The sequence below is a fragment of the Gouania willdenowi genome, chromosome 16 (assembly GCF_900634775.1).
Source record: "Gouania willdenowi chromosome 16, fGouWil2.1, whole genome shotgun sequence".
NCBI classification, from domain to species: domain Eukaryota; kingdom Metazoa; phylum Chordata; class Actinopteri; order Blenniiformes; family Gobiesocidae; genus Gouania; species Gouania willdenowi.
In genome coordinates, this window is record NC_041059.1 from 25,686,272 (window position 1) to 25,830,450 (window position 144,179).

At 39.5% G+C, this 144,179-nt stretch overlaps 5 protein-coding genes across 10 annotated transcripts; 2 read left to right on the forward strand and 3 right to left on the reverse strand.

The window, feature by feature from the left end:
• Nucleotides 1-15,226: 15,226 nt before the first annotated feature.
• On the reverse strand, nucleotides 15,227-73,929 carry bckdhb (branched chain keto acid dehydrogenase E1 subunit beta). The gene is made up of 11 exons (XM_028471587.1): nucleotides 73,687-73,929; nucleotides 72,424-72,501; nucleotides 70,093-70,161; nucleotides 63,788-63,921; nucleotides 61,355-61,510; nucleotides 55,607-55,715; nucleotides 46,916-47,013; nucleotides 43,811-43,921; nucleotides 25,149-25,235; nucleotides 17,586-17,732; nucleotides 15,227-15,618 (listed from the first exon to the last, which is right to left on the reverse strand). Exons 1-10 carry the CDS (start codon nucleotides 73,880-73,882, stop codon nucleotides 17,592-17,594), a joined length of 1,179 nt encoding a protein of 392 aa, XP_028327388.1. The 5' UTR covers nucleotides 73,883-73,929; the 3' UTR covers nucleotides 15,227-15,618; nucleotides 17,586-17,591.
• Nucleotides 73,930-76,955: 3,026 nt separating this feature from the next.
• ttk (ttk protein kinase) lies at nucleotides 76,956-93,927 on the reverse strand. Its single transcript, XM_028471012.1, has 25 exons — nucleotides 93,797-93,927; nucleotides 92,752-92,839; nucleotides 91,995-92,217; nucleotides 91,748-91,854; nucleotides 91,493-91,636; nucleotides 90,624-90,738; nucleotides 90,466-90,544; nucleotides 90,304-90,380; nucleotides 89,248-89,335; nucleotides 88,641-88,716; nucleotides 88,328-88,550; nucleotides 86,809-86,915; nucleotides 86,536-86,679; nucleotides 86,326-86,462; nucleotides 84,272-84,417; nucleotides 83,959-84,094; nucleotides 82,766-82,858; nucleotides 82,519-82,676; nucleotides 81,571-81,722; nucleotides 81,372-81,496; nucleotides 81,188-81,262; nucleotides 78,881-79,057; nucleotides 77,388-77,484; nucleotides 77,227-77,312; nucleotides 76,956-77,137 (listed from the first exon to the last, which is right to left on the reverse strand). Exons 1-25 carry the CDS (start codon nucleotides 93,797-93,799, stop codon nucleotides 77,069-77,071), a joined length of 2,925 nt encoding a protein of 974 aa, XP_028326813.1. The 5' UTR covers nucleotides 93,800-93,927; the 3' UTR covers nucleotides 76,956-77,068.
• Nucleotides 93,928-99,425: 5,498 nt separating this feature from the next.
• Nucleotides 99,426-109,646, forward strand: ebag9 (estrogen receptor binding site associated antigen 9). 2 transcript variants are annotated; one of them, XM_028470846.1, is made up of 7 exons: nucleotides 99,426-99,749; nucleotides 101,109-101,203; nucleotides 104,666-104,747; nucleotides 104,856-105,020; nucleotides 105,309-105,419; nucleotides 105,882-105,973; nucleotides 108,397-109,646. In XM_028470846.1, exons 2-7 carry the CDS (start codon nucleotides 101,121-101,123, stop codon nucleotides 108,512-108,514), a joined length of 651 nt encoding a protein of 216 aa, XP_028326647.1. In that variant the 5' UTR covers nucleotides 99,426-99,749; nucleotides 101,109-101,120; the 3' UTR covers nucleotides 108,515-109,646. The 2 variants fall into 2 exon arrangements, with proteins under 2 accessions (XP_028326647.1, XP_028326646.1); XM_028470845.1 differs by having other exon boundaries at nucleotides 99,426-99,720.
• A 3,945-nt stretch (nucleotides 109,647-113,591) lies between these two features.
• On the reverse strand, nucleotides 113,592-125,702 carry sybu (syntabulin (syntaxin-interacting)). Of its 5 annotated transcripts, none has more exons than XM_028471577.1 (8): nucleotides 125,499-125,702; nucleotides 121,811-121,857; nucleotides 121,538-121,724; nucleotides 120,442-120,630; nucleotides 117,221-117,320; nucleotides 116,939-117,091; nucleotides 115,746-115,901; nucleotides 113,592-115,356 (listed from the first exon to the last, which is right to left on the reverse strand). In XM_028471577.1, exons 2-8 carry the CDS (start codon nucleotides 121,832-121,834, stop codon nucleotides 114,198-114,200), a joined length of 1,968 nt encoding a protein of 655 aa, XP_028327378.1. In that variant the 5' UTR covers nucleotides 121,835-121,857; nucleotides 125,499-125,702; the 3' UTR covers nucleotides 113,592-114,197. The 5 variants fall into 5 exon arrangements, with proteins under 5 accessions (XP_028327378.1, XP_028327377.1, XP_028327376.1 ...); XM_028471576.1 differs by having other exon boundaries at nucleotides 115,746-115,904; nucleotides 125,495-125,702; XM_028471575.1 differs by having other exon boundaries at nucleotides 115,746-115,904; nucleotides 125,499-125,701.
• A 7,027-nt stretch (nucleotides 125,703-132,729) lies between these two features.
• On the forward strand, nucleotides 132,730-138,051 carry gdf6a (growth differentiation factor 6a). The gene is made up of 2 exons (XM_028471055.1): nucleotides 132,730-133,196; nucleotides 136,984-138,051. Exons 1-2 carry the CDS (start codon nucleotides 132,836-132,838, stop codon nucleotides 137,937-137,939), a joined length of 1,317 nt encoding a protein of 438 aa, XP_028326856.1. The 5' UTR covers nucleotides 132,730-132,835; the 3' UTR covers nucleotides 137,940-138,051.
• Nucleotides 138,052-144,179: the final 6,128 nt, after the last annotated feature.

The following is a 144,179-nucleotide window of genomic DNA, read 5'->3' on the forward strand; positions in this document are numbered from 1 at the left end:
CACAACACCCCTCCACCACAAATACAATTAAATATCTAGGCTTAAATATATCACCAAACTTAAATGAATTAATTAAACTAAATCATGATCCGATGTTGGACAAAGTCACAGAAGATCTGCGGAGATGGAACAATCTCCCCATCTCACTACTTGGCAGGATAGCTTCAGTTAAAATGAAAATCTTACCTAAAATAAACTACCTGTTCTCAATGATACCACTGAAACCACCAAAACAATGGTTTCAAAGATTAGATTCTGCAACTACAAAATTCTATACTAGAAATAAAAAACCTAAAATAAGCCTTTCAACCCTTCAAAAAAACAAAGACGAGGGTGGTTTAGAAGCCCCTAATTTCATGCATTATTACTTAGCAAACCAAATATTATATTTAACAGAGTGGCTAAAACCAAAAGAATACTACAACACCTGGCTAGAAATAGAACAGTTAGACTGCAAACACATTAAACTCTCTGATCTCCCTTTTATCACTGCGACCCTCAAACATCACAACTGCTTTAAAAACCCACTAATTGCCTCCACACTGACTGCATGGTGGAAAGCCCTGGACATCACAAATGTCCAATTAAAAATTAGTATACTGTCTCCAATCTGGCACAACCCTGACTTTAAAAATAAAAAAACACCACTCTATCTGAAAACATGGGAAGAGAGTGGAATCACTCATCTCCAAGACCTTTTTGAAAATGACAAGATCAGGCCATATAACAATCTAACCCAAGCATTCGATATAAATAAAAGTAACTTTCTACAGTACTTACAAGTAACAGAGACAATAAAGAAAAATACTCCACTAGACTTAACTACTTTACAACCTCCAGAACTGGCTATATATATGAAAAAAATCTCAACAAAATCAAAAAAACTCTCAAAAATATACAGAGCGCTCTCGAACACTAACTGTAATTACTTACCAATCGCGAAGTGGGAGGCCGAACTCTCAATCACCCCGAGCACTGATTTCTGGACAGAAATTTGTTGTAATACTTTTAAGATGACAAAAAACACAAACCTTCAGCTAATTCAATACAAGGTCCTCCACAGATCCCACACTACCCAACAGAAAATGCATAAAATGGGCTTCTTAGCAACAGACATCTGCTCTCAGTGCACCCAGAATACAGCGGATTCCTATCTACATGCCTTATGGCTTTGCTCCCCAGTTCAACACTTTTGGATTCTAATCACTGAAAAACTGTCCTCCATTTTGGACTGCAGGATTCCTTTATCTCCAAATCTTTGTTTGATTGGAGACCTGACAATGCTTCAACTTCCAGCAAACCAATCACAATCAATCCTTGCGGCACTAGCCATAGCAAAAAAAACAATATTACTAAATTGGAAAGACAAAAAATCCTTAAACATAAACCAATGGCAAAATCTCCTCACAGAATTTATTTCCATGGAAAAGATGTCTGCTCTCAGAAAACAAAAAAAAATAACGTGCTTTGAGGAGCGTTGGACTCCTTTTTTAATTGCATTAAATCTAAATTTTTAAAACCCTGATGATCTAGCCTGCAAGCGACTGCCAGCACCACTCTTTACTAACGCACTAGCCCAACTGTAAGCTTGGGCCACCTTGGGCCTCTGGGGTGGTCTTGGCCGGGGTGGCTGGGGTGGGTTGCCGGGGTCTCTTGTTGCCTCGACACGGGTGTGCATTCCTTCTGGGTGTTCACGAGGTCCCGGGGCTGTTTGATTTGGCGCTGTTGCCCCTCGCGTGCACATCTGGTTGGTCTCTGGGGCTGGGGCCCTGCGTGCTCCCCTGCCGCTCCTTCCCCTTGCTCCCTGTCCCCCTGTCTCGTCCTCCCCCCCCCTCCTCCTTTGCTCTTGCGCCCGCCATCCTGTTGGGTTGGGTTTGGGGGGCTCCCGTTGGCCTGGGGCGCTGGTGGGGGGGCTGTGGCTCCCGCCTGGGGGACGGGCGGTGCCGTGCCGGGTGGGTTGGCTGGGGGGTGGTCTCGTTGGGGGGCCTGGGGTGGTGGGGTCCTTGGCTCCGGTCCGGGGGGATCCGGGGTGGGGGTGGCTTTGGGGGTGGCTGCTGCCCGGGGTCGGCGATTGCCTCCTGGGTCGCTGGGTGGCGGGGTGTGGCTGTGGGTTGCTCCGTCGGCCCTTGCGGGTCCTAGGCTTGGCTCCCTGGGGCGCGCCTTTGCCAGGGATGTCGCTTGCGCGGCGAGCCAGGCGGGGCCCCCTCCGGGGCTTTTTGTTTGACCGCAATGGCCGGGGTGTGGCCGTTACGGCTAGAGGGGTGGGGTGGGGGGTGCTATGGGGTCTCCCCGGGGGTCGTATTGGGTGGGTGTGCGGGGGCGCGGCGCGTGGTTCTTGGCCTGGTGGATCCTTGTCGGGATTGGCTGGTCTGCTGGCTGGGTGCACCGGGCGCCGTGGGCGCGATTCCGGGGCGGGGGTGCCCCGGGGGCGGATCCTTGGTCTACGTTTCCGGGGGAGTGCTCTCCTGCCATCTGCCCGGGGACCGGCCGCGGCTCGTGGCGGCGCTGCGCAGCCTTGGGCGGGGCGGGGCTGGTGGCCTCGGGCCCGCTGTCGTCCGGGGTGGGCTGGCGTCGGGGGGGTGTCTCGTGCCGGTGCGTGGGTCGTCGGGGATCGCCTCCGTGGGGGGGGGGGGGCTCCATTGGCGCCGTTGGTGTGGGGGGGCGGTTCCGGGCTGGGGGTGCTTCGGTACTCCGGCTTGCCGGTCCGTGGCTGGCGGGATGGCCCTGCTTGGCGGTGGATGGCGTCCTCTCTAGTCGGGGGGGCCGGGGCCGCCTCCCGGTGGAGAGTGTTGTATCGTGGCGCCGGGTGGGCCTGTGCTGGCCCTGGTGCGGGCGCGGGCCTCCCCCCTGCTCGGCCGCTCCCCTTGGCGGCGGGGTGGCGTTGCTCCGGGCCGGCGTGCGGCGGGGGTCGCCCCCTGGGGCGCCGGGGGATGGGGTTGGTGCCTGGCTGTGCCCGGGGGTGGGGGTTGTCGCCGTGCTCCGCGGGGCCGGCGCGGTCTGGGGGGTGCCGTGGGGGGGGGTCTCTGGCTGTGCTGCTCCGGGGCCCACAGTGCCACTTGCCCGTCTGCGCCATCTACCCTCTCGCGTGGCCCGCCATGCGGACGGGCCCGGCTCACACCGGACAGGCCTCCTACATGTTCACTTCACCACACTCCCAGCTGGTCTGGCTCACTCACAAAATGCACCACACACCCATACCCAACCCTTGGGGGGCTGGATGGTGGGGCTGGGGGTGGAGGGGGCCGCCACCTGTGTTACTATGTAGTGGCGTGGGGGCGGCACTCCCACCCTAGTTGCCCTACTAATCCCTCCAATTTTAATCACATCTCAACATGCCACCCCCCGGAGGGTGTATTATCACTTACACCCTCCGGCCTATTACACCACATACACATAAATCCACAGAGGCTGGATGGGGAGCACCGCTCCCCTCCATCCCCCTTCTTTTAATCACACCCCATACATTCACCAAACACACACATTCACACAGGGGATCGGGAAGTGCCTCTCCATTGGGGAATGGAGAGGCACCATAACAGGGTGGTGGGTTGGTACACACATTTGGGCCTCTCCGGTGGGGGCCTGGCCCCTCTGTTGGTGGCTGGGCCACTGCATAGAGTAAAAATACATCACGATGGTGCGGTCGGGCGTGGCGGTGGGTCTCGGAGGGGCTTTGCCGGGGTCTCTCCTTGCGGGGTCTTTCCGGGCGGTGTCGGCCTGGTGGGGCGCGGGGGTGCCTCTCCCCCTTGGGTGTGGCTTGGTGCTTGTTTCGTCTCCTGGTGGCCTTGGGGGCGGGCCCCGCGGTGTGCGGGCCCGGGGCGGCCTGCCTCGCCGGTTTGGGGGGTGGGTGTGCTGGGGGGTGCTGGTGTCCTCACCGGGGTTGGGGCGGGGTTGTTTGGCGCCTCGGGATGATGCTGTTTACTGGGGGGGCGGCGCTAGCTGTTCCGGTGGTTGAGGTTGCTTTCGGCCGCCTGGTGGGTACGTCCTGCCATCTGCGGACTGGTGGGTGGGTCCGGGGCATCTTTGGCTGGGGGCTGCTGTCCCTTACTTGATGTGTGCCGTTGGGGTGCCTCCGTCCCCGCGGTGGGGGTCGCCGGTTGCTCGCGGGCCGGCGGGGGGCGCTGCCCCGTGGCTTGCGCCGTCCGGGGGACGGCGGGCCCTGGGCTGCTGGCCTTGTGCCGTCTGGGGCTGTGCGGTTCTGCTGGGCTGTGGCCGGGTCCTGGGCCGGGGTGGGGGGCGCGTCCCGGGGGGCTTGGCCCGGAGGCTTGCCCTTGGGGGGTCCCGTTCCCGGGGGGTGCTCCTGGGGCCCGGGGTGCTTGGCCTGCTGGCCGGGCCGGTCGTGGCGGGGGTCTTTCGGGGCGGGTGGCGCGTGCCGCGCCCTTGCGTACCTACTGGTACGGCCCCTGCTTGGGCAGTGCCCCGTGAGGCAGGGTGTCGGGGCCCGAACAGGGGGCCACATCCCGGCGGGGCGGTCTGGCTTGGCCCTTGGGGGGGGCCCTGGCTTTAAAAAAAACTGAAGCTCGTGGCGCGGGCGGCATCAGCAGGGGGTGATCTGGGGCGCCATGGGGGGCTAGGTTGGGGTGCCTGGGGGCCGGCGGGGGGACTCCCAGCGGCCCCCTGGTGCCTTATGCGGCTTGGGGTGTGGTCGTCCTCCCTGGGCGGGCTGCTCCTGGTGCTGCATCCATTCCGGGTCCTTCTGGCCTGGGGTCGGGCCCCTGCTGGCTCTGGGCTCGCCGGCGGGTGCCCGCCGGCTGCCCGTTCGGCGCGGCTCTGGTCGTCTGCTGGGCGTGGGCTTCGGTTCCTCCGCTGGGGCCTCGGGCAGGGAGTTCTCTGGGCCCTCCCCTCGGGGGGTTGGGCGCGGGGGGTGTGTGTGGGGGGGGGGGGGGGGTCGGTGGGGTGGGGGGTCTGGGGGTTGGGGGTGGGATCGGTGGCGTGGTGCGCTGGGTCCTTGGCTCCTTGGGGCTTTCTCGGGTGTGTATGGGGGGGGCGATGGCTGCCTCTCGGCTTGGGACCTTGGGGGCGTGCGGGGGGCTGCTTGGCCGTGGGGTGGTCGCCGGGGGCCCTTAGGCTGCCCGCTCTCGCTGCTGGCCTGACTGCTTCTTCGGGCCCGGGGGCGGCTCGTGGGTTTTGCAGTGGCGGTTCTTGGAAATACATTTGTCATGTATGCACTGGCCTTGGGCTGTGGGATAACACTCATACTGGGCTCAACCTTAGACACCTTGCACCTTGTTCCCAAATACCTGTTTTATGGAATTTCCACTCACCTCTTCCTCTGTTCACAGCCACCACTATTATTCCTAAACCGCACACTGGTCACCAAACTGCACAATATACACAACCACAATTTCACATCGCATCACTTGGAACCTAACAACTATTCCCCACTCATTCCATATCCTATCTTGTATCCCTCTTCCCTGTTAACTTCCCCACCCCCCTCCAACCCCTCACCTTGGTGTAAACACTGCCCTCTCTTTTTTTTACATCCTCCCTTTAATAAAGTATTTCTTACCCTTCCCTAGGGAGGGCTGGTGATGGTCACAATTATGCAATGAAATAAATAAATTTATTTAATTGCAATAATAAAATATGCATTGCTGTTAAAAGATTGCACTTCTTGTAGTGTTAACCTTCGACAGCATGTGCAGACAAGGTAAAAAAAAAAAAAAAAAAAAAAAAAAAAAAAAAAAAAAAAAAAAAAGAATTGGGACAAAATGGCATCGTCCCAGCCCTACTGGTGAGGGTTTGAAAGGAAAGCCAACTGTGAGGAATTGGAGGTATTCGGATACACCCGGAGTTTATTAATGAATGAACAAATCCTGATTTTGGGATCCCGAATAAAAAAAAAAAAAAGTTGTTCCCTCTAATATGCTACAATGAAATATCGTAATATTATATAAGAATTAGTGTAAAGATAATAATACTGTATTCAATACCTCAGACATTACATGATATGTGATTACAGAATCTCTTCTGGTTCTGTTCACACTGCCCTAAGAAGACCAGATACCATTGTACACTGATAACATTGGTCTCTTCTCAGAGGCTCATTGTTATGATACCACGATCAGCATCATATAAAATCCTGAGAACACAGAACAACTGCAGATTCGTTGGGACAAACACACGGAAACCTCTGAATCCCAGAATGGTCTGCCACCAAAACCCTTTGACCAAATAAACCCTGTGTCCGCACCTGACCAGCAGCCCTAAAACTTGACTTTGTCTCATTCTATTCAAAACCGCTACAACATTACCATCAAACCAATGAATGAACAGTAACAGTTTAATGTTAGACCAAAAGATGTATCCATGCTAGTGGTATCTAAATGGTTTAACCCATAGAGGGAAAAACTATAAAGTGTGCCATAGCTGGCTATTAACAAATAACTCAATTTATCTCCTTTCATTCCCCTTTCTTTAGATTTTTGAATTTCTATTTCATTTTTCATCATTTAACAACTTTTTTTAAACGTATTTTAAAATATATTTCTCAGAAAATATTTTATTGACATTTATTGAAAACAGCTTATAAATTTTATTTATTTTTTTTTTTTAAATTAAAAAAGGAATTGGAGATAAAAACCTAATTAATCACATTTTTTTTTAAATTTTAATTTGTATCATATAAAAAGGAACTATTAGTGGTTTTTAATCAAGAATTTGCTTCTGCAAACATCTTTTCAAAATGCATTTCAGATGTGACGATGATTGACTGTGAAAAAATGTGAGTTCTTTAACATGAGCTCTCTAGATTTGGTCTGTAGAGCATGTTTGGCACTCCTTGATGTACATTTTTCCTTCTTTGTTCTTTTACTAAAACAGCCATAGACAGTATAAGCATTACTTAAAGCTGCAGTACGCATGTTTTTTTTTTGTTTGTTTTTTTTTTTGTTTGTTTTTGGCGTCATTTGGTCAAAAAGCCATAATAACTTTAATACTAAACTTTTAATATTGTAATTCAAAGTGTTCTGATAAGACACTGGCTCTCTGCTCCTGCTCTATAATTAGGCTTTAGACTACAAGGAGCGTGATCACAAGATCTTTCTACAGAGTGCTCTATGAGCTGTTTTGGGCATTACTATTGGCTGCTCAACTAAAGTCAATGCCCTTTCACGTCCTTTTCCCGGGATCTGCGGGCTAAGCTAATAAGTTATGTCACAAAATGGTCACAAAAAGTACTGTTTCAGCAGTCCTGCTATAGATGGATCGGTTATTATAGATAACTCAAACGAACTGAAAAACTATTAACCAGCTCTGTTTTCCACCACAGGGAAGTTAGGTTGATATTGGACATTTGACAGATATTCAGCCAAAACTTGTTGCATTTTGTTTGGTTTGGCTGTGGATTAGACATTTCACAAATATTTAAAACCCCTGCTGTAAAAAATTTAGAAGCCACTGAGCATTGTCTAAACTGATGTCTAAACACCCAATATAAAACTAACTTCACAACAATTTGGTTTCCATGTCCATGCATTCATATCAGTTAAAAAATCTTCATTGTTAATATACTGTGCATACACAGGATTCACAAGCAGATTGCACCACTTTTTCCTTCAAGTAGATCCCAGGGGGACTGACTGGTCAGAGAACTGTTGATAATCTCATCACCTTAATTTGCCTCGGTTGGGCCAAACGCAGTCAAGAGTGGCAAAAAAATGGACAAAAGAGAGGAAACAGGTGGTATGTAATGGCTAAATGTAACTCAAATGGGCAAAATGTGGCAAACAATAGTGAAAAAGGGCAAAAATGTGGAACCAGAAAGAGGCAAAATGTAGGAAAAAGGAAACAAGTGGTATTTATTGGGCAAAAGGCAACTTAGTCACAGCACACTTTTTCCAAAAAGCATTTAATGCAGTTACATGAGCTACTTGTTTGGGAGCACTGTTACTGGAGTAGAGACACCTTTGGGCAGAAAAAAGATGAGGCTCTCAACTATCGGACAAAGTGAGCGTGTACGAACACAGAGAATTTTTCTTTCTTTTTCACACTCAACAATGAAGCAGCACAAATTGCTGTGTTTTTGGTGGTTTTAAAGGTGCAGTTGGCAAATCTCAGATCCCTCCCTCCCCCTCCCTCCCTGCTGCTCTCTTGCCCTGCCTCCAAACTTTCCATCTGACTAACTATCTGATCAAAACCTAGAGTGTTTTTTTACCACTCTAGATTCTTAGGTGTGAACGCACCATCAGACTGGTTTCATTTTTAAGCACCGACATCTGCTCTTGCTTTGAAGGAACAGTCTCTCACTTTTGGTCTCAGGCTGCATGAGAATGTGCAACAGGTTACAGTAAACTATTTACTTGCCAGTAATCATCTACCCTTGTTCTTTGAATAATTATTGTAACTGCTGCACTTTCCAGCACCTTAAATCATCAATACTATGTTCTTTTCTTATGACGGTCATTGTTAAAATCTGTATTTTGGTTGTGGCGACTTTTGACCCAATCCCTCAAGGCTCGCTCGCCGCACGGCTCAGATGAAAGCACGAGTGATTCATTCTAAACTCACTTTAGGAAGTCTAGATTTATCGATGGTTTTCCCCTCGTGCAACCAAAGCTATAAGGATCAAATCTCATTTACAAATACAATGCTTCCTTTAAGGACTTTGGGTTGTGCAAAAAGAAACTCCAACCCTAGGGGGTCACGAAGTATTGTGTGTCTTTAAGAGTCTGACGAGGGGATGTGGGAGCTATTGGAGCTGTATCGGCTTACACAGACAATAAAGCGTTGTTCCCACCAAGCCCGACAAACAGTAATGCTGTCCACGTTAGTGAAGAACAGCTCGGAACACCCTGTTTGCCACAAGGCGGTGTGAGCCAACCATGCCTGACAGGTTCTACTCCTTCAAATACACCTGGAAATTATTTCCTTGCCACACAAATTAGCACCACTTACGTCAGATGAGGCTAAACGGCCCTGCGCGTCTAACAGCATGTCATTAGTACATAAAACACTCACGCTGACGACTTGGCAAAATTAGCTCTGTTGGACGGAAAAGGTTTTATCTTTGCTTCTACACCCTGTTCACCTTAGCAACAAGTCTTCATACACTACAATATTCAAAGCCGTGTTTAGAAAGCATCAGGACAGAGACGGTCCTAATGTGGAGTCAGTCAGACAGACACATGTCCTTGTGTTTTTTGTTTTCACACTCTTCTGAGCGTCCGTCTGTTTGCTTTTAAACAGGCGGGGGCCCACGGCTCGGAAACCCAAACAGTTGGAAATGTGTGGTTGTTATGCAGTCAGTGAATAACGTACAGTACGGGCTTTATGTACAGGGAGATGTGTGAAAAGCAAGCAGCTTGCAGGTGAATGTTTGATGGGGTAATGAGGCTTTGGATAAAGGAAGAAATAACAGCTGCTGTGGTCTTCTCTCATGTGTTTTCCACAGGCCAAGTCAACATTTCAAATCCACCATATTCCAGGGGCCTTTACTTCCTGACTATTGGTGAAAATTCCTTCTATGACAAGTAAAGAAGCAACTTTACAATTACCATTTTCAATTTTATCTGATTGTATATAATAAATAAATAAATGGACCTGAATAAAAGTAAATATATAAAGAACAAAAATGTCCTATAGGTAAATAAGATATGACTGCAGTGAGAGAAGTATTACAACAGCACAGCAGAGAGAAGAGAGTGAAAGCTGCAGAATTAGGGTTGCCAGGTTGGGTTTAACGTTTCCGAAAGAGTGGGTGTAAGTTTGAAGCTTATGGGCAAAAATACCAGTTCTATCTGACAACGTGGAGCAGACTGCGTCATGTGTGAGGTGCTTCAAACAAATAGCTAAACATTGTTGAATGGAAACAGTAAATAAACTGGAGACAGACCAAGAAGACAGAAGCTGCTCATTAATGGATTTAGAGTGAGATTTAGACCTGAGCTAATGTCAGTAAGTTTTAGTAAAGAAGATCTATTATTAATGTCTGCTAATGCTAATGCGCCTTTTCTCTTGGAATACTAAAATGTTTTAAATTTTGGTGTAATCGGTAATGTCCATCCTAGCACACACCCCAGCTGTAGAAGTAGGCTCCAGACAATGAACAACAAGTTTTTTTTATATATTTATTATTGCATTCCGGTGTTCAAAAGCAATAACGAAGCATCCAACAGAAACCTGTTCTGGTGTAAATGTGTACGACGAACTTATTTGGCTGATAACCAATATCGATTTACCAATATTGTTTTTAACTACTGGTAATTTCACCTCCATGCTCTGTAAAAACTATCCCAGAACCGATACAAACAGAAGTTGTTGTATCAATCGTCTAAATGCAGAGAAATGCCTCAGTAACCATCAAGACACATGTGACCACACCAGAACTGAGCGCTCCTATAATCTGCCCTAACCTCTGCCTGCATGCTTTGACATGCACCGGTGCTTCTTCACCCCCTGTGGCGTCCTGCCATAATCTACCACCCCTGGTCTTTTCCGCTTCACGTAAATATAGAGTTTAATGACACACTATCAGAGCACAGATGCTATTATGGCCTTTTTTACCAAGCAGAGGTCATCTATGCTACGCTGCCCAAAGGAGGGGCCACCACACCACCGTGGTTAAAGGCCCTGTTTTCACTCAGACCAAAATGACACATGGGATTGTTTTTCTCTTTACATTAGACCAGAGCTTGTTGTGGTGAGCGCTGAAAGGGCTATAGGAATTTTAGAAGTTTCAAGACTGTAGAACCTTCACTTTTCAGGCATTTCAGAGGATTTTAGAACAATTTAATCACCTGCTGAAAAATAATGTGGTGTGGGCATTGGGCGACCTACAGTATATCAGACAAATTAAAGACAACTCCTCTTTTTGCTCAACGAACTCTGCAAATGTGTCTAAAGAACTTAAATAAATGCTAAAACACGTTTTGAGCAGTGATGGACATTCTCAACTTAAATAGAATCTATATTAGCGTAAGGTGTATCTTTGATTTAAAAATACTTCTTGGTGTGATCCTGCTAAGAGAAAAACAAACAATTTAATAAACTCTAGTGAAAATATTACCTCCTTGGCAGCGTATAATAACAAACTTGGAGATGTAAATATGATTGAATGAGATTATAGCTCATTTCCCTCTTTATTTCCATGCTAAGTACAAAAATACAATATAGCAATTCAAGTTAGAACAGAAGGAATTTGAAATATTCAGACTGTAAAAAAGAAATACACATTGATTCCATACAAGAAATAAACCACCAAATATAACCTGGATGTTAAGATCAATGCTAAAAGTGCTACAATGCATTACAACACCTGAAGTGCAAGATGTAGATGAACAAGGCCCAAATGCTTCCAGTTGAATATTTAAATTTAAGTTTAAGTAAAAAGCACAAAGAAAATAAAATAAATATAGTCGAATGAGGAGTTTGATATTCAGACAATTACATAGAACACAACAGAACACTAAATGAAACCAGATCAGTACATACAATATTCTACTTGGGAGTTTTTGAAAAAACATGTAATTAAAAGTACATGTTTATCCCCCAAATACTCCAACTTATATGTACTTTTAAAAGCAAGTACTTTAGTCCTTTTTCTCAAGTATAACTGGGATTAGCCAGTTGTATTAATTAACAAGATGTAACTGTACTTGATTTTTGGGATTCAGGACTTAAACCCTTCTGTACTAAAACCTTTTTTTCTCTGTATTCCCATTGATCTTATAAAAGGGTCAGTCAATGTCACATGGAATACATTACCGTCGATCATCACATGCTTTGAAGCCGTTCTCACCTTCCTCCTAAACTCACATGATGGGCTGCGTTCAGCAAATTAAAAGCGTAGACCCTTAAGGCAGTGAGCCAGATGGTTACTTCATTAGCAACCTTATAATTCTTTCCCCAGCAGACTTCATCTGCACACAGGTCCCTGGACACACTGCAGCAATACCGTACAACGTGAGGCAAAGTGTTTTTAATAAAATAAAATTGCCTCCATAATGAGTGAAAGTGGCTCCCTCCCCTCCCATTTTTTGAACGAAGCACAGCTGGCTGGTACAAAGACAACAGGCTGGAGCAGTCTGAGGAGGGAAGCCCTGACATGCTTCATGTGTTGAAAAACATAGTTAAAAAAGGATTAAGATGGAGTTCATAGAAGTGTTGCACACGCTTAATGTGTGACGTTTGTTTTCTTCTTAGATTAAGTATGGATCGGTGATAGAAGTGAACAACTACAGAATCCTCGGTGGCTTTGACACCGGAAGGACTAAAGCTGAAAATTGGACGTTTCAATGACAGCAGAAACAACTTTTCCCTTCAGTGAATGAATCTGAAACATTCCTCAGTGTTCAAAGTTTGGAGCTGTCAACGGACTAATTAAAGAAAGACAAATCTTATTCTCAGACTAGCATTGCGTCAAACACTGACTATTACTATTTAACTCCACATCCATCATTTTTTTACATTTCCATAATGACAGATGGCACCTGTTATTGGTTTATATATATATACAGCACAATGTACAGCAAAGAAAGACGCTGTGCTTAAAACAGATGTACAAGGAGGAATTTTAAGCAACTAGATGAGATAAACCTTGGAATCTTTGAATTCTGTCTCTATAGGGAAACAAACTCAACAAGATGTTTGATGATAATTGATTATAGGAACAGTTTCCATATCAAGACATGTGCAGCAGGAGGCTGCCAAGACCTTCTAATCGTGTGAGGAAGGATTGCAGCAGTTCTTGGGGTCCCATTCACACTGTGCTATGTGTGTAGTAATAAGACGACATTCAGCAGCAGTTCCAAAGCTGTACCTGACACACACGCCATGGAGCCATTATATAAGATGTTGTGGAATTTTGTGCTGAAAAACTAAGAGCCAAAGGATTCAAAGTGGATGCACACAGAGGGTTTATTAGCATTAACATATGTAGAGTCTAACAAAAACTGGCCTGGTTATTGGAGTTTCACCAGGGTTGGACCAGCTTTTTAAAGGTGGTCCAGAATAATCGAAGGTGCAGGAAAACTTTTGACAAAAATTGTAATCAAAGATAGACTTTAAGTCATGGAATATTCCATTAAATTTAAGGGATTTTGATCAAAATACGGATTATAGATGAAGTTCAAAAATTAAAAAATCCCTATCGCTCGTTATCGAAAAAAAAAAAAAATCACATCCATTTTCGTAATTGACTGATCTTTATTACATTTGACTCAGTTTATGTCAGGTTGGTTCCTCAATTACCCCACCGGATCAGATAATGATTGCACATTTCATTACATTTTTTTTTTAAAAAAGGGGGTGCCCATCCATTTGGACCCATTGTATCTTCATTAACAGGGATATACATGTCTTCCAAGCCTTTAAAGTGTGAATGATTATTGTACCATGACCATAGTCACTGATCCATATAACTGCCAAAATCTGTCAAAGAGGTTATTTGGCGCTAGGCTGAGGTTTGCGCTCTCTGGGCCGGATTCACTAAAGGTTTAGTGGTATTAAAATGTGTGCAAACATCACTCCACGTGCTAATAAGGAGTACAAAGGCCAGGGAATCAGGAGTGCACCGCCGCACTTCCAAATGTGCCCTCATTTCATTTTGGGCGTTTCCCTCTGATGAATATGCACAGTAGGAGGATCTCCCAGGGGGAGCAAAAATATGGGAGGAGGAAATGCAAATAAATTAATGCAGGGGACGCCATGTGATTCATGAAATCTGGAACTGTTTGCGGTGACGTGTTAGTAACAGAAAATACTACAACTGAAAAAGAGATGCAAACACACACGCAGAGATCATTGCTGCAGTAAATGTGGACAGAAACTACAGCGGGGATGAAATAAAGGCTCCAGTTGTGTGAGTGTGTGTGTGTGAGAGAGAGAGAGATAGATAGATCACTGTGCGCAGAGATGGATATATGGATATAACCATGAATCGATATCACTTCAAACTCACTGCTCCATTGATCTCCCTCTGTCCATGTTTTAACCGTCCAGGTCTTGTGTCGTATTGATGCCAGGCCAGAATCAGCAGATCAGTTGCGTGATTTACGCATGATCACAAATGGTGACATATGAGAGTGTGCGTGACACAGCGCTGCTCAGACCTGCGCTGGATGATGGTTCATCTTCAAATAATGCAGACTGATTGACAGACTGTGTTGCTGTAATAACTGAGATCAATTGTAGATCAATAGGACGGTTTCTGTCCAAATCTGCCTATCTTTCATGGACTGATCAGAGCGAAGTTAGAGGTCCTGACGGAGCACCCACATTAAATTAGCGGGAAAAAATACCACTAGGTTTTAAAGTTGTTGCTTTTTAAAAAAACAAACAAAAAAGGATTTTATTAGTTTATTTAATTTTCTACATTATTAAATGTTTGCGCAGCAGACAGATAGGTCCAGCTGCCTCAAATTTAACCGTCAGTGTGCTTGTGCGCACTGACGTATCCACATTAAATGAGCACAACACTCATTTAAATAGGGGCGGTCTGCACCAGTTCTGCTTGTGCACTAACAATTGCTGCAATCTTAGTGAATTCCGCACAGCAGGTGAGAAAACTGAGTCACTGAAGGATAGATGCAACAGAAGCAAATGGATTCCCACCATTTATTTCAGATCTTTCTGAATTATGTTCTTATGTAACAAAGTAAAATATACAGCAAGTCTTTATGTTTTTGTTTAAGTGTGAATAGATGAGGGATGTATGTGGCTTGAGGTTTCACCACCTCATAAAACAACAGACTAGTTCTGCAACATATTTGCCTGTGTAAATAAAATGGTGCTTTATTGATGCCATGAAGGTCAAAATAAAAATGTTCCACATGCTTTCATGTAGCTGATACAGAATAGCGAATGTCACAGTAGAAAATGGGAACAAATCAAAAGGGCATTTTTGCTCAGCTTGAACAACAGCATCACTTTTCTGTTGTTGCACCCAGTGATTCATCTGCTGCTGTAGCCAATCGCATCAAGGTTCAACAGGTTTAGTAGTTAAAGATGACCTGCATATTATCCATCATCGTCCACTACATCATTGAAGTGTTTCAACATCATTCATTTGTTGATGTTTGTGTTTAAATCAAATCACTGTATATCTGATAATGTTTGTTAATTATTTGACAATCTTGGGCCAAATGAGTATTGCGTAAAGAAATAATGGCAAATGTGATGTTGAACAATCTGTACAACATCTGATTCCTAATGACTTTCTTTGAAAAAACAAACACAATGCACAAAAATCAAGAATCTTATGATCAATTCAGATTGTTTTATAATGTTTATTTAAATTGACAGACGCATTCAGTTAGTACAGTCAAGTTTATTTCATCTCAAAGTTAAAGAGAACACATTCAATCAAAACTATAGAGACAGATGGTCACAAATACCCACCAGGGTGCAGGTTACACTTTCACAAAAATGAAATTATGTGCAATCTGTTGGAATCCTATAAAAGTCTATAAAGTGTAGCTGTAAATCCATTCTGCTTCACAACACCCAAGTTGTTTCAAGTTGAGACATGTTAACAAACGAGGCCCAAATGGACACTTTTTTTCTTCTCATTGGATGGTCAACATCGTGTCTTTTCCTGGCTGCTCTGAGCCGAATGGATGAATAAAAAGGAAAAAGAGAAGTAGAGATCATGGAGTTCATCGCTACCAGAATCTGGCTCTGGAAAAGAAAGAGAGGTTCAAAAAGTGAACGAGTTGGCTGTAGATAGTGAGATCAATGAGGAGAGAGGAGATGGTGAGCAGTGAGGCTCAGAGCTGACATGTGTTGGATTCAGTCTGTGGTATGATAAATGCATCCCTCAATTAGTCAATCGTCAGCCAATATTTAAAGGCTTCAACTCGAGCGGATACGAACAGTTAAAAATAAATGACTTGTACGGATTGGAAGGTTTGGTAAAATGTCAAAGCATGATTCAATACATCAAATCCAACAACAGCTAATGTTTAGTTAGTGGGTACACAGCTCGACTGTGGTAACACTTAGCACTACACTTGCAATCGGATGGCCCGACCCGCCTCCCTGAACAATCTATGCTATGCTAACTGGCTACTCATTACTCAATATACCTCTCTATTCACTCTTCCCTTCATCCAACCTACTCACCACAGATTGTAGAGCCCACAGGTGCAAGTTTTTGTAAAAGGGGTGTGGCTAACAGTGCTTGTTTATGATGAAAGATAGTGCCAAAATGTCACATGAACTTATTCTCAGCCAATAGCAAAAACAATTGTAATAGCCGGGTTTAAACCCATAGAAGGCAGTCACTCACAATTTACAATTAAATATGCCAAATTGAAATACTTTGACTAAAATGTTGAGAGTTGGACCAGGATTACTCAACAACACTACTTCATATCCAAATACATTTTCGGGTTTAGATACTCTTTAAGCTCAAATGGGAGTATAGAGCCCAGAATGAACAAAGAGCTGTTCAATAGGCTCAACACTACATAAATAAAGGTAAGAAGTCTGAGTTGATAATTCATTGACCACATCAATTAGTTATCCTGATAAGTTCTTTTGACAGATTGGTCCGAGCAGAAACATGTTATACATTACGATTAACCCTCCCACTTGAACAACTCCCTACTAGGCAAAGACATCTATTCAATATCAGTGATGTGCAGTCAGGGTAGGCAAGGCAGGCAGTGCCTACCAAAGGGTGAATTGATATTTTGATTGTTTGTTTCAATTATAATATAATTATAAATTATTTATTTTTCCATTTCCGATAGCCTACAGTACCGATAAGTTTGAAAGTGTCAGCATTTTGTGCGTTTCATAGACCAAATTACTAAACAGCACTATTTCCTGGTACGGCTGCACAGTCTCACTCCGCTGTGAGGCAAGAGGAGGCCACACCCACTCCCAAAAGCACACGGCTGCTCTGCCTCTGTTTCCATAGGGTGTTTTTATGTGTTTGCGCATGAGCAGTCAGTTCCCCAAGATGAAAACCATTTACGTAAAAAGGCATCTCTATACACTGCCTTTGGACGTAAATTATACGTATATGCTATACGTAAGTTCACAGTGCATTAGTTAATTGATGCAGTGTGGCTGCTACAGCTGCTACGTTCTCTAGCTAGTGGGCGGGATAACACTACAGGAAGAATGACAGCGATAGAGACGATAAAGAAACTTTCCTGTGAGGAAAAACAACAGCTTTTAAAAGATGGGAGTCCAACACCTGAGCTACCAGACCTTCAGCAAAGGTAAAGTCAGAAAATTGTTTTTTTTTCCCACAGTGCTCGGTAGGATTGGCTTTGTGGATGCTCCTCACTGAGGCTGTTCTGAGTTGTTGTTGTCATTTTCTCCGTGTTTATGTGTTTCCAACACAAACAATGGATGCGCTGTTGCATCATGAGATATATACTGTTGGGAAAGTACGGAGGGTATATTAAAAATGTGTTTGTTTCTTTAATGGTGTTTTACAATGTTGATTTTGTTTGATTAACACTTGCCAGCAGAAACATATGAAATTGTCATTGGTGGTCTCGATTTGCAACGTGCAGTGCCTACCCACCCCTAGTGGTCACGGCACATCACTGTTCAATACTGCAGATAATGGTTGCAGGTTTCGGCTTGTGACTCAAACAATAGCAGCCTCTTAGTCATTCAAACCTTACGTGAGATCAGAAGTTGATCATCCTTTTGATTGCATCGAAGCATTTCCATTTATCTGGGATGTAAAAAGGCTCAAAGATGTGTGGGAAGGGTGTGTCATAGCCACAGACTCTGCTAATGGGAGCCTCCAGGTTCAGGAAACACTCCTCCTGCACAGAAAGAGGAAAAGAATGAGATCAAGCATCAAATTTCCCTGATATGCTGCGTGTTTCAGGCAAAACAATTAATCAACCAACTAACCAATAGCCTGCGTTGATTATGGTTTTATTTCGTTAAAAAGGAATACATCAATACGTACATTCTGATCTTCTTAATACTGTAGCATCAATTTAAAAGTAAACAAGTAAAACAAGCCATGACCCATGCCTGTTATTTAACCTCCACGCAAAGATACTAACCAGATCGAAAATCACCAAAATGTAATGATTGAGGTGAAGACACTTGGTCCAAAGATTTGCAGATAGATGCAGAGTCATCTATAGCAGTGGTTCTCAAACTTTTTTGGCTCAAGCACCCCCTTTCTCTTATTCCTGAATCCAAGTACCCCCTTTTTCCGGCTACAACATTTTGCTTAGAAAACTATTTGAAAAAACAATAGAGCATAATGATAGAATGAATGAGTGATAAGAGACATTTGAAAGAATCTCATTTTGTAAATAAGTGGAAAGAAACAGTATTTAATGCAGTGGTTCCCAATCTTTTTTGGATCGTGACCCCATTTTGATATCAAGAATTTCTGGCGACCCCCAAAGACATTTTTTTTTTCTATAATTAGTTTTTGATCATGTTTGAGCTCAGATATTTATTTATTTATTACAGCATTTTAGTTTACCTAGATTAATATTTAACATAGTGAGAGTATAGAAATACAGTTGTTTAAGATAGTGTTATTTTAATAAAAAATAAATAATCAAAAATATTCAAAAATCTACCCCATTTAAACTCCAGGTGACCCCAAGGTTGAAAAACACTGATTTAGTGGTTCTTGAACGGATTCATTATCCTCCGCCACAAAGTGTGGAAGGGGGATATAGGTTTGAGCTCCTTCTGTCCGAGTTAAAGGGGACAGCTTTTCTCAGAAACCGTTTACGATAACCAAATTCGGTGTGTGGCGTCAGGGTATCAATACCTTAATGGAGTTTAAAAATGAGAAGCACGCATTTATTTTTTACGTAGTTATTGCCCTTGTTCCATTTTTTGACCCTGTACGAGGTATCTTCAAAGGGGACAGCTTTCCTTAGAAACTGTTCTTGCGCCGTCTGGGGCTGTGCGGTCTTGCTGGGTTGTGGCCGGTTCGTGGGCTGGGGTGGGTGGGCGCCCCCCACGGGGATTTGGCCCGGGGGCTCGCCCTTGGGGGTCCCTTGTCCTGCGGTGGTGCCCTTGGGGTCCGGCGGGCCTGGCTGGGCCGGTCCTGGCTGGGGTCTTCCGGGGGGGTGGTTCCCTGCTTGCTCTTGGCCCACCGGCGGGCACCCGCCGGCTGCCCAATCGGCGCGGCTCTGGCCGTCTGCTGGGTGTGGGCCTTGGCTCCTCTGCTGGGGTCTCGGGCGGGGGGCTCTCTTGGGCCTTCCCCTCGGGGAGTTGGGTGGGTGGGTGTTTGGGGCAGGATGCTGGTGGGAGGCCTTGGGGTTGGGGTTGGGGGTTGTGGTCGGTGGCGGGATGCGCTGGGTGCTCGGCTGCTTGGGGCTTCCTCGGTTGTGTGTGTGTGGGGCGGTGGCTGCCTCTCGGCCTGGGATCTTGAGGGCGTCCGGGGGGGCTGCTCGGCCGTGGGGGGTGGCCTGGGGCTCCCTGGCCCCTGCTCTTTCTGCTGACCTGGCTGCATCTGCGGGCCCGGGGCAGTTCCTGGGTTTGCGGTAGCACAAATTTTGCACATATACTGGTATACGATGCACTGGCACGCCTTGGGATGTGGGATAGAACTCATACTGGGCTTAACTTTAGACACGTTAATCCCAAATACCTGCTTTAGGTATTACCACTCACTCCTTCCCTCTGTCCACAGCCACCAACTTTATAGCTAAGCTTCACACTTGTCACCATACTGGCTTGATTACACAACATAATAAGCACAACTTCACATCTCACCCTCACTGTAAAATAATCTATTCTTCCCCACCCTTTTTATTTCCTACCTTGAGTCTCTCCTCCCTGCTCCCTTTCCCCCCCTCCACCTAGGTGTAACAACGCCCCCCTTTTTTTTATATCCTCCCTATAATAAAAGATTTCTTACCCTTTCTTAGGGAGGGCTGGTGATGGTCACAATTAAGCAATAAAATTAATCAATTTATTTTATTGCAATAACAAAACATGCATTGCTGTCTCATAATGATTGCACTTCTTGTAGTGTTGACCTTTGACAGCATGTGCACACAAAGAAAAAAAAAAAAAAGAAACTGTTTAAGATAACCACATTTGGTGTGTGGCTTCAAGATATCAATACCTTGATGGAGTTCGAACATGAGAAGTGCGAAAATATTTTTTCCGGAGTTATTGCCCTTGTGCTGTTTTTTTACTCTTAGAAACCGTTTAGTGAAGTCAGAAATTTTATATTCTGATGTGATAATATATTCTTATGTATACATTTAACTTTTTAGAATTATGACATTTAGGAAAAGGTTGTGAGTTATAATGACAACCAATCTGGTGGGGGATGTTGATGAGTATGTCTTCTTGTTTCTATAATTTTTATCATTTCCGGTCATCTCACACCTGGGGTGGGACCAAGACTGACACTGTTAATTTTCCACTCTCTCTCTATAGTACCCTCTATAGTGCCATTGCGTACCCCCATTTGAGAAACACTGCTCTATACAATGACCTTTAAATGACCTGCATGTAACTCAAACTAGAGCAAAAATGTACTATTTAACTTTAACATTGCACCTTTTCCTTTCCACTTTTTCTGCCGACCAACATCACACTGAACACATTCGAATCCATTTATGCTGCAAGGTATTGTCGAACAAAACAATCAACCAACCTTTCCTCCATTTCACATTTTGGCATATTTCACTCTGCGTGTTCATCTCTTATCAAATAACAACAAAGAAATGTGAGAGTTAATGAGAACATGTTTTGCTTAGTAAAAAGAAAAGTACATAATACAATAAGCAAGAGCAGTTACGCCTCTGGACCTAATTCGGTACAGTTTCCCAATTCTAGATATCAAATTGAACATTAGTCATGTTTCACAATATGAAACATGAAGAATGGAGATAAGAGCATTGACATTTTCCAGCTTACATATCAATGTTTAGACAAAAATATCACTTCATAATAACAATAATTGCATAGAGCAATAAATTATTAAAAAGATAGAGCTTGTGTCTGAGTATCACATGGAGTGATGTCCAATCTTTTTTGACAAAGTGAAATTGCAATGGTGGTCGTCATGTTTTCCTAAGCTAACAGCTGCTCTGCTGAATCTTTGTAAGTCTTCCAATCTTTTCATGATCCACTGAAATTTCTAAATGATTCAACAAAAGCCATAAATACATGTGGAAAAAACATCCAGACTGTGCTTTGAAATAAACTCCTCTTCAACACAAATACAGTATCGCTTCTGCCTTGGAATAATAACCAGTTAAAATAAAAAACAACAGCACACCTCGGGTGTCGGATTTCTCTGCGTGAGACAAAGTCAAAAATGTCAGCATTTCAGTGATTTAGAAGATTAATATTGCAAACCACATTTGAACCAGTTGATTTACAGTAAGGATACAGTACTTGTGCCTGTAATACTGGAATCCATCTGCACACCCAGCAGGTTAAAGGCTATTCCACCCAACTAGCATGAATGTAAACTGTACATAAACATTACAGATGTTTAATATTAATGGCACTCTATTCTACCTCGTTGACTTCAATGCAAACTGGGACCATTTCACTTTATACAGGCTGGGGCAGATCCAACAACAGATGCTTCATTGCCTTTATAAGATAAGGATAATCGTGGCTTTTTACAATCGAGCTTTGTATTGGAAAAGTGGATGTGATTGGGAGAAACTAACCAAGGACTCTTTTTAACAGAGAATTTCACTAAACAGCTGTGTTGCATGTTGTGGATTTGCAAATGTAGCTTCAGAAGGCGACAGAATTTTGACTGATTTCTTTTCGATGTTGCATCTGCAGGGGCAGAGATTAATAATAAAAAAATAAACATTTTTTGAGTTCAAAGCATCATCACAACAGCCAACACGAGCAATAGTTGGCCGATGTTTGCATGGCCAAAGTTCAGTCTATCGCTGGAAAAGTACAACCTTTGTCATTTGAGTTTCATTGTTGAACAGGAATGTATTTGAAAAGGTTAGGCCTGTGGCAACTTTTAATACAAACGTCATTTAGGCTTGGCAGCTGAGAATTTTGCAATCACGTGCCAACCATATGTGTCAGAGGTATTTCATAAAGATGTTCAGCAGGAGACCAGCAAAGTATTTGTTAAAGCCACAATGTGACTCTACACCAAAAGGCCAGCAGACAGTAGAAGACATTTGGCTGTTTTGTCTGGATCTGATCTGCAATCTGCTCTAAATACATTTACAAGAAGTGGGAGAAAAGTACAGTAGTCCTTTTGCTTTCCACCACAGTTGAACGTGGAATGGCCAAACAACTCAGATTTCATTCAAATTAGTGTTTATCTTCTGGGAAGTGCATCATTATATGTAATACACTGAAATGTCACAGTGAGACATTGGCATGGGCAAATGTGCATCTCCTGCCGTGGTTGGGGTGGTAAAAATACTTCACAAAAATACTTCACAGTACGAAATCAAGATCATGAAATCAGAGACAGCAAGAAGCACCCACAGATTGAGGGCTGCCCCACACTCGGGTGTGCAGACAATATAACATTAAACATCAACCAAACTCCATTTTTCTTTTTTGCTGAGGCTGATTTTTAGCTCTTAGTGTTTCTACAGATTCTTTTTGTTGAATTTAACTTTAAGGACACGACTTTAAAGACACTGTGGTGTGTGGCTTGTGGGATGGTCAGTACTCCTCTAACCATACATGCATTATTCCACTGACTGTTGACTTAGTGCGGCTTTGATTTGTTTTACAAAATTAACAGTGCATGGATTAAAAAGTCTTCAGTCTATGCTTCCACATAAATTGACCATTGCTTCTGACTTGCAAAACAATTGACATTGAAGTTCATGCATACGTGCATGGGGTTTATATCTTCCAATGTTGTTACTATGACAACACTGCAACAACCTAAAACCTGAATGATATTGTTGTTCCTCTTTAACTTCTAAATGAAGGAAAATGTTTTACTATATTATTTCACTAGGGGGAAAAGTCAATTTTCTTCATTTAAAAATAAAACCTCAATCTAGTTTTTTTTTAAGGCTGTGGTGGTTGTAGACTGATGAATAAGAGACATGCTGACTTTTTCTTCCCATCGTGTCATGTATCCTTGGAATTAACGATGACTCATGCACTTATCAGGATGAGGCAGAATACAGGTCACTAGCTTGGACTTTAAAGGGTAAACTTTAAGATGATCAAAAAAACACATTACTTTTGTGGTAGACTAATTTGCTCTCGGGTAAAAAGGTTATTTTTATCAGTATGAAAATTGATCTGGATTCTGAACAGCAGCAGTGGGTTTTAAACTGGTCTGGCCTTGAGATGCACCATCACCTGACCCTAATTAAGAAACTTTGATACGAGAGAAGAACTTAACATCTTTAGCAAAGAAAGAAATTCAAAAAGAGACACAAAATTAATTAAAACAGTAGGTAAATACATACAATGTAGTACAGTAGTCCCTCGCTATATTGCGGTTCACTTTTCGTGGCCTCGGTGTTTCGCAGATTTTTTTTACAGTGTACTTTTGGATGCATTTTTTTACAGTGTATGAACGTGCATTGTGTTCTGTGTCCTGATTGGCTAATGCTGCGTTCACCCACCAGTGACACATCCAACTCGGTGAGTTTCACAGCCTACTGAAGCGAGGAGCTGCGTTACTTTTTCTCCTCTCACAAACATAAACCACCAGTGAAAAAAGCCGGTATGACTAGCGGCTAATGCTATCCTAGCTCAGTGCTACAGAGAGAACTTTTACCTGCTACTACCACCTCCTCGCTGATTCTCCTCCACGCCAAATCCTTCCTAGTCCGGTCCCGGTTATATAGGCTGTGTCATACAGCTCCAGGTGGTCACACACAGCTTCTACTCCATGGTTGAATGGGTGAACAGACCGGTGTCTGTGTTGACGGCCTGACGTCTGAATGCGTTCAGCATCAATGTCTGATCGCTAGCAGTGTGACTCTTAAGTGCTGTATGTTTGAAAGCAGGTTTATGTATTAAAATCTACGAAGGTTTGAACTTTGTGAGTGTTTAAACAAGAGATAAATATTAATTCCTGTCTGAGAAAAGTGTATAAAGTGTGTGGTGAGGGGTTTTACAGCCTTAAAACGTGTGTAATATTTGTAAAAAATAAAGCCGACTACTTCGCGGATTTCGCCTATTGTGGGTTATTTTTAGAACGTAACCTCCGCAATAAACGAGGGACTACTGTATTTGAAAAGTAAATAAATAAAACCAAATTAAATACCAAATGTCAACTGAGTTATGCTGCGTTCGCACCGGATATGTCACGAAATGTTTGTACGTCCAGATTACATACAAAGTCAATGGATAGATGCGTCCCAGATGCGAAATCTTTCCTATACGGTGGTGCGGTCCGATCCGTGATTCAAGAGCATCGGCCGTGCGAGCGCACTCCTGATTTTTCGTCATATTCACGCATTTGCAAGAGTTGAAAATATTGAACTCATGCGACCGTTTCGCATGACAAAAGCCAATCACAGTCTTTGTTGATGATGACGTCAGGCCCTCAACACGGACACTGGTCTGTTCACCCATTCAACCATGGAGTAAAAGCTGTGTGTGACCACCTGGAGCTGTATGACACAGCCTTTATAACCGGGACCAGACTAGGAAGGATTTGGCGTGGAGATGAATCAGAGAGGAGGTGGTAGTAGCAAGTAAAAGTTCTCTCTGTAGCACTGAGCTAGGATAGCATTAGCTGCTAATCACACTGGCGGTTTTTGTTTATGAGAGGAGAAAAGGAGTACAGCTCCTCGCTTCAGCAGGCAGTGAAACTCACCAAGTTGGATGTGTCGCTGGTGGGCGGGGCTTCACTTCAAACGTGCATATGAAGCGAATAGGGATATTTTTTGATCCTGCGAAACGTTTCATGCGGCAAATGCGTCCGGTGCCGCAGACGACGGATTTGGTGTGAACGCAGCATAAAGTGTGGATTGATGGGATCAATCAATCCCAAAATGTGAGCTACAAAAACATGTCTGTAATCCATTAGCAAGGGATTCCTCATCATGAGCAGTCTAACCTAAGCAAGGCATCAAGGCTTTTTGACATCTCTCTGTTCGATGTTAAAATGAATGATTGTGACTCATAGTGACTCAAAGGGCAGAAAGCAGGACATAAGCTCAAGGTAGACAGTGTCATATGAATAATCAACCTGATGACCTTTAAAGAAAATGACCAATTATGGGATGTGTCACTGTTAAGAGACAAACTACCAAGTGAGCACTCACCTGTACAGTAGAGCTGATTTCACCAGCGAATCCTCCAGTTATTGGTGCTTCGTGACTGATGAGCAAACGGCCGGTTTTCACCACCGACTGTAACAATTTCAAATACACACACCAAGAGAAGTGTCAAAACACAAAGAACTCACACATCTCAACATTCTGACCATTCATTTTGTCATTCTAGCTCAATGTGAAAATTGCTGTAGTTAAAATGTACACTCGAACAGCTGTGTGTGTTTAATGCACATGAACAATGGGAGACTCAGGTGAAAGGAAAAAACGTTTCAGGAGATCCAAACAGTGTCTGCAAAGAAATGCCTGCTTAGCTTTCTAAGAGTCTATCCGAGTTATGCTGCGTGTGTGCAGTGTGTATGCGTAAGTGTACGTCTGACACAAATCTGACTGAACAGTATGAGCTGGAGGCTGGATTCACATTGGCACAATCATTGACATTAGAGATCGCAGCCTCCCAGGCGTTTGCATTTGGGTTTTCTCTAACCTGACATTACTGCAGAGGGAAGCCTCTGCTCCACCCATTATCTACCACAGTATAAAATCAGCACAATGCTATAATCTTACCCACTCACCAACTGCCCAGGACTTAAGCTATGTCTGTTTCTTATACACCCAAATTAAGACATCTAAGCACGCAGAAGATTTGAGCATTTTAAGAAAAATATAACAATACTGGACACCACCTTTAATACCTGTAATAGATACATTGTTTTAAAATTGTCCATTTCTGGATCACAGGATGCTGAAGCTCTTTTGCTTTGGACAGGGTGCACCTGAATGTGTCACATGGGTTAACTAATAGAGACACTCTTATTTTATTTAACCTTTATATAACCAGGAGGCGCCCTGTCCAGGGTGTACCCCCGTCTAGCACCCAGTGTGAGACGAAGATAGGCACCGGCAGACCCCAGTCACCCTGAAATAGGACATAGGGAGTCTGAAAATGGATAACTAGGAGGTCCCGTTGAGATTAAAAATCTTTTTTTCAAGGGAGACCTGGCTAATATAGGCAGCAGCAACCTTACAAACACAAACATTGGTTACAATAGAAAAAACAGTAGGACCACACAACAATAAATAATTTAAAATGTAAATAGTTTAAAAAAAAAAAAGCAATTGCAAGTTACTCCTCCTCAAGTCCTTTTAGTTTGGAATGAAAAGTGTGTGGCGCAGCGTGAACCAAGGCCTTTTTTCCTAGTTTAGTGCAAGCAAATGGAACTGTACGAGTATTGCCTTGTATGTAAAAGTTAACCAGCATGTGTTTCTTTTGACAGGCGAAGCTGGCCAAACCTACCAAAGAGTACTAATCACAGTGGTGTGTCAGCATTTTACATTTGTGATGAACCTCAGAGTAAACATAGTGAACTCTTAAACACAATCAACCACAAATTCAGTCTTTCAGTCAATTTGGAATTTTTCTGACCCGCTTGTTCCTGTTTTCATGGTCGCGGGGTCTGCTATTGCCTATCTCCAGCTCTTAATGGGCGTTAGGCAGGGGTACACCCTGGATAGGGCGCAAGTCCATCGCAGGCCAACCCACAGACAACCACTCACATTCACTCCTATGGACAATTTAGAGACTCCAATCAACCTAACCAGTTTTTTTGGATAGTGGGAGGAAGCCGGAGTTTACCGGAGAAAAACTACACAAGCACGGGGAGAACATGCAAACTCCACACAGAAAGGACCCAAGTTGTCTACCCCAGGGATTGAACCCAGGACGTTCTTGCTGTGAGGTGAACGTGCTAACCGGAAGTTTTACAAATATGACAAGATAAACTGCTGAGCTCAGTTAATATCCACAATAATTGCATAAGAAGAGCATGACTGAACTGAGTGCACTGATCGCTAAACTACGCTTTAGGCTATGAATTAAGCTTTTAATCTGTAATTTAAAAAAAATAAAAAGTCTCAGGTTATAATAACACATTATTGCTTTAATGCTTTATTGCTATTTGGATCCTGTGGCATTATCTCAGGAAGATTTCCATTATTTTGGCAGAAGACATGCACAACAACAAACCTGCTGTATGTATTTCAAAGAACTTAAATATTAGCTAATGAAAAAATTAGATAATATATTTAGCAAAAGACAAACATTTATTGGAATTTTTAAAAAGTTGAGTCCAACCCTCCAGAAGTAAATCCTGATTCCTTAGGTCAAGCTTGGCTTGGCTGAAGCTCTGGTTGATACAGTTTGACTACTCATTGTGCTGTAGGGCTGTTATTTGATGCCAGAGTCACTCATCTGACTGCAGGGGGAATATCATGTTTACTGCCATTCCCATACACACCCAGTCCTCTGAGGTAGCATGGAAATTCTCCTTAACATTGTCTTTCTTATCCGCAAAGTGGCATTTTCAACATTTGACTTTATACATCAGGCATTGTATAGAATCATTCCGCAATCTCCCTGACATCGCATCATTGTTAACTGCAATCATTTTTGGTTACTTTAATGACCACTCTACCATAATCGGATTCTGGATCTCTCTTCTTGCATGAAGCCGGTTTTCTCAGAGGTGGTCGCCCAATGACCTGCATGGCCTAAGAGGCTAAGGTCAGAAATGTTACTCTGCCATGGCATATAAACTCACTCAGAATGACAGAGGGCCCCACAAAGGCATGTGAACACAAACCACACAACCACATATGTAGCATGCAAGAACACACAAAACACTGCGCCTGTTTCCACACACTCGCACACTCAGGTTTGATTGATTTATATTTTCCAACAGTGGCTGAGAATAGCTTTGTTCAAGTCGCCTTTGCCAATTGTTCTTTTGGTGTCAAAGTTAAAAAGGAAAAAAGAAAATCTTCAGAATACTTACACACTCTGGACCAAGTGAACATAAACAGCCTGGAGCTAAGCTGGATTGTGGTTTGAGTGGTGGAGAATGACCAAAAAAAAAGTGCTTTCATGCTAAATCTTTCCTCTGGAGCATGCCACTGCTGTTATTTCATCTATGTTTTTATGATGCTAAATCAGTTGTCAGTCAAAAATAGTGAAGACTACAAAGAACAACATATGCCATGCTTGTATTCCTATGAACAGTTTAAAGTCTGTTTGTGACTTCATGCCTTTTCCCATAACGTGCCTCCTCATCTCTCAGGCCGTACATCAAACGTGACGGGAACAGAAAGTTTGGTCATGTGCCACCACTGAGGAGTTATCCTTTGTGCTGGGTCGGCTGGCTTCTTGCCTCATTGACCGACCCTGTAATTGTGCAGCTACCACATGGACCCAACTTGTGCACCACCATGTGATCTCTGTAACAAATGACAGTTGGAACGAGGTCCGACTGCTTGGCGGGTCCTTTAAAACGGTGCTCAGTGATTAGCGGAGAGAGGGGTGAGTCTTTGGTGAAGCGGAGGCCCCGTTAAATCACAGTGTTGAGAGAGGAAACACAAACATTCGCTCACTCATTCAATGCTTGCTCTCTCTCTTGGCGGAAGGAGGGAAAAGTGTGAACCAGTGAGTTTGCTGGAGAGTGAGCGCATAAAATAAAGTGTGTAACCGTTTCAGTGTTGGGCAAAGGGCCAGGTAATCCTTAGGAGAAGCCAGAACACAAAAGCATACCTCAGACAGAAATAACTCCCAACATCCAATAAAAACTCATTAAAACCAATTACTCTCAAACAAATACAAGCACACACACTTTACATTTCTGCTGTGCAACAACGCTGCCTGAGGAGTGGCACAGGCAGACATGCATGTGCTCAATCAGATTTGATGTTGATCATCATACAAGCTCACACATGTTAGAGCAGACATGAGCTCTTATTAATCAGTCAACAACTTCTAAATGCTCCATGAAGCGTCACGTGGATAGTCTTTTAATTTTCATCATCATTTTATCAGCAGGATAACCTCCATATAAAATGACTAAGTATTGAGTCTTTGTTGGAAACCTTGTAAGCAATTAAAGATCCACTTAAAAACAAATCCACAGTGGATGACAGATGATGACAATCAACGCTGACCTTTATTCCATCCACTTTTTGCCAAGTGACACATCTTTGTTCTAATAAATAATACATTACATTATTATTGTAAAAGAGGGATTATAGCTTGTATAGTTAGATGAGCCAGACAAATATACACACAAAGACAGCGGACACATTAGTGAGGTTGTAAAAGGTTTTAAGGGATAAAAGATAATGGAGGGAATATTCTACAAGGCAAACATGTTTATAGTTCTGAAGGAATCCTTTGCAAGTTATTAAACAAGTTATGCAACTGAAAATGGTTCACGTATTAATCTAAGAAAAAAAAAGTGAGGACTGGTTTAGCTTTAGGATTGGTTTAGAGAGGAAAAGTTGAGTAGGCAAAGACAAATGACACAATTTTTTAAAAGTGTGGAAGTACTGTAAAATACCTCTACACCTATAAGTCAGTAAACTATATAGTTCAACATTATTTTGATCACTGTAATCATCTTTTTTGAAAAGTCTGCCATGTTAATGGGAAAAAAAAAAGTGTCTTTTTCGTTTTGATTACTTTTACATCCAGTCTAAATAAAGACAAGAAAAGGAATATCGCCTTTCCGGAAAGTCACAATGCAATGTATGACTGATTATAAGAATGTGGGGTAACATCACATTTCAGCTGTAACGAGCTGCCAAACTTTGCTACGAAGTGAATGTCAAGGAAGCAGAACCTCAGAAGTCATTTACAACAGCAGTGATAGGAATCTTTTATCACTGCGGGGACCACAAAAATAGATGTCACCATTTACAATGGCTAATCTGAGCATTAACACAGGAATCATTTAGTATGTTAATAGATACATTTCAGGTATTTTGTTGCCGTTTTGTGCCTTTAAGTTTATTTTGGGTATTTTTTTATTGTGTCTATTTGGATTCATGTTGTTAATAATTTTTGCTTTTTTGTTCGTTTTGGAGTCATTTAGGGGTTTATTCTCCCATCTGGACTTAAAGGGGACATATCATGCTAAATCCACTTTTTTAGCCCTTAAATGCATTTTGTTGTATATTTAGTGTTTAGAAGTACTGAAAAGTTCAAATTAGTCTCTTCAGGTGCTCCGTTGATATCTTTATATTCTGTTTTGGTGATATTTTTCAATCTGTTTTGATTTTTCGATTCTCTATCCACATTTTCTGCACCGCTAAATAATCGTATCTCTTCTATCAAACTACAAAAATAGCCGAACAGGGTGGAGTTGAACCGAGGGCAGGGTATGAAGTGTCTCATTTGCATTTAAAGAGACCGCACCAAAACGAGTTGCTCTTAGAAGCACATCAGAAAAGGGGTAGAAAGGGGCCTGTGGAGCTATAATAATGAGGAATTCAGACCCAAGCATTGCAGTTTTGCTTTATATAGACCACAACTGTATGATTTTATATGTAAAAAAGGAAGGACTTAAATACATGATATGTCTCCTTTAAGCGTTTATTTGCGCACCTGCAGTACTGCACTTCTCTCCTATGAGTATTCTCTGGTCCAGGCTGCTGACACACCCACCATGTGTAAGGTAGACCAAATGAACGAATGTATGTGTGAATGAAGGCGGGCTGAAGGAAAGAAGGTGATGTCATTTTTTTTTGGGCTGTCTAGTAAACATGGAGTTTTCCCAATGCTTGTAAATGTCATTGAAATCTGTGAAACTTATAAAGTTCACTTTTAATTTGAAACGCCTTCATTGATAAACAATATAACAGATTGATTTGATCAGATTATTGGAGTGTGACTGAGTCACAGTTAAAATCTCTTTCCTTGATCATCATCACCTTCATCATCATCATTGCTGTAAAGTGTGACCAAGTTAGATGTGCTGTAGATATGAGGAAATAACCCGGCCGCAGAGCGTCCTGCTTTAATACAGAGGGATGTTTGCAGTGAAACAGAACTATTGGCTTCCATAATACACAGTTTTAAATATAAATTGTTTAAAGCGACCTGAGCTGAGCCTCATTAATATATGTGTGGGAACAGTTTGTGTTCCATCCTCATCTGCATATGACAGCTTGTTTCACTCTGTAGTGGATCAAACGCTGACAGACGTTGGACATAGTATGTAGTAATGAGTTTTAATTGATCACAGCTGCTGCTGCACAATGCACAAGTCTGTGTGCCTTTAAATGTAACTCAGTCCATATTTCTGCAATATAATGTTTCACCTTATCGGGGTGCTGCACTTATTCCAGGGTTAGAAACGCATAAGAGGAAAAGGACTTACGCACACCGGAAAATGCGCGTAAAGCCAGACTTGAATGTGAACACCCACATTTCAAGGCTGCTCCACCCACAGTGCGTAAATGAGATGAAGGCGCGCAGCGACTGACTTAAGTACACGGGGAGAATAGTGCGCAGCCAAAAACAGCGCCGCTGCGTGGCTTTTTGGACTTCAGCACATGGGAGAATAGAACATTGCATTTCTATTGCAAAATGTATGTGTTTATGAAGTCAGTTTCTATATTTTTGTTTAGTGTGTTTTGGAGACATTTAATTAATATTCCTTGTTGTTTTGTATCTTTTTCTGTTGCTTTGTGTATTTTTGTTATCGCCTTGTATATATTTTGTTCAATTTTAGTCATTTTGTGAGTTTTTGGAGTCATTTTGTGCATTTACTTTGTAGGCCGCAAAAAATGTGACTGCGAGCAAAGAAACAACTAAGCGTAAACAATGGTAGAACTCATCAATAATCTTGACCTCTACATCCGTCTGCACATACAGTACACAAAGACACAGAAAACCTTGACGCCAACATGAATCAACATTTTGGAGTTCATTTTCCAAGATGTCAAATACAAGCCCATCAAGTGACAGGTAGACTGTCAAACAAAATAAATATTTTTGTCCTGCCTCTGAATAAAGTCCATCAGTGAGAAGAACGAGGGTGAGTGAACAAGATTTGACTTTATCAGAATCAGAAATACTTTAATAATCCCAGGGAAATTATTTACTTTACTCCTTCACTTCAAAACAGTAGCTCGTAGAACTAACTCATTTAAGAATTTACTATAATCAAAGTCAGTAAATTGACCATGAAAGCCTACAAACTAAATGATTGACCCATTAGGCTTTGGTGCATGAGAACTAGTGACTGAATGAACCAGCACTGCCTTGTGATTTACATAATGGGTACCACTGTCTTAATCAAACATTAATCTTATTTAAGAGTTTTAAAATGATCTAAATTTCAATATCAGGGCAGAGTGTAACTACAAGTGCAGGTTTTAAATGTATGGTATCTTGCCAAATACAAATGTACTACAAATACAAAGGCATATATATATATATATGAAATAAAAGGTATGTCAAAATGTAAAAGTATAGCTAAATCTAAAAACTGAGAAAATAACCACCATTCAAAGATGTTTTGGCGCCATACATTACGTTTAATCTGATTGGTCGGCTAAGATGTGATACATTTGAGAGTTTTCTGGTCATTTAATTTTTTGTTGTGTCACAATGTCTGTTGATGTTTTTAAAACAAAAACATAATAATTTAGTCAGTAATGGTAGGGTGTAGAAATGTAAGAAATTACCTCTTTTAAAATGTACTTAAGTACAAGTAAAATTACCGATTTAGAAACATACTTAAAAAAGTACAAGTACCCATAAAAGCAACTTAATTACAGTAACGTGAGTATTTGTAATCCGTTACTTTCACCTCTGGAAACAGAAATGTGTTGATACTTGGAGTGCATTTGAAAAAAAAAGCAAAAGGATAGCAGTTTTGTTAAATTTTATGACTGACACACAAAAAAAAGCCTTGAAAAGCCTTAATACATGGTTATTCAGGCCAGTTTAAAACGTATTGCATTCTGCTGTGGCTTTAGTTTATATAACAGACTGGATGTTTTATGAGTGATTTGAAGGAACCAGTTAAATTCCCTGGCAACAAGTTAATCTGTGTTCACTCTATGAGCTGACCTCTTGGATGTATCCCTGTCATTTTCCACTTACTCATATCATCGGCCTGCAGTCCTTAATGATTTTAGTCACTGCTCAAGTCTTCTTCACTAAAGTGTCCTATCCAGTAGAAAATCAAACACCTGGGACGTCATTTATAAAAGTGTGCCGAGGTAAGCACACTTCAGCTGGTGTACGATAAAAACCAGGAAGTGCGTACACATGATTTTTTTTTTTACGATTTATAAACGAGGGCGCACGTACGTCCCACGCCTTTTTCTGTTTATAAATCACAATCAACTCAAAAGTTATCGCACGTGAGGAAACACCTTACTCCGTCCATACGGAGCCTGTAAAAGGTCCGGTGCACGCCTAAATTAATATTCATTCATACAAATTTCACGGTGGAACATGGGGGGAAACGAGCAAATAGAACAAATTTCACTCAATGTGAGGTGGAAGTATTAATTGTCGAGGTGGGCACATGCAGGAGAGCGTAATTTGGTGAAACAGTGAACATAACGAATGATAGAAAGGCAGATCGCGTTGCGTTGCCTCATCAGACTGTCACAGGTGAAAAATAAACGATCACACATAAAAGCGGAGGAGAAAATGTGGATCACTCTCCATAGGAAGAGCGTCTGTACAACAGGTGGAGGAAAGGGGCGGAGCTCAGCCTCACAAAAAGCTGGAGGATCAGTGGGGATCCCAATCCGTGTATCATTCGTTTTTCATTATGTAACAAAAACATGAAAAACCGAAAGAAAGAAAAAAACACTCATTTGATATTTGTTTCCAAAACCAAAATGAAAAAACGGAAAACAACTTGTTTTTCAAATTCAAGAAAGTGTACTCTCATCCGACGCTAACGGCTATGCTAACGGTAGTTCGGCATGATAAGATCGCTGCTTCCAACTGTGCATCAGAAACGTGTCCTTTTCGCTTTAGCTGGTGTTGGGCACAGAACCTCCTCACTGACATTACGGAGGATTTAGAGACTCCTAAGTGTTGCAGAGCTAAAGATATCTCGGAATGTGTAACGCTTCACTTCCAGGTCACGTACTTTGGCAAATCGGTAATGGAGAAAACGAATAAAGGTGTTCGTTTTCCGTACAGAAGCAAAAGAGCTTGAATTTGAAAAAAAAAAAGGCATTTCCGTTTTTTTCATTTTGGTTTTGGAAACATATATCAAATAATTAGTGTTTTTTTCATTTTTCATGTTTTTGTTACATAATGAAAAATGAACGAACGAATGATACACCGACTGATCCCCTCTGTGTTATAACGGAGGTGGGGGGCACACACAGATGCACAATATATGCGCTAAAAACATGGGATTAAACTCCGCAGCAGCTCGTCTTCCTCCCACTGCAGCCTCGTCCTCCCTCCCGCAGCACCTCATCCTCATGGGGTCCTATCTATAGGTCTCGCTGGTCTTTGAAGATTCTCTCCCTCTGGTGTATCCCGTGCACCGCGTCCTCCTCGTCCTCCAGCAGTGCCTCCAGCAGTGCCAAAAGAATGCGTTCCTTTTATAACAGCTACAGGTGTTGTAGCCAGTTGATCAGCAGTTTTGCGCAATGACCATGTGATTTTGATTACAATTGTTATTATTTTTATTAATATAAAACAGTATTTGTAGGCGCGCGCACGTCACTCACTCCCTGCGGGCGTCAGTATAATTTTTCCCTCTGTTTCTGTAAATGCATCCTTCAAATAAGATGTGTTGTGAAATGTTCATGGTGTTTGTGAAATTAATAGAATTTGTGTGAAATAATCAGAGCTCTTATTAATTTCATCCTTCTCCTGTTGGCGTCGGACTTTCTCGTTTCTCATGATTTTGTGCGTAAGGCAGGGTCAGAGCTGCCATGGAGGTGTGCACATTATTTCGCCAAGTTTTTTTTTTATAAATCTCAAACTTTGCTTATTTGTGGCGCACGCTTTCTTTTGTACGTACGCAGTGTATATACAGTAAATGAGGCCCCTGACCTTGATAAGTAGCAGCTCAGCCAATTTTTTAGACTTGTTTTTTCTTAGGGTGAAAAAAATAATATACAACTCATTCATCATTTGTTATCTATATCTTATGTTACCAAAAACGTAAATCCCAATAACTGGAAACAAGAAATACATAAATAATACATTTTTGGGATGCTTGCATATACTGTGATTGTTATATTAAAGTGACCGAGGAGTAGCTCTTTATCGTCATGCAGACTATTTGGTTGCAAATGGATTACATAGTAAATGAGTACTGTATTAAAATCAGTTAAATAGTAAATAAATCCTTGTGATTGTTGGTTTAACATAAAAAACACACTGTACTGCTATGCCTCCATTTGAATTAACTAGACCTGCATATTTGACCAAAGAGGCGAGCAATGCCAGAAAGAATAATTAAAATGTACTTGGCAGCAAACAGATGCAAGGGAAAAAAATAATGGGAATAATACAGTCGAATTAGAGACAAGAACGTGATCTGTGTGTATCTACATAATCTCTAACCCAGCTCCAGAAAACAGGTCAAAGATATATATATATATATATCAAAATCAGACAAAGGCGGCCACCAAAGGAAATGCACAAAATGACTCAGAATGACTCCAAAACATGTAAAATGACAGTAAAAACACACCAAACAACAAAATATACAACAACTAAAACACACAAACCTTTTTGTTCTTTTTCTGTAAATACTCAGATCAGTCATTGATCTAAATGCTGACATGAATAACAATGTGATAAAAATGCATTCATCCCTGTTCAATATACATCTATCTATCTAGAGAGAGAGAGAGCGAGAGAGAGAGACTTTCTTGTGTGAAGACTTATTATTACAACAATAAGTAGCAGCACACAGCTCAGTGTCCTTTTCATATTGCTCTGCAATATTACGGCATGATTACAATAATGGACCTTGAATTAATCAATGGGAGCTTAAGGTTCATATTAAATGTGAGACAATGACAAATGGATAAGTCATTATCTCGTATCTTCACTGAGAGCGTATATCTCACAAACATGGGTCAAGGCTTTAGTCTAATCAAGAAAATAATGACTTTCAAAGGTAAATAAAACCAAGCCTAAGTGCTAAGACAAGGATTTACCAACAAATGCTCTTTAACACATTTCCATTAAAGCTATTGCTTTAATGTTGTAATAAACTTCAATAGAGGAATTGACATGGAAAGACAGATGTGACCTATTAACAACTCTGTACGATACAACACAAGCCCAACTACCTGCAAGGTAAGGCATCTGATTGGTTTTTCTAAACTTCAGACTATACCCCTCACTGCATGGTGAGGGGTATAGTCCAGCCACTTAGTGTGAAGCTCTGAACTTTTAGGTTATTATGGTTAAAGCTGCTTCAGAGTAGGGCTGGGCAATTTTGCCTAAAATAAAAAATCTCAGATATTTTAAAGAAAAATTTGAGTTTCGATTCTTTTTTTTCTTCATTGTACTTAAAAATGACTGCAGACATCAGATATATTGTAAAAAGTGCAACTTTATTGCTGTGATTGTCATCATTGTCAAGAGTTAAAATGCATGGAACAATCTCAAAATAAAAAGTAAATGAGGCTCTGTCATTCAACTATTTCAAGCTTTAACTCAGGTTTAAGCAAAAGTGCAACAGCAACTTCACAGTAGCTTAAATTTTCTGATTAAGAAATCAGATAAATACATATTTTATAACATGTAACATTACAAAAAAATAAACAAATCCCTCAGCATCTCAGCATAGTACGAATAAAAAATGAAACATGCCTGTGGCACACATATAGCCTACTCAAAGGGTAAACACATAGACGGGGGTTGGCTCACATCACACTACGGTAACCCACAAGGACGGAATGCGAAAAAGTCTGAAAAAACTGTGGTGAGAATTTTTCTTTTTTTTAAATAAAACATTTAAATCAAAAAAAAAAAAGAAACTTTTTTTAAATGAGCGTGTGTCAGTAAAATCAAGCCATTGCGATTGAATATATTAATATATAAGCTTAAAAAATGAATGAATTAAAAATATGTGAAAATATCTATTTAACACTGACATTCCAAAAATGCACAATGCAAACTAAAATACAAAAACAAAAAATATTTGACCCCACTTTGTATGGTTCAAACAATCATGTACAGGTCTATAACTGCTGAAAGATAGTCAAATTAAACATGTTCTCTCATCAAAACACAAAGTGCATTTAGGTTTTTGATGAAGAGCAGCTTCTGTGCTTTATCACAGTTCATCTGTTCTTCTTCTCATTGAGAACATGAGCTGCAGCACTGAACAGTCTCATCTCTGCTCTTCTCCACCTGCTCTGTGGGCATCTCCGTTCCCAAGCGGATGAAGTACAAAGGATCTGCTGACAGACTCGAGCCTAATTTATGATTCTGTTGCGTAGTTAACATTTTTGGGAGGCGCACGTCAGGCTGCGGCGTAGGTTCTGCGTCAACGCAGAAGGATATGCGTAGCTACGGCATTGACGTGATGAAGAAACAGAAATTGCACCTGAAATTGAACTTTTGAAGTGAACTCAATGGTCCATCTCAACCACTGCTTAGAAGACGCTTTAGTGCTCAGATATATTGAAATACGTCTACACCGCAGAAACATTGGCCCTTTTCCAGACAAGTGCGTGCTGATCACGCTTTTTGTCTGCGTCATAACATCCAAACAAAAGACCTAAAAGTACATTTTTGATTTTCAGCCAAAAGTTTTCATTGGCCAAATTTTTGGTCAATCGCTAATATTTACTTTCTCATGCGGGCTGAACGAATGCTTCAAAGAGCCAATTTTGGCCCCCGGACCTTGAGTTTGACATATGTTATTTTACTATAAAGTAAAAAGTCTTTTGTGCATGTTTTCAATTTAAAAAACAGCTTCAGATCAATTCCCCACACTGACAATTACACTGAAAGCACCACTGACCACATTCTACAAGACAAGAACATGATGGACTTTGTGAGGAGTGGAAAAAGCTGGTAATTCCTCAAGTCCATTTAGTAGTTTTTTCCACCTGAGTGGATGACAAACATATCAGAGGGCACCGTGTTCTTTCTGGCTCCCAGCTGCTTCCACATGTTTACCTGCTGTCTTTGACTGGGGATACATGTCGTAGATAGAAACCATTAAGTAAGAGTGAAGTGTGTGAGCACAGTTGTGATAAAAAGGTCTTATCTGTACAGGGAGTCAACAGTCTCCAAAGCACTCAGAACACACATTATGTTATTACTTCCATGAAATACAGATGTTGTTGCAATTTCCTCCCTCTACACCCTTTCTACATCTCTTTCTCCTTCTGTAACCAGTACATACTGCATTGGCTTGAAATGCTGGAATAATATCCTAGATTTGCGCAAAGATTTGACATATTGGTCCACGGCGTGTCCTAAATCGGCTCGTAGTGCATGCATTTTGAAGGGTTCATGAGATTTAGTTGCATTGTGGAAGTTGCATTCCTAGTTGAGCTCAGATGCAGATAGTTCCACTGCCGTTTGTAAGAAATCAAAACTACATTGATGTGTCAAAATTGTGGCAGGGTAACTCACATGGAAGCCAGCAAGAAGTTTTTAAGCTGCCTGTTCAGTTGTTTCTGAGTCACACTTCACTTTAATTCGCAATAGCAGTAATTTAATGTAGATTAGATGTTTCTGCTTTCTGAAGCGGAACAATTAGAGTCAAATGTTTTTGTAGAACTCAGTTTACTGTTTTTGCACAGTGAACTGTAGTAGTCATGCAGCCGCATGCCCATAAAGTCAAAATTAACTTTCCTTCTAATGGTTAGTTTTTAGAATTTTATCGGAGCAGTCAATGTCGATTAAGTAGAAATTGTCTTGGTTCTATCCATAGTTTTAGTGATTTTCTAAAAAAAAATACAAGACTTGGAATTTTATTTACATGTTCATAAAGAAAACAACACCAATGATGCAGTAATAGAAAATGTTTCTATAAATAAAAAGACATTACACTCAAGACTGTTCTTTGGGAGCAAAAACTGTCTATTGAAACTGGCTTTTCTCAAATTTTGGCTGTGCTGTGAGGGGTGATATTATGCAGTGAATCACAAATTGCCAAGAAACATTTATTATGAGATAAAAGTGAGGGAAAAACATTACATTGACATATTTCCACAAGAGACTAGTAAAATGAAAGAACAAACTTAAAGAACTTTTGAACTTTTTCATTGATGAAACAACCTAAGAAAGATGGATTCATTAAGTGGGACTTTCCTGTATTATTTTACTTCATTTTGGAGCCAGTAGGCTTTTTATTACCAAGACTGTTGAATAAAACTTTTTAAAAAAACATCAATTGGAACAGTTTTATGACTGTTAAACTGTGCAAATCAACAAATGAAATGTAATCAGGTTCATCAGAAAGGTACCATGAGATCAAGTGGTTACGAGTAGGCTTGGGTAAGATACTATCCTTACAACAACATCATAAGTGGAACTTTGGTATTGTGCACTTCATACGGTATCGTTCCATCTGTGTGGGAAAAATATATTTATGCCAACTTGGCAATAGCATGAAAGCCCTGCATGTGAGATCAGGTATGAAGCATAAAGGCATGTGTGCTTCTGTGGGATGTAACTTCTCAGACCACATGTAATGAACCAATGACTGTATTATTAACCAGCCCTTGTGAGACATTACACTGGCCGGATCTGGAGACTGGAAAACCTTACAATCAGGCTGACTCACCAGCAGTGGACTGATAGATCATTGGGAACCACATACTCACACTAGACTGAGGCCCAAGTCTATTTTACTTGGCTGATGCCAGATTGATTAGAACATGGAAATCCTGGCTGAAAGCTCATCAGAAAAACAATAAAAAACGTTATATGGCAGTAAGTAGAGCAGCTCCCTATCTCGTTTGGGACCTGGTCCAAACATAAACCTTGGTTCACAACTCAGAACATTCAACATAAGCAGTGGAATAACTCTCAATGTCATGTCTTTGGAGCCTTTGGTCTGGCAAGCGTAACCTGGCCAGTATGTAACTCGATTTAACATTAACGTTACATACATGCAGAGACAGAGAGATGCGCAAAGAAGATGCAATCCAATTGGCTGCCAGTAGTTGGTGCCAGTTTTTTAGTATTAAAAAAAAAAAGAAAGATATTTCAAAAGCATTACCTTTAAAACTCTACCTCACTACATCTGCTTTGTACTTTTTGTTGTCAGCTTTGGAAAGACCAAAAAAAAAGTTTTTCATCACTCATTAAAAACATTGAACGCTATAAGCAAACCACTGCTTGCTGCCGATAAAAAGTTTGGCTATACTGGCAACTGGTTGTGCCTGGGGGAGATTTAGAGCGAAACACATTGCTGGCTCCGCAGCTGCAGCTCTACTGATTCTCCAACTTTTTAAGCTTTACCAGAATTCGGCCGCTGTGTGGTATTCAGTAGTTACATGGTGAATGGACTTGATTTACAGTATTTAGCACTGCATCCCTACACTGAAGTAGTCCCAAAGCGCTTTACATATCAGCTCATTCACACACCATTGGGACAGAACTGCCATGCAAGGCGCTAGTCGACCACTGGGAGCAACTTAGGGTTCAGTGTCTTGCCCAAAGACACTTCGAACCATAGACAGGTATAGACTGGGATCGATCCCCCAACCTATCGATCAGAAGACAACCCTTCTACCAAGGCTGCACATTTTTATTGTGACAGTGAATTTCTCAACTTTTCAAGATTCTGAACAAACCTATGTTTACATTGTTAAACTTCCTTAGGCATGCATCTTCACTGAATCAGTAACTGTATATAGAAAAAGCTGAAATTTTGGAAAGTTCCAATTACAAACCTTTCATTGATCATTTGTTTACACTCCAACAAACTAGAACACACAAAAACAGGCTTAAACTAAACACAATAAACACATGTCACGCATTGCAGAAAAGAGGGAGCAAACAGCAGAAGCTACAAATGAACAATGGTAGTCTTACAAAAGCCATCTCTATGCTCCGCCTGCAGCTTCTTTTAAATATTATAGGAACACAATGTTGTATTCATGTAATTCAGCACCTTTTATTTGTCGTGACTTTGTGTTACATAAGCTTTCCACATTTGTTTCCATTCTGCGTAAGACCCATCCGGCTATCTGCGTGTCTGCTTCAGATTCATTTACAGATAAAAGCCAAAACATGTGTTCTTGCGCATTAATCTAAGTGATAATTGTCATTATTTCGACTGAAATGAATTGTGCCTCTGCTGAAATTCGATAAGAGCTTGATTAAAGCACTGTAACTGTGTTCAGCTGACTGACAGGGACACTAAAAGATTGTTTTTCCCTTCACTGAAAAACAATCAACACTCGTGGGATGCCAGTGTGTCTGTGTAGTGCAAAAACAAACTGCCAAATATGAAACAGAAACTGGGAGTTTATGTGTGTTTGTAATGTATGGTAGTGGGGAAAGTGGTTTGTGTGGTTGACAGATGTTATTTGGGTCTTTGGTTGGAGGAAAGGCATAGCGAGATGCAACTGATATGCAGGAGTTTCTAAGGCTGGCAGTGAGGCTACTAAGCAGCATATAAACACCTTATTCAATTTCATGTTAGTTGTTTTTTATGGGATGGGGGGGGAAAAAGAATGTTTCTGACTATGGCTCACTTTGACCTAGAAGCTGCCCAAAACAGCACTGAATTAATCCCATTTCCAATGCTTATCCTGTTCTATTACCTCAGTTTTATCCAGTTTGGTTATGAGCACGGTTAACCAAAATCGCCAACAAAGAAATATGATTCTGCAAAAAATCCTAAGGGCTTTATAATAGACAGTCATAATAAACCAGATTTGGATATTAAACTGCAAACGGCAAGCACAATGACACGGCAAAACATCTGGTGATATTTTCAAGGCACATTTGCAAAGTGGTGGGGAGGAAGCATAATCACAGTTCTTCTCCTACTGTCGAGCTCCATGCCTTTAGAGCACACCTTTGATTTGCTCTTGAAAACAGCATTCTGCAGCTGGTCGCCAAGTGGTTTAGTCTACCGACACTCGACATGGGTGTGCAGGAAGGAATCTTTCCCTACCATTATTCCCCAAACTGTCTTGCGCCATGCTCCTACCCCAAACTCAAAGTAAATAAAGATGGAAACTCGACTGGAAAGCAAGGTCCCTTCACAAAGCTCTCCCAAATTAAATATTTTGTTTTGGTGAGTGCCATAGGCTGAGTAAGGATGAGGAGACTAACAGTCAACCCTTGCCAGCAGTGGAAGAAATGCTGTTTAGTCAAGCACTAAAAAGGAAGCACACTGTCTAGTAGAACATTGCCTCCCATTGGGCCACATTAGACACTAAAAGCAAAAAGATGCATATAAAAAAGCCTTCCTCGAAGAATGGTCGACGGACCACTGGTGGTGCTCAAACAACCCGCAGTGGTTCGTTAGTTTATTGTGCAAATATATTTTTAAAACTATTATCAGTAATTTAAATTAAAAGTGATTCGCAAACTGTTTCCAATCAACTCCAAGCTATGTTAATTTAAAAATTGAGTTAGTGATGAGGGTAACCTTTTTTGCAACACGGCCTCGTAGCTACGCATGTGTGCTGAAGATCCTCTGAAAATAGATCGGTGGGTCAAGACGGGATCAATGAAAATAAAAAGAAATGGAAACATCGTCCTGATTAATGTGTGATGCTTCGAGTGGTTCATCCACAGCTACAAGTGAGTTTAAGTTAACTCACTCACCACCATTGACGTACATATACGTCAGTTCAAATCCGAACATTCACTGCCATTGACGGATATGTACGTCAATTGTGTTTTTTCACTGGGGTTGCTAGGAAATACTGTGGCGGAGGTCCCTCATCAATATCTAAGCTGCAGGGTGATGTAGTGACCAACTGGTGCCCTGAAGGTGGCAGCAGCGCATTTTGTGATGACAGATTAGCCACTGATGCTACCATTAGCTAAGGAGGAAGAAGCAGGGACAAGGGAGATTGTGGCACTATGAAGTAATATTGTTGAAGTATCCAGCAGCTCACAGCACCACATACTAACACAGAACGTGTGTGGACCTGAGTGGATTATTGATAATGTTGTGATCGTGAGATAAAACCACCAACTAACCGGGCCAAACGGGTCATCTCTGCATGTCAGGAGGAAGAGGAAGTTACGTTGGTGTGATTGACGGGGGGAGGAGACACAAAATACTGTAGGCAAAACATTCAACTGCGAGCCAGATAGCAAAATAATAATCATTTTGCCATCAAAAGCCTTGTCTCAGTGTTTTTTGTTTTTTTTTATTCTACATTTTTTTATTAAACCAATGTTGAGGTGTTTTTGGTGTCAATAAAGCAAAAAAAAATTAACTCCAATGTCACTGAGAGGATTTTTTTTTTTTTTTTTTTAGAAAAAAGGCCTTTTTCTCAGCTTTTTGTTCTGAAACTGAAGATTTGTGTGAAACTTGCTCTATTCAACTGCTGGTTACGTTAGAACTAAACAAACTAAAAACATTTTTTTCTGATGAAAGTAGGAGACTTTAGTCTTTCAGAATCTGGTGTCAGATTTCAGATAGTCATAGTACAAAATATTCTGTCAAAATCAGTCAAAATGCTCTAAAATGGCTGGCACTGAGGGTGGGTATAAATTCTGAAAATGGCTGGCACTGAATGAGTTAATATTATTTATATAATTATAAATTATATACAGTAAATGATGATATATTTTATTAATTTGCAATACACTGTTGGAGTAACAAACATATATTGTTTTTTTTATATTTGTAAGCTTATCATCTTTACACGTCTATTACCTTGCACACTGTTTCAACATCCCAGGGCAGGATGGTTTGGAGATCGATGACCTCGCAGGAAACCCCCAGTTTCTCCTGAGCCATGTCCGCCACCTCCTTCATCACATGGATCTGAAAGAGAGGAGGAAATGACTGAAAGCTATCTGATATTAGCAATTCTTACAGCGTTCTACACCAACATTGAATTATACCATCTTTTTTCAAATTGTTATATTCAGCTTACATAGACTTGTCCTTAAAAATGAGGCATCTCTAAAAGGACATGCACACATGTATGAATGCATGTTAAATTAATTAATTTGCTTTTACCATGTCATATCAACAGTCTACTTCATTTAACTGCCTTTATTATGTAAAGCACCTTGTATTTCAAATATTACATTGCAGAATTACATAAACAAATAAAATAAACATGGGAGATATGTAAAACATATGTTATAAGTGCAATACGGGAGCAGGCAAGATGACATGAACATAAATGTCATCAAATAAAACATTATACTACATTTACGATTTGAATGGCATTGCTGAACCTTGAGCATGAAAAAGAGAACATCTTTTTTCTTTGCTTTTTATAAATAAAGAACTTTATTAATGTTTTAAAATATGTGATCACAAATTTTAGAAGCTATTTTATGAGATTTGAAGAAGAATAGCTCAGATTTTAATTTTTTTCAGAAAAAAGTAGTTTTTTTTAAACATTATTTTTTTCCACTTTGTCACAATTGGGGTCGTGGGGGATAAGGGCTGAGATTTTCTCATTCTTTAAAGTGGGGTAGAGCAGAAAAAGTTTGGGAATCACTGAAAATAAACTATTACAAAGACACTAAATGTGTTAATTTTTCTTTTATGACTCTAAAACACACTATACTTGAACTCCAATTGATTTGTAAATATAAATGTTCTAAATGATAGTAATAATTGTGATGGGTCACACAGAATATGCAACCGAGATCTAAATGATCTGCTACAGCATTCAGCAGTGAAAGCTTAACTGTTAGAGAGAAGGCAATGTGTTGTGTGTTTTATTGTTTTAATTCTCTGACTACCAGGAGAGGTAGATGGGGAAGGTTAAAGACAACACCAGTCAATACAACACATGAAATCATATTGAAAAGTGCTCCTCATAGGGTCATTCAAATGTCTTTTTGAGACGGTTTAATTACAGAGCATAACTTTGAGGTATATGTGCAAAACATTAACATCACTTATATTTCAGATACTGCCTATTACTAATAACTAGAGAAGTTGTACAAATATTGCTCTTAACACTGCACTTGGCAATTGATGGGAAAATCTGCAAAAAAAGAAGCAACCCCAATGACATTCCTCTTAAGTAATATATGAAACATAAACTTTAATAAAACTTCATAATGTTTATTCAGATAAAGTATTTTTAGTGCAGAGCAGGTGCTCAGGTGATGAAATCACAGGGATTTATACTACTTCATTGCACTGCAAAGTTGCTATAATGTCAAAACGGATCTATTGGGTAAACTGAAAGCACCAATTTCAACATCAAAACAATACACTCGAAATCCATCAGCATTTGGGAATCTTCTGAAAAAGGCGGAGGCATAAATACATTTAGAAAAAACTAATAAGTATTCAAGTCAGTTTAAAAGGCACAACCCACTGCTTCATGTATCAAAGGAGAAGCATAATTGTCAGTGTGTGTTACTCAGTAAATGCTATACTCTCAGAGAAAGACATCGGTAACAGAAGGAAGAAGACTTGCCATGTTTGGATGATTCAAATCTCATAGTGAAAAGTGAGCATTGCTCTTAAATCTATAGGGAGATATTTGTTTAAAAATGATTCACAAATAGATCCACAATTTCAAAATGCATTTTTTTTTAGATTTTCACGTGTTCTTCAGATTCTCCCATTTGTTGATACTTTTTATTTATTGGTATATTTATGTCTGATTCTCTGTGTGGTGGTAAATTTAATTACTATACACGATCATTTATTTGGCCAAAATGGTGCACTGGGGACTTATGCTATTTTTACTCTGTATATAAAATATAGCATCCCATACATCAAGAGAAGTGTCAAAAACATTTTTACTAACAAGTATTTTTGTCAAACCAAGAGTGTTAGTTTGATCAGCAGGAGGTAAATGAAGGCTGCAGTGATTGTAGTGACACTGTAGTGAAAACCAGTGATGTTAAATATTCTTGTAGCACCTGTTTTTGTACTGGTGAATTGAATTAATCTTCAACAGAGACTTCAATACTGCCTCCTAGTGCTGCGTTACATTTGTCTCAAAAATAAATGCACACACCAGCTGATCCACAAACGCACTTTGCTCAATCCAAAAGCACAATTCAAGCTTTACACGTGATAATTCATGATAAAATACACACACACAATTTACAAAACACATGTGTAAATTGTGAATATATTTGTGAATCTGGAAAAACACGTGAAAATCTGAAAAACATGTGAAAATTGTGAATCTATTTGTGATTATTTTTTAGACAAATCTCTCAAAAGAAGTAGTTGCTGTACTCATCTTTACAGACAGGGGCAGTAATAAAGAGGGGGGGGGGGGGCATTTCCAAAAGGAGAACAGCTCTTTTCATGACCTCACTGGAGAGTCCCAATTCTCTTTATTATACTGGCTTTGATAGAAGAGTGTTTTGTCCCCCCCCAAGTCATGCTGCAGGTACATTGCGCCCTGTATAAGCCTTTTAAAGTGGTGTGGTACAATCAAAGTCCTGAATGACACCTAGGGAGTTACAGGCACCTGTACATTAAGCTGAAGCAAAGAAACCTTCTTCAAAGAAAAGAAAGGCAACAATAGCAAGTGTGCAGCAAACGTGCTCACACAACGAGAGCCGGGAACAAGCCTCGGATGTAAAGATGTCTGGGCAGATACAGTCCCAGACTGCCAGCTGAGAGACCTTGTTCGGACAGTGGGGGGTAGTGCTGGACTTAAAGTTAATCCACAGCAGGCCTCAGGGGCTATTAACGTCCTCTAATGGAGACAAGCTTTATTTCTTCCTGCAGCCATGGAAAAACAGCCTAAGATAGATGACAACATGAGAGGCCTCATGTTGCCCACCGCTGGGCAGTTCTGTGATTAATGAAATGGCCTACCTGTGTTCCCCAGGCAACCAGGGTGACGTCACTTCCTTCCTGGAGAATTTCGGCCTGCGACAGTGGGATGATGTAGGGCTCCAGAGGGACCTGTTCCACTGTCAAACACACAAAATCAAACAATGAATGCAGGCTCACACGCTAAACAAACAAGCATCAATTCCTGAGTGTCTCCATTCATCCGCTAACTTATTACCCTGCATGCTTTACAGAGAAACATACAGTTATTACACAGAACATCAGAAAGCATACATTCTTACTGTTTAGGACTTTATAGAATAGAATAAAACAGAATAGAATATAAAAGAGTAGAATAGACGGGTATACTGATCCCCATAGGGGAAATTCACATGTTGCAACAACACAATAAAATAGCACACAGTAAGAATAAAAATAATTATCAACATAGAATAATAGTCCAAATATATGGCTTTGGACGAACATAAATTAGAAAAAAAAAAAAACATTTAAACCCGTCTTCATGCTTGTGAATGAGAACCTCAAATGCCACGAGCAGCAGTGAGCTTTTATAACACCATGTAATACATGATCTAATGACAGCACTCACCATCAGTGGGTCCACAGCCCTGATTTATCCCGATAGTAAATCATTGGCGGGATGGGAGATAATTAATCAAAGAAGTGACATTAACAGAACACCAGTCCACAGTTGGGGGGGGGCTTAGCAACCAGCCATTCTCTTGGAATGTATTTTGTTGGTGATCACACAATTAAAGACATTACTTGACAATCCGTTAAGATAAAAGACTTTGCATCATTTCGTCTGTACTGCTAATTAGGCAGTAGGAAAAAAATCAGATACAAAGCACATAATGTCAAAATGTAGCACTTCTTCTTCTCATATCCATTGTAACGTCACAGAATGCTGAAATATATTAGATAGGAAAGAACTTTTCCATTATTAGATGGTCACAATTAAGGAAACATACAAATTACGAAGGCTCTTGATGTGAAACCTTAAAAAAATGGCTTCCTTGTCCCTTACAATTCTACGGGAAACCATTTGGAAAAAAAAAAAAAAAAAAAAAAACTGAGGCCATTCTCTATTACATCAACATGAAGCGTTCTAGTGAATCAGATGTAACTCCTGGTTTAAGCATCCAGACCAGACCAGACAGAAAATTGGCCAATTGAGTGGAATATGGGCATTTTTTTTTCATAATGTTAAATTGAATTCTGAAAACTAGGTTATGGTTAAATAAGTACAATCTCAGGCCACACAAAACAGAATGACCTCAATGGGACCAAAGCGAGGTTTTTTGTCCTCTGCGGCACAGAAATAGCAAGAACACTGCAATTAAATACATGACTTCATAATCCAGGCAGAAATCATTACAAAACATTTGCCTGAGAGTAGCTTGCTCAGTACAACCATGGGGGAAAAACCTAAACACTTTGTCTGCTTCCAGTCACTCTCTGTGTGAAGCAGATGAGTGAAAAGTGCAGCTTGTAGACGAAAAGCAATACCCTGTCTGAATCAGTGCCACAGTCAGGTTTCTGTCACAATCTGACAATTTTGCTTCCAGTACTGCATTATTCCAAGTTCAAGTTTGAAAGGATGTCAGGAGAAATAAATGTTTTCAAATAAAAAGTCTCAGCCAGTCATGACCAGGCAGCAAAAGCTGCAACCTATAAGTATTTTAAATGCAGGCCAGTTCAAGCACAACCAAGAGCGGCTTATTATGTTACTAAGCCTAGGACGATTATCGATAAATCAATTAATTGCACAAAAGTTTTAGAACACCAGACTTTTTCCAGTTACTGAAAATGATTCAGTTTATTGTGTCATTGCACTCTGAAATGAAAGCATAGAACAAATCAGCAATTTGAGGTGAAAAAGAAATCATGGAATCAATTTATAATTTATAGACCAAAATGTATTCTAAACTTATGACTCAAAGTAATCACCTTTGGCAGATATAACAGCTGAACACACTCGTGGCATTCATTCAAGAAAAGTTGGAACACCTGTAGGAATTAGTAGCACCAGCTTTTAAGGCTGATTCAACCTTCATTGTTGCAAAACAGCTTTAAATTGTTAACCCACTTTGTGTTCCCTGAAAAAGGCCTATTTTGTATAATTCTGAAAAGTACATTATTTATTAGAAAAAGCCCGATGTCAGTATTAGATGTCAGTCTTTTTACTGATTTAGTATTTGTTACGGTTACGTTTATTCAAACAAAGTTTATCAGGTCATTTTGATCTCCTGACATGTTTCGACTGTCAACTGCCAGTCTTCCTTAGAGGTGATTGCTTTGATGTATCCGCACGAGTTCTCTCATAAGGAAAGCATCAAAGCATCTTCTGATCTTGACAGTCAAAACATGTCAGGAGATGAAGAATTCCTGAAAAACCTTGTCTGAATAAATTAAACCTTAACATATATTTAAGAAAACAACAGGCAACATTACCTTGCTGGAATTATGATTTAGTATTCTATCAGGTTAAATGCCTACGACAAGCCATGTACCGGTAATGTCTGTTCTATAATAATAATAATAATGCATTGGATTTTATATTGTGCTTTATCATAGACACTCAAAGCGCTTTACAGAATTAAGGCATTATTCTTTCACTCCACACTTAGTGGTGGTAAGCTACTATTGTAGCCACAGCTGCCCTGGGGCAGACTGACGGAAGCGAGGCTGCCATAGTGCCATTGGCCCCTCCGACCACCACCAACACTCACTCACACACAACATTCATACTAGGCAATGTGGGTAAAGTGTCTTGCCCAAGGACACAATGACAGATACCACAGCAGCAATGAGTCTTTTCCCAGGCAATCGATGAAACCTATGCCACATACAAACCATGAAGTTTGATATCAGTTCACGCTGTGAAAACTATCTAATCAAGATAAATAAATCAGATTACAGTTTTCATCATTGCTAAATGCTGTGATTGTGGAAACCTGATCGCCCCTACCTCCCTGCTGGGGCTGTACAGACGCAGACAGAAATTCAAAGGAAAAAACACCTGTTACACCACTTCCAACTATTGAGTTTAGTTGCTCCTGGTTCTCTTAAATTGTTAATCTAAGATGAAAACTAAAAGCTTGGATCAATAGAGCAAGAATTTATGTCAGTTTAATAACTCGTATAACGATGCACACACACACACAAAAACACAACCCTAAAAATGTCTTTAAAACAAACCCGCCACATAGTGTATACTGTATGTGCGAGTATAAACCGCTCACAAGTTCTGTGGTTTGCAAATTCTGCAATCAAACATCTGGCTTTTATCGAAGCCGTAAAACAAATAAATGACAGGCTTTCCCCTGACGAGGCAACATTGGCCAGTTTGAGACGTGTCTTTCATTACTGTAATACCCTTAAATATGCTCAAGGACCACATTACTGTCTTAAATCATGAATATTGAGTGGTTACTAGAACTGCAACCAACTCTGTTTGAAAGGGTTGCCAGCGAGTTGTTGAGGTAATCTTTAGGCCGCTGGCCACCTTTTGGTACAACACTGCCATACTGACTGTTGTTTTTGCTCAGCTATGGTTGCACAGCAGACAGAGAAGAGAACCCAGACATACATGATCAATACATCACAACCCTTTAAAACTGCTTCACACTGATCATCTCACACTTTTTGCACTGATGTATATTGTGACGCTTTCATGCCCTTCACCTCTGATCGAGAAAATATTCTGTGTATTGCCTATAGATACAGTGCATCCAGAAAGTAATGACAGTGCTTCACTTTTCTACATTCTGTTATGTTACAACCTCATTCCAAATTATATTAAATTACCGGTAATCTCTGTCCTCAAAATTCTACAAAAAAATACCCCAGAATGACATTGTGAAAGTTTGTTTTTTTTCCGTTTTTTTTTTTCTTTTTCCAATTTGTAAAAAACAGAAAACTAAGAAATCCCAGCCTTTGCTTAATACTTTGTTGATCCACCTTTGGCAGCAATAACAGCCATAAATCTTTTTGAATATGACGCCACAAGCTTAGCACACCAATCTTTAGGCAGTTTGGCCCATTCTTCTTTGCAGTACTTCTCAAGCTCATCAAGTTGGATGAGAGACGTCTGTGAACAGCCATTTTCAGGTCTCTCCAGGGATGTCTAATGGGATTCCAGTCTGGACTCAGACTGGGCCTCTCCAGGACATTCACAGAGTGGTTGTGAAGCCACTCCTATGAGATCTTAGCTGTGTGCTTTGGGTCATTGTCCTACAGAAAAATGAACCATCGCCCCAGTCCGAGGTCTAGAGTGCTCTGGAGCAGGTTTTCTTCCAGGATGTCTCTGTACTTTGGTGCATTCATATTTCCCTCTATCCTGATTAGTCTGTCAGTTCCTGCTGCTGAAAAACTTCCCCATCACATTATGCTGCCACCACCTTGCTTCACTGTAGGGATGGTATTTGGTTTGGTTACCTCCAAACATGATGCCTGGCACTAACACCAAAGAGTCCAATCTTTGCCCAATCTGACCAGAAAATTCTGTTTGTCATGGTCTGAGAGTCCTTTAGGTGACATTTGACAAACTCCAGATGGGCTGCCATGCACCTTTTAATAAGGATTGGCTTTCTTCTGGCCACTCCACCAAAAAGGCCTGTTTAGTGGATTGCTGCAGAGATGGTCATCCTTCTGGAAGGTTCTCCTCTCTCCACAGAGGAGCTCTGACAGAGTGACCATCAGGTTCTTGGTCACCTCCCTGACTAAGGCCCTTCTAAGGCGCTTTGGTGGTTCCAAACGTCCTCCATTTCTAAAAGATGGAGGACACTGTGCTCACTGGGTCCTTCAAAGCAGCAGGAATTTTTCTGTATCCATCCCTAGATTTGTGCCTCACAACAATCCTGTCTCAGAGGTCTACAGACAATTCATTTGACTTCATGCTTGGTGTTTGCACTCTGACATGTACTGTCAACTGTGGGACCTTTATGTGGACAGGTGTCTGTAAAATGGTAAATGGACTTGATTTAAATCAGAATCAGAATCAGAATCAGAATCAGAAATGTTTTATTTGCCATGTACAGTTTTGAGGACAGTACAAGGAATTTGACTTGGTGGTTGGTGCACAAAACAAGCAACAAAAAGAAATAAAAGAAATAAAAAAAAAAAAACAGAACAACAAAGCACAACCCAGCAACAATAATAATAATAATAATGATAAATATAAAGGATGAGGGATAAATAAAGGATAGATAGAGAATAAAGGATAAATAGGATAATATAAATATAAATATATATATACAGTGCAGCAGGTATCAAGCTGGTGGAGGTGGTGATCGGGTGTGGGGGGGGGGGGGGGGGGGGGGGGGGGGGGGGGGGGGGGGGGGGGGGGGGGGGGGGTAGTGGGGGGGGGGGGGGGGGGGGGGGGGGGGGGGGGTTCAGGTGGGTGACTTGGGGTGTGTTCATGTGGATGGTGGCAGAGGGAAAGAAGCTGTTTTTGTGTCTGGAGGTTCTGGTCCTGATGGACCGAAACCTCCTACCAGAAGGGAGAGATTGAAACAGTTTATGACCGGGGTGGGAGGGGTCGGCCACAATCTTTCCTGCACGCCTCAAAATCCTGGAGGCGTACAGGTCCTGGAGGGAGGGCAGATTGCAGCCGATGACCTTCTCTGCAGAGTGGATGATACGCTGCAGTCTGGCCTTGTCCTTGGCCGTAGCTGCAGCGTACCAGATGGTGATGGAGGAGCAGAGGATGGACTGGATGATGGAGCTGTAGAAGTTCACCATCATCTTTGTTGGCAGACTGAACTTCTTCAGCTGCCGCAAAAAGTACATCCTCTGCTGAGCTTTTTTGATAAGGGAGCTGATGTTCAGCTCCCACTTGAGGTCCTGAGTGATGATGGTCCCCAGGAAGCAGAAGTACTCTACAGAGCTCACTGTAGAGTCTCCCAGGGTGAGGGGGGTGAGGGGGGCTGGGTTTCTTCCTGAAGTCTGCTATCATCTCCACTGTCTTTAAAGCATTGAGCTCCAGGTTGTTCTGGCTGCACCAGGACACCAGCCGGTCTGTCTCCCACCTGTAGTCGGACTCGTCTCCATCAGCGATGAGACCGATGATGGTCGTGTCGTCTGCAAACTCAGGAGTTTGACCGACTGGTGAGGGGAGGTGCAGCTGTTGGTGTACAGGGAGAAGAGCAGAGGAGAAAGAACACAGCCCTGAGGAGATCCAGTGCTGATGGTCCGGGGAGCAGAGATGGTTTTTCCCAGCTTCACGTGCTGCTTCCTGTCAGACAGGAAGTCTGTGATCCACCTGCAGGTGGAGTCTGGCACGTTCAGCTGGGAAAGCTTGTCCTGAAGGAGAGCTGGGATTATTGTATTAAAAGCAGAGCTGAAGTCCACAAACAGGATCCTGGCGTAGGAGCCTGGGGAGTCCAGGTGCTGGAGGATGAAGTGGAGAGCCAGGTTTACAGCATCGTCTACTGACCTGTTGGATCTATAGGCAAACTGCAGGGGGTCCAGGTGGGGGTCGGTGATGTCCTTGATGTGGGAGAGCATGAGGCGTTCAAAGGACTTCATGACCACAGATGTCAGAGCGATGGGTCTGTAGTCATTAAGTCCTGTGATCCTCAGCTTTTTAGGGACAGGAACGATGGTGGAGGCCTTAAAACAGGCTGGTACGGTGCATGTCTCCAGTGAGGTGTTAAAAATGTCTGTGAACACTGGAGACAGCTGATCAGCACAGTGCTTCAAGGTAGAGGGAGAGACAGAGTCCGGTCCACAAGCCTTACGGGGGTGTTGTCTCCTGAAAAGTCTATTCACATCTCTCTCTTTGATGGAGAAAGGTGTCTCTGTAGGAGGGGGGGAGGAGGGGGGGAAGATAGGGGAGAGAGCCTCTGTAGGCAGCTGGGGTGAAACTGTAGCTTTGATGTGGGGGGTGAAGGTGTTGGAGTGAGGCTGGTCAGAGGTGTGAGGGGGGTTGGAGTCAGGTCTGTCCCATTGTCTGTCAAATCTACAATAGAACTCATTCAGACTGTTGGCCAGGCAGAGGTCGTTAGCAGCAGCAGGGGCTCTGGGCTTGTAGTTTGTAATTTGCCTGAGCCCTCTCCAGACAGAAGCCGAGTCATTTGCAGAGAACTGATATTGTAGCTTCTCTGAGTACAAACGTTTGGCTTTTCTCACCTCCTTTTCAAACGTGTACTTCGACTCTCTGTAAATAGCGCTTTATCACCACACTGAAGCAGTCTCAAAGCGCTTTACATATCAGCTCATTCACCCAATCACTCTCACATTCACACACCAGTGGGACAGGACTGCCATGCAAGGCGTGAGTCGACCACTGGGAGCAACTTAGGGTTCAGTGTCTTGCCCGAGGACACTTCGACACATAGTCAGGTACTGGGATACCTTATTAATCGGAATGGGTTCAGGAAATTGGCCATGATGTGTGCCTTTCCAAATCATGTCAAACAATCTGAATTGACCACAGGTGGACTCCAATTAAGCTGTAGAAACCTCTCTAGGATAATCAGCAGAAACAGGAGGCAACTGAGCACAACATTGAGCTTCATGGCAAAGGCTGTTGAATACATAAGTAAATGTGATTTTTTGGTTTTAATATTTTTCACAAATTTGCAAAAATCAAGGAAAAAAAAACAGTTTCCCATTGTCATTATGGGGTATTTTGTGTAGAATTTGGAGGAATTAGATTAATCTAATATGATTTGGAATAAGGCTGTAACATAAAAAAAATTGGAAAAAGTGAAGCACTGTGAATACTTTCCAGATGCACTGTTTACTGTATGTATGTAGGGATGCACCCAATATTCAGCCACCGACTATATTCGGCTGAATATTGCCAAAAAAGCAACATCCGGCCTTCGGTTTTGAGAGTTAAAAGCAAGGCCGAATAGTGACGCAATGACACCATCAAACAATGGACAGTGATTTAGAGTCGGAAAAGTGTGTGAACATTGCTGCAGAACCCGCAGCAGCAGCTCCTTTCCGCACACACACACCGCAGACTCTCTCCTTACCACTCTCCTTCGTCCGTCACCGCGTAAAAGTTGGAAGCCGTTAAATTCCACAACCGAGTCCATTGTTAGTGCTGTGAGCCACGAATCTGTACACTTCTGTTTAGATATATGGCAATAAAGTATAATATATATTCTATATTAAACCGCAGTGTTGTTTTAGCTGTTAGATGGTTGGAGAGGGAGGAGCTCACATTCTAGGAGGCGTGTTAGGTGACAAAACCTGCCAACATAGGCAAAATCTAACTGTCCCGTTTAAAGCTGACTTTTTACAAAATGAGGAATAACAAGGGATGGAGGAAACAGAACTTTTTCCACTTTGTCCCTCTGAATGAGGCTAAAGGAATGTATATCGCTGTATCAAAACCATCATAAAGTGATTTTTTCATCATACCTCCCCATTAATGCACTTTAGTTTTTTTTGGAATACATGTTTTGTTTTATTTGAGGGCCTAATATAAATGAAAAACTTTGTTGTGCTTTTTTTGAAAAGCAAAGGCGACTGGAATATTTAAAAATGTCATAATATTCAATAAACATTTACTTTCTTTAAAAAAACATGTCTAAAAATGTATTCTGCACTATTTAAAAAAACAGTGATAAACTTAACAACCACATTCGATATTCGGCCAAGCGTTTATAATTTATTCAGCTTCGGCCTCAAATTTTCATTTTGGTGCATCCCTAGATGTATGTATACCCTGAATGTAGCAAAATGTAATCTTACCTGCTGCTCTGTACATGATCTTTGGCTCAAAGAAAATGCAAGGATTGTTGTCAGCAATGCAGGAGAGCAGCAGCCCTTTGGCCTGCACTGGACTTCGAGGGATGACCACCTGAGCAACACAAAACACTCAGTCAAAACAATATACACATGGTGCCTAAAGGGGCTTTTTCATTAAAGGTTACAAGGTCAAAATCTCAAATAATCTGTAAATAACATTTAAAAGCACAATTACAGGCAGTTTTTAAGTCTACGAAGATAATTACAAAGACTCGTCTGAAACGTCACAACCATCCATGTGGAGGAAGGGGAAAATATAGGAAATAAAATCTATTAAAATTAACATGATCTTCCAGAAAGAGGAAGGCATATTTTATATGCTCTGTAAATAAAGCGTATGGATAATGATGAATAGTAAATGGAATACGATGCCATACATACTCAAGGTATTCAAATGCCTGAATGCAGTTTGCAGATCACCAAATCAGGGAAATGTAAAAAACGTGACTAAATTCAAAAGATTTTCAACACATAAATAGAATCAGTGGGCCGTAAAGAGTATTTATTTTGTCTGCATATGTCGTCAAAGGTGAACATTATTATTAAGTGTAATCTTTTTGCAACAACTATTGTTTGTTCTGGCAAAACAAAACAAAAAAAAAGAAAGTAAGAAGACGTTATATTGTTATTATTCAATTGTATCTAATAATATGTTATAATTGTATTTTAGCTTAAAGCTGCAGTATGTAAGTTTGTTTTGGCATCATTTGGTCAAAAATCCATAATCACCTTTGACAATAAACAGAGCATATGGCTCTGTTTATGAGGTTTAGAAATCCAGGAGCTGTTTTGGGGCATTACTATTGACTACACATTGATACATGCATTTATGTCAGAGTCTCTAAAACATATACGCAAAACTCTCCAATAACACAAGATAATGTCCCTACATTTGTCAGTGGTCTTTATTGAGGAAAAAAGTGGCTAAGAGCTCCACAGTTGTGTGCATTCAGAGGACACTGGTGAATTTGAAACAGGGAGGGGAAGGGGGATCGTGGTTGATTCCATGCGAGTCTCATGACTGTAGATACTGCAGCTTTAATTGTGACAGTCACAAAGAAATAAAGAAAAAAAATCAGGGGGCATTAATTTCAATAAGGTATTAACAAGTATAATGCCAACATTGGAACCAGTATCACAATATAAAAATACAAAAGGAGGTTTTATTTTTATACACAGTTTTGTAAATGGCAGCAGTCAAGAAGATAAAGAAGCACCAAAGACGAGGATTGACCATCAAACAACAATATCAACCCACAGATGTTTATTTTGATTTTATTATTATCTTTTCTAATGAAGCCCACAGTGATGATCAGAATATAAGCAGCACAGACACTCAAAAGGTACAGCATTATATTTCTAGTGGTAATTTAGCAGCTTTCACAGTAGACTTGAACTATTACTGAGACAAAACAATTTTTTTAGTTACTTATAGTCACCTTTTTTTTTTTTTTTTTTCAAGCACATTTTTTCTGCCTGAGAAACGTGAGAATAAAATGTTCACACTCGCCGTTGTTTTCTTTTGGTAAACATTTGCTACTAGTTTCACCACTGACTCCTCCTTCTCTGAGTAACTAGATTTAATAGTGGAAGTGAGAGGGGGCGGAGCACAGTGGGCTGTGGAGCTAAAATGATACCAAGTGGCTCGAAAGCATTGAACGAAAAAAATTGCATCGACCGATATTCTTAATCGCTTTAATGTTAGAATTATTTCAGCCCTAATGACATGCATTACCTCTTCTTTCTGTAGCATTGCTACTGTGTGAGACATTTGGATGGAAAACCTGCAAATGATGAGTAAAATCTGTGTATTATGTTTGGATTACTCAAGCCTGTCAGACTGTGTTGGGTTGAGACCCTCCACTGGAGATAGAAAGCAGAAAGATTAACATTTATCAGTCTGACCTTTGCAGAAATACAACCTGTTTACTGCTCCGCAGCAATGCTTACCCACACTGGATGAAGTGTAGCCGTAAACTGAACCGTTCTTGTTTGGCACATAAGAAAAGCTTGATGATGACATGCAGATGTATGCTCAGTGGAAAAGGAAGGATCATATACCTGACATTTCACAAGGAACTTGTTTACTTTGAATACTTGCTGGTGATTCTCAGAGACATTATCAGCATTGGTACTGGGCTTTATGAGCAGTTAAGATAAATGATTTTATTCCTCAGGCAACGTAAACACATTTAGGAGAATCTCTTTCTTCTGTCACAAATCTCAACCTCACAAATGCAAGCATAAACAATGAGCATAATGTTTACACTACTTTATATAACTACACGCTTATTGTGTCCAGCTGCTAACCCGCTGCAGCCCTCGGCTTTTTTTCATCTTCAGGTCTTCATACATCTTACTGGGGAAAATGATCAGCTTTTATAAAACATTCATGCTTCAACTTGGTTGATTTAAAAAAAAAAGCTACAAAAGAAAAAATCTGTGACATTATTCTGGTAAATCCAAATATTTCCTGAAATTGTGAGTGGGAACTAGGGGTGAGTATTGGCAAGGATGTTGCAATACAATACGTATCACGATACGATAGTTAAATGAAGTTGCTGTATATGTTTATCAGAAGATTTTGATCATTCAGAGAACAAATTGAGTCAAAACTATTGGCTTCAAAACATCCTATTTATTATTCATTATTAGTGTTTTTGCACATTTACACACTGCCATCATAAAATAAAGTGCAACAAGTTTATTTTCACTGAAACTACAGTGTAGAAGTCTCAAAGTAACCATGACAACATAATGACGGCATTGTAACAACTGTAATTGAGAACATTAAGGAAAAATCACCCTGAGTTACTGACAATGCACAAAAATGAGAAAAAATCATTTATCCTATTGTGTCAGTTTAAACACTGATCTGAACAGACTATATGAAAATAAAATGTCTGTATAACCATTAATATTGCAGGCATTACACACTGACAATATAAAATCAAGTGCATCAAATAACCATTGCAACACATTGAAAGCATTGTAACCACTGAAATATTGCATAAATACACAAAAATATTGATTAAATATTAAAAATAAATAAATAAAAAAATAAAAAAAATAGATTTAAAATCGGCACCCAAAAAACTGCGCTACATCGTGAAATCGATTTAGTTTTTTTCACACCCCTAGTGGAAACACACCTTAAAATTAGATCCAAATGTCATGTGTTAAGTTGCTACTGTAGCATTTAAAATGTGCGCCATAACACTATTTACAACTGCAAAGCCGACACTCCTCATGCAGTTATGTTATAAAAGCTTTGTGTACACAATAAAAACACTGTCAAGATTTACACTCTAATAAAGTTATGATGTGAGGGGGGAACTAACTGTCTAAAGCCAGGAGTAAATGACACTTTAAAAGCCAATTTCAGTGAATGCAGACAAACACCTTCACTGTTACACTTGTTGTGCAATGTATGGAACCCAGGGTGCCCATTTCATTTTTTTTATTTGCCCATAATGCATTGGAAACATTTCATCAAATTACTTTAAAGAGAAAATATATAAAGAAGATTAAACAATATCTAATGTTTAAGGCTTAATAAAAAGACAACGCTTTGTGAAAGACATTGAGGACAAACATTTAAAACAAATGTAAAACACTTCATTTATTTAATTTTAAGTTGAGTTTTTCACTATGGATTGAAGATTCTTCCATTTTTTGATCTGGTTACAAATCCAAGACACAAAAAAGATTTTTCCAAGCAAATAATGACCTTATTTAAATTGATACAATTTTATTTATTTCAATGTTTTCTTTAAAAAAAAAAAAAGTATTTACGCAACAAATATGCAATGTGAAAAAGAGTAGGATGCATGATAACCTGAAACTCAGCCCACGACCCCCAAATTACAGGTGCCAGAGACATAAACATGGAAGAACATTCATAAGGAGATGGCCATAAGGGGGAATAAAGGGGAGAGATTTTTGGAGCCAATCCATAAAGTCAGAAAAATGATGGTCCAATGTTCTATGAATCTGTGACAACCACATTTATTTATTTATCTGAATAATATCCACCGTTATACAAGCAGTTTAGTATTATTTGCACCCTAGTATTTCGTCATCTTAAAGATGTAAATCCTTGTTTTAATGAGAAATAAAATGGGTTAAAATGACAAAAATGGTGGAAAAGGTGGTGAAATGGGATTTTAAAAACCACAGAAATAGATGAAAAGTTTCAAATAAAGTGACCAAAAACAGACAAAAAAAAGTGCTAAAAAGGGTTCAAAGTGTCATTATTGGAACAATTAGTTTAAACTTCCAATTAATGGGCATGACAAAATGTGAATGTGGCTAAATTGGCAAGAATAAGAATGAAATATGGTTAAAAGAGGTTAAACTACAAGTGACAATAATGGGAGAACACATGCAACATTAGGTGGAAAAAGTGGTGGAAAGAGTTACTTTTTAAGTGCCGAAAATGTCTTGAAAGTGGAAAAAATGTGCAGAAAAGGCATTGAAATTTGATGGAGAAGTGGCACAAATGGCAATAATGTAGCAAAAATGCATTAAAAGGAGCAAATATATGGCAAGAAAAATGAGGAAAATTGGTTAAAATATGGCAAGTTAGGTGTAGTTAATTGTAAAATAAAATATGATTTCTGGCGACTCCCTCTCAGTGTCTCGCAACCCCAAATGGGGTCCTGACCCCAAGGTTGAGAACCCCTGTTCTAGAGAAACAAACCCCAAAAAACAGTGATTAAAGCTCTCTTCATGTTAATGGTAATTGCACTTCTTTACTGGAACAAAAACATCCTCATAACACTATTACACATGCTCCCTGACACCTACAATATTCAATGCTTTGTTTATTTTCATTTTACAAGACTTTCCTTCACTATGAGCAAAATATTATTCTGCTGCAGAAACATTACATGAGGACTTATTGTAAAATAGTTTTATATATTCCTCTAGGCTTTGTATGTGTTATGTGGAATGGTATAGTGCCACCAGACAGGCCTGGAACATTTACTGAAGAATATATATCCCATTAGTACTGCTCTCAGTAGATTAATGACTAAATCATCAAGTCTGATCTAGTTGAATTATAGGAAATCAGTGAGATATTTATCAACCATAACTTTATGTAAATCATTATCAGATATGAAATAAACTAGATTCAGCAACAGTGGTTTATATTAAACAGTAAAAACACTATTTTAGTCATGTTTGATTTTTATTTTATTTTATGTTATTGTTTTAAATAATTCCATTGTAAATGAGGAAATAATGAATTATATACAATAACACTAATGGAGTCACACATATGCACAAACATGTTTCATAAACTATAAGCCCATGAGCTCTGTGTAAATGTTATTACTGAAGCAGATTCTAGTGTTGATGTATTCAATTTATTTTGTGTTTGTAAGAAACCTGTTTACACTTTACTGTTTTGTTTATTTTTTATTTATTGTTTTTATTTGTCATAATCTGCCCCAAGCCAAATTTAAAAGACTGTCGCAACATGGGGCAAATAATTGTACGATTTGTCATCCGATTAGTCAATTATTTGTTTTAATAATCGATGACTAGTCGACGATTAAAAAATAGTTGTTCGTTGCAGCCCTAAATCTGTTCATAAGCAACTTTATAAAAACAACACAAATATTAGAATATCAAATAATAAAGACGGTTTTAGTAATAGTAATCTGTAGAGGCTGCAGGACTGACCTTTACTCCAGGGCAGTGTACAAAGAAGGCCTCTGGGCTTTGAGAGTGGTAAAGGGATCCGTGGCCGACACACCCCCATGGAGCCCGAATGGTGAGGTTCCCACAGTCGAAGAGGTTGCCAGAACGGTAGCGGTACTTGGCTGCTTCATTGACAATCTGGAAGTAATCAAAAGAGAAAATGATCAACGGGTGACGTGATGACGAAACTTTAAGCTTTTAAGCAGCGCAAATAACAGATTTAGTGGGAAGAACGGACTTAGCATTTCTAAAGCAAAAAGGTCATTAAAACATCACTCAACTTTGAATCTATTTTATGATGCGTTATTCCCTTTACAGATCAGGAAAACTCTTTGCTTTGGGGTCTAAAAGTATGTCTGTTGTAATTTGAGTACCCTTAAAAAAAAAAAACATCAGGCCGGCTATAAAGTTGAGGTGCTCAAAGCCTGTTGGATCAGCATCATTTTATGGGAGGGAGGAGGAGGAGGAGAAGAAGAAAGGAGAAGAAGAAGAAGAAGAAGAAGGAGAGAAGCAGAAGAGAGAAGAAGAGAAGAGGAGAAGAAGGAGAAGTGAAGAAGGAGAAGGCAGAAGGAGAGAGCGGAGAAGAAGGAGAAGGAGAAGGAGAAGGAGAAGAAGAAGGAGAAGAGAAGGAGAAGGAGAAGGAGAAGGCGAAGAAGAAGAAGAGAGCAGAGAAGGAGAAGCGAAGGAGAAGACGAGAAGAAGAAGAGAAGAAGAAAGAAGAAGAAGCAGAAGAAGAAGAAGAAGAAGAGAAGAAGAAGAAGAAGAAGAAGAAGAAGAAGAAGAAGAAGAAGAAGAAGAAGAAGAAGAAGAAGAAGAAGAAGAAGAAGAGCATTTTGTATCCTCCATGTTATAATATATTCAGTTTGATGCTGCCCTGATAAAACAGTATGGGACTCACATTTATCACTTAGATAGGGAAACTACGGGAACAACACCAGTGTCAACATGTATGCATCGTAAAGCAGTATCACTGTCTGCACTGCTAAGGTCACATTAATCTTCTGTGGAAAAAAAGGGGAAAGCAGGAGGCTGGGAAAAGCCTGCTGCTGGACTGTGACCAATGAAACATGATACATACAGTATTACGCTTTGTTCAAGAGGATATGCTAGGATCTGTTTGAGGAGCAAAGCAGAGCGGACTATAACTTTCCATCCCTGATTGAGCTGCTCAGAGCAGGACGTACACAGCACATTCAACCAGAAAGTTTTTATTTTTCATCCAATTCAACTGTTTCAAATCGATTTTGTATGTTCTTTGGTTCTGTGCTACTATGTAATCCCAGTGGTTAAATCTGAGCCAGATTTGGTAACTGTGATGAATAGAGACAATAAACTTTAAGTGTTCACAATGACTTTGTAATGTTAGTGAGTACTAGTTCTGCCCCAGCACTAACAGGGACTCCTACTGAACCACATTGGCACTAAAATCCTCAAAAGAACCTGCCTGGAGGTATTACAAGGTTATTTGCATAGTTCGTGACTAGGGGTGTGGCAGAAGCGGACTGACTGAAATCCCTCCCAACATGGCTAACAAATAACAACGCCTTCACAGTACAAAGCTGACGTTTGGAAGTACTTCAGCTTCCAACTTAAAGGGAGTGAAAACGAGCTTGATAAGGACAACGCCGTCTGCAAGATTTGCCTCGCTCTCGTGAAATATTGTGTGACAATATCTGAATACAGCAATATATCGCGATATTTTCTCGCACGATCGATTATCGATATGCTCGCGCTAAAAATCGATTTTTTTTTTTAAAACCTTTTCTGCTTTTTACTAAAATGTGCAGGTGGGTCTTCGAAGAAATGTTGTCACTGTTTGTTGAAGGAACCAATATATTGTTTACAGGAATATTGCACTATAATGGTGTCACTGGTAAGAAAGACCCTATGTTTTGTTTACAGAAAGCACTATTGGAGATACTTATTCATTTACATTGGTATGTTGACACTTATTTAGAGAAATGTCGCACTAAAATAGTGTCACTGTTCATAGGACACTTTTTAAATTTATTGTCTTTCAGAGATACAAAACAAAAATTGCATTTTTTCACTCAATCTTTTTTTTCTTGTTATATCATAGATTATCGAGTTCTGACCATTATATCGATAATCGCAGTATCGTCATATCGTGAGATAATAGTTATCGTGAGCTTTGTATCCTATCATGAGGTTACCACCCCTAGTGGAAACATGACTAACTTACGAGCTCACCTAGCAAGACATCAAGCTGAGGTGTTAGCAGAGAAACAGCCGCATCTCTACGTTTCATTTTGATATTAAATGGGTAGAATATCGCAATATATCATGATATCGTGATAATATCGTATTCTGACCCAAGTATCGTGATACGTATCATATTGAAAAATCCGTGCCAATACCCACCCCTATTTGTGACGTAGTAAATGAGTGGTTTACCTGGTCAAACGCAGGGTAGATGTAGTCAGCAAACTGGATCTCAGCAATGGCTGTGGCACCAGCACATGCAACGCCAATGCCAAATCCCACAATGCCTTGCTCACAGAGGGGAGTGTTGAAGACTCTGTCTTTACCTAGAGATGAAAATAAAAGAAAAATAAAACAGGAAAGAGGAGTTTGAAGTTAGTTTTTTGCCCTCTGCATTGTTCATGTATTCCTTATTCTGAATCACATTATTGCAGTGATTCTCAAACTGGGGGGTATGTTCCCTAGGAGAGCCCTGATGTCATGACACGACTAGGGGCACAAGAACGGTCTTGCTGAACATTAAGCATGAAAAATAGAAAAATAAATGTATTTTTTACACTCAAACATCTTTATTATTACTGTTATAATATGTAATTGCACATTTTATGTTATTTCTATGTGCTTTTCAGAAAAAGTCAATTTTTACATTTATCAAAAATGGTTACATTCATTTTGTTGAAATGGGGCACAACAGAAAAAGTTTGGGAACCACTGAATTATTGGATGGACTTTTCAGCATTACTACAGTTAGAAATAATCAATGTGATGTCCAAAGATTGAAAGAATCCATAGTTATCTTAAATTTAAACACATTTTTGCAAATGACAACATTATTTTTAAAAAGCTTTTTAAGACATATTATTAGAAAGAATAAAAAAGAAGATCAACAATTATACGAATTTTAAGACAGCAATAATACTGTATATAATATCTATATAATGGTATAGAATACATTAATATTCAATAAACAAAATAAAAGTTTCATATTGTGATAGAGAATATTACTCATTTATATATTGCCACACTAAATTGAATTGATTAAATTTGTGTCAGATATGAAATAGTAAAATATTAATATTAAATACATGTCATGTACATTCATGTGTATGTATGCATATGTGTGTATGTACGTATGTACTGTATGTTTGCAGTGAAACAAACCTCTGATGTACACACAACCTCTACAGAGCTTTAAAAATGAAAAGGAAAATATAAAGATAAAAAAAACACTTTCCCCCAAACTCCACCCTATAATCTGAAGCCGCAAGAGTTGCAAACTAAATTTGGGTTGTGACCGTTATTTTTGCCCTCATCCTTGTGTATTGGCTGAGCTGCTCTATTTCTGATCTTCTCAGTAGCAAAACATTGCCCTGACATGCCCTCGGTGCTCCTACATCTCAATTAACCACCACAGCCCCTCAAACCCAGAGAGGAATGAATAATTAAGTGATCAAACTTAACAGGCTCAACAGCTCAGACTGAGGCCGACCTCAAATATGCAGCCTGACGTGAAACTGACAGTACAGGACGCGAGTGGGTGCTTCTGTGTGTCATCAAAGTCAATCAGTAGCAAGTCAGCTAACGAGAGGAAAACTTCAACCCAGGGAGGTGGAAATAAACACACCCTTGTGCACATGACTCTAGAAAGCCAATTTGAAATAGACGTAGAGATGCTTTTATGGTTAGCGGTCTCACATCGGCACAGCGTTCGAAGGAAAAATAAATTTCGAGCTGAATTTTTAATACCATTGGAAATGTGCAAAATCGTGGTCATGGAAACACCTGCATTTCGAAAAAACACCCAAATGTCGCCAAAACGTTTTTACACTTTCATGAGGGGGAATTTCAGACACTTCAATATTGAAATGTGTAGCAAAAACCTACATGGTCACATGACGCGAGGTAGCTGGTCATATGACCACTTCTCTCCGAGAAAATGGTACGTGTAAACAGAAGAGGAGACCAGGACATTTCTTAGCATTATATTTAAAATGTATTCCCGCCACATTAGACGTGAAACAACAAAGTAATGCTGAGTTTTATACGGAGGTTCTGAGTGTCCATCTTCCTACAACGAAGTCTTACGGGATGAGATTTCACCAGCGTTATGAGCCGCCTGCCAAAAACTAACCTGGTAAAAGCCAGATTGATGTGTAGCCCTCCCTCTAACTCCAGTTCTCCACATGAATCTCATTCTGTGTCTGGCGAATCCTTTCGGAACTAGAGATGGTCATGAACAGAATGCTTAAAGCTGATTGGGCGAAGCGCCTGTCCACCATGATTTGTTTTAGCCAATCACTCGGTAACAAATGATGATGTCATCAACATGCGCCGCAGAGACGCTGCTACAACAACAACAAGGCTCCGCTTTGCCGACTTTATGCACAAAGCGCCCCTCGCTGTTGCTCTTTTAAAAAGGAAATACTGGATTCTTCTAAAACTGAGTTTATAGCAGCTTCCACACGTTCATCCTTCTGTGTCGACATCTTGCTATTTTGATTTAGAGCTATGCTAATCGCACTAACCCAGCTAGTTCCTTTCCCCGCAACTGTGCATGTGCCAGTTTTGCTTCGGCGCTTCTGCATTCGTCACACCCAGATATCCCACCCTAAACCACAACACTGCCTCATGATTGGTTCGAACCGGTTCGGTTCGGGTTCGAAAGGCAAAGGCGGGAACAGCACAAGATGGATTCTGGTGTTTGTGAACACCAGGAGAATCCATCTTGCAGGCAAGGTTAGCCCAAAACAACCTTCAGTAGAAACACGTTCAAAGCAGGGTGACCATGGCTCAGTGGTAGAGCGGTTTGTCCAGTAACTGAAGGGTTGGGGGTTTGAATCCCGATCTATCCAAGTCATCGTCGTAGCATCCTTGGGCATGGCACTTCACCCACGTTGCCTCGTATGAATGTGGTGACTGTGTGAGTGTTGGTGGTGATCGGAGGGATCAATGGCACACTATGGCAGCCTTGCTTCTGTCATTCTGCCTGACCCGGGGTTTCCACTGGATACGTCTCCGCTGCGCCACAGCACCGATCCGGTATTTCACCGCTGTCCGCCGTCCGGTAATTCACACCGGTTGCGTTTTGAGTGCGCCGCGGTGCGCTCAGTTGAACGACTGTGACGTTACGAGACAGAGCAGTTCTCACGATATTTATAGAATCGCGCGAGAACGCGGTTAAATGTATGTGTTATAAATGCAACAATAAACAGGTCAGTGTTCCTAACGAAGGAGAACAAGAAGGTTGGACTCTGGTTTTGTCATAGCCACATTTTTTATCAACAGCCAACAGAGAAGAGATAAAACTGCACCAATAAAACATGAACTAAATCAAAGTTGCTGCAGTTTACAGTGAGTTACAGTATGAGAGAAATCAATATAGTGGATGTGAATTTGTTTTTACACATTATGACGTTTTGATGATGTATTTACTTGAAATATAATCTGAAGTGTTTTATTTTGAAAAGTAACCCGATATTTTATTGAGGAGTACGTGCTTAATTTCTTGTTTAGCTTCATTTGCTCTGTGCTGATTGATGCGTCGTGCTCCGGTGTCCACCAGAAATAGAAGCCCTGCGTATATCTGGTGGAGGGCACCGGACTACCGCATCTGGGAAGGAGCAGACACGCACCGCAGCGGACCCGGTGGAAATTAACACATAGACTAAAGTGGAAACCTATCAGCTCCGGTGATGCGGCGGTGACGTAACGCAGCGGAGCCGCATCCAGTGGAAACTGGAAGTCAGGGCAGCTGTGGCTACAATAGTAGCTTTCCACCACCGTGTGTGGAGTGAACGAATAATGCACATCAATGTAAAGTGCTTTGACTGTCTATGAAAAAGAGCTATATAAAATCCAATGCATTATTATTATTGTCAAAGTGACATTTGTCGACATTTAGAAATACCGCTTTAAATTTGCAAAAATCTGTAATGGAAACCCAGCTACTGTTGAATAGAGCGAGGCAATAAGAAGGAAGTGTGTAAAAGTCATCAGTGAGGCCACATGCCCACTTTCAAACCTCCACCTGACTAAAGCTGTTCATTAGCCTCTCCTCTGTGTATTGGCTGTGGGTGGTAGAGGTGTGAGCCACACTCCTCCAGCACTGAGAGGGATAAAAACAGCTTTGTGCCCATCACTGTACGCGGGGATGAGATGGAAAATAATGATCGCCTTTCAAAGGTCAACACCTCTGACGTCAATGAAAACAAAGGCTGATGTCGGCTACTGTAGAGACGGATTACAGGCTTCCAGCCATTAAAACGACACACAATATAAACACAGGAAGCACTTGAAACAGGGAGAGCGCTCTCGCCACTACACGTTAATCCATACCATGAACAACAGGTGAAATTAATCAACTTAAGCCAATCTGTTTGGGAAGAACTGGATCGAGTTGAAGATGTGAAAATGCCAAGTTATAAATTAATATTTAACTATGACATATTCTTTCCAAGTGACAGGCAGGCGGATAAAAAACAGTTAGAGGCAGAACCACAGTCTGTGTACCCTGGCATAGCCGTAAGACAGGGGCCCGTTGGGGAGTGCTGCCTGAGGCCTGTCACCAAAAGGGCTGAGCCAAGTGCAGAAGAGATCTGGGCTCGTCTATACACACTGGCCTTAGTTAACATGCTCAGTGAGGGCGATGATATTCTAATTCTGATCAGAGACCGCTTCAGCTTTCTTTTTGGGGAAAAAGCTGGACCTCAGAACACAGCGTTGGCTCCAGAAGTAAAGTGCTTGATGGAGGTTGGAAAAGCTCCGGGTGAAGAACTCCTGATGTGGTAAAAGGCAGCCAGGAAGCAAGGCCATTTAATCTATGGTTTATTTACCTTTTAACCCTCACTTATGGTAAAGATCTAGTGAACAAGTGCAAGAACAAGATACTGAACACAAGCGAGTGAAATGAATTTCCATAAAAGGGTGGCAGGGCTTAGCCTTCACAAGGAAACATCAGAGGAATAGACCTGCAGCTTCTCTACAATGAGAGGAACCAGTTGGAGTGGTTTGAGTAACTGGAGCCATTACCTCCCGAAACTCAGGCTTCTTTGTCCAAGACACACATAGCAAATTATTAGGCTGGCAAATCAAATCAAATCACATCATGCCATGGAGTTAGATTTAAAAAGAAAAACAAATCGCAACTTATTTGAATATATTATTCATGGCCTAAATTCCTAAAGGATAAGGCAAATAAAACCATTACAATGTGGATCCCAGATGCATAACCACTAAAACAAGACATCAAAAACAAAAACAAAAAAACAGGTGATATATTTACACTGAAAAAAATAAATACTAACAAGAGCAGCATTTTGGCGCATTGCTGACATATAATTTGCAAAGAGCTTTACTGTTGGATCTTCTAAGGCAGTGTATCTCAAATGGTGGTATGTGTACCCCTAGGGGTACGCAATGGCACTACAGGGGGTACTTGAGAGAGTGAGAGAGAGGAAAATTAACAAATAGGTATCAGTCTTGGTCCCACCCCAGGCGTGAGCTGACCAAAATTTATAAAAAAAACTATAGAAATAAATCTATTCAGGACCCACTAAATCTGTGTTTTTCAACCTTGGAGTCAGGACCCCATGTGGGGTCGCCTGAAATTTTTGAAAAATTAAAATAGATTTTGGAAATTTTTTAAATATTGTTTTTTTTTTTTTTTTTTAAGAATTAAAACAACACACACTCTTAAACACCTGTACAGTATGTCTATACTTTCAAAACTAGTTCAACTGAAATGCAGTTAGAAAAAAAATACATCTGAGCTCAAACATGATCAAAAATTGATTCTCAAAAAAAAAAACATCTTTGGGGTCGCCAGAAATTCTTGATATCAAAAGGGGGTCATGATCCAAAAAAGGTTGGGAACCACTGCACTAAATACTGTTTCTTTCCACTTATTTACAAAATGAGAGTATTTAAAATGTGTGTTATCACATGTTTATTCCATCATTATACTCTATAGTTGTTTTTAAATAGTTTTCTAAGCAAAATTTTGTAGTCTGATAAAGGGGGTACTTGGATTCAAGAACAAGAGAAAGGGGGTACTTGAATGATTGAATGAATGAATGAACAAATGAAAATACTATTTACATTTAACTGTTTGTCATGCAGTGACATAATAGTGTCTCTCTCTCCATTGTGTATATTATCAGCTATTTACAATAACTTTCCATAAAAGACAAAGTGGCAGCATTTCTCACTGCACTGTATGAAGTTAGTGTTTGGATCCTTCTGGTCCTCTTGTTAACTAAAATAGCATTAGCAGTGTTCTGCTGCCACCTAGTGAATGAAGTCGTGCAACACAGTTATTGTCAGACTTATCTCCTCCCTTTCAAGTCATTTTACTCATTACTTTGTTATCTCCTCTGCCATTTCAGTGTTTATCTGCTGTCCTTGTTGCCATCCTTTTTTGTAATAAGAAAGATAGATTCGGCTAAATGTCAGAGTAGATGTACAATTTGTCAATTGTGAAATGCTAATTGTCTTCTCACCGTATTTGTCTCTCAGGCCCACTGTGCATCTGAACACTCCTCCAAAGGCAACGTCTTCACCAAAGATGACTGCAGATCAAAGGGAAAACACAGACCACCATGTTTGTATGTTTCTCAGCACAGGCAGAGTCGATAGTAGTCGGCAATATTGGATGAAACCTTAAGTTGGGAGCAATCAAACCAAAAGGGGTCCCGAATACATTTAGAATCCCAGAGAATCTCAGATAACTTGAAAGCTGGTTTTACTCTTCACTTTTTAAGTGCCTTTACATAAAGATCTTGTTTGGTCAATTTTGGCCATTTGCTTTTATCACTAGTAGTTACCATCTAAACATATATTTATAAATTAGAGTTTAAACATCAGTTATTTATAAGACTGGAAATCTTGGGATTTCAAAAGAGGGGAAGAAGAAACCTTGTGATTAAAGAGGAACTAAACCCAAAACCCATTTTTTTCTGCTGAATACATATGTATTTGGTATTAAGTAGTGCTGTTTATTAATTCTAGTCCCACTCTTCACATTTTAGTAAAAGTATTTTAACTTTGTGTATTAAGTTGTAAAATGTCAGACTTACTGGCCTCTAAGGGTTGAAGGCCGGCTATTACAAGCACATTTTGCTATTGGCTAAAACGGATTCCCCTGCTTCATCAACTTTCACTGTTTGCCCCACCCCTCCTGAGAGGCGGGAGGAAGGTTTCCTCCAATCACAGTCTTCAGTGAGCATTGATTGACAGTTCTAATGAAGAACCGCTGTCTTCAGCAGTTAAGTGTTTGACTCTGTGCTTCTATAAAGAGCAGATTCTGCGCTAATCAGAGGGTTTGTCAAGCTATCTGCGTATTTACAGACACAACATGAGTGTATTCCCGTCTGTCTCTCTGTGTGTGTGGACATTCTTCTCTTCCTCTGTGTGTGTGTGTGTGTGTGTGTGTGTGTGTGTGTGTGTGTGTGTGTGTGTGTGTGTGTGTGTGTGTGTGTGTAAGCAGCGTTCCAGCATCTGTGGTGTGTGCGTAGGTGCAGCTTCACGTGGGAATTGTGTGTGATTGTAGTATTTGATCACAGATGTTACTGTGCACTGTGAGTGGGCGTGTCTTACTGTGTCAGGAGCAACACCCATAATCAAGGCAGTTTTTTAATCCCCCCCCCCTAGTGGCAGCTTAGCAGAAAGCAGGGGTTGTTACTCTTTAAGCAATAAGGTCTGTTTTTTTTTCTTTTTTCTCTATATGTTTATGTAGGACAAAGTGCCTGAGGGTGTTTAAGGTTTGACCTTACACAGCATTTCCCTCTCAGACTGTTGATGTTTTGTCTTTTGGGAAAGTGACGATTGCTGTTTGCGTTTATAAGAGAACACATTTAGCGAACTCAGCTAAACAAGATGCTAGGAAATTAGTTTCAGTCTCCAGCCTTGTTTAGTACTACAAGGCCCCTGTCCTGCATCGGTTAGATCAGATAAGTGCAATAGCCTTCCTCAGAATGGAGATCTACAGTCCTGCTCTGGAGTTTGTTTTGTTGAGGACATTCAAAAGTGTCATAATGGCTTTCAATGGAATAATGCACTCACAGACATTGGGCTGTTTTTCAGTGTCAAAGCAAAATGTAGTTATTCCCATCGTGGATAACAGTACATCAGATAGGAAATACAGAATTCACTTTCTGACATAGAAATGGCATTATAGGTATTACTTAAAAAAGAAAAAAAAATGTATTTCATTTTTACACATAATCAAGCAGAAATTACAATATGACACTAAATATATCACACATTTACATGAAATGTGTCTTCGTTGACGGGTGGTCAGAGACAGAAATGTCAATTCTTGTGCAAAATCTGAGGTGATATGAGGGACTTGACCTTCTGAAATTGAAATAGTTATATGACAAAGACTATACCCTCAATGTAAAATCGAATGTCTAGAATTTCCTTTACAATGAATAAAGTATTTATGCATCTATTTATTTAGCTTCAGCAAGGGTAGCTGGACGTCAAATCGTGCGTGATCCCAATGTGTGCTTGTTTCTGCGCATTTCTGCTTTGCATAAATGTGAAATTAATGATAACAGTTATTCTATTACTCTATTAACCATATTAATGCATGACTTTTGAAAGTTCAATAGCCTGCAATGACATCTAGGAACATTCAGGGAAAGCCGATGAAACAAAAATGTGAAAACTAACATGGAAACAACACAAAAATGGGTAAAATGAATCAGAATAGGTGACATTTTGAAATGAAATCTTGGAAGCTCTACCTAATCCAGATTTATGATTCATGGCTAGGCCATTATAGCAGGGTTGAAAGTTTGCACACAATTAGAATGTCAGTATCCTACCTGCAGTTGGATCATTAGCCAGTGTGTTGTCCAAGGCACTTGTAATAGACTGGAATAAGTTCATCTTCTGGGTAGGCCCTGCAAATCACAAAAACCTTTGGAAAAACCCCTACATTGACTGTGACAAAAAACTAGATTCAAAGAAATCACAATAATGAAATCAAAGCAGTCAATATTTGTAAGTGTATCAACATCATTGCATCTTAACCAGAAATACAGGATATGTGAATAGAGGTCAGTGTAGGGCTGGGAGGTATACCGGTTCATACCGAATACCGGTATATATTTTCGTTATGATATGAATTTTTACTATACTGCCGTAGCGGTATATTTCATTACACAACTTTAGGAATGCTACGCCTAAACATTATGAACATGTACCATGTGTGCATTTTCTAGATGTGTATGATTTTTTTTTGTTTTGTTTTTGTGAGTGGAATAGAAGGATAATAATATTGGTGATTATCATGATTTACTATTAAATCACAATACTAATTAAACATTAACTGTTTAAGGTGCCGCACTCATGGATCCTTTCTTCTGTTAACGTGGGTTCTTATCCCTATTTTTGTATATTTTTAAATATATATTTTTATATGTATTTTTTTTTCATTTTAACATGAAAAAACATGTTAAATGCATTACATACGTTAAAATATGCTTATATTTTGATAAGCGCATTTGTTTTAAATTGCGCTATACAAGTAAAGTTGAATTGAATTGAACATAGCAAATTCCACTTTTAATAGCAGAAATACGAAGGAAAAAAAAAAACATTGTAAAGTATTTCCTGGGTTAGGCCTAAAATGAAAGGTTTCGCGGTGCAGGTAAAAATAAATATGAGCTAAAATAAAACTGCCGGAATTTTAGGTCACGTGGTGCACCTAACGCGTCACTGGCCAATGAGGGGCGCTCCGCCTATTCATACGTTTCCGTATGAATAACCACGACATATATTTTTATTTATTGTTTTACAGCAGCCACAGTTGTTAATAATATCATGAATTAATTCACATTTGAATTCTATTTAATCAAACCCAAATTGATGGATTACTGCGCTAAACCCTGATTATTACATTACAGAACAATGTCATCCGACAAACCAGTTGTTAGAGCATATTTTTTTTAATTTTACAACTTCTATGTCAATCCTTATTAAAGTGTTACACCCATTTTAAACTGTCCGTCATTATTCTTTGCACATTAACAAGGCAAACTACTAAACTAGTGGACATGTAGTGAGGCTGCTGGTCATTCACTCACCATATTGTGTGGGGACGGGGTCAGGCTGGAAGGTAAAGTGAGCTGCATGTCTCCGTTGTGTTTTTGAGTCGCTTTCACAGTCTGGAGAAAGTTTTAATAAAGAAGCTCCATAAGAGCTGTGAGCTCCACCACTGCCGAACGAGAGGGAACGTTTAGAGTTTACACCTCGAAGGAAGAACCGAGCAGCAGCCGCCATCACTGTTGTTGTCCTGAACAGGAAGGGCAAGAAGTAGTCAAGTGCAAAGATCGTCCATTGAGAAAAAAGCGACCCCTCAATGATGAAGCATCGGTCTTCATAGCCCAAAATGGATCTTCAACTATTTACTCAGAGACTCAAATATAATACATCTAATGGCATTTGTGGGGCAACTACATATGTACAATATCTACAGGAGACAAATTAACATTAATGCAGCCATTAAAACAGACACAAGTCTGGTTTTTCATTTTATGAGGCAGGGTGACACCTCCTGTTTTTATGTAAACCTTTGGGCAAAAGTCCAAGCTTTGATTGGACCAAAAAGAGGGAGGTGGACGTCATGCTTTCTAGACTAGTGCGAGTCTTCGGCTGCGTCCGAATATTCCCTCCTATCTCCTTTCCTATCCACCGCCGTGTTTAATTGGTGGCCATGATAAAGAGCGTCCGAGTTCTCTTAAAGCTCAGGAAAAGAGGCTCAATGCTTCCTTTTTACCTCCTTTAACCTTAATGCATCCTTTACCAAAAGAGACGAGATAATGCTGACCCACAATTCCTTGCGGCGACAACATTTAAAGGGACACGCACACCCGAGCGCTGGCGGAGATTGTGCAAGTTCAATAGAATAATATGTCTTGAATAACTTTAAAGTAATAATCTAAAACCCATATCTTAAATGTAAGACGTATCATATTATAACTGACATAAAACAGATGCTCAGTGGTTCCAGAATGAGAAATCAGAGACATTATTAGCCACATTACAGTGTTTCATTCAACATAATGCATATTTGTGAGTGGAGTCACATTCTCATTCTCAATGTGACGTTCTTTAGTTTCACTTTTGTTCCTTGTAGCCAGGTAGCCTCTTTTCCTTTGATTTAAATTCAAACCACGTGATTTTTTTAGATTATATCAGGGGACAGTGTTATAAATGAGCTTTTAGTCCATTTTCGGAAATTTGTATTTTTTTTTCACCACGCCAGACGTCACTAAACTATCGTGCCCTTCCCTGTATGCCTTTGCATCTATGATATACACCCCCGGGACATGTAGTGTCAACATCCGTTTACCTCCAACATGGCCGCCCAGAAAGTGAAAGCCCTCTATATCACCAGGGGTGGTCCGTACGGCAACTGTACAAATAGCTACTTTCTTAAATCCTCCGAACTGAATATATCAATAGATAGCTACACACACAGGGTTACAAGGATTACAGTTGCTTTTAAAAAAAATTACTTGGGCCGCCAATACGATCCACTCAAACCAACTTTCCATTCTGACCTGTAATTTTGTTTTACAATTCATTGTAAGACAAAGATCATTCTGTATAGTTTTATGTATTTCACATCCTATCAAACCAAATCCATGATGCATTTATTTTTACTCACAAATAATTGCTACCATGTGAATTTGCTTACTCAGTATAAATTAGAACAAATGATAATGAGCGTCACATGATGAGATGAAGGCTCGCCAAAAATAGATATTCTCATAGGAATCAGACATTTCCCATTGTGGAAGGGAAAGTACCAGCAGGCAGGTTTAGGTCTCAGTCACCTGTGTCTTTAATTAAATTATTGTTTGTCATGTGTTGTAAGGTAACTAATTTAAATATGTTCTGTAACATGTGTAGTTTATTCTGTTATTGAGTTTGCTTTAGTCCATGGATGGAGGCAGGAAAGGCCAAACACTATTTTTCCCCAAAGATTTGATTACTTTATTATGTTCAATGCAGTGAACAGTCATCTGATCATCTTTCGTGGATGTAGGGTCTAGTAGTGATTGTTTGACCCATTTCACTTTCTTGTAGTTTGTAGTGTTCTTAGATCAGTTTCATTTTTATTCAACCAAGAGCAAATGTGAGTGTTACAGTTTCTATCATTTCAGTGATGTAAAGAGTCTGTGAGTAAAACATGTCTGCAGACAACTAATAAAAATGATATTTTTAGGCAGGAAAACGAGCAATTTGAACATTAAAATGCCCTAGTTTGCACTTCCACGTATTCAATATGTGAAGTATTTAAGGCCCTGACAATATCCAAGCAATAAGTGACAGATATCAGTCCCTGCAGAATCATTTATAACATTTCCTTGATTTTTGTGACCAATTTTTATTTAATTTGGGGACATTCTGTGGAATAATTTCAGGAAAATTGCAGGATTGAGGAAAAATTGAGTGTTTGATTAAAAATGACTTCCATCATGTGATGCAAGCATGGGGAAACTGAAATATTGTATCATTCAATTTGTGTATTTGGAGAGGCTGAGATATCTGCAAATGAATTGTTAATTTATATAATGATTCATGTTTTCTGTCATTTTTACTTTATTCTGTGGCATGGCTCTGTTTGCAAGTCCTCTTCTTTAACCATTATTAACCATTAGCCCACCACTTTAATAATAATTAAAAAAAAAAAAAAAATGCATTTTGGTGTATTTTGTCATTCACACATCCATCAAGTATTGATCCTTTCTCTGTTTTGAATCAGCAGTACCAGCGGCACAGCAGTAACATGCTGAGGAGTCAGATAGCTACGGTTTAATGCAACAATAAAATTGTTTATTATTTTATGTAAAATGTTTAAATTGGACCACTCAATTTTAGACAATTCATTTGCTTTCCAAGTTATACATGATGTCTGCATTTGAACTCTGGTCTTTGTCCATGAGATGGAACTGACTGAGTTGTGTCCAACCATGTTGACATTCCTTTAGCATCGTCTTATCTGACCATTGACAGTGGCATCAGCTGAAATACATTTTTTTTTAAATTTAATCTGATGAAAAAAAAAAAAAATCTTCAGTCAATGAATTCTACATCTGCTTTGAGGAAGAAATTATCGCTCCTCAGCTATTTTTCCTCTTTTCACTTTGATGTCTTTTATTCTTTGTGCCCAGAATATTCTCCTGACTGATTTATGTGTTTAGTAAATTAACTTAACTTGTAAAAAAAAGTATCTCCTGCTAAAGTGTGTAATGAGCCAAAAGCTATGAACTGCACATCAGGTTTAATCCACTATACTATATACTGCAATTGCTTAACATTTATTATCACAACACAAGTAAAAAAGGAACTTGTGTAATGTTTATTTTCAGGAAAAATAATACACACGTTATTTTCAACATCTTACTAAAGTGATAAGTGGCTACGGTTACAACAGACAATCCCAATGTAATGGGAGAGCTAAGGTGAGGACTTTGCACATTCCGCAACATCTAACGCTTTCCCGCTGCTGCACATCTTTGCTAAGTTCTGTGGAAAGAGGGGGAAAAAATAAGTTCATTAACATTTATGGAAGTATCAAAGCCAAAGTTGTAACTAAAGTATAAAGTAAGGATTACATTAGCAGCTCTGAGGATGCTGTTTGGAGACTGAAGGGCTGCGAGGTCGGTTAGGATCTTCTGGAGGTCGTTGTTGGACGGACGCACTGGAAATTGAAGAAAAACCAGTTTAGAGTCAAAAAGTCTAGAGGTTCCTGGACCTTGTGTATCCGTATGTTAACCTGGTTCAGGTGAGGACTGGGCGTTTAGCTGCAGGTATGGATGCTCCAGCAGCTCCGCAATGGAAATACGCTCTCTGGGATTTCGTACCAAGCACCTCTGAAGATGAGCAGAGAATCAGTTTTCCAATGATCATACAATATCATGCCCAAACGAGTCACAGGTGCATACTCATCTTCTAATGAATTATATGCACTAAAACATCTTCATTTTTGAATGTGAATGTAGTTAAATGATAAAGAAGTTCACCTTTGTAGTAGGAAGACCACCATGTCATCCAAGTCTAACTAATATATTAGTAATCAGAGGATCACCTGATCAAATTCCTTAACCCTAACTGCTCGGGTTGTATGTCGGTTTGGATAAAAGCATCTGCTAAATGAAAATGTAGTCTTGTAAAGTAGCCAAAAATGATGTAAAGAAGCAAGTGGAACTCCAGTGATGGAATCCATGCTGGACTTTTTCTCAGAATCTCACTGTGTCATCCATCATATGGGCAGCTTTCCATTCAGTGGAGTGGACATAATAATTCATCAAAGATTGAAGAACTAATTAATATTTACATTATTGATAATCAAGGCAGTTTCCAACTCTGTATCTATTGCAGTAGCTACATTAAAATGCTACATGCTAAAGTGCTCCTAACAGCAGGAGGATGTGCTCTACACTGTACTGTTTGCTGTGGACTTCAGGTCAGAGTGCTTGTTGAAACTTAAAGGGCCCATGTTAAGCTAAATAGACTTTTCTGTGCTTTAAACATTATCAAAATGCTATTTGGGCTTCATACACATGCCCAAAGTGATTTTTTCATTGATTCGCTCAATCATTAGTCAGAGGGTGATTTGCTCCTTTCTTACTGCAGGGTGATCCCAAACACCTCGCTGCAATTTGATGAAGCGTTCCCACTTTGATGATGAATTTGACGCTACACTGAGTCTGTGCGGGGAGGAGGAAGTCAGTTTCCCATCTATAGACACGCCCACTCATGAATATGCAAAAGTAGGAAGCAAATCAGCCCGTTTGTGCAGAGTTGCTCAGAAAGTGACTTTTGAGAGGCTAAAACTCTGGAAAACAGGTGAGTTTAGGAAAACAAACCTCAAATACTATGTTTTTGGGGTTCTTAGAACAAATAGAGATGGGTGAAAAATAGCATGACATGGGACCATTAAAAATGCCCAGCTTCCTACTAGAACTGGCTTTTTGACTGGCAGTCAACAGGAGTAATTGGCAGTAATGAACAAAGAGCATCAGGTTAGTGTAGAAGCTTCCATTAAAAAAAAACATCAACTATTTTATCTAAACATGTGAGCTGCAGGATGGAACATTTTAAATTAAATTTGCATTGCGGAAAGTTTCTTTGGATATTTTTTTCCCAGGTTTCAGTTACTTTGAACAAATATCAATAGTACTGCACATAAAATGATAACATACGTCCAAAATCTTTGATTCCTGAAATCTCAGCATATCATCAAAAAAACAAACCATGTTGTGTCACCTTCAACACATCCAGTAAATCCTTCTCTGTGATATCAGGGAACTGGATCTTATGAGATGGATCGATGATGGCATGCAGCTTGGTGATATGGTTGGTGATGTTCTGGAATGGGGTCTTGCCATAAGTCATACAGTAGAGGATGCAGCCAAGGGACCAGACGTCACCTTTGGGGCTGATCTGGGAAACAAAAAAAAAAAAAAAAGCTGTAAACCTTCCATTGCCAAGTATCAGGGAGGATTTAGAGAAAGTTCAACACAGCCACTAGTATTACTACAGAAAAGAGCCATGAGAATAATGTTGGTTTTTGAGAACACACAAAATCCTTATTCCTATAGTCTAAAAACTTTTCTGTGACCTTGTGGAATTCAACACTGCACAAATTTTACACAAAGCAAGAAATAATCTACTGCCACAAACATCGTTTGTGTGCAGCGTTCTTCCTTTCCTGCTGCAGCAGCCACGCAGTGATCCGCGTTGGATGGAGAATGGAGCAGAGGACAATTTTTAAGGAATACACTGTTGAAACATTCCTTTTTCTGCACAATAACATGGATTATGTAAATAGAACCGATGCGTCTCTTGTTTGTACTGCGCACCTTGTTTGTTTCACTGTCATTTGTTACCCGTGCGCTGATCTGAAGTTGACATTAACAGTTGTTTGTTAAATCGGTGCTCACCACTAAAACAAACGTACATGTAATTTCTTTGAGAAAAAAATAAGGTTTTCACCGTCGAGGACGTGTGGCCTGATCCGGACTCTAACTGTGACACAGTTATTTATTTACTCGCCGTTCAAGTGACTGTTTACTGCAAGAGCTGTGCACATGCCTCTGCGTACATCTGTGGAACCAAATAGTAGTTTGGTCCACTGTGCTTGTCTTCTATCAGTCTCCAAGCCGTCTTCTTCTCATTCTTTTTTATTTCTGGTAGTAGGACGCCGCTCCAAGCCATCAAGAACGCACACCAGCCTCATTTGACGTCACGTCTGCACGGACTGGAACAGCAGTACAAAATGTATCACACAATCTTTTTAAGGCAATAGCTAGAAATGTGTGTGGACTCTTTGATGTAGTGCGCTTCATCACCCACTAGCGGTGACGGAGCTTTTATACTCGCTCAGATCTGATCCACTTCATAACTTGGTCCCGACCAGGTTGCTTAAGTTTGAAATGATGAATAATTAAAATCCATAATTCAGACCAAAAACAACCCCGTTGTTACAGAAAAGGCAGGAATAAAACAACCCAGGCAGGAAGCTGCTGATACTGTTAATGTGTGAACGCTCTCTGATTAATTTTTCCATTCAAGACCTGTTTATCACACACACTGGGATGACAGTACATTCTTTAACTGTATGTTCGTTCTGATGGTGTCAGCCTCAGCTTTGAATGAATGAATAAATGGTTTCACTTGTCCGTGCATACGATCGTCACACTGGCTGCATCAGCTGACTGTAGATCAGTCCATCAAATATAAATCTATATCTTTCCTAAAGGATGTCATCAGTAAATGAAAGGATTGCATTTATCATTAATAATCTTCTTTCCTAAACGCAGCTGTCAGATCTGCATCAACCAGGATCTTCTATCAATGGGCAGGTCGTTTTCTAAGATATCTGATTGGTCAGGAGGCGGGGCTTTAGGACCTGCTAAGATTCTAGCCAGAACAAAACCTGGTCGCGACCAGGTTAGCCGTTCAGCATTAATTGCCATAGTGACTAAGCTCCAGCGAGCTTTGTAGTCCACCACACACTGATTAAATCCCGATAAGAGGTAATCTAGATTCGTAGTATAGGCCCTCAAAGATTTTAAGTGTTTGAACAACATTGAAAAGTGGATATATGTCAATTTGTGGAGTAAAATTATGGAACAAAATGAGTGTGGAGCTAAAACGACGTTCAAACATAATTCAGTTTAAAAACAGGTATAAAGAAAGTATTTTCACAAGGTGCAGGAACGAAGAGAGGCTTTACTAATCACCAGCTTGTTTTGTTTTCTGTTTTGAGTAATACTGATTAACTATAGACTATTTGTGAATATGTAGTTTGTATAATGATATAAGGGTTATTCATTGTATTAATCGTTGTACTTAAAAAATTAAAAATCGGTAATGAATAAAGCGGTAAAATCAAATAATTTCACACTTCATCCTACTCTTTTTCGCACATGTAAATTAAGAGGATGTGGATCAAATCAATGGTCTATTCACCTGTTGTAATTCATACATTTTCATTATCTAAACTATTGTTAACATTTTACATGTTTGATTTATTGATATCTTTATCTCAATCAGTCAAAAGAGCGGCACCTTTGAGCGAGCTTTTCCTGCTTGAGACGACGTGTCTTTGATGGCTTCAGGGGGCATGTAGTTTAGAGTTCCAACCTGTAAGCAACAAGAAGGTAAATCTACTGTAAGTTCATAACATTCAACCTCTGCACCGAGGTAGGGCCACGGGTTAAAGAAAGTTCCCCTTATCTCCTCTTCGACTCACTTGTGAATCCTTCATAATGCTGGTAACATCTGGATTGATTCTGTTTGCGATACCAAAGTCGATCAGTTTCAGCGAAGCATTAACGATCACAAAATTAGCTGGTTTCAAGTCGCTGTGGACGATTCCTGCATAGCGTGAAAGGATGGACGGTGAACACATTGAACAACACTGAGCTGCGGTGAGGGTAAAGCAGACGAACCATGTCTGTGGATGGTGTGGACGGCCTCCAGCATGTTTCTCCAGTAGAACTTCCTCTCCAGGGGGTTTATGGACTTTCGATTTCTCAGCCAAGTGTTCAGATCCAAGTTTCCACATTCCATCAGTATGTAGATGTAGCTGTTTGTAATCTCACTGCGCACGCACACACACCCACCATCACGGTTGGGTTCAATTACATTTTAATTCACAATTCCATCTTCAATTATCCATATTCAATTACAATTCAATTATGAACACTTTCACCAGTATCTTTTTCAATTAAAAGCAAAATTACAATGACTATTGCCCCCTTGAAAATCAATTACAATTGTGTTCAAGTTCAATTACAATTAATCACAATTACGCCTTTGATAAATCACCCCATAAAACCTAACATTCCTCTTGTGTTAGCTTACTGTTAGCATCTGTTATGATAACGGGTTGGTTTTGACTCATGTCTTAAATCAGCTGTAAAATACATCATTTCATTAAATATATGTTTCATCTTAGGCTTCCTAATCAATTAAAATATTGGTACTAATATTTTTGGTTTGGGCACCTGAGCCTTTTTGTGTCAGTCGTACAGCCCTCAATTTCATTTTATGTTTTTAATGGTAAAATGATCCTCAAGAGAATAGACAGGTACAATTTATATGAAACATATTTTAATGATTGTTAAAAAGTGTACGTCATAGAACTATAACATTGTTCCAAAGTTTTGCATTTAATTAAATTGTAAATGCGCTTTTAAAGAATTTCCATGCCAATTACAATTACTAAGTCAATTTTCAGAACTCAATTAAAATTCAATGATAGTAACAACAACAGATGGTTTTCAATTACGTCATAATTGTAATTAAATACCAATAATGCAAATTATAAATGAGCCCAACCCTTGCTCGCCATTATTAGAATACTGTGCTAGGAAGAAACACAGGTGTTTACTCACTAATCGTAGAGCTTGATGATTTGATCGCTGTATTGCTGCAAGTGGTTCAGATGCTCGATTTCATTTTTGTAACTCTCCACAGTCTGAGCATCTGCCTCCAGGAGGTCCACGTATTTCACAGCAAAGAGCTGCTTTTTATGATCCAGCACCTGATAAACCTGGCGAGGAGAAAATAAAGGAGAAATCACATTTTTTAGAAATGACAGCATTGAATCAGCATCAGTAGGAGCCATCAGCAGCGTCTCACCTTACTTGAACCACCGCGTCCAATCATCTTGAGGATGAAAAACTGTTTCCCCTTGATGGTGAGGGACTCGTTTGACAGCGAATTGAAGCATGGCTGAAAAAACATCCAAGGAAAGCTTCAACATGCAGTTTTGGTTGGAGGAATATATTTTACATAGCATTTGTGGTCATGTGTGGGTGGCTTAAACAGCAAAACAACTCATCGGAACAAAAGATGTTGGTATTATTGGCTGTACTGGAGCTAGTAAAGATGCTAAACACAAATGTAACAAAATGTACTGGTTTTCATGCTTAAAACAACAATTTCTGGCTAAAAATGTTTTAAAACATATTGTGGCTTTGTTTGAATTTTTTTTTTTTTTATACAAAGTCTTAATTAAATTTCAGATTAATTAATGGGGGAAATTAAGTGTCAGATGAATGTAATTTAAGAAAAATCAGTTGATTCATGTTATAACACTAATAAGCAGCTGATCAAAAATACAATAAATGCAATGAAATTACTAAATAATTAGACACCTGAAATAAAAATATTTGTGTTTTATTGGCTGAGCATCAAATCAAAAGTTTGAACTGCAATCGCAGAGATAGATTTTGAACTGAAGTCATCTAGTTGTGTGCTTTTTTTTTTTTTTTTTTTTTTTACTATTTAAGGTTGCTACTGCTGCCCTTTTTTTACCTTATTTTTTTGATAGATATTAAAGAGAACTTGGCGTGTGTCCAGTTCAGTTTGTCGGTAATTATGTTAAACAAATATGTAGATGTCCAAACCATGCTTTACCTTTAATCATTTTTTATGTGAAAACATTTAAAACATATTAAAGTTCCCCTTCATTGGAGTTTGCAATTTCCTTATATTTTTTACACTAAAAAAATAATAAATCTAATAAATGTAATTACTTATAAGTTCCTAGAAGCAACATAACAACTGAATCATCTTTGTAAGTGTCATGAAAGCAGATGCTGCAGTTCTCTTTCACCAGCAAAATATTACAGGAATTACAAACCAAAGCTGAGATTGAATCAACTCCGTGTTGACATTAGAAGGTACTGGTAGTTAAAGCAGGTTGTAGCTTGAGAGTAGCGTTAGCTTAGCTACAGGCAGCGGTTTGAGGGGCTTTACAATGTGTGATAGAAGGCACACAGGACAGCGTACGACTGCAGAGGTTAAAGTAGAATGTGAGCATGATGCACCTGTGGAGTTTGGAACGATGCCGACTGGTTCAGGGGGGTGCACGGCTGCAGAGCTGCTCCCCCTCCCCCACCCCTGTGTGCTGCCATTGCAGAGGAGCTCGGCTCAGGAGCTCTTTTCTCAACAGGAGTGATGAAGCTGTACGACAGTGAGGTTTAGGATTATTCATACATTTACTGCTGAGTCACTTCGAGCGATGTCAAGTAGCAACAAGCTAAGTCTCCTCCTCTAAGAACTTAAACAACAAAGCTTTGGCTTTAATAGGAATGTATTAAAGCTGAGATAATTCCATTAGATCTCATTATGGAGTGTTACCTGTTTGCAGGGAGGTTTTTATAGTTTGTGGGTGTTTGACAAATGGTTGGTCGGTTCACTCTGGATGGAAGGGAATGAGCCAGAGATGGAACAGACTCCGTTAAACGAGGAGCTGGTTTGGGTTCAGGAGGTGTAATCCATTTATCCTTTAAGAGGGGGAAGAATGATAGATAATAAATAAAAAAACAGTTATTTAGAACAAAAACAGTCTTTATGATCTCATCATTAAAATACTGCAGTCTTCACACACTGCAGCGTTAAAATATGTTGAAATATGGGGTCATTCCATGTCATTTCAACATATTTTTATAGCATCCCGTGCACTTTGGTTTAAAAAAATTCGGCAATTTTTACCAATTGTTCCATAACTAATAAATAGGCACACTGTCAAGTTTGATCGGATGAATACTTTTGGAGATATAGCCAATTTAGTGAGGGGTGTACGTAACATCAGAACAAAAGGTTGCGGATGCCCTAAAAACTAACTGAACTGTTTTCTGATGCATATTTGATGCAGCATTTAAATTACTGTTATGAAAATAATGATGGATACATTTTAATCTGGGTTCCCACACTTTTTCACAAAGTTTTTTCAAAACTTTTCCAAAATGTTTTACCAAATTTCCATGACTTAGTTCTGAATCGCTAAGATCTATTCAAGACCATTAGAGCACAAAAATGAGCAGGTCATTCCAGTGTAATAGTGTAACAGAGGTCTGACAGTGTTCCACGGGTAGTAGCAAAAACATGGCACAGGGAATGCAAGTTGTGTCCGTCACTTATCTACAATGGCACAATTGCCTTTGACACCCATTTTGCAATATTTTATAAACAACGACGCACCAGCTATTGAATGTAACTGAGTGCTACCATGTTTCATTATAAGATTACAATTACAATTTCCAGACACATTTATTAAAAAGGTGTTAGGGTTAAGGGACTTGCTTAAAGTCCCAAAGTATTAGCAAAGGTTGGATTTTAAATTACGATACATTTCAAAAACTTTTCCAAAAGAGTGAAATTATTCCATGACTTTTCAAAACTGGAAAATCATTTTTTCAAATTACAACTCTTTTCCAGGAATTCCATGACCGTGGGGATCCCGTTTAATGTATTTTGGAGGGAACATGAAAAAGTTTTTTTTTTTAATGTTTTCCTGATGCAATGGTTATTTTAATTGTTATGTTTCTAGTGAAAAATCAAGTGAAGGATTTTCAAAATTTGTGAGTGGTGATATAACCCAAAGTTGGGTTCCAAAATATAATTGAACTGTCACCCTAGAACCAATGTACAGTAAATATGTGACTCATCATTAGTAATGTTAACAGTCTATGTGATCAAATTAAACAGAGCTGAGACATATGCAAAGTTGTTTACTGAAGGCCCAAAAATGTTCAAACGCCAACAAACTTTTTTACAATTTTGTGGGTCTGGCATGTCCACCAGATAGGATGTATAACAGATCGTTTTGTATATTCTGAGAGAGTAGGTGGCGCTGTATTACTTTACTAAATTTAAGTTTCCTATGTGATGTCGTTCCTGAAATATTGGAAAATGAAAATGGAAGAAAAATAAGGGCAAACAAAAATTGTATGAAAATCGACACATTAACCCCTCACTAAATTAGCCATATCTCAAAAGGTATTCATATGATCAAACTACAAATCTACAGTGTGCCTATTTAATAATTAAGGAACAATTGGTTAACATTTCATGATTTTTTTTAACCTAAGTGTGAAGGCCATTTGTTGAAATGACATAAAATGACACTATGCCATCTCATTCATCTGATATTCATCTTTTATGCAGCATTAGCAGAGTAGCTAACACTATCATTTAAACATGTGACCTAATGGATATTGGTGTGTAGGCACTACTGTAGGTTGAATTAGAGATACATTTAATTCATTGTTTGCTGATAAAGGACATATATGACTGCAGGTATTTACAAACTATTTTTGAAGCTGCTATCTGGTTATAACTACACGGGTCAAATGAGGCTGTATGTGGCCATTATAAAATGAGCGCCAGCAAAAAATGTGTAGTTTTCAAACCTCTGGGGAAACATGGTAGTTGACTAAAGTTGGGACCTTCCAATCTTTGCTGGCAGGCTTTGACTGCTCTGCAGAGAGACGCAGAGGAACACGAGCAGGAATCTGCACATCTTTGTTTTCCACCACAGTGTGAAATTCTGAAATAAAAACAACAGTCAGACTGACTGCAGTGCAGAAGCATTGAATGAAAAAATCATGTCAGGTCTTCACCAGTAGGAAGTGGCTCCTCCTTGGTGGGAATGAGCTGCTTGTGTCCAGCTTTGAGGTTAAAGATGGCTAGATCCAATAACTCAGCTGGTCGAGGATTTAACGCCACTGCTTTGTGAAGAATTGAAGAGGCTTTGCTCAAATTACCTACAAGAAAAAAGACCAACGCTTTTACAGAAGTCTTGGAAGAATCAGGTTGATAAAACAAAAAAAAAAAAAACACAAAGAAGATTCTATTTTTTTAAATAACTACTGTATCACATCTGATTATCTCACCTTGCGAGACCTCAAACTGTGCATGCGCTATATGGACAAAGGCAAAGGCTTTGCAGTTTGATCTTGCCACAATAAAATGATCCTCCGCTTCATCTGTGTCCTCGATCCTGTAGAAGAAAAACACATCAGCAAATCACAAACTTAATTGTATCGGGTTCATTCAGCATCTATCTCCACCTTTTCTGAACAGGGTTACCAATAATCGATGGTTCTAATGCTCCAACGTGACATCCTAAAAGAAAAGTAGAGAGGGGTGGATTCACTAAAGGTATAGGGGCATAAAAATGTGTGCAAATGTCACACTCTAATAAGGGGTACAAACCCCAGGGAAGCAGGACTGTGCATCACAATGCACCCACAATGCATTTAGCGCGTTTCCCTCTGATGACTAAATTATGTAAAGTACGCAAATCTCATAAGGGGCACAAAAAAATGGGAGGAAGAAATGCAAATACATTAATGCAGTGGGTGCAATGCAATTCATAAAATCTGGAACCGTTTGCGGTGATTGTTTTATGCGCCTAAAATAGTACGACCTACAGTCAGGAGCAAACACACACACAAAGATCATCGCTGCACTGAATGTTGACACAAAACAAAGTGAAGATGGAAGAAAATGCTCCAGTTGACCTTTCTAGTATAAGAAAATAAGTGAAATAAAACAATATTACATTAACAGCCACTGAATAAGAAAATTCAGAGTAAAGTGTGTGTGAGGAAGATAAAAAGCTGAACGCGCGTGTGGAGTCTGGTATGGCTGCGGTGAAGAGATATCCACTAAAATAGTGTCACCGTTCATAGGACAATTTCAATTAATTGTTTTTCAGAGATATAAAATAAAAATTGTATTTTTTCATGTCAGATTATCATAGATTGATTTTTGACCAATGTATCAATAATCGCAGTATCGTCATATTGTGAGATAATCGTTATCGTGAGCTTTGTAACGCGTATCGTGAGGTACCCAGAGGTTCCCACCACTAGCCTATACGTGCACCTTTAAGTGGCGCAATCTTAGTGAGGAAACAGCGCCACTAAAGGATTTAGGGGCGCACCTGGTTTACCACCCTTTATTTCAGATCATAGTGAATCCGCCCGTGTAGGGATGAGCATCGTTAACCGGTTTCGTTTGGGAACCGGTTCTTAGTCAAACGATACTTTGGAATCACGAACAAAAACCCTTTGCGATTCTGCATTTGATTCTTCCTGGGCTGCACCGCCACTGTAAACAAACGTACTCCACTCGCAAATTTGCGATGACGCCACACACACACAATCATTTTACTTGTTTTAGTATTGTTTATTCTCAGCAGTGAATAATTAAGATTTATGTTAATAAACCTGATATCTATTTTAATAAACCATGTTGTATTATTTTCTGTACTCATGTACTACTTGTTTTTCAGCCTTTCTGGGAATCGATAAAACAAATCGATTAGCTGGAATTGATAAAGCGTCAGAATCGCTAAATTCTTATCAATATACATCCCTAACCCTGAGTGTGCTGAGCAGGACTCACCCTTTTAGTTCTGCATATCTGACCAGGATCCTGGCATAGCTGGCATCTTTGCTGTACTGCCTGATGGGCAGCCTGGAGAACACCTTAGAGTAACAGTCCTTGAGTTTGTTGAGGAGGCCGACGTCTGTGTGAGGGTTGCCCCTTTTCTCCAGGCTCATCAGGTACAGCCAGCAAGACTCTGGAGAGTTTGAACTCACCACCTGATCAAAAGTGTGAGTTACATCTGCCAAAGAAAGAGAGAATGAGAAGAGCTCAACAAATGTTCAGCAGCACCTTTCCAACTTAAATCCAGTGTGAGCAGGATTTAATGTACCTTCCATCTTAAAGGTGGTGGAGTCTGCAGCAGCCTGGTCCTCCCTGATCAGAGACTCTGGACTGAGAGACGCTCGCTAAAACACAATAAAGAGCAACAGCGACACCCCTTAACTATGGTACCCTTTTAACCTGCAAACTGGGACCAGTTAAAAAACAAGTTGTCGGTTGATTCAGATTTAAAAAACTCTGAACAAGTTCCAATGAATAAAGAAAAGAAACCTTACAGATAAATAAATTAGACCATACAAATAAACAAATATATAGATTTATTTCACTCATTCACATTATAGGAAGAATAAAAAATCTTTGCTGCAAAAGGGGGTGGGCCACTAATCAAATTGTGCAAAGCATAATCATAATCTACGTTACATGACCTTTGAAATGATATATCACATGATTTTGTTCCCATAAATTTGGAAATTGCGTACACATCCACATATTATAGCTACCAAATTTCAGCTCGATCTGTTCCCGATTAACAAAGGAGTAGCGATTTTAACTAGGGTACACAATAACAACAAGAAGAACACAGTGAGGGTGTTTTGAGTCTGGTAACCCGGCCTAAAAAAACAAATCATGACAAGTAAGCAGCAGTTACAACTTACCTGAAATGGAATGAAATCTCCCTCCTTAGCATTTCTCATTGAAGCGTGGAACCCAATGATTGAGTTCATGTTTGAACCAGACGTTTGTCTGGAACAAAAGGAAAACAACCTTTTTGTAGTTTGAGGATTCTCATATAAAGTCAATAATAGTGATTATTTGTCACTGTTAATGTTAGTGTGCTGTGTAAACTTATTCTTAGAAAAGCCACAGTGACATTCTACTAATTAACTCTTTGGGATAAAACTTCATTACCCTCAAAGTAAAGTCAAGAGAGATTAATGTTAATTAATTAGAGGTCAACCTATATGGAATTTTCAAAGGCCAATGCCGATATCGATTTTTTTTTTTTTTTTTTTTTTTTTTCGATATCGATTTTTAAGAAAAAAAATTCAGTTGATGGCCGATATACATTTTTTTTTTTAAAGCACATTGATGATGAAAGACAATTGAAACACTCACGATATAAATGTATATATTACCAATTCAATGAAATACACCAATAGAATTCTAAACATTTATTGAATTAAATATACCCGTACACAACCAAGTCAAACAATAAGTACAGGACGGGTAAGTAGCAGTAAAGTACGACAACAATATACAGTACAATGTGCAAGTAGTCGGTTTAAACTAAATACCTGCTTTAGGTATAACCACTCACTCCTTCCCTCTGTTCACAGCCACCACCGTTATACCTAAGCTTCCCACTTGCTACCATATGCACAACTACAACATCACATCTCACTTTAAAATAATTACCTCCTCCCCACCCATTCCATTTCCTACCTTGAGTCTCACCTCCCTGTTTTCTTCCCCCTCACATAGGTTTAACACTGCCCTCTCTTTTACTATCCTCCCTATAATAAAGTATTTCTTACCCTTCCTTAGGGAGGCCTGGTGATAGTAAAAAAAAAAATTTTTTTTTTTTTTGGTCGATGGCCGATCTTGAAAAAAGTTCATATATCGGTCGACCTCTACAAGAAATAGTCTATGATTTTTTTGTTTGACTGTAGGAGTCATAAAGCCAAAGTATCACCTAAAAGCTCCAGAAATACCTGGACACACTGGTGGGATATGCTCCATCATCTTCTTTTTCTGGGATGGAGAAAGGTACAACAGGAACTCTCCCCAGCTGTCAAGTACAAAAACAACTTCCAAGTTCCAACATTAAGAAACTTCAGCCGCACTTGCTTCAGGTAAGGGAATTTGACACTCACCATGCCAACTGTTCTTTTGCGCTGTGATTCAGACCTCCATCCTGGAAGATGGTCATCAGATCCTCCATACGGCTCCATCCTGTTAACGGGAGGACGAAGTCATTGCTTCACACAGTCTTTGTGGAACATTTAAAAGCTGCTTGATTCTAATTTCTTACCCTGAACCAAAGATGCTGGGCAGCTTCAGGTCACCTGTTCCATCAGATATTCTGCTTACTTTATGGGAATCTGAGATTTTTCTCACTGAATCTTGTGCATTACCAACGGCCATAACTGAAGAAAGAAAATAAAGCACAAAAGACAATATAGGGAGAAACAAGAATGTTATTACAGTAACAAAAACAAAACATAGCTAAAAAAATACACTACATCAGTGTTTCTCAAATGGGGGTTCGTGATGGCAGTACAGAGGGTAATAGAAACAGAGAGAGAGAGGAAAATTAGCAAATGAAGGCATTAAAAATATGGGGTTTTATAATGTTTATTTTTAGTTAAAAATGATAATCATACTAAATATCCCTAGCAACTGACAAAACGACAACAAAAACAAACAAAATGAGGAAAAAACCCCACAAGATTACGACAAATTAATAACAAAACTAAACAACATAAGAAACAATCAAACAACACACACACACACACACACACAAAATTAAAACAAAAAAATGATAGAAATTATTTTGATTTGAACATGAACTGAAAATACAAAAGTCAGTCATGATCTCACACCAGGTGGGAGATAATCAAAATAGATTCATTCAGGAGGCACCAAATACAGCTTCATTCACTTGTTTACAATGGAGTTCTTTCAACTGTGTGTTACCACTCATTCATTCCATCATGATGCTCTGTAGTTGTTTTTTTTTTTCATTGAATTCTAAGCAAAATGTTGTAGTCAGACAAAGGGGGTACTTGGATTCAGAAATAAGAGAAAGGGGGTACTTGAGCCAAATAAAAGTTTGAGAACCACTGCACTACATAATCTAATCACAGCTGGCATGATTATGAATGTTGATCGACAACTCACATGGTACGTTTTCTTTGTCTGCTGAACCAAACGGTTGGATTTTTCCTGCCTGCATGCTCTGCAAAGCAGCCTCCAGCAACTCTTTGGGCTTAGCACCCACATCAAACGCTGCTTGCAGTATGTGAATGGCTCTCTTTGTATTGCCTTGCACGCAAAAAAAGATTAAAAAAAAAATAGATGAATAAATAAAGAAATTAACACTAATACTTGAAATGGCATGTTTTCCCAAGAAAGAGAGAACAAAATCAATGTTACCTCGTGAATGCTCAAACTGTGCGTGTGCAATGTGGACAAAGGCAAAGTTCTGGCTGTGAGATCTTGCTACGTTGAAGTTGTCTTCAGCTTCATTAACATCCTGTATCCTAATACAAAATGAAAGGGGAAAATTTCACTGCCACAGTATTTGTTTGCTCAAACCAACAATGAGAAAACTCTTGTATCAACAAAAAGAAAATATATATTAAATAAAATGTCCATGGAAACACTCGGCTGATTATCTTACGCCTTCAGTGCTGCAAATCTAACCAGCATCCTGGCATAACTCTCATTCTGAGAGTTCTTTCCCAGCGGCATGTTGGAAAACACTCGGGTGTAAAAGTCAATGAGACGGGTGAGGTGGTTATGGTCCAAGTGAGGGTCCCCCTTCTTTTCCAGCTCCATCAGATAAGAATAGCATGACTCAGGTGAGTTGGAGCCAATGACCTGGTTTATATTATCAGTGTCATCTGAAGCAAGAACAAAAAATTAGAATGGAGAATTAAAACACAGTTCCATTTGTTTAATACCGGGAATTAATCTAATAATAACTGGTAGGGGTGTCCCAATCCGATATCGAATATCGGTTCGATATTAACCTGAGAACGAATATCGGATACAAATTTACAGATTCTCCGATTTTTTTTTTTTTCTTTCTTTCCCCCAATTCATTATTTATTTATTTTATTCAATTGTAGAATACTGTAGAAATTATATTGAAGGTTAAAATGTACTGTATGTAACCAATTGGTTAATAATAAATGGGTCAGTTTTTCTCATACCTACTGTTGCTGACTAATGTTCACTTGGTCAAGCCTTTTCTAACATTTCACACTACAAATTGTTTTTTTTTTATTAAACAAAAAAAAAATTATGATTCATGCTGATATCGAATCAATATCGGTATCAGCCGATGCACAAGGCTGCAATATCTGTATCATATTGGAAATGAAAGAGTTGTATCGGGACATCCCTAATAACTGGACAACATGGACTTGGCTTACCTTCATTCAGATACTTTTTGATGTTGTTGATCTTCTGATAGAGCTTTGCAAGTTGCTGTTTCCTGTCTGTATGTTCCTCTTCTTCCATCTAACATAGGTGGATGGACAGACAAATCCAAATAAGATTATAATAAGTGTCTTTATAGGGTTCAATAATACAGGCATCAATAAACTGAATGAATTAACACCTACAACAGAATGGTGTTGCTATACATCGAATCAGAGATTTGACAGACTTACAAAAACCTCTGATTGCATTTGAGACACAAATTAATTTATCAACCAACATAGACATAATGAAAAAAGAAACTACATGTCTGACAGCTTCATTTAAATGCCACTGTGTTCAACCATTTAACACATCCAATAACAGAGTGGTGCGAAATAATCTGTCTTTGGACAAAACAAATCAATGCCACACTTGCTTTTATTAGGATCAATAGTGTAGTTATCTTTACCATAACCATGAACATGATTGATGCATAGATGTTTGTTTTGATAATATGTAACATGGCTGGATGTCAAAGCACAACCAAAGTGCTTTGTACCCCTTACTTTTTAATTTTAAAAAATAAGCATAATACGCTTATATTATGAAATGAAGTGTAGAGCAAATTCAGTTTGAAGGAACAAAAGATGTTCCTCGTTCTGGACAAATGGCAACTGTATTAGATAGTAAAAAGTGATGAGCTCATTGAGCTTGCCATATTGCATTACGACCATTTTTTGCGTATCGATGTGCTGCAGAAAAATCCCCTCACGTCAACAATACATTTTGAGTAGTCCATTTACTTTTCAGTCAAAGCTAAAAAAAATCCCAATTTAACAAGTAGGAAGTAATATTTAAATAAGCTTTTAACAGATCTCAAACAACCTGCAGAACGTCCGGCTTCTCTCTGGCGTATTTCTAGTTTATATTAGCATGTTTAGCTTGAGCATGCTAATGATGGAGTAGTTAGAAACTGCCTCATCAGTAGACAACACGTTTTCTAAAGGGAACAATGTACGAACTAAGCAAAATCTGAATATTTAAGCTTAATCTTACCATGTTCACGCTGACATTTATCCAGGGAGGTTTAAAAAAAAATAATAACAATACTTTGTTTATTACGAGTCAACCCAGCGGAATAAAAGAGACTGAACGGTTACTGCCAGATTTCAAATATGACACTTCCGTTCAAAAAGTGTTCTGATTGGGTCGTTTTTGATGACGTAGTTATGGGGGGCGGGGGCAACTTTTAGGATAAAAAGTATTACATGATATTGCATTTGACTGATTTTGTTTTGTTTGGACAATTATATTGACTATTTAACAGTTCACACAACAACACTTGATTTTTAATTTAAAAAATATATATACGATGAATATACACACATTTTTCATAACTTTAAACACACAACACACACATTAAACATTCAAATCACGTTGAATTAAAAGTAATTAATACAATTATAAATGTGCCCTCCGATTTTGATGTAATGTGACGATTTACAGGCGCTCATTATTATTATTATTTATTTATTTATGTATTTATTTATTTTACTTTTACTTATTTATTTTACTTTTACTTATTTATTTTACTTTTGGCACAATATCTGGACCCTCGACGGAATTAATGCTACTGCCATTTGAAGTTAAATTCTTGTTTATTACACTGGCAACAAATGTAAATAACGACGTGGTTTGTATTTTCCCAGTCTGTGAATGCATCAGCAAATGCGTCAGATCTCTTCAACGCATGCGCAAATGGCGTCCACATCTCGGCCTATTTTACGGCAGTTTATTTGATTTCATGTTTGGTCTTTGATTGTCAACGTTGTGTATTGTGTTTTGATCATATTGTCTTGCAGTTGTTTTTCCTTTTTGTCTTTTTTTATTATCATTAAAAACACCACAAAACAGTAGCATATTCAAATGTCGTCTTTTTGTCTTTTTTAAAATTAACAATTAAAAACACCACAAAACAGGAGGATTGAGAGGATTGGGCACTTAGGCCCGGTCCCAATGCTCTCACAGCACCCTACGCCCCTCTACGAAGTGTGCACTTGTTAGAAGTGCACGAAAGGTTTAAGTACGCAGGTTACAAGTGTGCAAAACTTGCAGAATTGGGACAAAGCTGTTTACGTCATCGACTTGCGCCGCTGCGTCACACCTGCGACATTCTGCCCAGGTTTCTGCTCCACTACTTAACGAGCACATTTCTCTGAACATGATTACATTTAGTTTTATGATTAGAATTTATTTGTTATGCAGTTTGAGTGTGAAATTTTAATATTGTGACAATTCTTAGATTGATTTCAAGAGTAAAATATAAATTAAATCGGGATACATATTCTGTTTAGTTTTTTTATTGATTTAAATGGTGATCATACTGAACAATTAAATTAGTGGTTCACAGTTTATCTCATTGTACAAATTTAATAGAGTTTCTACAGCCAAGTTTGAAAGGATTATCAATGACTGTCGCGCTTTGAGTCCTGACTGAAGAAACAAAAATGACTGGCTAAATTGTTAAAATAAAAAGTTAAATAATACAAACTGGTTTGTGTGTTTAAAAATGTAAAGATTCATTTTAAGTTTTACTAAAAACAAATGAACAGGTACAAATAATGAAGGAATATGATGTCTACTTGTTCTTTTCCTTCAGCTTTAGCCTATAGATCAGTGTTTCTCAAATGGGGGTATGTGTACCCCTAGGGGTACGTGATGGCACTACAGGGGGTACTTGAGAGAGAGAGAGTGGAAACATTTAAACATTAAAAATGTTTTATGTGTATTTCAAGTTAAAACTGATACTAAATATTACAAGAAATGCACAAAACAACAAAAACACAAAATAAGAGAAAAATATACTGAATAAGAAAAAGAACAGACACACGATGACATCAAAAACACACTAAGAGAAAACTACTATTACCAGCAACACACAAAACGACAAAAAAAACCCTCAAAATTATAAATGATCTTGTGATAAGCACTGAAAATACAAGGCTCAGTCTTGGTCTCATCAGGAGGGAGTTGACAGGAAATGATAAAACATTTCTTTAAAATGTGTGTCATCACTCTTTCTTTTTCATACTATCATTATTCTCTATAGTTGTTTTTTTCACAGAATTTTGAGTAAAATGTTGTAGTCGAACAAAAGGGGGTACTTGCATTCAAAAGTAAGCGAAAGGGGGTACTTGAGCCAAAAAGAACCACTGTTATAGATGAATTTCAGCTTTACAGTAAGTAGTGTTGTAGTAGTCGAGACCGGTCTTGATCTTGAGACCAAATTTTAAAGGTCTCGGTAGCATTTTGACTCGGTCTTGTCTCGGACTTGGGCAGCCCGGACTGTTCGAGACCAGCACTAATTCCTGCTTTTTTAAAACAAATTTTAAAATGTGATAACAAGGAGAAGAACGGGATAAAACAATCCTTTATTCATTCTTTATTACACCCCATATAATGACCCCAACCTTCCTTAATGTGACTGAGTGACTTGTGTGACACACTCACACACACAAGCAGGAGAGAAAGGCGGGAGCTCAACATGTCCGCTAACTTGTTGGTTGTGAAAGTTGGTGTCACAAACCACAAAGAATACATTTGTAAAAGCACAGCAAAGAAGAAACACTCTGCGGTGTGTAGGTGACCAGCCATGTTATTTCTTGGCAGAAATACTTTTAAACACTTGCTGTACATTCAGCTGACATAAAAATCTTGTTTTCAAATATGTAGAATAATTTATCAGTAGCAGGAGTAGTTTTAATATTTTAGTTATTTTTTTGCAGGCACCTTTTTTGTCCATCAAATGTATTTAAAAGAAACTAAAACTAAAGAGAGAATGTTATTTAACTGTCGAACCTTGTCATAATATTACTTATTTATGTATTTTTTTAAATTAAAAAAAAAAATGTTTATGGTCTTGTCTTGGTCTTGACGCGGTCTCGGCTCCCGGAAGTCGTGGTCTAGTCTTGGTCTCGGTGCATTCTTGTCTCTGGCGAGTCTTGGTCTCAGATAGTGTGGTCTTGAACACAACACTAAAAGTAAGTAACTGGAACATCCCGACATTTTAGAACTCAAAATTCAAGAACCGGAAGCCAAATCCGGCCCCAATTTAGCCCGTAGGACAAAGTAAAGTTTACGGAAAAAACTGTCATGGATACAAATTTAAAATATTCCCACGCTTATATGACATGATGGCATTACATTTTTAATCTGAAATTGATGAAAAAAACTACATACATCATATTATGTTAATAAATCTGATGTAGGATTGAATAATTACTCTCTGATCACACTGCTGAGCAATAGTGGGCGATAATGCTCCTCGTCTTGGTTGCCAACCGCCGTGAAAAAACACAGTAGTAGTAGTTATCAAACATCGCCGCCATATTGGATGGGTCTCCTCATTCTACTCTAGCGCTAGAGAGCAACTATCCCGTGATTTGTGCAGCTTTTAGTTGCAATAATTGGCACAGTATTCACAACAGATCCCATGGGATTACCTTTCACAAGTAAGATTGAACAATTATTTTGGTTATTTTACCATTTATAATATGTCATTGTAATTAACGTTACTTACGTTTAGCGTTATTGGAGCGGGAACTGGTACTCTTATTGTCTCTTGCTGTTTTTTTCTTCTTCACATTTTTGAATGTTTCCCAGTGATACAGGCTTGAGGAGGCAATGGGAAGTTGTTTTAAGACAAGAGGGTTTTGTTGCTAGTGGATCATCAAAGAGGGTCATCAGATTGTCAGGCTTAGAGATAGAGCGACCCCATCTGTCTTCAACTTCCCATTTCATCTCCAAAGAATAGGTTTATTTTTACTCTACATGCCAACAGAAATATATCTATGATTCATGTAAAACAAAAGCTAATATCCAGTGTTGGGCGGTAACGCGTTACTCTCAAGATCCAATACCTTCGACGTATTTCAGCAAAGAGTCTTTCTGAACCAGTGTGGTGTAATTTGTCATCAGAACCTTGAATGATCAATCTTGTGACATAGTGAGAGGGATTGAGTAGAATTGGATGCATTGAAACAGATTCGAGATGACTTTGTCTTAATCGCCCTCCAACATGAATGAGTCCGGAGGGTTTACAGAGTTCTGGGGATAGGCAGAGTAAGCGACTATGTGAGGGAAGGGGTTTATTTGATTGGATACAAGCTAGGTTCTCACCAAAGCTTTCCAACTGTGCGTTCTGCAGAATTTCCTGTTTTGCTTTCAGGTAGTCAGCTGCTGATGGATTTCCAGATGTTGGAACAGAGAGAGCTTTGGCAGTGGTATCAAGAAGCTCTTGAAAAGTCTTGAAGCTATTACATTTAGAAGCATCAGCAATGGTGCTGACACCACAAAAGTGAGACCTTTTCAACTCCGTTTGATCATTGTCCAGTTCTGTAGATTTGAGCTTGGGCCAATTTTCTGATGTTTCATACAGCAATGATGGCCCATTTGTCCATCTGCAAGGACTGAGGATTTCTTGCAAGGATTTGCCTCTCGCAACATCATCCGCAGGGTTGTTAGCTGAGTCAACATAATTCCAATCTTGTGTGTTTGTGAGATTTTGGATTTCTGACACTCTTGTTCCTATAAACACTTTAAAACGGCAGGAGTCGGCCTGCAGCCAATGAAGTACAATTGTTGAATTGGTCCAAAGTGTTATGTTCTGTATTGGTAGGGTCAATTCATTTCTTAGTAGGTCACAGATGCGAGCACCAGATAATGCTGCACATAGATCCAGTCTTGGCACTGACAGCTGCCGTTTTGGCAAGACACGGGAACGAGCAAGTATGAAACTCAGCTCCACTTGGCCTTTGCAATCCTCTGATCTCAAATATGCAACAGCTCCATAGGCTTGTTTAGAAGCATCACAAAAGATGTGGATGTCTCGAATTGTTTCTGGGGCATCCATGTTCTTGGAAGTGTAACAGGGAGGAATGGTGATTTGAGATAGGTGTAAATCTTACAGTATTTCTTTTAATTAGATGTTTTATATTTAGAAATTTGAATATGACTTTCTTTGGTGACTTAAAGCAATAGAAATATGTTTAAGATTTTTGATTTATTCATTATTTGGGGTCTATTGGTGTCTGTTTATTTGATTTATTTAGGTATATGAACATCAGTTGTTTAATGTGTATTAAGTTTAATATTTAAAATATAATTATTCTTATTTGTTAATGATTTAGATTTGTGCATTCTGGTCAAACTATCTTTTTTTAGTGTTAATCTTAGTGTCCGGTGATCATATCTGTTTTGTCTCTTTGCTTACATACTTGGTTACGTACTTGGTTGTGTTTTAGATTCAGATTAAGTTGAAATCAGATGTTCTGAAACTGTCGTCCTGTGGGGCTTTGAAAAAAAAGTTGGCCTGACAGAATGTATTTTATTAACAGGATTATTGAGTATAAAGACATAATTATAGTATTACACACAAAAAGAAACCATGAATAATAATCCATTCCAACAACATTTATTAATATGCCATAGCCTACCATATGTCTTTGAGTATAATACAAAGTATTTTAGCATGAAAGAACGTATTTTTCAGTGTTTGACAAACTAAACCGTGTGAAAATCGCGTAAAAAATGCAGGGCGGGTGCATTGGAGACCCATCCAAGATGGCGACCGCGCTGTTACGTCAGCTCCAATAGGCAGCGTCAGTCTATGAGGCGTCTACGTTTCTTCCGCCTTAAAGATGGCAGCCTCGGTACAGGGTTGAACAGCAGCACCAATAAACCTGATTTTTTTTACAACATGTAACTGCTCAGACATTATAAATAATTTATGTATAGGTTTGGCATTCAGTCAATTCCTTCAGCTCAACCCATGCGTCGTCTTAGAAATACTTTTAAAGCGTTCAACTATGTTGGGTTTCTCTGTTGGATATGCTAGCTAGCACCCGTCAGTAAATAAATGAACGTGTCTGCTTTGCCACACAAGAGGAAATCATTCCCCCTGCACACAGTCACACTTCCCGGTGAGTGCTAGCACTTTAATAACATTCAGGTACGTATTAAAGAACAGTTGTTGGCTTTACGTTAGTAATTATTATCAGACGCACTGGGGTCATCTAATGTTAGCGTTAGCTATGTAGTAACAAAAAAGCTGAAGCCCATATTCTGTTTGAACTCGTCAGCATGTTTTATGGTGACCTACTTCCGATTTAGCAAGGATTGACTGATATTACCGATTTTACAATAAGCCTATTCACACGCTGGAACTGCGCATGCGTGAACTGTGGGAGCGGGGTCATAGGTCGAGAGGTATAAAAACATAAACAAGCTCGTTCACTCTTGATATTTCCAACCTCACAGCTTTTGAAATGTTATTCCAGATATATATATTTTTTACTTTTGTAATTGTTTTAACGACTGTAAAGTGTTTTTGAGTTTTTGAAAAGTGCTTATAAATAAAATGTATTGTAATTATTGACGGTAAAGTGAGATTTCTAAGTGTGAAAAGGACGGTATGAGTTCCCACTTTGAAAAGGACAATTTACGAGGTCTAGTATTCACTAATCAGGTCTATGAATTTTTTTTATTAAGCTGTTATTTTACAAATTTGAAGAAAGTGCACAATATTGACAGGCTGATAAGTGAAACAGCACTGTTTAGATAATTGGTAACTGTTGAAAAAAAAACAGGAAAAACCGGAATTTTTAGCTCGTGTACAGCATTAGTTTTAGCAGCTAACTCGGCATTTCTACCTTAGAGACAATACCACGTTTCTGCAATTTTTTTCTTCAAAGAATCAATGCTGCAATGGGGAAAAATCATCTAAATCTCTGTCAGCCATGGCGAGTTTATCCCTCTTGACCTTTGACCTCATGTGCTAGAACTGAACCAGAGCGAGTGTGTGAAAAGGCTTATTCTTTCACCTTTCTGATTAAAAAATAAATGTGTTTTTTCCACTTGTAGTGGACAGAAAGTCCAGACTGATTTCGGACTGTTCCTTCAGTTTTTTGAGTGTATTATTTTAATTGTTATGACTATGTTTTGATCAATTAAAAAAAAAAAAAAAGCCTAATCTATCAAATAATTTAATTTGTGACCTATATAGAGGATCAAATTATAATATTACACTTACCAGCTTTGTTGTTACCTGGATCTCATGGGATATTTAATTTCCATTTAGCCACTACCATATTTCTGCAATTTAGATGACTACTTACAATGTAATTGTACCACAATAGTACATTTTACAGTATGACGAGAATATTGCAGGTATTGTGTAATTAGATCCTTGGATCCAATTTGTTTTCTATTTCATACAAAATTAAAATTAGGACCATCTTTATTTAGAATTGAACCTAAAAAAAAAAAGCAGGGTGTACATCATTTATTATCTTTTTTTCTCCCCCATCAGCTCCACTTCACAATGGCTGTTACACAGTTTCGTCTGTTTAAGATCTGCACATGTCTGGCCAGCTTACTTTCCTTCTTCAGAAGACTGATATGCAGGTGAGAACAAACATATCTACTGAGACCCGGATATGACACGCTAAAAGTAGAGCTGTCAATGGATTGAAACGTTTCTGTAATTATTGTGATTAATTGCATTTTTCTGCTTGAGACTGAAGCTAGTGGAAAAAAAAATAACACTAGGTGCTGACCACCACAGAAATACAGTAATGTATTAAATAAATAAAAAAAAGATATAAGAAAAAAACAAAAAACACTGAAGCTTGTAATGGATTTTACTCATTTATGGGAAATTATGGAAATATTGTGTAATTAATACACGAAATATTTAAATTCAAAGACTGCTTTAATACATTTCTTTCAGCTTTGAATGAACTCTTTTTCCAAGTTTAGCAGAAAGAAAAATAAAGATTTCTTATATCACACAGAATATAACAAAACCAAGACCGATATGTTAAAGTGCTGGCTCACCACTTTGAGAATAATCATGTCAAGAAGAAAAGTTTTAAACTTGTTACATGAACAAAATGTTCAATCATATACTGTATTATCTGTCAAGCGTATTTTCTACAATGCTTGTCCAGCTTGAACAGACATGGATGGAGCACAAGTAACACACGAGGTCACCTCAGCTTTTAAAAGTTTATTCACTTTTGTAGCAGGTTGAAAACCTTAAAGAAAAGGGTGAAAAAGAGAAAAAGGAAGAATGAGCTCTATTCAAATGTTTTTAAATTACTGGTAATTTAACACCTGAGCTTTTCCTATTTTAAATAATTTATTTATTAAATAAATGCATTTTCTGCTATGTAATATTGAATGTTTTTAAATCAGCCTACAATGTTTAACCATTTCTATTTGTAAAATTTAATCATGTGCTTTGGTGTACGTATTTTAACCGTTTTAATAAAAGTCCAACTTTATAACAATGTATTTTACCCATAAACTTATTTACAAATGTTAGTATTTATATAAAGTTATTTATCTGAAACTCTTAACCAGTATTTATTACTCTTAACATGTTGGTGATTTTATTATTCATTGTTTCAACCTAAATACACTATGAAATCACAATAAATATCAATTAGATCAAATAGTAACTTCATGTATTTTGACTAAGATGTCTCTAGGCAAACAAATTGGTAAAGTCAAACACAATGGCTGTAGAGTTAACTTAAATTTGGGTTAAATGACATATAAACATGGAGTCAGCCGGTGTACTTTAACATGACATATATTCCAACTTCAATATGTGCTTTTAGGGGCTTAACCTTAAAATAAACCATAATAATTCAATAAATCTGAAGACACTCACCAACAAGGTCCCCAAGCTCCTCCACTGCATAGTCTGAGTGTCCAAACACACAGGTGTGATAGATTTTCAATCAGAGTAGTAGAAGCAGGAGCTGAACCCAACACTTATTTTGGGGCTCTATCTAGTGTCTAATTGTAGAACTACACCTACACCTGAGCTAAGGTGGAGTGGACAGAACAGGTGAGAAGTGAGAGAAGGTTGAGAGTGTTGGGAGAGTTGTTTTCTTCTGGAGTATTGGATTGTTTGGAGTGCCATTTGTTCATTTCTTCATTTCTGGCAAACCAATATCCACTGACATAAATAATAACAAAATGTCACCTATGGGTTTTGAAATTTGCCCTTGAGTAACTAACTCCTGTAGAGTAACAGTAGTACTCAGTCAGGTGTTTTGCTCTGAGATGATATGCCGCGGAACAAATTTCTTCTGTGGTTGTTCAATTCGGCTTTGCAAAGTGCGCTAAACATTTTAAATTAATAGACAAGATTAATGCATTAAGTGTGACAGCACTAGTTAATGAGGATGGAGGAGGCATCCGCACTATTGTTAACCGTTTTTTCTTCTTTCTTCGTTAACTCCTCCGACACCATTTGTCCGATTTTGACAATTAAGCTATCAACAAATTTAGACAGTTACTGAGATTTATGCTATTGCTTTTATAATTTGTAACTTTTAAAGTTTTTGATTTTTAAATTTCTTTTCTTTCCCATTCATTTCTACTGAAAATGTCCAACCCTTCATTCCCAGCCACTGATTTTGAGCTTTAACATGTTCAGCTACTACCTTCAACCTTTTCAACCCATTTTCGCTTTTTTCAACCTTATTGCTAATTTTCAGCTAAATGTTAGGTTAGTGCTAATGCTAATGCAACACTAGGTTAATGCTATTGCTATAATAATAATATTGGCTTGGATTTATTTAGCGGTTTCTTCGAGGAGACTCGAAGCGCGCTACAGAAACCATTATTCATTCACACCAGTCACTCACACAGTCATACCGGTGGTGGTAAGCTGCCCTGAGGCAGACTGACAGAGGCGTGGCTGCCATTTCACGCCTATGGCCCCTGCATGCACAATTCATACTCACTCATACAAGGCAATGTGGATAAAGTGCCTTGCCCAAGGACACAACGACAATGACTCGGTTAGAGCGGGATTTGAACCCCCAACCCTTTGGTCACTGGATATCCCACTCTACCGCTGAGCCACGGTCGCCCATATTGCTATGCTAATGCTAAGGTTAGGTTAGTGTCAAGGTTAATGCTAACACTAGGTTAATGTTAACGTTAGGCCAATGTTCACACTAGGCTAATAATAACGCTAGTTTAATGCTATTGTTAGGCTAATGCTAAGGATAGGTTAGTGCTAATGCTGGCTAATGCTAGCTAACGCTAATACTAACCAATATTAATGCAAATGCAAATTTATGCTAATGCTAAGTTAATTCAGTGTGGCGTGGGCCAGCACCTTCATCCTCATTTGCATTTTCTCCAGGAAATGCAAATATTCTAGTTAAGTGTTAATATGTGAGTGTGTGTAGTTCTGTGTGTACAGATACTGTACGTCACTGCAGCTGTTGTAAACTTGGACGGTATGTGTTTTAGCCCATGGTCAACCCTCTGTGTTTTTATTGCATCTTAAATTGTACATATTAAATACTAGTTTGTGGTTCATATAGTAGGGAGACGGTTTCTATAACTGCCCTGTTTGCTGAGTGGTAAATGTAGCGGCTATTATTTTATTTTCTTTCTCATTGGCGTAGGATCGATACCCCGTCAAAGCAACTTAAAGTGTTTGTTTGTTTTTAATGAGACATTTTGTACACGTGTTCATTTTTTCATCCCATTATACAAATTGTAAATTTTACAAATAAACGTCCAAAAACACGTAACTTCCTGTTCACAAAAGCCGCGGTGGTTCATGACATAAGGAGCCACCAAGACGTCACACACCATCATTCTCAGCCAATAGCTAAATTCGATTGTGATAACGTCACTCTTATATTTTTAACAAAATATGGGAAATGTAAATACTTTGACTAAAATGTCCTGAGTCTAAACAATAACACTAGTTAATACTCAAATATTTTTTTGAGTGGTTTAGTTACTCTTAAAGAGTCTTATCCTGTTTTTTCTGTTTTTAATCATATTTTTAACTTGCTATTTATGTTATTTTTCTATTCTATGTCATAGGAGTGGAAGGGGCCGCAAGCTTAGTGGTGATCAAATCACTCTCCCAACAACAGTGGATTTTTCCTCATCAGGACCAAAGCAGGTAAATACATGCTACGTCTGCTTTTTTATCCCAGGAAACAAACTGACAGATGGTGAACATCATGTGTGTCCTCTGCCATAAACTAACCAGCATGTCTTTCTTGTTCAGTCTGGCAAACCAGAAGTAGAAGAATGGAGCTCCTGGGATGAAGACGCTCCTACAAGTATTAAGATCGAAGGAGGAAACGGAAACGTTTCCCCCACGCAAAACGACGTAGATGAAGAGCCCGACTACTTCAAAGACATGACCCCCACTATTAGGAAAACTCAGAAGGTACGTTTACGTGCAGTGTTTTTTGATTTTCTGGATGTTTCTTCACCTGTTGCTGAGTACTGCCATTTTTGCAGTAAAAGAAAGCTGAATAAACTGATATATTAACATCAATATTAAAATTATGATCAATTAAAACACTTGTCAGCAAGCAACTCTTACTGCAGGCTTTCTGTAAATGAAGGTTTTAAAATGTTCTATTCTAGTGTTTCCCCTCAGTTATGGTTGGAACAGAAATGTGAGTCAGCTGAAAACTCTTCCTCTTCCTCTTCTGTCTGCTTCTCTGCATAGATTGTGCTGAAGAAAAGGGAGCCTTTAAACTACTTGGTGCCTGAAGGTTCTCTGGGATTCTCCAGCAGACTGGCTGCCTCTCATGATGTGATGGCCTTCAGTCCTCCATCAGTGAGCTCATGTTTCATACACCTTGTGTCTGCTGGTTTTTACCTTCACACAGGCAATCATTTTATTGCTTGGAAAGTTTAAGGGAAATTGATCAATACATGTTACCGCTCAATACAGAATGCATCTTAATTTGCCATGCACTACATTGTTTGCCACATGTTAATTTAAAAACATCAGGAATCCTTGTCAACCTTTCATTTTTTGGCAGACATCGTGGAGGAAACTGCATTCAACCCTTATTCGTGCATAAATAGGGATCTTAAAGAACAGATCAGAAACCACTAAGGCAATGTGCACTGCCATGTTAATCATTGATCTTAAAAGCAACAACTCTAACATTAATAACAGGAGAAGTAGGCTATTATGTTTTGGATAAATCTGTAAAAAGCATCTCATTTGACTTAGAAAACATCCTGCACAGCATCCATTGGGCCTTTAATCTAAAACACTCTGTTTACACAGGCTGAACTGGGAGAAATGGACAACTGGCAGGGGGACACAAATGCCTGGGAGGACGAGTCTGACGCTGCTTGGGAGGCAGAGGAAGTGCTGAGGTAAGATCTGATTGTTTACACACCAGAGAACAGCGTAGCTGCTAGCATGGCTACAAGATACAGTAAATACGGGGGTTCAGAGTTTCTTATCAAACACAGTGGAACATGGAACAGTGCAGGTAATAAACAACACCATTCCAACAAAGCCTGATACTGTACAAAATGAGGCTGATAGGACAAACCGATGGGCATGGGATCAGCAAAACTTCATCCCTATGTTTTATTGAGCTTTAAATGATTAATGTTAAAGAACAATAGTATTTTGAGGTTATTGTTAGTTTCTTCATGTCAATCTTTTTGTTTAAAAATGTATTTTTACACTCATTTATGCAGTTTGGTGCTCAGCTGACTTGGAAGATTCAGTTTAATTTAATTTAGGATAATGTTGGCTGTCAAACATATGCTAAACATAATTAAACAGATTTTTGCTGATAGATAGAATGATGTCTATGAGAATAACTAAGCAAGCGCAACAGTTACTAACAAAAACCAACTGTGCGGTCACAAGTCAGTCCCCAGATAAAAGGTTCACCATTACTAACTTTTGATGTCTGGTTCGTAGACGTGGGATGATGCACTGAGTTTACGATGTGATGCAACAAACAATATTTGGTTCACGGGATTCTATACAATGTTTTGAAAAGGAAAAAGACAAAGTTAGAAATATATTTAATTTTTTTAAATGATCATATTTATGGAAAAAAAATTATTTGAACTCTGGGTGAGCTTTTCAAGTTTAAAGATGAATATAAAAAAAATCAGATATTACAGTTCTGGTAGAAATGTGTTGCATACATTATATCGTTTTGAACTCAAAATAGGCCATTTACGTGAATCGTATAGCTCCGATGAGTTCTTTCTAGGTGGGACCACCTGAAGCTATCAAGTTATCATGAACCGTACGATGTCGTCGTCATCATAGGCTGTTTCTTGCTCTTTGCACGCTGGAGGCTAGATCCATTCCACACATATCTACCATCCATAAACAGATGTAATTTCTACATATTACTCCACGATGGACTATTATGTGAGCGCTCTGGACGGACCTGCTTGGGAGGGACAAGTCACAGGATTGAACTGGACCAGTTTCACTTAGGCAGAAAAACACGTAGATGCTTATCCGGTATGTAGGGCCATATATCTTCCACATTAATCGTTCTAATCGACCAATACAAATTGAATCCACTGAAAGTGACATAATGTGAATGAAATGCCATCATCACGAAGGGGCCGTTCATTTGTTGCCCCGCCCCAGAGCTAAACACATGTCAAATCGGTCACCCGCAACACCGACGAAACGGCCAAAAAAACTATGCAACTGATCACGCACTCCTAAACACAGAGCCGAGCAGTTTCCGCTTAACTTTTGTGTCAGCGAAGTTACACCAGTTTCTGGTGAAGCTACAATCAGGGAGGGAGGGGCTGATCAGCTACACCTGTTCAGAGTGTTTAATATGAACAACATCTCATCAGAGCTACAGGAGATCTGTGGGAACAAGTTGTGTTGTTTTTGTGGACAAGACTGATTCCAGAGATGTGGAGTCTGAAGCATTGTAGGTTCATGATCACTTGATAGCTTCTAATATTCTGGCCCCTAGTGGTGAAATAACTGATGCATCTTGTGTCTATTTATTTTTGACTAATCATCTGGAATAATATCATAAGGTTAATTTAAAATATGTTATTTTAAATTAAATTGATCAAAACTGAGTAAACCTGCTCAGATTCAATGAACCATTGATCTCTGAGGGGACATTAGGTGACATTAATGATGCTCTCATACATCAAATCCTAGTTCCACTTTTGAAAAGTAGCTCCGAGATAAATTCTGCTGTGGTCACAAAGACGTTTATCCACAAGCTTTGTACCTGGACTTTTCTTCTTTATTTTTTTTTTTTTAGTAGAAGCTTTATACGTTGACAATCGTGGAATGTGTAAGTGGAGTTTCGGGGCGCTCCTCCATGACGCTATGCTGCTCAGTGATACCTGTTAGCTGTTGTGACGGTGCACGCGCAGGAAGTCGAAGCCTATTGGCTGGGCCAGGTCGGCGCTTTCTTGCATTTGTATAGGGGTCTATAAGACGAAGGAGGGACTTATGTTTATGAATGACCACCGGCAGTAGACCACAGTAAAAGACTAGTTAGAGATTTTTTCACATTTCAAAAGAATGATACATAAACATAGATTTCTCAGAAACTTTGGATATCAGCTTTAAGCAATCATTCTAAAAAGCAACACCTGAGGACTGTATATACCTGTAAGACCATTTTAAGGCATTTTGTTGAGTTTTCTGGCCACTAGGGGTCACTTCACTCCATTATTACAGCAGCCTAGAAAACCAGAGGCTTTTTGTTTTCCCATCCTGACCTCGCTTTGGTTGTTCTGTTAAACGCGTTTTCCCTTCTTTTGTGTGTGTTCTACAGGCAGCAGAAGATGGCTGAAAGAGAGAAGAGGTCAATCGAGCAGCAAAGGAAAAAAATGGAGAAAGAAGTTCAGAGGATGCAGAAGAAGGAGCAGAAGATTGCCGTAAAGCTCTCATAGCGTTTCAGAAAAGCTCTGTTTTGAGCTGAAAGGACTGAAGGCTGTGCCAGAGACTTTGTCTGTGCAAATCATCTGACAGACGTGGAGCATCAACCTACAATGTCAGCAACACTTCACTGTCCTCATGTTTTACCCAGCTGCTGTTTTAGTGTTGGATACATCAGTCCAGAGGGCAGGACACACTACCATCCACTCAATCAGGAATTAACTAGGTTTACAGCAGAGCGAAGGGAACTGTTTATTCAACCTGTTCATCATCTGTAGATTTTTTGTGAGAATCTGTACTCACACCGGTACCTGTGCTGTCTGTAGGAACTCAAAAAGGGAGGGTACGGCTTTCCATTGTCTCTGTTACGTCCTCAATGTGTATATAAAAGCATAATTTATGTCACACCTCACATCACTGCATACCAGTGACACTCGATGATTTGCTTGATTACTGTCTTTTTATAATTGTCACTCATTGTGTAAAAGCTACAGTTTCCAAATGAATTAATTTTGCTTTATTTCCCACATGTCCGCCCTGTGTCGTGCAGCTTCACTTACACTGGAAATCTGCTTTAAACTCATGATTGAGATTTTCAAAGTGCATATGAATAAATGAGCTTGGATTAAAAATGACGACTAAGAGTTCCTATGGCAACCGCAAAGTATTCTCTTATTTTAATTGGCACTAGATAAAAGCAAAGCATTCAATGCTTTTTTCCCCCCCTTAGTTGTATTAAATAATTTAAGGTTGCACTGCAGACATTCTTTCTTAATGAAACACAGACCAACATCACAATGGACTCTTAGACAAATATGAAACATTGTCAGCAGTAGAGACCAATTATGTTGGATGCACCCAGAGCTCGTACGCAGCCTGGTCAGAGTTGTCATGGAGATGCTGGAAGTTGACTACATTACAAAAATAATTTAAGGAGTCAAATTACTATACCAGTTACAAGTACAAAAGCTTTGCAAACAGATGTGGGGATATATACTTTGACATATGGTGTTAATGTGTGTTGAGTGTGTCTTTGGTTTTGGGTGAATGATTCCTTTTAATGTAATTGAAAGCAGAACGCTCAAAGGACAAGCTTTGAAATTCCCAAAAGATGCATGTTTTGAAATAAACTAATGCTATCTATCATTTTGCTTCACTGCACGTCTTTAAAGGAAACGTACTGACTACGGCTTCTACACGCGATCACGGTGCCGCACTGAGGGGTAGATTCACTAAGATCTAAAATAAAGGGTGGTAATCCATTTGTCCATAAATTCTTAAGTGACACAGTTTCATCACCTGAAGCGAGGAATTCACTAAGATTGCAGCAATGATTAGTGCACGAGCAGAAATGGTGCAGATCGCCCTTATTGAAATGAGCATTTTACTCATTTAATGTGGAGACGTCAGTGCACACAAGCACATTGACATTTGAGGAGGTTAAATTAGAGGCAGATGGACTGTCTGCTGCACAAACATTTAATAATGTAGAAAACTAAAAAAACGATTTTTTTTTTTTTTTTTTAAACAACTTTAAAACCTAATATTTTTTCACCCGTAATTTAAAGTGGGTGCTCCGTCAGGACCTGTAACTTTGCTCTGATCATTCCATGAAAAAAAAAGGCAGACTTGAACAGAAACCGTCCTATTGATCTACCATTGATTTGAGTTAATGCAGTTACACAGTCTGACAGTCAGTCTGCATTATTTGAAGATGATCTACTGACCATCCAGTAGGTCTGAGCAGCGCTGTCATGCACACTCACATATGTGACCATTGCGCCATCAGTGATCACCGCGTAAGTTACACATCAGATCTGCTGATTCTGGCCTGACATCAACACGACACGAGACTTTGACGGTCAAAATATAGCAAGAAAGACACAGACTGGAGAAGAGCGTCCGAAACTACATCGATCCATGGTCATATCCATCTATCCATCTCTGCACACAGCGACCCTCTGCACCACAGCCGCACGACAAGCTTTTTTTTTCTTACGCGCGCGCACACACGCACACCAGGGGCCTTTTTTCATCTCCGCTGTGTTTTCTTTCAATTGCGTGTGTTTGCACCTGCTTTTCAGTTGGAGTATTTTCTGGTACTAAAACAACCATCGCAAACAGTTCCAGATTTCATGAATCATATTGCTTCCCCTGCATTGATTTATTTGCATTTCCTCCTCCCATTTTGCTCCCCCTGGGAGATCCGGCTACCATGCATATTCATCAGAAGGAAACGCGCTAAATGCATTGAAGGCGCATTTCGACGTGCAGCAGCAGCGTACTCCTGATTCCCTAAGGTTTGTACGGCTTATTAGCCTGTGGAGTGACGTTTGCACTTGTTTTAAGGGTGCAGTTTGCGACTCTCAGATCCCTCTCTCCCCCTCCCTCCCTGCAGCTCTCTTGCCCTGCCTCCAAATTTTCCAAACAAGCTAATGTTGGTCCGACAGCAGCATCTCAGGAATAGAACATGCACTGTTAAAAGCATATTACTGCAGCACTTCTCTCTTTCTATGTGCACACACCTCAGCAGCAGCAACAACAACGCAGTGTCACGTACAGCAGCCACACGGAGGCTGCTGCACACACACAAACAACACATGCACTACAGAGCTCTAGTGTAGCAATTACAAATCAAACATATGTAAATCAGGCAGCAGTAATTACCTTTCAAGCAGAAAAGTCGCTAATTCTATCTTCTACTCCTTCAGACCATACACTGTAAAAAAGATGGCGCGACAGCCCCGGGAAAGGGGCGGGCACTGTGAGCAACAGCTGTCAGACAGTCCATCAAACACAATCCTGGCTCTGATTGGTTCTTTTTACTCGGTCGCGGTGCATTCTGGCAATCTGCCAAAGGCTGTAGGAGCAGCAGGGGGGATCAATGAGCCTGTTTTTTTAACATAAACTACTAGTTTGATGTAAAGCTGTCCTTACATAGTGACACCTTTAGCAAATATGACAAAAAGTCACTTTTATAGGAGTTGCGGACTGCACCTTTAGTGAATCCGCCCCTCGGTTGTCAAACAGAGGGGTAGCGATCTAATAGAGCAAACAAGCCGCAAACGTGTTCTAGCATTGAAAGCTGCAAACAAAGTAAATACCTGCCCTTTCAAACTGTCAACCATGCCATTATTCTTCAAAAATATCAGAATATTGAAAAGATACAATAAGTACAAAAAAGAGTAAATATTACTTCTACAACTGCACTATTAACACTTTAGAAAAAGGGAGTTGAGGCTGACATAAAATCGGCTTCACATAGTCTAACATGTCCCTGTCAACACTATGATACGCACATACTAAACTGTAAGCAGTTCAGTAACGTGGTTAGAATGCGCATTGTCATCACCGACCTTCATAATTGTGTTACTTCAATCCGAATGGGGACACTGCCTGCTCGACAAAACCCACAGGAGACTGACCCACTTTTCAAACAGGAAAATGTACGTCATCAGGTTACAGAAAGGGAGAACAGCACGTGGTAGTAGAATTACAGACAATCACCAAAGACAGGAGTGCTTTTAAGCAGAAGATTGAAATGTTATCATTCAGGGAGAAGTTTTGGGTTTACATCCTATGCCTGAAGTCAACCACTCATTTTTTGTCAAAGCGTATAACTTTAAGATAATTATGTACATTGTTTATATTCAGGGCTTGGATTTATATGAGCTTATATATTTTATGTACCACAGGCACGCTAGCTAAACTACTCGCGAACTGGTTTGATGCAGTTTGATAGAAGCCAGGTTTTGAGGGACACTGGAGACAGAGTAAAGGCGGCCTCGTACTGCATGCACAGGCACTAATATCACTAAGGTTATCTTTGTATCATTATCATTTAGAGCCAGGGGCGGAGCATCACATTTTGGGCCTTGGGTACAAACCATCTTTCTTGGCCCCGACTGTAAGTTATGTAGACTTTTTTTTTTTCTTCGCCCAGAAACTATACTTGCATTATTATATAAACTTTCTTTTTTTTCTTCACAATAACCTAGTGATTCCACATCCATTGCATGTATTTTATAAATCTGTTCTACTATATTTTAGTGGTTTATTAAATATTGTGTTTGTGAAAATACTTTCGCTACAATTTAATGGCATTTTTTTTTTTTTGAATTTGGTTAATAAAAGCTAAATATAGAATGATTAGAATCATGGGGACACACTGGGAGCCTAAATAAGACTTGGTGGAAGCCACATTTAGTCTTTAAAATCATGTTTTTGAATGTTCCAGCTTTTAAATGCACGAGAGTGCATGCCGTTAATTTCAACTTAAATAATATATTGCCTAAAAAAAAGATGTTTTAAAGCTCACCTCGGAACAATTGGGTAAGCAGTTGCTTTCCCTCATTTGACCTTTTCTCGCTCTTTATTTCCTTGTGTTTTTGGCAAAACGGTTTTTCTTTCTTGAGTAAAGACATGGTTTCCTGCTGCTGTCTATCTCCCTTCCCTTGTCACATCCACAGTTCAGACTACCTGCCACAGCATGTGCAGAAGCACATGCGGGTCGTACCATTTGCACTGTTTTCAAGGAGGACGGTAGCTAGGGCCATGATGCAGGAATGGACTTCAGACCTTCTAAACTCTCAAAGTGATGCATACTCATCTTGTCAAGCATTCAGCGACTCATTAATACAACACTTGGATTACACTGTTATGCAAGTTAACACTCACCATGTGGTAGAGATGAAATAGAGCCCATCACAGCAGACCCATAACGCTTCTTTAATTTGACTTAATCCGTGTCCCAGGGAATGTAGGGGGTTGTTGCGTAATAAAAATAAAAAAAAGAACTCGTCACGGGTAGAGTCAGATTACTGGTTTGAGGACAGAGTCATGACTTCACAGCTCGAGTCAGAACCCAACAAAGAAGAACCAATGCACTCTACAATGACGTAACTTGGATCATCTTGAGATGGAAGCTGAGAAAGTGTTTACATAAGACTTGTCATCATTGGTAGCACTTAGCTCATTGTATTTACTTATTCATATGAACAATGTGCACCAATGCCTTCTGTTCTTTTTTTGCATTTTAAAAAATCATCTTTCATAACGCAGACTTGAAAAACATGAGGTCCAAACACGTGATGAGAATTTTAATGCTTTAATAAATATACAAGGACAGTTGATGTTAACCAAAAGTATTGCACATTGTTTAGGCACATAACAAGTGTCAATTGCTTCGAAGCAAAGAATGTGTTTCTATGAACAATACAGTGGCAATACCAATAAAGCTCTATTACCAGGAAAAGCAAAAACATGGACAAGTATAAACCGCATTAAACAATGACCTGACATTAAAGCTTTGGCTGAAGGTTCAAGGTTTCCTAAAACAGATTTCATAACCCGCCTGAAACGTTCACTCAGTCTTTCATATCTCAAAACACCAACTTCCCAACATAAAGACCTTTTATTTACAAGAACAACTAATGACACCATAGGACAATAATAACACAACCATCTACCCAGATGATCTGCTTGTACACGTAATAAATAAACACAAAACCTTTTATAAATAATCCCTTTCATGTCACCCAGTAGTCTTCGTCTCATCTGTACAGTGCAAAGGAACAGTGCTGGGACCCTAAGAACTGCATTGATACCCAAGTGTTAGACAAAAACACAATTCACTAATACTGATGTGCAAGTGTGGAGTTCAAAGTCAGAGGTGATCTGCATGCAGGTTACAGGCTGTTACACATTCGACCCGTGAGCGACATGACGAAGCGATCTTAACCCCATAATGCAACAGCCCCTCATCAAGGTTGCGATGTTGTACACGGGAGCGCTTCCATCCACGCCGTGATTTGAGTACAGCCAGGCCACTGTGGGCAACACCGGTGCTGCCACGGCAACCAGATCCATCAGGAAGCTGTTGCTCCAGTAGCGCTTGCCAACGACAGTCAGTCCAGGAGATAGACGGCGCTCCTCCTGAGCGATGCTAAAGTCGATCTCCTTGATGAATCGTTGGCCCTCAGTGTCTCCAGAACACATGCCGGAATCTACAGAGGTGTTGGGGCTCTCAAGAGGCAGGCCGAGTTGGGAGGGGGTCATGACAGGCTGAATGTCAGAGGAAGAAACTGTTGTGGGTAGGTTGGAGATTTCCACAATGTTGCTGGTTGCTTTGTCTTTCTCCGTGGCTCCGTGAAACTTCAGTAGCTGGAGGAGCAGAGCCTGCACGTCAGCAGATGTGAGTGTGTGCTCGGTTTGGACTCCTCTGTCCTGTGTGCAGTGCTGTGAGGGGATGGTGACTGTGATGGGGAGTGTATCCAGTGGATGTGTCAGTGGTTGTGCAGTAGATTGATCAAATAACTGTCCATGTGCAGACGTTTCAGTCCCTAGTCCCGCTGTGGTCTTCAGCTGGTTTACAGAGTCCTGACTGAAATCCATTGCCGTGGACATAAAGACCTGCTCCAAAATATCTGCTCTGTTTGCCATCTCATCGTTCACCAACAGTCCGCTGTCTGCCATTGCCTCTGCGCCTTGGTATCCCAGCTCCATGCCAACCTCTTCCTCCCCTACCAGCTTCTTCCCACTGCCATCAGGGCTGTTGCAGATGAAGTCCAAGGAGCTCTCCTCTGGGAGGTTGGACCCACTTTGTGCAAGCTCCATACTGTGCAGCAGAGACTCTAACTTTCTATTTTGGATGTTGATGTCGATGAAGTACTTCTGTATACCCTTGTCTTTCTCCATCAGGCTGCTCTTCATGGTCTCCACCACCTGACGCAACTGCTTGATCTCCTTGCGGGCTTCTTTAAGGGACAGCTGAGCTTCCACGCGATGGCATTCTTCTTCAATCCAGTCTTCCCGCATTCTGCCAAGCTGGCCCTTAAGCTCCTCAATCTCCATCTCTCTAATGAAAAACGGTCCAAAAAAATGTTCAAGTTAAAAAAGCTAGAAAAGCCTTCTTTAAACTTAATAAAAGTAAGACCTCGATTATTAACTAAACATCCACTATTTCTGCTTTGTCGTGTGCTTAAGTGGAACTTCAAGCATTAAAAATGTAAAAGTATTGGGCCAACATTGCTGATACACGTTTAGACTTCCCTTGCCGCATACCCTGCCTTTTTAGTCTTATGTAATCATTTCCCTAGAGCTTTTACACTCCACAAGGTTTTCACAGCAGAGCAGAGTAGCTGCATGTAGGCATTACATCACAACAACAGTGTCATGGCTTCTCCTGATACAACCTCTATCAACCCGTCTGAAAGTTTTCAACACACAATATAAGGAGGTGCTCACCTATCTTGGACTCGGTTCTCAGACTCCAACAGTTTTGTCTTCAGGTGTCTGATGGCCACTTCCTTCTGCTGCATAGGGGTAAGGTACTGCTCCGGGTTTGGGGGCCTGATGCCATGATTGTCTCCGCAGGAGTGGTAACGGCTTGGATTTGTTCTTCTGCTGAACACAAAGATGATGGTCGTGCACATTTAGCCAAACTTCATCTAATTATTCCTAAACAAGAAATATGGATCTTTGATACACGGAGCAAACTCATTTGCAGTGGAGGGTAATTAGTGTGAGAGTACCATGGAGGCAGATGCTTCCAGAAGCCTGGAATTACTGTCTGATGCAGGATTACTGGGATGCATGAGACTACACAACCCTACACTGCTGGTTTATAAACAACTTTTCCCAATCATTGCTAGATTTTCCATAACATTTCTGAATGTGATGAGAGGGTAGATTTGGAATACATGCAAATAATTATCTTATCGCCTGTCTGAGCACAATATCCAAGCAACCTGGGAGCATTGATGTGAAAACTCAGCAACTGATAAAAATAGAAACAGTTGAGGAGAAGACAACATCTGAAGGGGAAGGATGTCACATGACACTTTGTGAAGAAAAGAGTGGGATGTCTTAAAGTGATACACACAGAGAAACCATTACAGAGCAATACTAGAAACTGCACACATGAGATTAGTTAGGGTTTATTTTATCACAGTATCAACACTGCTGACAAATGAAAAGCAGCTCAACGCACTTAAATCTATATCCATTATGGTCCCAAATACACCAAACAAAAGCTTTCTGCTCTGCAGGTTATGAAAAATAAATGAACCTCAATCATTCCCCGATGGACCTGCTGTGTTTCTACGTCGAGGCAGCTTCAGAATGTAGGGTCACTGTCTGGGTCCCAAATACAGACATTTACTCTATTGAATCTGAAAGAATCACAACCCCAGCCAGAGGCAGGAGAGGTAATGACTAAACAGTCTGAGCCAGTTCCCTTCTCCCACTGACATTACAATATTTGGACCATGGCTTGGGCTCGTCTCCAAAACCAAAACCCCCTTGGAGGAACACACAGCTAAAGTGGTGAAATTAAGGATGGCAAAGCGATATCGTTAAAGAAAGAAAACTGCTATAAGTGATTGAAATCCCTTAATTTTAATGTCCATCATCAATAGAGGACAGCTTATTCATCACACCTGGAGGTGGGACTGGAGTTGCAGCTGCTGCTGTTGGTTGAAGAGGCAGCTCTGGGACGAGTTCGATACGGAGCATAGAGATCTGCGTCACGGTTGGGTGTTGCAATCCCTGCAGGCTTGAACACTGGCATTGGGCGGATGCGACTGCCTCGACTTAATGGAGGTATTTAAAAATGACAAACACACAACTGATGAAAACTAGAGTCTCTCACTGCACACATGTTTAAGTATCTGTCTACTTTGTAGTCTTTTAAATCAGGTGAGACAGACATTAAAACATACTTGCGTGTTGAAGCCTTCCTTCCAGCTGAGTTGGGGGTAAGGAGCTCCTTCGTCTTTAAGCTGCCTGAGCTGCTAGAAGAGCTGAAGTCTGCCTCACTCCCTACAGGAAAACAGTATTTTATTCACAGGCTTAAAAAAAAATAATACAGCCACAAACAACGTGATAGAAGCCAGATTTGAATGGCAGTCTGCTACATCTTTTTGGTTGGATAACTAGTGGTAGTTAGAAGAGACCTTTTACATCATTGCTTAGCAGCCCCTTGCTTTAGCCTTTGAATTTAATTTTTTTATTTTTTTTCATTTTTTTTTAAATTAAATTTTATTTCGGCAATCTTCACAAAAAAAGTGGAAAACATTATGTGAAGAAATATCACATTTTTAAAAAAAAATTAATATTACTATTTTCAAAATATAAATTCAATATATATTCTGCATAAGTTTTATATGTACAGTTCATATCAAACATATACATACATACATGAATGTATATGACATGTACATAATAATATACTATTTCATATTTATGACAAATTTCATCAATTAAATTTAGAGTGGCAATATATAAAATAAACACTTTTATTATGTATTAATATATTTTATATCATTATATATCATCACTGTCCTAGGTAAAATTGTTGCTCTCCTTTCTCATACTTACTAACGACATATGATTTTCAGAAGCAACACAGATATTACCATTACTGAAAAATGAGCAACTGAATCGTATCTTTAGGAACAATTCATCACAAAAGCTGGAGCGAAAAGTATCGAGTAGCAAAAGTATGAGAACAATTTACCACAGACTTGCTGCCGATTGTAATTCTTGTAAAGTTCTTTTGAGTTGTATTGATAAACCTTTCATTTCTGAGGTCGTAGTGATTCAATTAATATTACTTTAAACAGTTATGAATACTCTACGCTAATTTTCAAGAAAATAGAGTATGTTTAAGTTTATATTACCTCCTAGAATATAAAAAAAAACCTGCCCGAACAATACTAGTCAGCACTCTGTAACCCTACAGAAATGTTTACCAAGGTTAACAGTTATTTCTATGAAATGCTTGTACTTAACAGATTCATGTTGCATTGAGGTTTTTTTTTTATAAATTCACATTTTAGTGATTCTTGTACAAAATAAAATGTGGATAACATTATCTTAATAAATATTTTAGATCACTGTCTAGCTAGTTATACTATTATAATGATAATAAAAAACTTTATCTATAGAGCACTTATCAAGGAAAGTACAATGTGCTGTACATACAAAAATATAACATTCTATGATGCAAAAAATGCAATAAGATTATAAAAGAAACTGGAATTAAAACAAAAAGCCAATAATTAATCAATTATTGAAATTAATTTAGATTTCACCTTTTTAGGGCATTCTAGTCAGCCTGAAGCTAATTCCAACGACAGATATTAGGCTGCATGTTAGTTGTTAAAATGCTGACTGTGCATAAAGTGCAGTGCACATTGAGCACTAAAAACATTTAGTTTATCTATTCAAGCAAACTAAAGCTACAAACAAGAAAGAAAAGAAAAAAAAACAAAACAATGGAGCTCATCATACCAGAGAAGCATCTTTTTCCATGAAACAAAACCATCGTGATAAATCCAGTGACCCTGTGACTAACAAACTCAAACACCACTCGGTGAGTCAAACAGAAGCCTCGACTCCTTCAGGCCATGTAGTGACTTCCTCCTAATCAGCCTGATTGCCTCAGCACCCTCACCTTTTTCACAACCAATCACCTTTCTTCCTCCCTCTCGTTCTTCAGTCATGAGTTTTACTTTTTTTTTCTTCTTCTTCTTTTTTTTTTTTTAGATTAAATGTAATTTTCAACAGAAGCCTTTTGGTGCAGGTATTTTTCTGCTTTCAGACAAGCTGTGATAATTTAAGTGTTTACTCCTAAGAAACAGCTGACCTGTTACAAATACTCTTATATTGTACTTTGATCATGAGGGAAAAACTGGAACACACAATTCACCAGAGGTGTAAAGAGTACTGATTCTAGTACAAGTAGAAGTAAAGTCATACATAAAACACTCAAATACAAGTAAAAAGTAGCTCAAATAAATAGTACACAAATTAAAGTTACTAGTTACTTTCACCCCCCCATGTTTATTGTTGGAAATAAATCTTCCCACGGTTCCCTTGCGTACAGTAAACATCTCATGTATATAAACTTAAAAAGAAAGAGACCAAATCTTGTTTGTCAAAATGTACAATTATTTTTAAAAATAAAATAACACCAATGAATTAAATTAAAAATAAAGCGAAAAATGCTCAGGCTCTAGGTATAGCTACATTTATGAACTCTAAAATAGTGCCATATGGGTAACAACATAATAGGTAAAAACCACAACAAAGTGGCTGGGCGTTGATCAGAAATGGCACGACTAAGAACATATGGATTATGTTCAATGTGTTTTCATAAAGAAAATAAAAAAAATAACTACAAAAAATAATAATTTACTCAGTAACAGTTGGGTGTAGAAATGTAATAAATTACTTTACTTGTTTTAAAATGGACTTAAGTACAAGCAAAATTACTGATTTAGAAATATACACCCATAAAAGCAACTCAATTACAATAAGGTGAGTACTTGTAATCCATTACTTTCTCCTCTGTAATTCACTATGACAGTGTTCCTCAAATGGGGGTACGTTTAACCCTAGGGGTACGCGATGGTACAACAGGATGGTACTTGAGAGAGAGCGAGAGAGTGAAAAAATTACAAATAAAAGCATTAAAAAAAACGGGGTTTTTATTTAAAAATGATAATCATAATAATGATGATGGAAATGATCTTGATTAAAACATGAACTCATAGTACTAGGTTCAGTCTTGGTTCCACACTAGGCAGGAAACAACAGGAAATGATAAAAACTATAGACATAAATAAACTCATGAGACACAAAATACTGTTTCATTCCCCTTATTTACAACATGAGATTCTTTCATGTGTGTGGAATCACTAAATTATTCCATCATTTTCATCTATAGTTGTTTATTCACAGTATTCTAAGCAAATTGTTGTAGTCGGACAAAAGGGGTACTGGGGTTCATAAATAAAAGAAAGGGGGAACTTGAGCCAAACACGTTTGAGAACCACTGCACTATGACATAGTCAACAAGAAAGATTACTGAATATAAATAGAAAAAAGTAAAATAACTTTGAAATCTATCCATGTGATGAAATTGTGTACTTCTTACCTCTGGGTTTCATGGCAGAACGAAGCTCCCTCTTGTGCCTTGGTTCAGCGTTCCACTCTCCCATCACCCTCACCCTCTTCACTTTGCTCTTGCGTTCTGGAAGTGTGGGCGAGCTATGGGCGCTCTGATCTGAGCCTGACGGGGTTTTGGAGGGGGACACAGACTGACTAGTGGGGCAGCCGGTGTCATCTATTGTAGACAAACACACAGACAGTAATAGTCAAGAATAGGCTAAGTGGGGTGAATGGTAAAGCAAAGAAATCAATCAGAGCTCAAGGTTCAGCTCTGTGTGTGTGTGTGTGTGTTTGTTTTTACACAGCATGTGTTTGCAAGAAGAAATCATTTGGGCTAAATATAAAATGTTAATGTGCTTGGTTAAAGGTGCAGTCCACAACTTTCAGATCCCTCCCTTCCCGCTGTTCTCTTGCCCTGCCTCCAAACTTCCCAAAGTCCCTCCCTCAGAGGAGCTAACAAGCCAACATCACAGTAATATAACATGCTCTGTTAAAAATATATTACTGCAGCGGTTCTCTCTCTCAATGTGCACACACCTCAGCTGCAGCAGCAACAACACAGTGTCACTTACAGCAGCCCACAAGGAGGCTGCTGCGCGCACATGAACAACACATGCACTACAGAGCTCTAGTGTAGCAATTACAAATCAAGAGTTCTAGAGTTTACAAATCAAACATAATGTAAATCAAGCAGCAGTAACTACTTTTCAAGCAGAAAAGTCGCTAATTCTATCTTCTACTCCTCGAGACCATACACTGTAAAAAAGATGGTGCTCCAGCTGCGGGAAAGGGGAGGGGACTGTGAGCAGCAGCTGTCAGGCAGCCCATCAAACACAATTCTGGCTCTGATTGGTTCTTTTTGCTCGGTTGCGGTGCATTCTGGCAATCTGCCAAAGGCAGCAGGAGCAGCAGGAGGGACTCAATGAGTCTGTTTTTTTCACACAAACTACTAGTTTCATGTAAAGCTGTCCTTACATAGTGACATCTTTAGCAAATATGACAAAAAGTCGCTTTTATAAGAGTTACGGACTGCACCTTTAATTTAAATTTCTATATGAGCTAGCAATGTTTTATGTTCTTACCAGAACAAAAGCTGTTGGTGCTGATGGTCTTCCTGGAATGATCAGAGCTCACATCACACTCCTTTCCCTCTTCCTCTGAAAAAGGGGAATCAGACTGCGGAGATGCTTTATCCTTTGGTCGAAAATGATGAAGGATTAAACGTGGGATACGACTGCGGTGGCTTCCCTTTTCAGGGGTTTTCTTCTCCTGTCCAAGCAAAAATACATCAGAATTTATAAATGTAAGTTTGAAATGTAAAAATATCCAATTCATTCAAGGTTCAGAATTCTCACCTCATATTCTTGGAATGGTCCCATTGTGCTTCACACTATGTTGTCCTCTAAAAAACAGAGAATGTTTACTCAACCCTGAGTTAGCAAATTGACTTTTCTCTTAAAAAAATACTATAAGACTAGAATTCAAAAACATTTATTGGTAATAAAAATAAATACATAGATAAAAATACTATATGTTGTGTTGTTTAGTTAACTATAAATATATAGGTGTGACAACAACCAGAAGGGTTTGATAGCCCTGATGAAGACCATGCTTGAACCAAACATGTTGGCTTTTTAATGATCTGGCCATTTACATAAAGGCTTTTTAGTATCTCCTTCCTCATTTTGATTTTTTCAAGTTTGGAATGGTTTCCTCATATTTTTTGTTGACAAATTTCATCCCCTTGTTTTTCCAAGAGCACCTAAACTATACTTTAAATATTTTGAGCAGCCAGTTTTTCAATGCAAAAATACTCTTTGGCATTTTTGGCACATTTGTACTTATATAACATATATACATATTATCCCAAACTAATAGTTCAGTAATAAGAAATTACCATTTTAAAGTTATAATGTTGAATGAAATGAAAGTGGAAATTTCCACGTTTTTGGCAGCAATTATTATTTTTTATTATAATTTTTTTAAACTGTTAACTGTTATTTAAGTTTTCACATGGTTTTCTTAGTTGAGTTAAAAGTTTTATAATACACTTATGGTAGCTAGGCTTTATGCGTATCCATGATATGCACAAAAGAAAGCTGTGGTAACACTTAGTGGTTAGAGTAATGGGAATGAGTGACACAGCATGGTAAGCATTGGAACTATTCTGTCAGTATTGCAAGGATATAGTTGTTTTTGTTTGTATAGAATGAACGATTAAACACCATAACACTGACTTACAATAGTTGCATCAAATTAAAAACTATTCAATCATATTTCAGCCCAGGAATAATCACTCTCAAGTTTCGAGAAGAAAATGTTAGGAGTCATTTTGAGCTAAATAATGCAAAAGTTGACTCTTGCATGAATCACATTTTCAAAAGCACATTATTGCATCTCGCCTCTCAGCAGCCTCGCCTAAGTGCACAGTTGCATAAGCACATCATGTTATTTTTACATTTTCCTTATAAATGATGTAACTGAAGGCCCGTGACTTGCTGTTCTATCTGAATTTTAACCGTTTTAGTTTTCAGTGCAGAAAATAGACCAGAGACTCGAGCCATGGGAATCAAACCTCATTTCTCTTTCATTAGGCTAACAAAATAGATTTTTACCGGGTGGCCTTCATCTTTAGTCCTGCTGTTTCATTGGTGCATTCACAGCTCCATCATTGCAGCTCACATATCAGCATGGCATGGTAGAGTCTGATTACAGCACAGACAGGGCTGAGAATCCACAGCCGTGCCTGGCAACAGTCATAGCAACAGAGCAAAAAAAAAAAAAAGCCAGGAAGAAAAGGGAAGTTTGGTGGAATCATTTATGTGTATAGTGCACGTGCACGTGTACGCACTGCAGACTCATGCTGCTTATCCTCATATGCTGTGAATGGGAAAAAGAGCTGAAGCCTGCTGAGTAAATGAGACCATGCTGCCATGCTCTTGTGAACATTCTGTCCTCGACTCATGTGTAATGTCATTCTATTGTGATTCTCTTTTTAATTAAGATAAGATGAAATGGGTAAACTTAATATGGATTGGTAGATAAGAGTGAAAGTGGAAGTCTTTGTATTTAGTCCGTGTTGTTTGCATGTTGTACAGGCTGTTATCTTATCACTGGAGAGCTGACAGAAAAATATCTGTTTGACTTTAAACCTTATGTCACCAAATATATAAGTTCAGTGATATTTATTGGAGGCCTCTCGAAAGTCTCTCGAATATGAATAAAAAAATATAATTAAAAAAAAAAGGTACTTTGAATATATATTTATTTAAATATGTTTGACATGTTTTATTTCAGATAGTTTAATGGTTAAAAATGTTGCAGTTTAAAAAAAAAAAAAAAAAGGTCTCAAAGTCAAATTATTTTATTATTGTTATCTATGTTTCAGTTGTTTCATGCATTTATGTATTTCATGTTTTTGTTGTTGTTGTTTTTGGCTCAATTTTAATGTACATCTTCATGATTTAGGCTTTAATACAAAAATACAAGTGATAATGGATCTTTTTATTTTTAATTTAATTTTATTTTATTTTAAACATCCTCATTTTTTAAGTGTTACTAAGTCAAAATATTAAAACCAATTTGACCTTATTTGACCAAGAGCAATGTGTTCCAGACAGTTCCTTCTTGTGTTGCTTGTAACTCATTGGCTAACATTGTGCTTAAATAATGTTTGTTTTTCATTTTGCATAAGTTAATGTGTCGTTTATCAGCATTATTATACATTAGAGAGACCTACAAGAAAAAAAACGGGGTTTGTAGAGACTTGAGCATATTTTTTATGCACCATGCAACAGATTTTGCTGATTCATCCTGACAACAATGATCGTCATGTTTTCGCTCCCTTAGGACTATACAGGCTGTAATAGAGCATCAGGGCCATGACAGAGTTGATTGGCTACCTGCAGAGCAACAGCCTAAATCTATTTAACCCAGGATTTTCAGTTCAGGAGTTCAAACCCATAAAACACACGATCCAAAGCCTTTCCAAAAGTTATTCCACCAAGAATGAAAAGCCTTGGACTGTCAGTGTGGGATACCGAACATGCCTTTTAACCTGCTTTTGCACTCTTTTTCTCATCCAGATGGTCTTCTTATAAAAGCGTGAGGAGTGGGCGTTGGCACTAAAGCCTTTAATCCATCTGAGTGTGAGTGATTATTTATACGCAGGCCCTAATGTCAGCCTGTTTATTCCATATTTTCACCTCAATATATATTCACATCATTGGATCAGTTCTAATAAAGCAACAATATGTTGTTTTTATGAATTAACATGAATCATTTGTTGTTTTATGAATATATTTTGAGCATCTGATCATTTCCAACTCCAACATGAGGTGATAGAGGGAATGATTAATTAATGTGCTGCTGTCAATAACTATAAATAAGTTCAGTGACACCCAAATTGCACATTTAACAAAAAAATAAAAAAATAAAATAAAAATCTGATGACTAATGTTAAGTAGGCTATACATTTTCTCAGTACGAGTCCTCCATTCAAACAATAACAAGGTTCATGCGCAACATGCTGTTCTACCTGAGTCACATCCACCCCATACTGTCCACTATAGTGCAGTGTTTGGTAGCCACGTTTTTAAACAATAATATGAACTCTCCACAGAAACTGTAAACACTGTTTGCCTTAAATTCAGTCATTGAATGCATCAAAGTAACCAAATATCTGAATAAAGGATCCCTTAAACTGCATCCCATGTTTGTTTACATGTATCTTTGTTTGTATCATCATCATCATCATCATCATCATCATCATCATCATCATCATCATCATCGTCATCATCATTAAATAAAGCTGAAAATGTTTCATTCATGTTTGAAACCCTCCTGTAGAACTGGTTGGTGTATCATTGTGATGCAAAATAAATAATAATAAAAAATAAAAAAAACAAGCATAAAAACATTTCCTCAGCATCTAAACAGACAACAACAGCATGTGTAAGTGCGCAGCAGGCTGACATCATGCCAACATGCGCCTGATGAGGAGTGTGTGTTCCCGGCTGGAGGAGGACAGTGTGCAGCACCTGCCTGGATGTTCTGGTGGTGATGTCTCTCAGAAAGATGAAGAAACGCAAAGGGTCCTGTTCCTGCTGGTGCCAGCCTCCAGTCCGCTCTGATGCTGGATGCGGACTAACGACGGAGGCGACACCGCGCGGCGTGCACGCGCACAGCGCACGTCATCCCCAGTGTGTTACATAACGCGCGTGGGAGGTTATTATTCAACCAACCAAGGCTGGACGAGCAATACGAGAATAGAACACATGGAAGTAATATATTAATGGAGCAAGAATAAACCACACACACACACACACACACACACACACACACACACACACACACACACACACACACAGCTGCAGCTGTTGGCTCTCCATGGTGCTGAAACGTACTGCTTCATGACATGAACAAGCCTAACATTTAATATGTTCCCCCACAAAAAAAATAGTCATTTAACATATTCGTGTAATGTTATAAAACCCATTAAATGTAAAGGCGTGTAAGCGATGGAAGCTCCTTTTCCCCCCATTTGTTTAACTGTGTTTTCATTCCTGCTTTGGTAAACAAGATAAAGCAAAGACAAGATCTTCCTCTGCTGGAATAAAAGTGCACTGCAGCACATTTGACCAAACTTTGGCATCAGTGCTGTTCAAATATGGGTCCTCGGGCCCCTAGGGTCCTGTTTTATGAGCAGGCGGGAAATTATTGTCCGAGAAAAAAAAAAAAAAAAAAATTCAAAACAGTAGGCCTAACTCTTTCCTACATTACACTAATTTACTTGTGTTTCTTTTTTCTCTTTTTGATCTTCATTTAATAATTTGTTCAATATTTACATTTGTCTTTTGATATTAATATTTGTAAAGTCTGTTTATACATTAGTTTCCACTTATTTTTTCCCCTCATGATCTTCTAAGTGTCTATTTGCCTTTATTGTTTAGGTTTATTGAAAGGGGAGGAGCTCTTGTACAAGCCCATTGGGCTTCGCTCCCTCCTTGCATCTTAAATGATTGTTTTTTATGTGTGCTAAATAAATAAATAGCAGTGAATGTGACATGTATCCTAGCAACACATAATGATGCTGTGCTTGTGATACATTTAGAATTCACCTGAAACCCATGGGTGAGAGCCTGCTTAATTATGAGCCTAACAGCAGTGAAAAAAACCCCCAAAACTCTATATCATCCATCCATCCATTTTTTTTTTTAACCGGCTTTCTTCTTTTTTAGGGTCGTGGGGGTCTGCTGGTGCTTAGCTCCAGCTGTATTTGGGCACTATAGGTAGGGGTACACCCTGGACAGGGCACCAGTCCATCACAGCCATAGATAATTACAACATAACCCCTTTCATGTTCAAGAGCTCGAATATCATTTTAATTAAGTTTTGATGTGCAATAAAGATCCTCAACACTATAGTTCTCATTAAAGAAAGTTTTTTTTTCATTGTATTTTAATAAAGTTCACTGATGCTGTGACCTGAACCATTACTTTGTATTCTCAGGGGTGGATTCACTAAAGGTTTAGGGGTAATAAAACATGTGCAAACGTAACTCACAATGCGCCCACAATCCATTTAGCGCGTTTCCTCTGATGGATATGTAAAGTAGGCAGATCTCATAAGGGGCGCAAAAACTGAGAGGAGGAAATGCGAATAAAGTAATGCAGTGGGCGCAATGCAATTCATCAAATCTGGAACTGTTTGCGGTGACTGTACAACCGACAAGCAGGTGCAAACACATACGCAGAAATCAGCTGCAGTAAATGTTGACACAAAACACAGCGGAGATGGGAAAAAAGACTCCGTTTAACCTTTCTAGGATGAGAAAATAATTTCAAAATAAAACAATAGTCAATATTAACAGCAGCTGAATAAGACAATGCAGAGTGTGAGGGAGAGAAAAAGCTGGACTCGGGTGGAGTCTGGTGTGGCTGCGGTGCATGGAGCTGTGCTTCCAGAGCTCCATATGGATGTCACTCCGGACGTGCCACTCAAGGGAGCTCCTGTGTCTTTCTCTCTATGTTTTGACCGTAAAACTCTCGTGATGATGACAGGAGCGTCAGGCCAGAATCAGCTGATCAGCTGCTTAATTTACGCAGCGACGGCACAAGGTTCACATATGAGAGCGTGTGTTACAATCGCTGCTCGGGAGCTCAGACCTGCTGGATGACGCCCAGTAGATAATCTTCAAATGATAGGCAAGGCAAGGCAAGGCAAATTTATTTATATAGCGCATTTCATACTCAAGGCAACTCAATGTGCTTTACATGATAAAACATTCAATTGTTTAAAATCAATAAGAACATTTAAATCAATAAGAACAATTAAAATCATCAGTAAAATCAATTAAAATCATCAGTAAAATCATCATTACATCAACAACATGACAAAAAATCTCTCTCTCAATCATATGCAGTAGAGAAAAAAAGTGCCTTTAACTTTGATTTAAAAATGTTCACATTGGATGCTGACTTCAGCTCTGCTGGCAGTTTGTTCCACTTCTTTGCAGCATAACAACTAAAAGCAGCATCACCATGTTTACTGTGAGCTCTGGGCTCCACTATCTGACCTGTGTCCATAGATCTGAGAGACCTGCTGGGTTCATACCTGACCAACATGTCACTGATGTATTCTGGACCAAACCCATTCACAGATTTATACACCAGCAGCAGAACTTTAAAGTCTATTCTGAGGCTGACTGGGAGCCAGTGTAAAGACTTTAAAACTGGAGTAATGTGCTCTGACCTCTTTGTTCTGGTTAAGACCCGAGCTGCAGCGTTCTGAACCAGCTGTAGCTGTTTGATGCTCTTTTGGGGGATTCCTGTCAGAAGACCATTACAATAGTCCAGTCTGCTGGAGATAAAAGCATGGACCAGTTTCTCCTGATCTTTCTGAGCCATTAAACCTTTCACTCTGGAGATGTTCTTTAGGTGGTAGAAGGCTGTTTTTGTGATAGATTTGATCTGACTGCTGAATGTAAGATCTGAGTCAATCAGAACACCAAGGTTTTTGACTTGGTCTTTAGCTTTTAAAGATCGAGACTCAAGATAATTGCTGACAGCAGTCCTCTTTTCCTTGTTACCAAAGACAATCACCTCCGTCTTGTCATGGTTTAGTTGAAGGAAGTTTTCACTCATCCAGCAGTTTACTTTTTCTAAACAGTCACACAACACCTCAATGGGACCATGGTCATCTGGGTTCAGTGATAGATATAGTTGTGTGTCATCTGCATAGCTCTGATAATCAACCTTACAGTTCTGTAAAATTTGTCCTAAAGGAAGCATGTAAAGGTTAAACAGAAGGGGTCCAAGAACAGATCCCTGAGGAACCCCACAGGACATTGGTAATCTGTCAGATTCAAAGTTTCCAATGCTTACAAAATAGCTTCGCTCCTCCAAGTATGACTTAAACCATTGCATTACTTTTCCATTTAGTCCGACCCATGTTTGCAATCTGTGCAACAAAATTGTATGATCTACAGTGTCAAATGCAGCACTTAGATCCAACAGAATGAGAACAGATACTTTTCCTGAATCAGTGTTCAACCTTATGTCATTGATCACTTTGATAAGAGCAGTTTCAGTGCTGTGATGAGAACGAAAACCTGACTGAAATTTATCAAATATTTTGTTGAATGTTAAGAATTGACTCAGTTGGTTGAAGACCACCTTCTCAATGATCTTGGCCATGAATGGAAGGTTGCTGATTGGTCTATAGTTAGCCAGTATAGAGGCATCCAGTGTTCTCTTTTTTAACAGCGGTTTCACAGCAGCTACTTTCAGGGATTTTGGTACGGTGCCTGATTGGAATGAGCAGTTAATTATCTGACACAGATCAGTGACAATTGACTTTACAACAGTTTTAAAGAAGTTTGAGGGTATTGTGTCAAGGCAACACGTTGATGGATTCAGCTGCTGAACAGTTTCCTCTATTGTTTTTGGGTGATCGACTGATTGACAGATTCAGCAGATCAACAGAATGGTTTCTGTCCAAACCTGCCTGTTTTTCATAGACTAATAAGAGTAAAGTTACAGGAACTGACAGAACAGCCGCATTAAATTAAACATTTTACTTTGTTTATTTTGTTTACTACATTATAAATTGTTTGTGCAGCAGACAGAGAAGTCCACCAGCCTCCAATTGAACTTCTACAAATGTAATTGTGTGCTACTGTGCACTCACCTCTTCACGGGGCAAAATGTTCATTTAAATAGGGCGATCTCAACCACGTCTATACGCGCACATATTAGTGCTGCAATGTTAGTGAATTCCCCACAGCAGGTGAGGAAACAGCACCACCAAGGGATTTTGGGATGCACCTGGTTTACAACCCTTTATTTCAGATCTTAGTGAATCCACCCCTCAATGTACATTGGCTAGATATCGTGCACAATACCCACAGCAGCTAATAATAAATCTGAGCCACTGGTAAAATATTTTCAAAGTTAGAAATATAAGAAAAACAGATTTATGTCGTGTACCAGCCATCTCACAAAGTTTGTGACAATGATATGAAATGGACTTTGATTCATTTTGTGTGCTTGGCAAGTGGAAACAAGACTTCTGCATATTTACGTGCTGTGCAGCACCTGATTATTACGGTCCTGTACTACAAAGTTGGATAGGTACAGTATATCCGGGATACCTATCCCTTAGCGGGCTTCACCTAACCAAACATTCTCTGTCAGAGAGCCCCTGCACTACAAAGCCGGATATAAACACGTTCACTTAAGACAGGTTGTTTCAGCCTGGCTACGTGCACACTCCTGTGGCAGGGGTGGAGATTGCAGCGTCAGACCAGTCACAATCATTGACAGACTGTGTCGAGCAATTTAGGTCACAATTGAAGAATAATTCTTTAAAAATATGAAGAATTATGATCCATAATTCAAACCAAAAACAACACGACACTATTAATGCGTAAGTAAATGTGTAAGCCATAGGACGATAAACAGACATTGCTCTTATCAGTTAGTTTCATTTTATTACAGTACAGGCATGTTTCTATTCAGGTAGTCCTCCTCTGTTTATCACACACACACACATGGATGCGAGTGCTTTGTTTCACTGTAGTATGTTCCTACTGATGCTGTCTGCATCACTTTATCACATGTGAATGAATGAGTTCATCCATTCGTCATAAGGAGAGTCCCTAACACAGGCTTCATCAGGTGACTGTACATCAGTCCATCAGATGTAAATCTATACCTTTCCTATAGGATGTCATCGGTAAATGAAAGGATTGCATTTATTCATTAAATATATTTCTTTCCTAAATGCAGCTGTCAGATCTGCACCAATCAGGATCTTCTAACAAGGAGCAGGTCATTATCCAAGAGAACTGATAGATCAGGACCTTAGTACTCACTCAGATCTTAACCAGAACAAAACCTACTCTGGACCAGGTTAGGCATTCAGCCTAAGTTACCATGGTGTGCCCGGTAAGAAATTAGTCAGTGTCGTAGTTTGTGCTGCATGTCATGTAATGTTGTGGAGCATCATGCGGTGATGACAGCCAAACGATGCATTTTAATGTGAGTTATCACCATAGCCATAACCCCTGCTCTAACCTTGAGCAATAACTCAAACCCTGAATGAAGTGTTGTAATAAGATGTCTTGTGTCATCTTCTGCTTATCCTGTACAGGGATGCAGGAGATGCTGGAGCCCAGCAGACAGAAAGTGTGAGTGAGTGTAACCCCCCCTGGATAGGACACGAGTCTATCGCAGGGATTGACAGAGACAAGTTGAGGGGTCATCAGTGGGACTTGAACAGACAATCCCTGCATTGAGAGGAAGCAAGGCTCATTATTGTGCCACAGGGAGACCATAAAAACAAGCAATTTGCGGCAAATAGCCTCCAATTGAAACACATTGAGTTTAAAAGTTGTGTCTATTGCACAAAAAGAATGCAGGTGCCATGGTAGCACACACGAAAAAAAATAAAACTATTGTTTTTTTTTGACAGGGTGATGTTTTTCTCGTGAGATAGTGTTGCACTACATCGTAAAATTCTGTACATAGTATCTATTAGTTTGCATATACAGTATTGATTTAAAATGACTCAGAGCCAAAAGCAGATGTAATAACCAGAACATATCAATACTGATTTCCATTTAGACACAAATTTTGATATCAGACAAATAATAAAATAAATGTGTTTTTGTATATGGCTTTGCAGATGACTGTGTGACTGTGAGTCAAAAATAAAAATGGTAATACACTCATTCATTCATTTGTTCATCCTCCTCTACACAATAAGGTTATTATTATTTTTTTAAAACTTTTTTATTGATTTGTTTGTATATTTATTTATCTATTTTTATTCACATGCCAATATATGTATCTAAATGTATCTATGACACATTACCTCCATTTTTAGAGAAATTGACAGGGGATTGTATTTTTATTTTTTACATTGTAATAAGAAATCCTGAGAATTACAATTTCTATGATTTTCGGTTTGAATATCGTGTTTATAAACAGGGGTCTGTTTAGTGCCTTGTAAGAGCTCAATAGAACCACTAGAGGGCCCTCAAGTCATTTTAAGGGTCTCTCCAGCGTCCCGCTCACCTCGGTGCATTAACTGCGTCTGTGGAAAGCCTTTCATCCTCCTATAATAAACACATGTATCTAATCATTAAGAAGTGAACAAAGAGTCATTTATTTATCATTTGTTCGTTAAAATGTATCATCGTCCTGTCTGTGATCATCTTCTGAGTGTGGGAACTTTTGAACAAAGTTGAAGCCTCTGTAAAACACGCCACTGTTTTATGACCCGTCTGTGTGTCCCCGGGTTATCAGTGCGTAAAATTGGATCTAATCTGATCTGACGTGGTCGTCCTTGAGTGTTTCCAGGCTCTTCTGATAAGACATGTAAATGTGTTGTGTTTGTGCAATCTGGAAGGATACTACAATTAGGAACTTGTGAATGAAGGTAAATACCAAACAGAAAGGTGAGTGAAATTCCTTTTTTTTTTTGATTAAAACGGAGAAAGCGCTCAGAGGTTGTTTCTTTTTTTTTTTCCAAAGTGAAAAGACTCTGGTGGGGATTTTGTGGTGCACATGAAGTACAAGTGCTTGAAGTCCAAACGTGCGCCTTTGTGTGTTCCCTATAAGCTCCTGTGCGTCTGTTGGGAGCTCTGTGACATAAAAGTGTTTGGGAAGCATTGCATCTAGCCACCATGTGGGCGTGTTTTTCGGCCCAACACTCTCCACTCTTGTGTGGAGACCAGAGCGAAAAACGCACTTCTGCTGGTGCGACCCGAGTGCGCAAAAGTAGCAGCTCTTCCACCCTGACGCGCACGAACACTCAGGCCAGAGTCCGAGCTCAGTGCGCGGAGAAACAAAGCCTTAGCAGTGACTCCTCCAGCCATGGACGCATCTCGAGCCGTTGCGATACATCTGGGCCTCCTTCTTGTTTTTCTTGGGAATATACCGTGTTTCCAGTCTGCTGCTATCATCTCTCCCTCTGCGCCGCGGAGGAACAGGGGAGCAAGGATCATTCATCAGGACGGACAAAGGTCATCCAAATTCCTAAAAGACATCTTTGCGTCTTCGCATCCAATCGCTGGACATCACAAAGAAGACCTAAAGGACGCTGTTGTCCCGCATGAATACATGCTCTCCATTTATAGGACGTACTCGGCTGCTGAGAGACTCGGACTAAACGCGAGTTTTTTCCGCTCTTCTAAATCGGCCAACACCATCACAAGTTTTGTGGACAGAGGAACAGGTTGGTTTCAGTCCGCTGTCACGTCCATCCGTTCAGACTTCAATGACACACTAGTTTGAAATATGGCTCTTAAATCGGACTGAACTCTACATTAAGCTGTAAAAAAAAAACAACAAAAAAAAACAAATAGCAGCAACCTCACATTTTGCCAGTTTTACGCACGCCTTAAAGTAGTCCAAAGCAGTTACGGATTCACTTTTACGCACACGAAATATTTTTTTAAACTAAAATTTAAACTACACTAATGTTTATTCATCTTTAAACTACTATTTAAATGTTTTTTTTTTTCTTTCTGTGTGTGTTTTGATTGCAGAACTTCCAAAACATGTCGCCTTTTTCCTGTATTAAGTCATATTACTCTTAAATTAACCTCTGGGTAACACGACAGTAAAACACTAATTGGGCCGTTCCCTAAATGAAGGCTGTAAATCACTGTCAGTGCTGGCCATATATCAGCTTCCAGTCAAACCTTCTTTTACATTGATGGATAAAATATGTTGTTATTTTATTTATTTATTTTTTTCGCTTTTTACGCGTTTTCAACACCTTCAGAAAGGTAGCGTCCAAACCAGTCACTTGTTTAACTGTTATAATCATGGAGTCCAGTTTATCCAACTTGTGCTGACAAAGGCTGCTGGAGGCTGGGGGTGGGGCGGGAGGGGGATGAACGGGGGGCAGAGAGGGTCGGTGTAAGAAGCAGGTGTTTGGGTCAGTTAGCGTGCGCATCCAGCGAGAGCAAACACAATCTGGACAACATGCACAGGCTGCATCCATCACACACACACACACACACACACACACACACACACACACACACACACACACACACACACACACACACACACACACACACACACACACACACACACACACACACACACACACACGAGGGTTAATCTTTGCGAAAGACATACAAACTATTTCTGTTTGCTTTTTATCCTGTCTACACAAGAGCTTTGTAAAAAATGTCCAAAGTGATAAATTACTTGATGTAATTCAGAGTAATTATAAGCAAAGGTTAATTATTGAGCAAAATTCAACATTACTTTTAAAAATAGTTTATTTTAAAACGCATTAAAAAAACAACAACAACAAAAAACAAAACAAAAAAGACATTATTGAATAAAAATTAAAAAAGAGTCCCTGACAATTGAGTAAATATCAAATAAATCCAATACATATATTTAGTTATTGAGTAAATTCAGCGTTGATTCTGTGTGAGCATTCAATACATCAGGAACTGGTTTGATAGGGAAAAAAACGCCCTGATCTGCACCGTGATTTTGATGGGATGTGTCACTGGCTGTGACCCCGAGCTGGACCCTCTGAGAGCTGCTTGGCATCGGACGGCTGACTGGAGTGTTTGAAGTCGGTGATCTAATTGAGTTTTCATGTCATAACATATCAAACACTGTCTATTCTTCCATAATGACCCAACTCGACTGCAATGGGCAAGTCACCAAAAAAACTACGAGCTAAGAGGGGAAAAAAAGAAAAGAAGGAACACTTCCTTTGCTGTAAAGTTTTTTCCTCACTGCGGAACCTCCCTTTGCGAGCACCGCTTAATTACGGAAAATTATTTTTCTTTCCCTTCATTCAGCTCAAGGGCCTTCGGTTACTGCTGGGATTCCCCCCACACACACACACCCACCCTCACCCCCCAGCATCCCTAAAGTGTTGCATTGCATTAACCTGCAGAAAGAACCTCATCTGGGACTTTTTCCTGACTTAAATCACCCCCTCAAGGAACAATATTCAGTCAAGGTAAAGACTTTTGACGCGTAAATATAATAACGCGCGTTTTGGCGCAATATTCGTGCGTAAAAGAAAATTTCACTGAGGTTAGTGAGCGCTTTGTCGATTAAAAAAAAAGAAAAGAAAGTTGGCAGTTTCTTACGGACACAAAGTCAACATAAATCATAGAAGAAGAAGAATGAAAAAAAAAAAAAAACTAATTCTGATAAATGCGTTTTGCTCTTGGCATCCTTCATCAGCGCATCCTCGCTTTCTCTTTGGACACGGGTGGCAAAAATATGGTTTACATTTGTTTAAATAAAAGCAACAAAGTAAAACTAAAAAGCACAGGATGCCAGGCTTTAACCAAGCAATAAAAAACCAACCACATTCTCTCCCAATTACCCACCGCCAGCCTTCTCATGCGTAATGGAAAAATGGCTTTTTGCATGATAATGAAATTAAGGAAACATTTTAAATGTTCCCTTCACTGTCATCACAAATAAGGCTCAATAATCCCAACAGTGTGTTGGGTCGGTCAGTCCGCGCAGGCGTCTGTTAAAGAGGGAATGTTGTCGTTGGCAGAACGGGATGAAATTTAAGAGGGGAAGTGCTTTAATGAAAGAGATGGGGATTGAGAACTGTTAATTATTTGGTGAACTTGCATTCGATTTGTTTAAGGTCTTATTAAAAAAAATAAATACAAAATCTAATGCAAACCAGACGTGCAGACACGTTGAAAGTAGCACAAGGTTTCAATCTATTTTTACTGTTTGACTCGGCATGCAGCTCACTGAGGGGAGCGTTCAAATATCACCTCAGATTAACTTTTACAAATGATTTCACGGGATATTTCGATGCTGTCTTGTCAGTTTGGTGCATGGGAATATTTTAAACTGATTTGGAGTCCATCAAAATCAGCATCATTTTGATTTTTTTAACACAAACAAGAGAAATTCGCCTACGTTATAGCCAGATGTTTCACATTGCTTTAAATGGATTACATGTAAAATAAAGAAGTAAGTAAAAATAATGGAAAAAATACAAGTCATTTTTATTCTGTTGGACAACTCTCCTAATAATGATTTATTGTCTGAATTTTAGGTTCAAATTAAATTTTTAATCCCCAAAATTTTCAATCAGGGATGAAAGAAAAATCATCGGACAACTTGATTCAAATCCAAATCCTCCAGAATTCCAATTTGAAGTTGGAGGTATATATATATATATATATATATATATATATATATATATATATATATATATATATCCAACGGGAAACGATGCGTTAACTGAACGGTGCATTGTTCCCCTGTGTTCTGTGGCGTTTTTGACACATTTTTTCCCCCATCATTATGTTTTTGTGTTTTTTAAGAATAAATAAATTTAGAGAGAGAGAGAGAGAGAGAGAGAGAGAGAGAGAGAGAGAGAGAGAGAGAGAGAGAGAGAGAGAGAGAGAGAGAGAGCAACTACAAACGTACTTTATTATTCACTGAGATTGAAAGTTTTTAAAGGTGCAAAGATGGGATTTTTGTTTTTTTTTTTTAGATATTGAAAAAATAAATTAATAGAATAGATACAAAGCCCGATTTAAGTATTCATTTTGTACCTTCCGAAATTAAAAGGGGTGAGGATTTCAAAGATGTGTCTATGGAAATAAGTATACATGAAATAAAAATCCACCAATATTTTGACAGATATTTAAAATATAAAAAAATAAAAAATAAAACTGTCCCACTGCTTGTGATGACGCATACAGTATTTTGTGTATGTTTAAATAGGATTTATGGGGAAAATACTGTATAAATCAATTGAAAACGTGTGAATGTTGTAGAAATGAGAAAGAAACAAACGAGACTAGGTTGTTAAAGTCCGGTGCAGTCATGGTTAACTGCGTCCCCTGTCAGCTGCACTTTGTTTGAGGCAGGTTGAGGGTGGAGATGGAGAAGGCCTCTGTGGGAGAATGTGAGCCCCCTCCCCTCCCCCCTCCCTATGAACACTGTACACTCTAAGTGAATCTGACTGCAATTATTTCCTTCTTTTATCCCCGCAGACGATCCTTTGCACTCTCCTCTAAGAAGACAAAAGTATCTGTTTGATGTCTCAACCCTTTCAGAGAAAGAGGAACTGGTCGGGGCGGAATTAAGGATATTTAGGAGAGCTCCAGGGGATGTGCAGACCACAGGCCTCTACAACATCCAGCTCTTCCCCTGTCGCTCCGACAGACTGCTGGACTCCAGGGCTCTGGATCCGATGGACTCCACCAAGCCCGGATGGGAGGTTCTGGACGTGTGGGAGGTGTTTAAAACGCACCAGCATCGCTACCATCATCATCATCACCCGGAGAGGCCTGGGAACCAGCTCTGCTTCCAGCTCAGGGTCACTCTGGGTAAATCGGACACCGAGGTGGACCTGAGGCGGTTGGGGTTGGACCGGAGCGGCCGGTCCCAGCAGGAAAAGGCCATCCTGGTGGCCTACACCCGCTCTAAGAAGAGGGAGAACCTGTTCAACGAGATGAAGGAGAAGATCAAGTCACGGAGGTCTGTAGTGGAGAGGGTGAGGGAGGGGGTGACGTCATCAGCAGCCAAAGAGGAGCTGGAGAAGGTGGGGGTCAGAGGAGACAACGGACCCCGGCGGCGGAGGAGGACTGCGATGAGTAACCGGCACGGGAAGAGACACGGGAAGAAATCCAAGACCCGGTGCAGTAAAAAGGCCCTGCACGTGAACTTCAAGGAGCTGGGCTGGGACGACTGGATCATTGCCCCGTTGGACTACGAGGCGTACCACTGCGAGGGGGTGTGCGACTTCCCCCTCAGGTCCCACCTGGAACCCACCAACCACGCCATCATACAGACGCTCATGAACTCCATGGACCCCAACAGCACCCCACCCAGCTGCTGCGTCCCCACCAAGCTCAGCCCCATCAGCATCCTGTACATAGACTCAGGCAATAACGTGGTGTACAAACAGTACGAGGACATGGTGGTGGAGCAGTGTGGGTGCAGGTAGCCCACAATATTTCTCTCAAGACTTTAAAAAAGACAGAGGAAAAAATGGTCAAGTAATGGGTCCCAGGCTAACGATCTGAAGTCCTCACGGGGTTTGAAGTCTGATACACACAAGAGGCGAAGCTATTTATTCAGATTGCGCATTCTATGCGTAAAAGCACAACATTTCCCTTCCATGCAACAAGTTATCACACATTAAACGGACTTGTCTTTCTCAGAGAGTGAGGCGTGTCCTCTGTGTGTGTGCGCGCGCGGGGTGCGTGTGTGCGTGTGTGTGCGTGTGTGTGTGTGCGTGTGTGTGTGTGTGTGTGTGTGTGTGTGTGTAAAATCTGATGGTGAGCACGCACCTGTCTGCGCAGAAGCCGGAGGGCAGTGACGCGTTTCTCCAAAGCTCTGCTGTGCCGCAGCTGGAGCCAAATAATGTTTTTGTTTTTGTTTTTACACAAAGACGAAACTGAATGATCTATGAAGAGAAAGTAAGGTGGTGCATGAGGGTAAATGCCTTGAAGAGATTTTTGTGTTTTTTTTTTTTCTAACCTTAAATGAAGTCCAGCGAGCTCGGGGCAGGATTCGTGCGTATTTTTACGCACAGAAAAAAGGACACCAAAATCAGACGTGCGCCTGGTGTGAGAGCAAAAAGACACGACAAAGACAGAACGCACACATGAGGCGCAGGGTTTGTCTCTAAAGTCTGCATCTTTACAAAATGCACTTCCACAAACAGACTGCGCCATGGACACGTGGTCAGCGAGTTTGTCTTCTCTGATGACGAAAAATAAATAAACAAAAAGACTCACAAATGAGACGATATTTAAAATGCACATTAGCTTAATGCACTGCTGTTCATGTATTATTATTATTATTATTATTTTTTTTTTTGGAGCTGTATATATTTGTACAGTTAAAAACTTTACAAAGTGCAACGAATGAAGAAATGACAAAGCAGCATTTCTTTGTAAATATACAAAATGCACTCAAATCGGTATAAGTTCTATTCAATAATTATTTTATTATTTGTGATGTACAGAGTTTCATGATAATCATATATTTCTTTACGATGATAAGAGTAATTTAAGGTGTATTCGATGTTCTGCAGAGGGTGGGAAATAGTAATACCATTATCATTGTCTACCTCATCATTGCATATATGGATCTACGTTTTGAGGTGCATTCAGTTAGAGTGTAAAGAGCTTTTACAATGATATATAAGATCAGTTATATTCATATAATACTGGATGATATTTCACACCAATACTGTACAAATAAAATTAAACAAAACAAGTCCACCTGTCTGGCACTTCTGATGATTAATTAAGTTAAGTTACCCATTTGTTTATGGGTTCCCAGAAAACAGAAATCTAACGCAGGGAATTTCATTAAACTGAGAAAAGTGGTCACATGTTTTTAAGGTTGTTGTCTTATATTTAGAGTCCTTATACTATCTTGATTTTATTCTGTTCAGTGAACAGGGATTCATTTTGGTCATTTCCATGGATGGATGGAGTATTGTCTGTGCCTTACAGCCAGCAGGGATAACAGTGTCATCCAGTAAAGAAATGTCATTAAATTAAAGGTAGAATTTTAGCTAACATTTGTGCAAATTTTGTCTAATATCTATATACGTATTTTCATCTTTTCTATGGTGTAAAACCTTTTTTTAACTTAAAAAATAGACAAAAAAACGTATATCCTATATCAGCTTTGATACCTTTGATTTCTAGGGTCAGAATAGTAAGACCACTTTGAGAGATCATTAAAGAGAATTCCAGGATTACCATGTTCAGTTAGCAAGTATTCAATGAATGCATTGTTGAGGGGTCAAATAACCATTTTTTAGGCTATTTCAGGCTGGTCTTAAATCCCTTCAAGTCTCTGCATGTGCATCTGCCACACATATGCCTTCAGGTCAGATCTTCTCTATTCTTACCCTTTGTAAACACCTTCTCATCATAGAGAACAAATGTAATTATTCAGTGATTGGATGTCTAAGGATCACGCCACAAAAAAACAAAACAAAACCCATATTAACATATGGTGACCATCCAGGGAGTCGGAAACCCACAAACTGACTGTCACTGATACGGCGCTCAATGCACGAACCCCCAGCTATTTCTCAATGAATTAGACCTGCCTAGGTCAAGTTTACTTAACACTTTAATGTTTCCCAATCTGTGGATCAAAACACACACGCACACACACAAAGTTTAAAAGGAGGGATTGCTTCCATATAAGCTAGCGACCTTGGCCTGGAAACAATTAGGAAATTGCTTTGAAATGTTATATGTTGTCCAGGCTCTTGTACAGTATCATGTCACTCCCCACATGTTTGCTGGGGAAACAGAGGATGCTAAGTGCACTCTTTAGCAGCGGCTGCAAATGACTGACACAACAACCATTCCCCCCGAGTATAACCAAATGGCCCTTCAGGCTATATGTGTGGAACACCATGGCCGAGGTACTGCTATATAAGCTTACAAGTGCACTAAGACCATGCAGTGACTCCCTCTAGGCTTTTCAGTTAATGGTGAATTTAATTTTTTTGTCATGTTTCTTGATCAACTCAAAGTCTCCATCAGCGGGTGGAATAAACCTTAATGTTCTGATTTATATTTATTTGACAAGTTCTGTGCTTTGGTGGGCACTAAACAGGAGGTGAGACTGGATGTTAGGGGAACAGTTAAATGGTGATGAAAGGGAAAGGAATGCTTTGTTTACCCGCACCGATCCCTCACTCTTAAGTTAAAAGTTCCTATAAAGTCCTCCATCCCTCTATCCGCATTGGGAAAGAGAGAAAAAAGAGAGATGTGTTTATTTGAATCTAGGTCCTAATATATTAGTCCAAGCAAGCCAAAATTTGCAAAGACAGGGGGTCCTTTTCATCAGAAATGTGAAGAATGTTTAACACAAATAGTCTTTGACACTCAACATCTGTGCATAGAGGCTTCTTTTTAGAGAACTGTGAGTCTGCACAAGTGAAGATCTACAAGGTGTTGTCTGCAAGTGAAAAGCCCGGGAGCGTCTCCAAGGTTTGAGAGAACGTCTGGGCTCGCACAGACACAGAAATGCTCCTCATCCATACTGTTATCAGCTACGTCCGCACCAGTGACAGGAAAGGCCATAAATCACGCTGATCTTTTTCGGACAGCGAAGACCAGGAGAAACTTGTTAAAGAGGCATTAAGGATAATTTAAAAATTCTTGCTAGAGAATTGATTTGTTCAATGGTTACAGTTCAAATGTTGAGAAACAAACAAAAAGGAACCCGGATGATGTCAGGGTCCGAATTTCAAACTGCTACTGAGAAACTCCAGCAAGAACTATGTTATTTATTTTTCAACGAGTCTTTCTCTCCTCACTATTTTCTTTTTTTTTTACTTTAGTCTCCAGAGGGGTCTCTCCTTCTCTGGTTTCATGTACTTCCCACCATTATGGTTTGCAGAGACTATGGCTTCTTCTAATAAAGCTTGACACCTTTCTCTTGCCAAGGCGGTGCAAGGTGGTGCTCCTTAACAGATGCAGAATGAAAACACTCAAACAGACTTCCATATCTTTTTTTGCACGCAACAATGTCAGAGAGAGTAAATCTCTGGATGTGAGTGTGTGAGTAGACAGAAGGTCTATGCTGTACACAGATGGGCAGATGAGCGGTGCAGGAGAAGAGCAGATGCCTGGGATGACCCCTACTGCTGTCTCTCATTGAACTCCTGGCTTCAACACAAAGCAAAGCTCGACCCAAACGTTAAATACACTTCCTTAAAGCCAAAGGTCACTTCTCCCTTCTTTTATGTAGGCTATTTTATTAAAATCTTTTCTGAATTACATTTTTAAAAGTAATGTAAAGGACAGGATAAAGTGGACACTGTTGGCAGTTGTAACAGATAAGGTTCAAGCAGAGGCATGTGATAATTATTAAAAAAAAGATTAATTTTCTTTCCTCTGGCGGTGCATCTGCCTTTAACTTCCACTGCCTTTCCATAGGATATCTGTCCTTCCCTCCTGTTGGGCCAAACAGTGACATGTACACTTCTGCTATACCAAGGACAAGCAGCTTTTTGCTTTAAACTCACTCTGAGCTGGACATTTGGAATGTGATGATCAAACAAGTTTAGCTAAGTTGAAATCTGCGCCTTGGAGAGGTAGCTCATGTTTTTATTCATGAGAAAGTCTCCAGATGTGACTTTTAATGCAGTGAGGATCTCAAAAGAAAAGCTAAAGGTGAAGTTGATAGATCTGCTGGCAGTACCTGTCCAGAAAAGCCCATTTTTGTTCTGTTTATTTTCTAAAGGAATGTCTGAGGGTGGCCTTTCACCCCTCCTCATCCATTTACTGCCCCTGGTCTATGTTACAGATGGTGACCCGGGTCCTTCGCCTTTCCTGATTAACAAGTACACCATCAGAATCTCCTGCAAATGTCGGTATAAAGGAAGATTGTCCCCTTGAATGCTTGTAGTTCATCGTTTTGTTTTACCTTTTTTGTTCGCTCCAAGGGTGTCTATGTACGTTCCTGCTAGAGTCTGAATGAGCTTGAGTCAAAAGTAAATTTACTCAGCTTACTGGGACAATGCTTGTGTTTGGGAGCAAGGCAAGGACGTGACCTCGCTGCCAATTCACATCCGCAGACGCTTGTGGAGAACAGAGGGAGGGTCGATGGACAGCGGGGGCCTGGACAATGGCATTCACTGGGCCCAAAAAGTGTGCTTGCACTTGCGATGTCAAAGGAAAACATTGGGTTTCAGGCAGAGAAGCAGCACCTCCACCATCTGTGGCTCAATAAAACAGACTCTGAATTCCTTCTGTCTGATTTGCATCAATCAAGATCCTTGAACCCTTTCTCTCCATTACATGAAACATTGACAAACTTAATAAGCAATCCGATCAGCAGAAAAAGAGATTTTGGTCCTACATTGTAAAACGAGACATGTAGACAAACAAACATGGGTCAGGGGCAATGAGGCAGCAAGACAAAGAGGAGGAAGAAAGGATGGCGGGTTGTGAGGGAGGAGGGCAGCACAGCGCAGGAGGACTTGATGGACAACTCCACAGCTCAGCAGAGACATAGCTTTCACTTAAAAATGGTGCCTGGCCTATCTCAAAAGGTCAGCGCCCAGAACACTAACACACTACATTAATCATTAGAGGCTGCGTCTTACCTGTCTAGCATTTCAGTTGTTGCTATTACAGTTTACTTTAATTTGACTAATTTTGGAGGAAGCAGTGCCAGAGCTGCTTCACACCAAAGATCCATTGTCAACAAGACAGCACCAGATTAGATGAGATAATTTAATGATCATCACATTGTTAAAATTTGTGTTTTTGCTTGAATATTTTTTCGAGTTATTTGTTTATTTATAGTGGTTCAGGGATCCAAAATGTAGCACACATGCAAATGTGTATGTAGCACATTGTGTGGTGTTCCAAAGTCAGCCAAAGGCTTTATGCTGTCCCAGCCCCCTTCTTGGTAATTGCCCCATTATGTGTTACTAGAAGATGGAGCCATTACGAATGTTTTATGACGGGGCCATTTTCATTTTGTCTTTCTGATGAGGGACAGATTTATGATACAAGGCAGTCTGCCATTCAGTGTTAGGAAACTCCAAATCCCATCACCACCATATTATCCAATACAAACCCATGAGACTTGTGATTACTTCCACTGCAATACAAATACATAAACAAGTATCTTTCACAAGAGTCAGAGCACTACCTCTGCATGCCCAGATGGGCAAATGAGTCTGTTGGCATGGTGATTAAACATCTGATGACCCATCAAAGCACACATGGAGGCTTGTCAATGAAGAGAGGGAGGGATAGGCCTCCTCCAAGAGTCTCCTGGTCCACAGGGACCAAGCAGGCCTTGATTAAAACCAAGTCTGACACTTTCTCACCAAATGTTATCCAACTAAGAGGAAGCATCAGAAACTACAAAGTAAACAGCAGTTAGGTTTTCAGCATTAATCTTTCCCAGCTCGTGGTGAAGTGTTTGAAGTGCTGAAGACTCTTTGGCAGGGCAGATTTTTTCCACAGGCGTTTTTGGTGTGGTTCCTGGATAGAAATCCAATCTTGAGCTCAGTAGCTTTCATGCCAAAAAAAATTATTGGTAATAAATTGGTGCCTGGATAGCGAGGCTTACGGCAGGGCTGGAGACAGGGAGACTTCCCTGAAATTGTTAGCTACAATTAGCTTGAATATTTTGGGAGAAATGGCAGGAGCAATTGCAATAAAGTTGTCAGGCAGAATTCTAT

What these genes read in the sequence shown, in the direction of transcription:
- bckdhb (XM_028471587.1), bottom strand. Translation starts at nt 73,882, where the DNA reads ATGGCGGCTGCTGCTCGGTTCTTCCTTCGAGGTGTAAACTCTAAACGT. An exon ending in CCCCGTCCCCACACAATATG is followed by an intron (nt 72,502 to 73,686) that starts GTGAGTGAATGA and finishes TGTGATTTGCAG; the next exon opens with GGCCTACCCAGAAGATGAAC. An exon ending in GGGCCTGAGAGACAAATACG is followed by an intron (nt 63,922 to 70,092) that starts GTGAGAAGACAA and finishes TTTCATCTCTAG; the next exon opens with GTAAAGACAGAGTCTTCAAC.
- ttk (XM_028471012.1), bottom strand. An exon ending in CCCAGCATCTTTGGTTCAGG is followed by an intron (nt 90,545 to 90,623) that starts GTAAGAAATTAG and finishes TCCCGTTAACAG; the next exon opens with GATGGAGCCGTATGGAGGAT. An exon ending in GACGCGGTGGTTCAAGTAAG is followed by an intron (nt 82,677 to 82,765) that starts GTGAGACGCTGC and finishes TCTCCTCGCCAG; the next exon opens with GTTTATCAGGTGCTGGATCA.
- ebag9 (XM_028470846.1), top strand. Translation starts at nt 101,121, where the DNA reads ATGGCTGTTACACAGTTTCGTCTGTTTAAGATCTGCACATGTCTGGCC. An exon ending in CCTCATCAGGACCAAAGCAG is followed by an intron (nt 104,748 to 104,855) that starts GTAAATACATGC and finishes TTTCTTGTTCAG; the next exon opens with TCTGGCAAACCAGAAGTAGA. An exon ending in CTATTAGGAAAACTCAGAAG is followed by an intron (nt 105,021 to 105,308) that starts GTACGTTTACGT and finishes TTCTCTGCATAG; the next exon opens with ATTGTGCTGAAGAAAAGGGA.
- sybu (XM_028471576.1), bottom strand. Translation starts at nt 121,834, where the DNA reads ATGGGACCATTCCAAGAATATGAG. An exon ending in CACCAACAGCTTTTGTTCTG is followed by an intron (nt 120,631 to 121,537) that starts GTAAGAACATAA and finishes TGTCTACAATAG; the next exon opens with ATGACACCGGCTGCCCCACT. An exon ending in AACTCCAGTCCCACCTCCAG is followed by an intron (nt 115,905 to 116,938) that starts GTGTGATGAATA and finishes CTTTGTGTTCAG; the next exon opens with CAGAAGAACAAATCCAAGCC.
- gdf6a (XM_028471055.1), top strand. Translation starts at nt 132,836, where the DNA reads ATGGACGCATCTCGAGCCGTTGCGATACATCTGGGCCTCCTTCTTGTT. An exon ending in TTTTGTGGACAGAGGAACAG is followed by an intron (nt 133,197 to 136,983) that starts GTTGGTTTCAGT and finishes TTATCCCCGCAG; the next exon opens with ACGATCCTTTGCACTCTCCT.